Source organism: Salvelinus namaycush, chromosome 23, assembly GCF_016432855.1.
Source record: "Salvelinus namaycush isolate Seneca chromosome 23, SaNama_1.0, whole genome shotgun sequence".
In the NCBI taxonomy this organism is placed as follows: Eukaryota; Metazoa; Chordata; class Actinopteri; order Salmoniformes; family Salmonidae; genus Salvelinus; species Salvelinus namaycush.
Window position 1 is genome coordinate 29,178,255 of NC_052329.1, and position 119,857 is coordinate 29,298,111.

Here is a 119,857-nt window from a genome sequence, read left to right on the forward strand (position 1 = left end):
ATATCACTTGGTTCAATCACATAAAGAAGTATGTAACTTCTTGATTGTCCCCCACAATGAATTCGGGGAGGGGCCTGTGGCTCTGTCTCCGTCCGTTAGTACGTACATTGTTTGTCACACACGATATCTCAGACAGCACTGGCCTGATTTGGACTAAACTTGGGCGAATGATGTGTCTTGCCATAGAGAGCTGGCGTTTACAAAATTGTACTGATTGGCCAGATGGTGGCGCTATAACACGTGATAGAAAATGCGAAAGGTCATGCCCCTCCCTCCATTTGACCTAAAGTCATGAAATTCAGCACATAGATTTCTCTCCTCCCAAGGAAATCATTTGATTCAGGGACCCATAAGGTCCGCCATGATGGATTTTCCACCATTTTGATTTTGTGAAAAACACCAGATTGGCACCGAATGACCAATCTGCACAAAACTTGATATGTGGCATCTATGGACAAAGGTCTCTCAACGCAATACTTTCCAGACTAGTACCTAAAACAAAATGGCCGTTACTGACCAATATAAATTCACATGTGCGTGGTCTGGTACATAAATGCATATAAATCTGTCAAGGATATTCGTTGCCATAGAGATCTGTCATTTACAAAACTACACTGATTGGCCCAAGGGGGGTGCAACATCATGTGTGGGGGATGACATGTTTACTGTTGCTTTGTTGATTTGTATTCTTATAGGAATATCCCCGTATTGTGCATATTGCATGAATCTTTATATCATCTGATTTACGGTATCTGGTAAAGACTGCCTAAAAGATGCATGCTGGACCTCTTCCCACAGTTGTTTGCTATATTTCTGTGGCCTTGCTCTAAAAACAGAAGGTGCTATTTGGCTCCATCCACATCCAGTTGTGAATAGCCAAGGAACATTGCAGAGTAAAATTGTTGCCATAATCATATGTTCTTTGAAATGCCAAGTATTTATGTGCAGCCACTTGGTTTCCTATAGCAGGCTGTACATGGTGCCTACTACTAGAACTGCTGTCCTCCCCTCTCTAACCTGTTCCCTGACATGTTGGCGTTCCAGTGTCCATACTAACATACCACTTAGCTAGAATATGTGCCCAATACATTGCTTCATTCTAGAAGGTAAGCTAGTTTTGATATTGTAACAGAGCCATTTAGTGTCAATGTCCATGCCAGCAAGCCCAATACAGTGATCCCTCGCCACTTCGCGGTTCACTTATCGCGGATTCGCTATTTCGCGGATTTTCATAATGCATTTTTTTTTTTTTTTTGGTGCATTGTGCTCTGCATTCTGATTCGCTAAAAACTCACTCCCGCTTCTTGTATCAAAACATGCTACGAATTGTGCTATCATTTTGTCGTCTCGTGCAGTTATGTGTACGTACATAAAACAGCTTGGCAAATTTACATTAAGTTGGCCAAATTATCTTGTAATTTCGAACATCTCCTAAACCCATAATGTCGACGAAACGGCCTACACGTGAGTCACTGTATTTGTATACATGTAATAGTTGCTAATTGTAAAAAAAAAAAAAGTTTTCTATTTCGCGGATTTCACTTATCGCGGGTCATTTTCGGAACGTAACCCCCGCGATAAACGAGGGATTACTGTAATTGATTGCTTCGTTCTAGGTAGTATGCTAGTGTGAATATTAGAACAGATGATTTCCGAGATGTTTTCTCAGAGCGAAACATCTCCGGGTGAGAAACACATCAAGCCTCAGGGAGAGATTGCTTACATTTTATAGAGACAGTGAATATTTTATCTCTGAGGATAAAACAGTCATGTGAGCAGATATGGCATTTGAAACTGAAATTATGGATTGTTCAGCTTTATGTTTATTCACCAGTAAATGTAACATTACCTCATGAGTAACAGTCAAATGACCTCATTGGCTTATTTAATTTCCTCCCCTCTGCTATCAGGCTCTTCTCATGTCTCTCTTACAGTTAGAGTAACACCTGTGTGTGTGTGTGTGTGTGTGTGTGTGTGTGTGTGTGTGTGTGTGTGTGTGTGTGTGTGTGTGTGTGTGTGTGTGTTTGCGCGTGTGTGTGTGTTTGTGCGTGTGTGCGTACGTGGGGTGGGGAAAAGAAAAGGAGTGAGGGAGTTTATTTGGTGTCACCAGAGAGACGATTAGAACAAGGTGGTTCATCGCCAGATGGAGGAGGCAGGGCTCAGAGCTGGCAGAGGAAGATAAACCAGCCAATGAAAATACCATCCTCTCCCTCTCCCTCTCTCTCTCTCCCACCTCAGTTCTAATGCTAGTGTTGAGTAATCCTCTGGGTAGGAAGGAACAGGAAGCCAATCATTACCCTGGAACTACAGGACTCCATACGAGACTATTCATTTCTATTCTAATAGCTATTTATTTCAGATGCATCAGCATTTTGGAAGCGCACAAAGAATCTCTTCATTTGAAATTCATGCGCATGGGTAGAGAATCTGTGGAGAATGTTGTCCCACATGCATTCATATGCATGATAAAACCTGCAAATGCTGTGTTTGGATAGTAGGGAGAGGATATTCCAGAGCGTAGCTTGAGTGGACGCGTTACTAGATATCCAACTGTTAACTCTGTGGTTAAATGAAGGAATCATTTCATTTAGCTCTTTCTGACACCCACCCCTGACACAGGAATCTCCTCCTCCATGCAGTATAAAGGCCTAAAATAGATTTTTGACATGAGCTACCGTAGAATGTCTAGGGAGGTCATATCTTGTTGTTAAGTCGAGGACGTTCAGTTCTACACTACCACTGCTGTTTAGGAGTTTCCCTGTCTTGACTAGGGGACAAAAATAGGGAAGAAATTCCCAAATTCACCTAGACAGTCGTATGCCCCGCTATTGCCCGTACTCGCATGCCTTCAGCAAGCCACAAGCTCCCTCCTTCCCTTCAACATTTCTGCTCTCCAACTCATATCCCCATCAAGAAATATTCCTTCATGTGTGAGGGAAAGATCCATGCATGCTCATTTGAAAACAACGCCTGCCTTTATAGCAGTGACTCCAGGCTGCCATTCTTTGCGTTGTTGCTCCTTTAATCTGTGTGCGTGTAGTTAGCAGTGGGCTGGTTCTTTAGAGCGCATCGAGAGAGAAAAGGCTGTCAACAGTATTTGGACAGAGAGCGAGAGAGAGATGAGGCTTTGATGAATGTGATGGCATGTGGTGGGAACTGGCTGAGAATAGGGGCTGGAATCAGATCAAACCAGACTAGATCACAGAGATATATTGGATTAGACAGCGTTCGATGGCGGCCTATTGTATGTTCTATCCAGCTCTCCAGTTGACCTACATTGCCTACATGGAGTTATTCTCTCTGAGTGGTTGCATGTTTGTATTTCTCTAATAGTGTTAATATACACTGTTTCTGTTTTTGGTCAACTCACTCCTAAGGCTACTTCTACCCCTCACCTCTCTTCCTCTCTCACTTTTCCCTTCCCTATTTCTCTCTGTCCTTTATACATTCCTATCTCCATCTGTTATCAGGGCTTGTGGCTGCCAGGCAGGAATGTGGGCTCAGTTCAGTGTAGCAAGCACAGACAGGTTCGTGTTGTAAATGGGAGCAGGTAGCGAGTCAGGGGTGATTGTTGAGGTAGACGATACACCAGTAGGTAGAGCTGCTGGCAGGTAGCGAGTCAGGGGTGATTGTTGAGGTAGACGATACACCAGTAGGTAGAGCTGCTGGCAGGTAGCAGGTACTGTAGCAGCTTTGAAGGAAGCTCTAATTCGCTCACTCGGTAGTTGAGAGCTAGAATCATTTCGTAATGGAGGACGTGTATTTGCTGGACAACTGGCGAAAGGTAATTATTTGATCGCCCTACAACTACACTGTGAGATATTACAAGGGACGTGATGGCTATATCATAAGGTTACTGGGTCTCTCACATATAGTAGTTTCTTAGTATATAGAGTCATGTGAAATATAACTTTGATTGAAGTGTTTTGTTCTGATCATAATGTTTTTTTAATGTTTGACCCTGGGCGTCGAAGGCATGGATGTCGATTAAGGCAGCCCCCCGCACCTCTCTGATTCAGATGGGTTGGGTTAAATGCGGAAGACACATTTCAGTTGAATACATTCAGCTGGATAACTGACTAGGTATCCCCATTTTCCCTGTTGTCATTTCTATAGGTAATATCAGATATTTTAGCTAATTTCTTGGCTGAGTTCTATCATGACAACAGGATAAACTTAATGATAAAGAACATTTGAATCTATGTTGTAAAACGGGATGCATCAGAAACACATTTTCCAACCCTGCACAACATTTTAGGGATGCTAATTACTCTGAGAAGACTTCCATCCAAGACACTTAAATGTACAAAGATGACTATAAATATGGGTTGGGTAACATTGCTTGTGGTTTTCTCGACTAAATTTGCCCACAAGCCTCTAATTTCATAGATAATGGATGCATACGTGTTTTCTTAGTCTCACATACACTCACTCTCAAATCTTGTCAATTATAACACGTGTACAAATATAGGCATGAAAAAGTATGTATAGCAATCTGTTGTGGGACGACTCTGTGGAAAAGCCAAAAACCATTGAATAACAGAGAAAGAATTTGTGGGATAAGGGGAGTGGAGGAGAGGGGTGGATGTAGTAGAGACTGATGGGAAGGCAGACAGACAGACGCAAGGCGGCTGCCATGCATTCCTCTGGATGTGTCAGGTCTCAGGGGAGATCACCCTGTGTGTGTGTGTGTGTGTGTGTGTGTGTGTGTGTGTGTGTGTGTGTGTGTGTGTGTGTGTGTGTGTGTGTGTGTGTGTGTGTGTGTGTGTGTGTGTGTGTGTGTGTGTGTGTGTGTACGTGTGCCCACGTGTGTTTGTGTGTTCGTACGTACAGTACCAGTCATTCAAGGGTTTTTCTTTATTTTGACTATTTTCTACATTGTACAATAATAGTGATTAGATCAAAACTATGAAATAACACATATGGAATCATGTAGTAACCAAAAAAGTGTTTAAAAAATATCGAAGTATATTTTTGATTCTTCAAAGTTGCCACCCTTTGCACACTCTTGACATTCTCTCAACCAGCTTCACCTGGAATGCTTTTACAACTGTCTTGATGGAGTTCCCACATATGCTGAGCACTAGTTGGCTAACTTTCCTTCATACTGTGTTCCAACTCATCCCAAACCATCGCAATTGGGTTGAGGTTGGGTGATTGTGGAGACCAGGTCATCTGATGCAGTGCTCCATCACTCTCCTGCTTGGTCAAATAGCCCTTACACAGCCAGGAGGTATGTTGGGTCATTGTCCTGTTGAAAAGCAAATAATAGTCCCACTAAGTGCAAACCAGATGGGATGGCGTATCGCTGCAGAATGCTGTGGTAGCCATGCTGGTTAAATGTGCCTTGAATTCTAAATAAATCACAGATAGTGTCACCAGCAAAGCACCCCCAAACCATCACACCGCCATGTTTCACAGTGTGAACCACACATGCGGAGATCATCTGCTCACCTACTCTGTGTCTCACAAAGACACGGCGGTTGGAACCAATAATCTCAAATTTGGATTCAGACCAAGGGACAAATTTCCACCGTTCTTATGTCCATTGCTCATGTTTCTTGGCCCAGGCAAGTCTCTTCTTCTTATTGGTGACCTTTAGTAGTGGTTTCGTTGCAGAAATCTGACCATGAAGGCCTGATTCACGCAGTCTCCTCTGAACAGTTGATTTTGAGATGTGTCTGTTACTTGAACTCAGTGAAGCATTTATTTGGGCTGCAATCTGAGGTGCAGTTAACTCTTATGAACTTATCCTCTGCAGCAGAGGTAACTCTGGGTCTTGCGTTCCTGTGGCGGTCCTCATGAGAGCCGGTTTCATCATAACACTTGATGGTATTTGCGACTGCACTTGAAGAAACTTTAAAAGTTCTTGAAATTTTCCGGATTGACTGACCTTCATGTCTTATAGCAATGATGGACTGTCGTTTCTCTTTGCTTATTTCAGCTGTTCTTGCCATAATATGGACTTGGTATTTTACCAAATATGGCTATCTTCTGTGTGCTACCCCTACCCTTGTCACAAGACAACTGATTGGCTCAAACGCAGTAAGAAATTCCACAAAGGCACACCTGTTAATTGAAATGCACTCCAGGTGACTACCTCATGAAGCTGGTTGAGATAATGCCAAGAGCGTGCAAAGCTGTCATCAAAGCAAAGGGTGGCTACTTTGAAGAATCTCAAGCATAATTTGTTTAGAACTTTTTGGGTTACTTCGTGATTCCATATGTGTTATTTCATAGTTTTGATGTCTTCACTATTATTATACAATGTAGAAAATAGTAACAATAAAGAAACACCCTGGAATGAGTAGGTGTGTCCAAACTTTTGACTGGTACTGTATGTGTGTGTTGGCTGAGTTCTGTAAAAGGGGACATCAGCATTATTTGTACGTAAACGTTGCCTGTCTCCCTGTGTGTGGTGTGTGTTCTCATCTAATGAATCACATTACTGACTCATCCTGGCTGAGAGGGGCTGAAGGGGGAATCCCAATCAGCAGTGTCTGTCTTTCTCTAAGAGTACTCATTGATCACTTGTAAGGTCTGACTTTTCACAGTCCCATTGGTCATGCCTAGTTAAACACTCTGGACCATTGTCTTTCACTTGCAATGTATAGAACCTTGTGAATGACCGTGCATGTACAGTATAAACGCCACATGAGACGAGACTTGACTAAAGACAGAGACACAAAGAGTAGATTAAGTGTTCATGTTGCCTTTTGTAAACAGCAGGAGTCAGTAACGGCAGAAGCCATTTGAATCCTTCAGAATCCTTTCATCTCTGTTAGTCTCCTTTGTTAGATGATCCTCTCACAGGTGTGTCATGTTTTGTTCCATAGGATCTTCATGTGTCAGAGGGCATGATCGACAACGCAGTGGATATGGACAGTCTGAACAGGAACTTGCCTGAATGCGGATGGCAGACCCATAAGGTGTTACAGGTGAGGTGTGTGTGTGTGCTAGTGTGTGTGTGTGTGTATGGGTGTATATATACTGAGTATACAAAACATTAAGAACACCTGCCCTTTCCATGACATAGACTGACCAGGTGAAAGCTATGATACCTTATTGATGTCACTTGTTAAATCCACTTCAATCAGGGGAGGTGAGGAGACCGGTTAAGTAAGGATTAAGAGTTGAGACAATTGAGAAATGGATTGTGTATGTGTGCCATTCAGAGGGTGAATGGGAAAGACAAAATACTTAAGTGCCTTGTAACGGGGTATGGTAGTAGGTGCTAGGCATATCGGTTTGTGTCAAGAACTGCAACGATGCTGGGTTTTTCACACTCAACAGTTTCCTGTGTGTATCAAGAATGGTCCACCACCCAAAGAACATCCAGCCAACTTGACACAACTGCGGGAGGCATTGCAGTCAACATGTGCCAACATCCCTGTGGAACGCTTTTGACACCTTGTAGAGTCCATGCCCTGAGTAATTGACACTGTTCTGAGGGCAAAAGAGGGGGTGCAACTCAATATTAGGAAGGTGCTCCTATACTGTTTCGTATACTCAGTGTGTGTGTGTGTGTATGCTGCAGTCTCATCTCTCTAACCACAACCTGCCCTTCACTACCACTCTGTGAGGAGTGTTCTCTTAATGGGGAGGGGCACTTAGACTGTGAGGCCATTGTGTGAGCGATACTAAAAACTTGGCAAGTGACGTTGGAAACAAAACGAAATCCTGACTGTCATCGTACTATGTAATTTGGTTTTATTTTTCCAATGTCAAACCATACCTGCGGCATTTTCTCCTCTTCTCTCGATAACTGTGTCCACTGATGTGACATGTCAAGGCTCCCTGAAGACTAACTAGATAAGAGACAAATGGGTCTGTAACAACAAGCTGCCTCTGTACCCACCTGTGGTTAGTATGGCTCTGTGTTGCTGAGTCCTGGGTTCAAATACTATTTAAAATATCCATCTGGGACTCCAGGCAGTGCTTGACTTGGACTAAAATACAGTGCCAGTACTCATTGTGGGTGTCAGTACCATTTATATTTAGGTGCAGGAACGCCTAAATTATTTTGAGCTAATCTATAGGAGGTGTGAGAGAGAGAGAGAAGGAGCAGAGGGGCAGGGGGATAGGCTAAGAGCAGTAGACAGAGGTTCAGAGCTCTGGAGTGCCACAGGGGAGCAGTAGCACACAGGAAACTGCAGCTGGGTGACACTAACACAGTAGCCTATACTGACATGCAGGAGAGAGACAATGATTAAACCAGCATAAGATCAAAGTGAAAAATATCAAAGAGAGGCTGAAAGAAGAGACTGAACTTGTTACAGTAGGCCTTTGCCCTATCAAGCAGGAAGCACTTGGATGCTCTTCAGAGAGGTCTTAGTAAGGTTTAATGAGGATATATTGGGGTTGTGTTCAGTTAGGCACACTGTAGCAAAACAAATTGGCAACGGTAAATGAAAATCTTTATTTCTATTGGACAGGTTTAGGTAGCATCTCTGTTTCACTCCATTTCAAAACGTTTTGTCCCTACTGAACACCATCCTGATGACAGACAAAGAGACCCTGTAGCGTTTCAACATTTCATCACCACCACCTGCTACAAAATGGTGGCATGGTGATTAGGCCTATCACTAGTCCAAAATGTAATTGCACTACCCCTCAAAGCACTCATGGGCCCTCATATACTACATCTAGTCACTACTGCTAGATGGCCTTTGCCTTAAAGCTATTATCATCTATCTCCCCAATCCTCTTCGCCCGGGCCCAGCTTTAACAGATCGATCTAATTGAAAGTAGATCATCCTATTTGGACAGCCATGGGTTGCCACCCAAAGGAGAGGCTGACTTCATGATCTGTCATAACGCTGCTTGGTGTGCAGATGGGTTGATTGTAAAACAGGTGAACGAGAAAGATTATCATCAAGGATATACAACAGACTCAAAGTGGCATGCCATACATTGGGCTAATGATCATTGGGTTCAACCATTTTACTCCCTCTAGTCTTCTACAGTACAATGTTAGAGTAGCCTAGGCATCAAATTAATTAATTTTGACTACAAATGTAATGCAAACCCCACGTGTGCAATACATTCAGAGAGATGCTATGCTGATGATGACGAAGAGGTTCTTCACAGCTTAGCTCATAATGTATGTCTTCCAGGAGGTAATGTCTCTTAATTGCAGTGCTTCAGTGGTTTCCAGCGAGTGCTGTTACCATGACAACTTTTCCTTCTCCCAAAGCCCCATGCTGGTGTTTTTGCTCTGCGGGCATAACTAGGCTCCCTCACAGCTCACACTCTCTCTGTATAAAGCGATATGTAAACAGCACCAGCAGTCAGCTAGAGCAATGCCACCACACAGAGAAGACATTCATACAGGCTGGATGTCCCTGGGCTATGAAATGAACCGTAATGTAGGCCTGTGATCCAGTGTAGCTGCTAAAACAGAGCTAAAACATATTGTTCTCATGAATAGAGAAGGAATGAAAGGGATCATTCTGAATAGCCAACACAGTCATATAATATATATATTTTTTATTTCACCTTTATTTAACCAGGTAGGCTAGTTGAGAACAAGTTCTCATTTGCAACTGCGACCTGGCCAAGATAAAGCAAAGCAATTCAACACATACAACAACACAGAGTTACACATGGAATAAACAGAACATACAGTCAATAATACAGTAGAACAGAGAAAACAAAAAGTCTATATACAGTGAGTGCAAATGAGGTAAGATAAGGGAGTTAAGGCAATAAATAAGCCATGGTGGCGAAGTAACTACAATATAGCAATTAAACACTGGAATGGTAGATGTGCAGAAGATGAATGTGCAAGTAGAGATACTGGGATGCAAAGGCGCAAGATAAATAAATAAATACAGTATGGGGATGAGGTAGGTAGATAGATGGGCTGTTTACAGATGGGCTATGTACAGGTGCAGTGATCTGTGAGCTCCTCTGACAGATGGTGCTTAAAGCTAGTGAGGGAGATATGAGTCTCCAGCTTCAGAGATTTTTGCAGTTCGTTCCAGTCATTGGCAGCAGAGAACTGGAAGGAAAGACGACCAATTGAGGAATTGGCTTTGGGGGTGACCAGTGAGATATACCTGCTGGAGCACGTTCTACGAGTGGGTGCTGCTATGGTGACCAGTGAGCTGAGATAAGGTGGGGCTTTACCTAGCAGAGACTTGTAGATAACCTGTAGCCAGTGGGATTGGCGACGAGTATGAAGCGAGGGCCAATCAACGAGAGCGTACAGGTCGCAATGGTGGGTAGTGTATGGGGCTTTGGTGACAAAACGGATGGCACTGTGATAGACTGCATCCAGTTTGTTGAGTAGAGTGTTTCGAGGCTATTTTATAGATGACATCACCGACGTCGAGGATCGGTAGGATGGTCAGTTGTACGAGGGTATGTTTGGCAGCATGAGTGAAGGATGCTTTGTTGCGATATAGGAAGCCAATTCTAGATTTAATTTTGGATTGGAGATGCTTAATGTGAGTCTGGAAGGAGAGTTTACAATCTAACCAGACACCTAGGTACTTGTAGTTGTCCACATATTCTAAGTCAGAGCCGTCCAGAGTAGTGATGCTGGACGGGCGAGCAGGTGCGGGCAGTGATCGGTTGAATAGCATGCATTTAGTTTTACTTGCGTGTAAGAGCAGTTGGAGGCCAGGGAAGGAGAGTTGTATGGCATTGAAGCTCGTCTGGAGGTTAGTTAACACAGTGTCCAAAGAGGGGCCAGAAGTATACAGAATGGTGTCGTCTGCATAGAGGTGTATCAGAGAATCACCAACAGCAAGAGCAACATCATTGATGTATACAGAGAAGAGAGTCACCCCAAGGATTGAACCCTGTGGCACCCCTATAGAGACTGCCAGAGGTCCGGACAACAGGCCCTCCGATTTGACACACTGAACTCTATCAGAGAAGTAGTTGGTAAACCAGGCGAGGCAATCATTTGAGAAACCAAGGCTGTCGAGTCTGCCAATAAGAATGTGGTGATTGACAGAGTCGAAAGCCTTGGCCAGGTCGATGAATTTGGCTGCACAGTAATGTCTCTTATCGATGGCGGTTATGATGTCGTTTAGGACCTTGAGCGTGGCTGAGGTGCACCCATGACCAGCTCTGAAACCAGATTGCATAGCGGAGAAGATACGGTGAGATTCGAAATGGTCGGTAATCTGTTTGTTAATTTGGCTTTCGAAGACCTTAGAAAGACAAGGTAGGATAGATATAGGTCTGTAACAGTTTGGGTCTAGAGTGTCACCGAGGCAGCTTTCCAATCTTTGGGAATCTCAGACGATACGAAAGAGAGGTTGAACAGGCTAGTAATAGGGGTTGCAACAATTTCGTCAGATAATTTTAGAAAGAGAGGGTCCAGATTGTCTAGCCCGGCTGATTTGTATGGGTCCAGATTTTGCAGCTCTTTCAGAACATCAGCTATCTGGATTTGGGTGAAGGAGAAATGGTGGGGGCTTTGGCGGGTTGCTGTGGAGGGTGCCGGGCAGTTGACCGGGGTAGGGGTAGCCAGGTGGAAAGCATGGCCAGCCGTAGAGTGCTTATTAAAATTCTCAATTATAGTGGATTTATTGGTGGTGACAGTGTTTCCTAGTCTCAGAACAGTGGGAGGAGGTGCTCTTATTCTCCATGGACTTTACAGTATCCGAGAACTTTTTTGAGTTAGTACTACAGGATGCACATTTCTGTTTGAAAAAGCTAGCCTTAGCTTTCCTAACTGCCTGTGTATATTTGTTCCTAACTTCCCTGAAAAGTTGCATATCACGGGGGCTATTCGATGCTAATGCAGAACGCCACGGGATGTTTTTGTGCTGGTCAAGGGCAGACAGGTCTGGAGTGAACCAAGGACTATATCTATTCCTAGTTCTAAATTTTTTGAATGGAGCATGCTTATTTAAGATGGTGAGGAAGGCACTTTTAAAGAATAGCCAGGCATCATCTACTGACGGGATGAGGTCAATGTCATTCCAGGATACCCCGGCCAGGTCGATTAGAAAGGCCTGCTCGCAGAAGTGTTTTAGGGAGCGTTTGACAGTGATGACGGGTGGTCGTTTGGTCGCAGAACCATTACGGATGCAGGCAATGAGGCAGGGATAGCTGAGATCTTTATTGAAAACAGCAGAGGTGTATTTGGAGGGCGAGTTAGTTAGGATGACATCTATGAGGGTGCCCGTGTTTATGGATTTGGAGTTGTACCTGGTGGGTTCATTGCTAATTTGTGTGAGATTGAGGTCATCAAGCTTAGATTGTAGGATGGCCGGGGTGTTAAGCATGTCCCAGTTTAGGTCACCTAGTAGCACAAGCTCAGAAGATAGATGGGGGGCAATCAATTCACATATGGTATCGAGGGCACAGCTGGGGGCAGAGGGAGGTCTATAGCAAGCGGCAACAGTGAGAGACTTGTTTCTGGAAAGGTGAATTTTTAGAAGTAGAAGCTCGAATTGTTTGGGTACAGACTTGGATAGTAATACAGAACTCTGCAGGCTATCTCTGCAGTAGATTGCGACACCGCCCCCTTTGGCAGTTCTATCTTGGTGGAAAATGTTATAGTTAGCGATGGAGATTTCAGGGTTTTTGGTGGTTTTCCTAAGCCAGGAAGACATCCGGGTTGGCAGAGTGTGCTAAAGCAGTGAGTAAAACAAACTTAGGGAGTAGGCTTCTAATGTTAACATGCATGAAACCAAGGCTTTTACGGTTACAGAAGTCAACAAATGAGAGCACCTGGGGAGTGGGAGTGGAGCTAGTCACTGCAGGACCTGGATTAACCTCTACATCACCAGAGGAACAGAGGAGAAGTAGGATAAGGGTACGGTTAAATGCTATACGAACTGGCCGTCTAGCACGTTCGGAACAGAGAGTAAAAGGAGCAGGTTTATGGGCACGATAGCATAGATTCAAGGCATAGTGTACAGACAAAGGTAAGGTAGGATGTGAGTAAATTAGAGGTAAACCTAGGCATTGTGTAATGATGAGAGAGATATAGTCTCTAGAGACGTTTAATCCAGGTGATGTCATTGCATATGTAGGAGGTATGTAGGAGGTGGAACAACATGGTTGGTTAAGGCATATTGAGCACGGCTAGAGGCTCTGCAGTGAAATAAGACAGTAATCACTAACCAGGACAGTAATGGACGAGGCATATTGATATTAGAGAGAGGCATGCGTAGCCAAGTGAACATATGGGTCCAGTGAGTGGTTGGGCTGACTCGGGACACAGCGATTCAGACAGTTAGCAGGCCGATGCTAACAGTTAGTAGGCCGGGGCTAAACAAGCTAGCAGTTAGCAGACCGGGTTAGCAAGCAAGCAGTTAGCAGGGGCTAGCAGTAGCAGACCGGGGCAGGAAAGCGAGCAGTTAGCAGGGGCTAACAGTTAGCAGACCGGGGCAGGCAAGCTAGTAGTTAGCAGACCGGGGCAAGCAAGCCAGCAGTTAGCAGTTAGCAGATGGGAGTAAGTCTGTTTTTGCCTCTTCGTGCGGTGACGTCGATAGACCAGTCGTGGATTAGTAGGGTTCCAAGTAGCTCTAGGTAGCTAGCAAGCCTAGCAGGTTAGCAGAATGGACCTTCAGCGGGCGTCGCGCCTGAGGGGCCTGTTGGAATCCTCGGGCAGATTATGTCGGTATTCCAGTCGTAGAGGATCGGCGGGGTTCCGTGCCCCGTACCGGCAGTAGAAGGGGTCCGGATATTGTAGCCCAGGAGTAGGCTTCGGTGGTAGCACAGGAGCCCTGGCCGTGCTAGCTTCAGGCTAATTGGTGCTTGCTCCGGGATGGAAACGCTAGCCAGGAGTGGTCAACCGGGATTGCAGTTAGCTAGTTGCGAAGATCCAGATGAAAATGTTCAGAGTTTGCGGTAGGAATCCGGGTATATGGAGAGAAATAGGTCCGTTATGCTCTGGTTTGAGTCACGTTGTTCGAACTGGCGAGAGCTTCCGAGCTAAAGGTTAGCTGATGACCGCTAGCAATGGTTTGCTGACTGATAGCTGGTAGGTAGTTAGCTGGCTATAGAAATACTTTAGAAAAAAGCAGATCCACGCCACATTGGGTGAGGCGGGTTGCAGGAGAGTATTTAGAAGTTGAGGTTTAGGAAAATATTTTAAAAGATATGCAAAGAAAAAGATGTAAAAAGATATATACAAGGGACAGGCCAAAGACGTCTGACTGCTACGCCATCTTGGTTTCGAGGGGTTATGTACTGGCTGTTTGTCTGGATAGTGAACATGTATTGTGTGACTATCTTTTGCAGTGAAAGGGAGCATCCATCCATTTGGGGTGCATTAATGGTTAGTCAAAAGGCCAACTGTAGCTTGAGGGTAGTTGTCTAAAGGTCTATTCTCTACCCCTTTTAGCTTTTCCAAAACATTTGATGATATTAAGTCTGCTTCCAATCATTCACTTATACTGCCATATGAGGCCAAATGGAGCTAATACACTGATAATTGAGTATGTGACCTTTCTGTTCGTAGAGCACGCCACTGGATCTGTTTGAGAGCGGCAAGGCGCTGAAGGTCCAGGCAGAGCGCCCCCATCTGGTCAGTCTGGGCAGTGGCCGTCTCAGTACGGCCATCACACTGCTGCCCCTTCCCGAAGGTGAGCTAATATTTCTTCTATCCAAATGTCAATAGTGAAATGTAAAGGAATGTAGATAGGTGAGGTGTAAGAATTTGGTTGGTCCTTACACCGCTTTTGCTCTTTCATATGTGTGCTTTTGAACAGTGAGGATTTGCATGCACACACACACAATGGAGCACAGAATACAGGAACATGCACATGCTCACACATCAGCCCCAGGAGCATAAAACTGACAGTGGCATGTCCTTCACCCTGCAGTGTTCACTTCAATATCACTAGATATTATATTGGCTATACCCCAGCCAGAAACACACACACACACACACACACACACACACACACACACACACACACACACACACACACACACACACACACACACACACACACACACACACACACACACACACACACACACACACACACACACACACACACACCCAGCAGGATTGAATGTGCTGTGCTCTGACCCGGCTGTCATCTCTCTTTCGGAGTAAGACCATATGACAGCAGGAGTGAGGGCGCGGCACTCTGATAGCACTCACCATAATCATCAACCCATTGGTGAAATTGCCACAGGGCAAAACAGGTCGATTCGTCCACCCTAGAAGTCGGGGGAACCAGATATCATATGAACATGTCATGAGCAATGGCAAAATGTGTAGAATTGCAGGAAATTTGCAGTCAACTTTGGGAACGAAAAATGGTCTAATTCCTCCTCCTTATTAATTTTCAAACAGAAATGGGGTGTGCCTTTGGTGGTTCATCGATGTGTCATTCTAGTCATGCACACCGCACCGACGTAGCTAGGTATTTAGCTAAACTAGGCACTTGTAGCTAACCAGTAACTCCTCCAGTATGTGTTGAGGTCATTTCACAGGATTTGTTTTTGAACGGAAGAAGTAGAGATCGGTAAGAAATGGCACTTCTGTAGCCAAATATCTTATTCATCCATTTAAAAAAATGTTTTGCATTAAATGACCTGGTATGATGGTACATTGATCAGTTGTACAGTTTAAAGCTTTTATTTTTGCGTTTTTTCCCAGTCAACCCTTAAAGTAACTGTCCAGTGTTTCCAGAATTCTATGAAATAGGACCTATAATTATGTTTTCCTTCCAAAAATGTTTAATTAGTTATGTTAAAAAAATCAGCTTTTCTGCATTGGAATGGTGTGGGCATTCCCCAACAACCCAAAAAAATGTGAGTATCCCACTGATTAGCCAGATCATCCTCCTCAGGAGGATGACATCCTCTATGAGGAAATAGAAGGCATTTTTTAAATGTTCTGTTTGAGATACAAGTTTGACGTGGTGTTTTTGAAGTGTTTTTTTCTCCAATTTATGCCTTGGCCACAAATACGAGTATAGCATGAGTCAACAACATTATTTGGGTATGAGTTAACAGAATAGGAACTTTTAAAAGTAAGACTTTCACTGGCCAGTCGTGGCTGCCCAGTGAGCACGGGCTAACTAATATGCACAGGGGTCCATTGTTGCAAGGTTCCGTCGGCCCCATAGTGACGAATGACTACATGGCTACGTTTGCATCAACTATGGGTAGCTACCGCAAGAGTTTGGACTTCTGTTAACGTTAAAAAGAAGGAAGTACACAGTGTCCTTCGCCCCGATCCCGGAAGTAGCTAGTTATTTTCCGGATGTTGACAAACAGTTTTCTATAACAGCTTGCTTAGCTTTAAAGAAGTCATTCGTCACTATGGAACCCGTGCGAATTGGGTGGCATGATCACGGGCTACCCAATTCGCACGGGGTCCATTGTTAGCAAGGACATCATGTCGTAACGTTAACAGAAGTCCAAACTCTAGCGATAGCTACCCATGGTTGACGCTAACATAGCCACCTAGAGCAATGTAGCTATCAAAACAACGTCATTCGTCACTATGGGGCCGACGGGACCTTGCTAACAATGGACCCAGTGCATATTGGGTCGCCCGTGCTCATTGGGTAGCCACACAGTTACTTTAAAACTGCAACATTTTCTCTCAGCCTCATGGCAAAATGGGTTGAAATGCAGGTTAGCCGTTTTTCCTAAAACAAATTTGTTTACCCCAAAAATATCTTTTGGGGGAAGGCCTTCCAATTATCTTTCCACTTATACTGTGTACTTAAAATACCCCTCCATATACCCCTCAAAATACCAAAGAGAGGCATAATAAGTAATGTCAAACAGGAAATGTGTTTTAATCTTTATTTATTTAATTGACCCCATGGACCCTCTGTCTATTATTCGTACCCCCCAATTTCTACACCATAATTTGGCCCTGATCTCATCCCCCAACACCTCCCCTGCCTAACACCGCTTTACTATCCTCTCCCCATCTCCTGCACTGTCCACCACCCCCCTGCCTAACACCGCTTTACTATCCTCTCCCCATCTCCTGCACTGTCCACCACTCCCCTGCCTAACACTGCTTTACTATCCTCTCCCCACCTCCTGCACTGTCCACCACCCCCCCTGCCTAACACTGCTTTACTATCCTCTCCCCACCTCCTGCACTGTCCACCCCCCCCCCCCTGCCTAACACTGCTTTACTACCCTCTCCCTACCTCCTGCACTGTCCACCACCCCTGCCTAACACTGCTTTACTATCCTCTCCCCACCTCCTGCACTGTCCACCACCCCTCCCTAACACCGCTTTACTACCCTCTCCCCACCTCCTGCACTGTCCACCACCCCTCCCTAACACTGCTTTACTACCCTCTCCCTACCTCCTGCACTGTCCACCACCCCTGCCTAACACTGCTTTACTACCCTCTCCCTACCTCCTGCACTGTCCACCACCCCTCGCTAACACCGCTTTACTACCCTCTCCCTACCTCCTGCACTGTCCACCACCCCTGCCTAACACTGCTTTACTACCCTCTCCCTACCTCCTGCACTGTCCACCACCCCTCCCTAACACTGCTTTACTATCCTCTCCCCATCTCCTGCACTGTCCACCACCCCCCTGCCTAACACCGCTTTACTATCCTCTCCCCATCTCCTGCACTGTCCACCACTCCCCTGCCTAACACTGCTTTACTATCCTCTCCCCACCTCCTGCACTGTCCACCACCCCCCCTGCCTAACACTGCTTTACTATCCTCTCCCCACCTCCTGCACTGTCCACCACCCCCCCCCTGCCTAACACTGCTTTACTACCCTCTCCCTACCTCCTGCACTGTCCACCACCCCTGCCTAACACTGCTTTACTATCCTCTCCCCACCTCCTGCACTGTCCACCACCCCTCCCTAACACCGCTTTACTACCCTCTCCCCACCTCCTGCACTGTCCACCACCCCTCCCTAACACTGCTTTACTACCCTCTCCCTACCTCCTGCACTGTCCACCACCCCTGCCTAACACTGCTTTACTACCCTCTCCCTACCTCCTGCACTGTCCACCACCCCTCGCTAACACCGCTTTACTACCCTCTCCCTACCTCCTGCACTGTCCACCACCCCTGCCTAACACTGCTTTACTACCCTCTCCCTACCTCCTGCACTGTCCACCACCCCTCCCTAACACTGCTTTACTATCCTCTCCCCACCTCCTGCACTGTCCACCACCCCTCCCTAACACCGCTTTACTACCCTCTCCATACCTCCTGCACTGTCCACCACCCCTCCCTAACACAGCTTTACTATCCTCTCCCTACCTCCTGCACTGTCCACCACCACTCCCTAACACCGATTTACTACCCTCTCCCTACCTCCTGCACTGTCCACCACCCCTCCCTAACACCGCTTTACTATCCTCTCCCCACCTCCTGCACTGTCCACCACCCCTCCCTAACACCGCTTTACTACCCTCTCCCTACCTCCTGCACTGTCCACCACCCCTCCCTAACACCGCTTTACTACCCTCTCCCCACCTCCTGCACTGTCCACCACCCCTCCCTAACACCTCTTTACTACCCTCTCCCTACCTCCTGCACTGTCCACCACCCCTCCCTAACACCGCTTTACTACCCTCTCCCTACCTCCTGCACTGTTCACCACCCCTCCCTAACACCGCTTTACTACCCTCTCCCTACCTCCTGCACTGTCCACCACTGCTACCATTCATCCTGGGAATTCCTTTCTCCATGCCCCTCTCTGTCTGGAGTTCTGCAGGGAGTTGGGTATGGAATGCACTGAGAAGGCTCCATCCCAAATGACACCCTATGCCCTATATAATGGCAGCTTATTCCCTATGGGCCTTGGTCAAAAGTAGTGCACTATATAGGAAATAAGGTGCTATTTGGGAGGCAGCCTTGGTCCAGAGGGGAGAGGATGAGAATGCGTGTTGCACTGTGATGTGACATTCCACTGGGTTTTCTCCTTTTATCTGGAGCCCCAGTAGAGATGAGGCTGGACAGGGTCACTGTTGGGCAGAGGGAGGGGGTTGTGAAGGGAGGAATGGGATTTAGTTACAAAGCATTTCTGTTTTTTAGCGTGTCTGCCTAATTTAATGCATGACTGCTGGATATGACATTGACTCCCGCCATGAGTTACAGACTTGTTCAATGGACTATATCAGAATAAAACAAGATTACGTTATCATTCACTTATTTTGAAGGTTTCACTTCTCTTGTAAGTTATTCTGTCACTTAATAAATAGGTAACTTTGTCATTATACAGTAACAACATGGACGTTGTACACAGTAAGTAAAACACTGTAGATGAAAGTCAATTTACAGCCACTAACAGCCACAGTCAACATACTGTCACATTCTTCTCTTGGCAACATAGTTTGATAAGAGACTGCTTCTATGAACATTGAGGGATCATTCTAGCCTGGTAGTCAAATATTTTAGTGCTTCTTTAGCCGTCTTTTATTTTAACAGACAGATCAGGCTACCACCAGGCTAGAATCCCTCAGTTCCAGTCTTCATCTTTTGCACATACTCTTCTGGGTATTGCTCCTACAGGTAGGACCACGTTGGGACATGGGGCGATGGACATCAGCATCCAGGGCCCAGGAGTTGCCGCCCAGCACTGCTACATAGAGAACCGGGCAGGGATCATCACTCTCCACCCCTGTGGGAACCAGTGTGCCATAGACGGGCTTCCTGTCACCAAACCGGTCCGCCTGTCACAAGGTATGGCTCCTTACAAACAAACTGACTTGTGGAAATAAACCTCAATTGTAAGGAGTCTGTTTCTGCATACCTATAACTCTTATTGTGATCTATTATAGTATCACATTCAACATAGAATAATGACGTACAGCAACAGATGCACATACTGTTTCAAGATGATTTGACAAAAAACAAACATGCAATTAAACATTTGTATGTGATATTGCTTTGGTCATTGAGAGGAACTCAATTAGAATCCTGGACTAACCAATGCACATGTATACAATTAATGCCAAAGATCGATGCCTATTTGCTAACTGTGTAACCAGCACTTACAAACCCCAAATCGATTAAGATGGGAGTATTAGAGTCAAGAAATCCATTCAGTAAATGCAAATGTGTGCTTTTTCTAAACACATGGATTGAGAAATAACCACACGTTCCTGTGGGACTGTAGTGAATTATTTGTTACCACAGTAAACTTGACTGTGCTCTCAAGCACACTGCAATATTACAACATGGCTGGAAGGAAGCCTATTGATTTTCAATACATCACATTCTTTCACCAGGATGTCTGAATTTATGCTACGAGAGCAACAGGAAATAAAGCAACAGGCCCTCCCCCTGGGAGAGTATCTATGACATTAGTCATAGTACTTACAGTTTCTCAATGGCTTCTTGGCTCCATAGGATCACAGGAACTTGATAGTCATAAACTAAAAAACAGTAACGAGAGAGCTAACGGTTGGAGGCTAATGATGACACTGCCTGTCTCCTGGCATCCCCCATCCTGGATTTTCTTGTAAATCCGAGCAGGGACATTGCTATTTTTATTCCACCCCTCTTACACCAACAGATCCCCAGGGGTAAAAGGTCAAATAATGATTTTTGAGGGAATCATGAATATATGTATATTTTTTGGTACAAAAAATGAATTGTACTGGTGAAGAATAACTTCAAGACCAACGTGGTGTCATTGATTGTGCTGACTCAAGATCTGTGTAATAATATGTAGAGATGAGTTAGTTGATACCTTTGACACTGTGGCGGTCATATTATGTAACAAGCATCAGTGAAAAGTTGGAATTGCTACTGTCATTCAAGATGCAGAAGTTCCTTGGTTTTTCTGGGTGAGTGGTAAGCTTTTGAAAAGAATAGACTGAATCCAGACTTGAACATTGTGGTGATATTACATTTTCATCTCAGAAGGTACAGCATATACCTTGTTCTCTGATTTATAGCACAGAGCAGTGGTCCTGTGAAGAGAGTAAGAGACATATTGAGGGCTTTGTTTAAAGCTGAGTGTATGATGTTAACATGTGGACTATAAATCCATTGAACCCTTCCCATAATAACTTGTTAGTCAGTCAGTCAAACAGACTCAGAAGATACTAAACTAATACTGGAGGAAATGGGTGAGGTTGATTCAGATGACAGAGATTTGGGATTGCACATAGAAGCTCTGACCCAGGGTTAGTGCTCGTCTCACCCCGCCCCACCGAGCCCCCCTCCCACACACCACACCAAACCTTTTTTTCTTTCTCTCTGGGGTGGATATTAGTTTGAGCCTGTGTCGGAAACAGCTGTTCAACTTCGACCATCTCTCCTGCTGCAAGGAGCCCCGGCAAAACAAACGTGCGGGTGTAGTCCACTGCTATAGTGACTGACTGATAAATAGGACATTGCGCGAGGCTGCGTTGGAAGGAGCAATATACAACGAATTGTAACGCAGCATATTTCACTGAAATGGATTGTATGCCTACAGTACGCGTTGGATGAACCAACTGTTCTACTGGCTGCACTACAAGGCAGGTGGACAGCGTATTTTGTGAAAACATAACGTAGCCTATGTGAGTAGCCTGTGGAAGAATACTGACAAATATTACCATAACAAAGGAGTAGTCAGGACAAGCCCGCCTTGCCGCTCTCTTCTTCTTCAACAATCATTTTCCATTCAGGAAAAACACGTGGCTGTTTTTAAAGGAGCAGCTGCGATGTTAACAGCAGAGGGCAAGAGGACTTTCATCTGGATTTAAAGTAAGTGTTATAGTCAGAATTAAAGGTAATGTCTATGTTGTATAGTATTGCAGCTGTGTGAATTTATTGTATCTACCAACTTTTTGCAATTGGTTAATCATCAGTTGTGGCCCACAAACCGAAAGCGAGTCGCTAGATTCGTTTCAGTAGATGGGTGACGTACAGTAAGTATAACATTGTACGTTCAAATGATACATTGTAACGTTACCCTAATCTCGAAAGTAGACATTGTCTCCTTTATTGATATCGTAAAAAAAGAGAATACACCTGCACCAGTAAAATAACATTGACCCGTTGTATTAATATTGACAGCAAAACATATACAAGGATAAAATCTCTAGCCAAATCCTCCGCTATGACAGGGCAGTGATCTCTTTTCATTTTGGCATGGTCACCAGGTGCCTGTATACTGTTACATTTCTATTCCTGGTCCATGAGACCTAAGCATGCTGTTAACCCTGTCTAGAATCTAGACGCAATCTATTCTCATATTAGCAAGCCTACTCAAAACTCCCCCCTCCAAAATCGGTCATTTTTGACACATTGCATTGACCCCATTGCATTGACCCCATTGCATGCATAAAGAAACAGGAGGTGCACCACCTCTGCAAACAAGCATCAGGCTGCCCTAAAATTCACTCCTTGTTTACAGCTCGGTGAGCCACATATCCTGCTGCTCGTGCTTGGTTGAACCTGGACTCCTCTGTCTGTGAGGCCACATCCACAGAGCATTGATAGAGAAATAACCCATAGCCATCTGTTTCACTGACTTGACCAGCAGGAGTATTTATTGTCTTATGTTGTTCTGGCAAAAGGAGGTCAGGGATGGAGTGCGAACAGTGCACATCTGTTACTAGACCCCCTGACACCTCATTATGCCACTCACAGGAGATGGCAGATAGTTTCAGGATATTGTATCTGGGATAAATGTTATGGAATAGATTTCTCAATTATGAAAGTATATGAAGAGGGAACCTGAAATCAGTATCAATGGTGTCAAATGCCACATTATATACTGTAAGTGGTTGACTGTCTCAAATTAAGTGGATTGTATCTTACCAAAATACTTGACTGTCACCATCATTAATTTTATTCATCACAAGCTTAAAATGTCTCATCGGGTGTTGCTGTATAGGATACCTATACCCTCTTTAGAAAGTAGGCAGACATCATAGTTATGACATGTATTGATATACCAACTCAGTTATGTTGGATATGCCAACTTCGTTATGTTGGTGAAAATAGAATGGTCATATGAGAACTTCCACTGCTTTCCTGTGTATCTCCTCTCTATCTCTTGGTATGTGTGGCTGCACTTTATGGCCTCTGCATTGGCTAAAGCTTTGAGTGATTAACTGGTGAGCTTGAAAGTGTCTGGCCTTTCCTTAAGCAGTAAAACACAACAAAGCCATGGCAACTGTCTTGCTTACTTTTTGGCATCCCTTTGTCCAGTGTGTCCTCTGCTTTAGAGATGTCTGACACTCTAGGTTTAGTGTCTGGTCTTCTGTGTTTTATGATGACACAGTTAAATGTGAAATTGTCAAACACTGTGAGCTTAAATGATAGTTAACTAGTAGTAAAGGAATGGAAATACATTTGGTCTTACTACTAGAAGTTGATTTATTGATTGATTTTAAAGTCATGAAAAGTTTATCTGAACTAGAGATAATAGTTCAGGTTAGTCACAGATGGAGGGTAAGAGGGACTCTTTCTTTGTTGAAGCCAACTGGAACTCAGTTGATCTCTATTCTTCATACATGCCCTCACGTTATCACAATTCCAAGTATTTGCTCTCAACCCAGTTTCCTAGATCTTATTTCAGTGGTCCCAATGGCTTACTTTCCAAGGCTTAATAATGAAGATCTTTTTGGCTAACTATACTACATTTAAATGATGATATGAACATGCTTTCATATTGTTGCTTGGCAAGGGTTTAACTCCAGGGAATATGGTCTCAATTTATTTTACACTACAGTGATATATACCAATGTAGTACCCCTCAGGTATACCAACCCAAACTTCTCCTATGGTTTCTTTCATCTACCAGGTTTTCATGAAAGAATATCTCTTGAGGAGATTTGAATCCCTACCAGTGTCAAAGTGTTTTCAGGGAATAATGGTCTGTGCTCTCTGGTGTCACTTCTAGTTGTGTCAAAGTTACCTTGAAGTAAAGACATATCCACACCCATCTCAGACAACATCATCTGTGATTTTCTGTTTAGAGTATTGAAAATATAGTAATGTCAATGAACCCGTTGACTTCTCTCAATCAAGTCTTCTACTTGAGTAGGCTACATGGTAAACTTTTTGTTGTAATTGAATAACATGAATATGGTAACTTGCAGAGAAAACCCCATACGAGATATGAAAGATGTACGTTGGAGCCATTCCCAAAGTGCACTCACTGTGATGAGAACCCATGAGTTCTGCCAATATTGGAGTATTAAAGGAGAACTCTGCCTCGCAACGTTGAGAGAATCAATCTCGCTGATTAACTGTGAAGATCTTGGCTGCGCAGCCGGCACCCCCGTTCTCTTCCAACAGCCCCAATTAATTATATTCTGTGAAGATTTTTTCATTTACCATTGAAGCATGTCCTCTCCCAAATGACGTCATGAATTTTAATTAAAAAAATGGCAACGTGTCATATTTTACTGTCAGGTTGTTTTAGCAAACACTTGATTAAACGTTGCGCTCTCTCTCGTGGTGATGTACAGAGATCAGAGTTTTTTTTAAGCTCAGCCTTCTACTGAACAGAGTTATGAAATATTGTTCTTAATCCCAGCTCCATTATTTTCCCTGAGTACCCCACCACGCCCCATAATTTTCCTCGAGGCCCAGCCCATTTTTTGCCAGATAATGATAATTTTGCACAAAAAAACAATATTAGACAGGGCGACTGGTCTAAAAATTGACCAGCCCATCTGGCATTTGCCAGAAATACCAGATGGCCAGTCCAGCTCTGGAGTGGAGAACCCAAGGATCTATTCTACAACCCTGTCACTGGTTTAGTGCTGTCGCTGCCTATACTCTGTCCTCTCCTATGATTAACCAAAGGTGATTGACTAGGGAAGGTCCAATGGGAATGTGACCCCTACAAGTGCTCTAGTGGAGGTCTCCATGGACCACCTAGGTCCTAGGGAGTTGGGTTAGGTATCTCTGTAGTCTGATTTGGCATAATTGTGTTCTGGTTAAAAGACAGCGAACTGTCATTTGCCCAACGCTGTCTCAGTAGAGATAAGTTGAGGAGGAACCCCTAGACAGAGGCACGGTGGGACAGCATGACGAGGGCATGGAGGTGAAGGAAGGTGCTGCAGTGAGGAGCTCACACCCTGAGAGTTTTTTTACGTAAGGGAGAATTTTTAGTTCACCCAAAAATTTGAGGCCTCTCACACTTCAGTGTCGTGATGCCAAAGTATTAGCAACATCCACACAGTTGCTTATCATATCAACAATGTATACTCAGGTCTTAGTAGACTGCTTATAACTTAGTGCCCAGAGTTTTCCCTGGTCAGTTCACATGGTCTGGAAATACTCCGGGTCCTACTCTTAATACAGACAAATTGTGAATGAAGAGAGTAAGTATGGAAGCCTCCAGTCTCCAGACAAATGTTCACATCCAGGTAAGTCTGATGACAAGAGGCAAACATCAAACGTGGACGCTTCTTAGTATGTTGGTCTGTTGTACCGCCAAACCAACAACAAATGATTCATGATATTCATTCTCAATGTGTTACCACCATCAATCCATTTTTATTTCTGTAAGCAAAGTCTCCATTTATCTATTCCTCTGTACATTAGCTATAGCTGCAACAAACAACTGCTAGATGTATTGAATTCCAGCACAGTGATTGCCTGGGGACCTTGCTAATGGTATTGACTCGCTCAATTACTATTTGTTATTGTGAAAGATAGTTCAAAATTAAAACGAGGCACTATAATAGCAGATTGCTATTCTACGTGTCCCGTATTCTGATTAGACCTGCATGCTGGATCTAATTTATGATTCCATTCAAGGAATATCCCCGGGTGAAGGCAAGTGGGCCCAGGCCAACCCATTGGGGAGCCAGGACCACCCAATCAGATTGAGCAAAAAAAGTCAACACACCCATATTTTATCTTTAATACGCTTTAGAAATGCTACATTTGGCAAAATGTGTAGAATAGCACAAGAAGCTATAAAACTGCACATTTTCCTCTCTGTCCATGGCAAAATGTGTAGAATTGTAAGAAATTTGCTTTAAAGCAGCAACATTTTCTCTCAGCAAAATGTGTAGAATAGCATGAGATTAGCTATAAAACTGTACTTTTGAATCTTTGCCCCATAGCAAAATGTGTAAAATTGCAGGAAATTAGCTGCTTTCCAAAAATACATTTCTGGCTATGCCACTGTCACCAGGTACAGTTTACATGATGCACGGCTGAGCTATACTACCATTTCAGGACATAAATAAATGCCTCACATCTCAGCACTCTGTAAATCTATAGTCACATACTGTTGTTTAGTGTTTCCCTATGCCAAGTGATCCATCAATATAAGTAGGTCTCTAATGGCTGAATTGATGAGTCCTCATTGGCAATGATGTGGTTCACAGAGAATGACTCTGTCCTGTCACTATGAGTGGCTACTGACTAGCCATTTATGCAGCTGTCATCAATTTGTAATATTGTCCGTGCAGTAACTCACACAACTAATCATATGGTAATTTCACAATATTTTCCTTGCGTTGATATTGCTCAACCATCAGTCCAAGGCTGGATGTTTGGTTTTGCTCTCCTGCCTCTGCCCCTGAGGAAAGAAAAAATATAAAAAATGCATTAATCTTTGAGCCATACTTCAAGGTTCGTACTAGCTAAAGTTCATTGAGAGAGATTGAAAATTCTTAAACTTGTCATGTCATTGACTCAGACCCAGTTTGATGCCTGTGCTTGTCCAGTGTGTTGTCTCACTCTGTTGTCCACACACACACACACACACACACACACACACACACACACACACACACACACACACACACACACACACACACACACACACACACACACACACAGGGTGCTGTAGTTTGGAAATGGTGTGAGCGAGCAGCTTTTTGTGTGGTTTGCTGACTCAACCTGCCTGTCTGATCCTTGATGGTCTGTCGTGTCACCGCTCAGCTGTAGATGTAGCAGGCAGCAGGATGAGGCTCCGCTGCCCCTCTGCCCTGGGGCTGTGTGTGTGTGTGCACACTTGCCTGCATATCTGTGTATGTAATGTGTGTGTGTGTATCATTATTCATTGTGTATTTATTCCTTGTGTTATTCTTTTTTGATCATTTCTCTTTTTTTTTTTCTGCGTTGTTGGGAAGGGCCCGTAAATAAGCATTTCACCTGTTGTTTAGCAACACAATTTGATTTGATTTGAATGCATATCCGTGTGTGGGGGGTGTCTGGTGCACCAGGCACTTTTAGTTAACTCTCACTGGAAGCCCCAGACAGAGAGAGGCACACGGGGTCCTACGGCTGCCGAGATCTTTGGATCTTTGGATCAGACTCCCTGAGGGGAGTCTGCTAACATCAGCCCACCATGCATACTGCTTATTCGTCCACTGCCTGTGTTCCAATAGAGCTGAGTTGTTTACTGTACCCATTACAGCTGTACAAGGCCATGTTAACCTGACAGTATTTTACTGCTGTGGGTAACGCATACAGTTCTGCATTCACAGTTCATATCTGCATTCTGCACAGACTGCTTTTAAATACTTTATTTTTCCCTAGGTAACATTTGTGGTGTCAGATACAACCACAGACAAGTCATTACAATCACACATAACAGTGCATTTTTCATCCTCACTTTGCATTTTGACATGTTTTCCTGCTATTACATGACCATGATGGAAGGGTGTGCAACATAGTTTAATGCATGCTATTAATACGTTGGATCAGGCCTGTACAGTGCGTGTGTGCTCTCTGAATAGCCAATGAGTTGTGAGGTTGAGTTGGCTTACGGTGTGTGATGGCTGTAGCCCCGGGGCTATGTCATTTGAAGGGTCGGTCTGACACTGGGCATGATTGACTGCCAAAATGCACAATCTCTATCTGCTGAAGAAGAACAGAGACAGATATTCAGCTGATGTGGCGTTCTCCACTAAAATCTTAAATAATACTGTTATAAAATGTCATCCATCTCAGTACTACCATCATCTTGTTTTATGACACTTGTTTTTATGTTAGCTTCCCTTCTTGCCACCCCAGAGATGTATGTTTCATATACTTTATTATCAAATGTGGAAATCAACATTATATATAATTGAAATGGGTCTGTAACTTATCGAATTTCCCTTTAGTCGAACAATTAAAGCTAATGTTTTCACCAAGTCGTCTGTCGACACAATTTTAAAAAAAATCTTCTGCTCCGCTGCATTGACGTCATCTCGTCTCCCTACACTGATGTGATAGTTACCACGGTAATTCAGCTGTGCCTGTGTTTGTGTCCTAATCACTGGCTGTCCTGTCAGAGCCTGTGAAGTAATCAACTATTCTTCCCCACTTCCATGGAATAAAAAGGCATCTGGCTGCATTGTACACACTGCATGTGTCCCAAATGAAATCCTATTCCCTATATAGTGCACTACTTCTGAACAATGCCCTATGGGCCCTGGTCAAAAGTAGTGCACTGTAAAGGGAACAGGGTGAATCTGGATCGCACCCACTGTACAGTGATGGTGCTCTGATTGAAAAGTTTCCATGAAAGCCTTTTTACCCCCAGGTTCTCTGGTTGCTGATGACAGATATCAGTTAGCAGACCACCCACGCCCTATTTACCTCAATCTAAAATATATTTTCAGCTATTCACTGTATAATGGGACTATGTTTGGACAGTACAGTAGCAACCATTGCTTTCTCCTGATTGCTTTTAGTTAGTAGCATACAGGACTGAATAAGAACGTTTGACATGTTTTAGATTTTTCAAATAAGGCAGTAAGTCGATCAGAATAGGCACTACAAGCATAGGGAGTCTTTTCCATAGAGATAAAACTAAATCTATGGTGTGTTCACTCACAAGGCAATGATCACTGCTTACATAGAAGTGAGTTACAGGCTATGCCTGCCTTTTCATAACCCCTCACCACCTTATCAAGCTGCCAAACCCCAGTGACTTGTAATAACTGATGATGAAAAGAGAAAGTATTTTTCCATTAACACTGTCCAGACTTATTAGATGTGTTTCACTCATTTTACAGAGGCAGCATCAGTTGAAGCTAAAGCTGATGAACTGGCCTGGCCTTGGGGAGTTTAATGCAAGTGTTTAGGTCTTAGGCAAGGTTACTCATCACGCGAGCATGGTTCACTGAAACACCTCCCTTACAAATGCTGCTTTCTCAACCGCCCATGTTTTCTTTTACAGGTTGTATGCTGTGTTTTGGCCAGTCGGCTTTTTTCCGCTTCAACCACCCAGAGGAGGCGTTCAGGATGAAGAGCATGATGCCAGAGGGAAGCAGGGGCTCTGGTGGGAACTACAGAATTCACTCAGGTAATACAGTACTGTCACAGGTAATACAATACTGTCACAGGTAATACAATACTGTCACAGGTAATACAATACTGTCTCAGGTAATGCAGTACTGTCACAGGTAAGACAATACTGTCACAGGTAAGACAATACTGTCACAGGTAATACAATACTGTCATAGGTAATACAATACTGTCACAGGTAATACAATACTGTCACAGGTAATACAGTACTGTCACAGGTAATACAATACTGTATCAGGTAATGCAGTACTGTCACAGGTAAGACAATACTGTCACAGGTAATACAATACTGTCACAGGTAATACAATACTGTCACAGGTAATACAATACTGTCACAGGTAATACAGTACTGTCACAGGTAACACAGTACTGTCATAGGTAATACAATACTGTCACAGGTAATACAGTACTGTCACAGGTAACACAGTACTGTCACAGGTAATACAATACTGTCACAGGTAACACAGTACTGTCACAGGTAACACAGTACGGTCACAGGTAATACAATACAGTCACAGGTAATACAATACTGTCACAGGTAATACAGTACTGTCACAGGTAATACAGTACTGTCACAGGTAATACAGTACTGTCATGACACACTCAAGGTATAGGCCTACCGTTGTATGAACTAATCATACAGAAAAATGTGCAGAAAATCAAATGTAGATGTCCCTCTGGATGTTACAAGATACATTTTTTGTGAGCACTTCACTTGAACCCTCTCAAATACAACGCTAGCATAATATTCAGAATACATGGCCGATGTCCGTTTATGCCAACCTACGTTGGAGTACAATGACACACACTGAATATAAACTACTGGGGTATATCTAAAGGTAAGCAAAGGGTTAAAAGCAAAGGAATTATAAAGACATTTTGAATACCCCGTCAAATGAAAAGACACTGAATAAACAGGGCTACACTTCCTGCACCCAAGGTCCTTGTTTCTGTGTCGCCACAGATGAATGGCTCAGATTGTTAGTGGCAAAGGAAGCAGCTCCCTTACAGGTGCTGAGTTCCACACGCCACAGAAGGCCCCCTATTGCCTTTCCATTTCTGGCCTGGGTGGAGACAGGGTGCAACAGAACCCTGGTTGCCTAGCCTGCTGGCCCTGGTTTCACACCATGCATGTTTTATGAGCTTCTCATTCCTCTCTAGGCAGAGGTGTTCAGCTTCCTAGCCCTGCCCTGTCCTCTCCTCGCAGGCACAGTGGAGTGTGTTTCCCCTTCTTGGCCACCTTTGGGGGATCTGTCCCAGCATCTTGTTATTTCCTTATTTTGTTGCGTGTTGCCGACGTGCCACCGGTGATAAGTATAGCGCATATACATATTGGGTGTTGGGATCTTCCTGGTTTGTTAATGAATGCTTTTCACTGTTGTTTAAAGGGCTTAATTTCTCCTTAGATGTGTATTCCTTGGTGTGGTCGGTAGAGAGTCTCTGTTTTTACCCTTGAAGTACTTAAATTGTGGATTTATTGTGTCACATTAAGGTTGATAGATTTGATTTATGAATATGATCTCTAAGACATTTCTAGTGCTTGCTTGGTAACACAAGCCAGTCACCAACAGTACATTGCAGTAGGCCTATACAGTAGTTCAGCCACGCTCAGTGAGCAGCTCTGACACATTTCCTACCAGGCTCATTCGTATGCCAGCCAGGCAAGCTTTGTTGGCTAAGCACTGCTTATTTTAAGTTGAGGGGTATCTTTTACTGTTTCTATTTTTAAACCTCCACCCTATTCTTCCATCTTCCACTTCCTGTGTGTTTCCTCAACCTTTCCTGCACCGCACCCTTTTCCCTGTGTATTTTAGGTTAACAGAGGGGATTTAAATGCCCTCTTTATCTTAATGATCTCCTGGCTTCAATCTTAATATTCCACCATTTCAAATGGTTGGGCCCTGCCTAGAAAGTCTGATTTAGCTTACACATTCTACAACTGTTTTTTGATGTAGTCAAAATCCCTCTGTTCATTGTCTATTCAGTACAAATTACAATAGGCAAGGAAATATATCACATTGTAGATAACCTAGAAGACTCAATACTATATAGCCTAGGCATATTATTAAATGAAGTATGAATGACAGTATGATTTCACACTAGTTTCAATGTTAATGTCACATGCACAAGTACAGTGATATGCCTTTCTTGCTAGCTCTAATGCCAACCATGCAGTAATCAATAACATTGTAATACTAAAAATAACAAGGTAGAACAAAAACACACTAGATATAAAAATAAGAACAACACGATAAAGTAAGCATACTATATACAGCAGGGATCATCAACTAGATTCAGACGCGGGCCGATTTGTTCTTGAGCAGATGTTCGGGGGGCCGGAACACAATTACAAATAATTTGTAGACTGCAAATTGACCGCAAGAAGCCCAAACCAATGCAGTATAATGTTTGACTAAAACATCATCATTTAAAGCTTGCTTACATTTGCATACGATCATATCTCTCTATTATGTATGGGAATACCTGGGAACATATTTCTTAAATTAAAATCTCTTGGAGCTGATTTCCTGGTGTTTTTACAGTCTTTTATGTCCTGCAATGGAAAAAAAGATATACATTATCAGTCAAAAGTTTGGACACACTTACTTTTTGAAGGGTTTTTCTTTATTTTTACTATTTTCTACATTGTAGAATAATGGTGAAGACATCACATCTATGAAATAACACATACGGAATTGTGTAGTAACCCAAAAAGTGTTAAACAAATCAAAATATATTTGAGATTTTTCAAAGTAGCCACCCTTTGCCTTGATGACAGCTTTACACACTCTTGGCATTCTCTTAACCAGCTTCACCTGGAATGTTTTTCCAACATTCTTTAAGGAGTTCCCACATATGCTAAGCACTTGTTGGCTGCTTTTCCTTCACTCTGAGGTCCATCTTTTCATACAACTTAGCCAAATACATTTAAACTCAGTTTTTCACAATTCCTGACATTTAATCAGAATAAAAATCCCTGTCTTAGGTGGGTTAGGATCACCACTTTATTTTAAGAATGTGAAATGTCAGAATAATAGTAGAGAGAATTATTTATTTCAGCTTTTATTTATTTCATCACATTCCCAGTGGGTCAGAAGTTTACATACACTCAAATAGTATTTAGTAGCATTGCTTTTAAATTGTTTAACGTGGGTCTAACATTTCGGGTCGCCTTCCACAAGCTTCCCACAATGAGTTGGGTGAATTTTGGCCCATTCCTCCTGAAAGAGCTGGTGTAACTGTCAGGTTTGTAGGCTTCCTTGCTCACACACGCTTTTTCAGTTCTGCCACAAATCTTCTATGGGATTGAGGTCAGGGCTTTGTGATGGCACTCCGATACCTTGACTTGGTTGTCTTTAAGCCATTTTGCCACAACTTTGGAAGTATGTCATTGTCCATTTGGAAGACCCATTTGCGACCAAGCTTTAACTTCCTGACTGATGCCTTGAGATGTTGCTTCAATATATCCACATAATTTTCCGTTTCTCATGATGCCATCTATTTTGTGAAGTGCACCAGTCCCTCCTGCAGCAAAGCACCCCCACAACATGATGCTGCCACCCCCGTGCTTCAGGGTTGGGATGGTGTTCTTCGGCTTGCAAGCCTCCCCCTTATTCCTCCAAACCTAACGATGGTCATTATGGCCAAACAGTTCTATTTTTGTTTCATCAGACCAGAGGACATTTCTACAGAAAGTACGATATTTGTCCCCATATGCAGTTGCAAACCATAGTCTGGCTTTTTTATGGTGGTTTTGGAGCAGTGGCTTCTTCCTTGCTGAGAGGCCTTTTAGATTATGTCGATATAGGACTTGTTTTACTGTGGATATAGATACTTTTATACCTGTTTCCTCCAGCATCTTCACACTATCCTTTGCTGTTCTTCTGGTATTGATTTGCACTTTTCGCACCAAAGTACGTTAATCTCTAGGAGACAGAACGCATCTCCTTCCTGAGCGGTATGATCGCTGCGTGTTCCCATGGTGTTTATACTTGCGTACTATTGTTTGTACAGATGAGCGTGGTGCCTTCAGGCGTTTGGAAATTGCTCCCAAGGATGAACCAGACTTGTGGAGGTCTACAATTTTTCTTCTGCGGTCTTGGCTGATTTCTTTTGATTTTCCCATCATGTCGAGCAAAGAGGCACTGAGTTTGAAGGTAGGCCTTGAAATACATCCACCGGTACACCTCCAATTGACTCAAATTATGTCAATTAGCCTATCAGAAGCTTCTAAAGCCATGACATTGTTTTCTGGAATTTTCAAAGTTTTTTAAAGGCACAGTTAACTTAGTGTATGTAAACTTCTGACCCACTGGATTTGTGAAACAGTGAATTATAAGTGAAATAATCTGTCTGTAAACAATTTTTGGAAAAATGTCTTGTGTCATGCATGAAGTAGATGTCCTAACCGACTTGCCAAAACTATAGTTTGTTAAAACTTCTTATGGCTGCAATCCTGTTAACGGGATGATATGACAACAGCCAGTGAAATTGCAGGGCGCCAAATTCAAACAACAGAAATCTCATAATTACAATTCCTCAAACATACATGTATCTTATACCATTTTAAAGGTAATCTTGTTGTTAATCCCACCAAAGTGTCCGATTTCAAATAGGCTTTACAGCGAAAGCACCACAAATGATTATGTTAGGTCACCGCAAAATCACAGAAAAACACTGTAATTTTTCCAGCCAAAGACAGGAGTCACAAAAATCAGAAATAGAGATAAAATTAATCACTAACCTTTGATGATCTTCATCAGATGACACTCATGGGACTTCATGTTACACAGTACAAATATGTTTTGTTCGATAAAGCTCATATTTATATCCAAAAACCTCAGTTTACATTGGCGCCATGTTCAGAAATGCCTCCAAAATATCCGGAGAAATTGCAGAGAGCCATGTCAAATAACATAAATACTCATCATAAACTTTGAAAGATACATGTTTTACATATAATTAAAGATACACTTGTTCTTAATGCAACCGCTGTGTCAGATTTCCAAAAGCTTTACGGCAAAAGCACAATATTCAATAATCTGAGAACAGCGTTCAGCCACAAAAGGAAGCCATACAGTTACCCGCCAAACTGTGCAGTCAACAAAACTCATAAAAAGCATTATAAATCTTCACCAAAGTTACCTTTGCTTTCTTCGTAGGAATGCACTCCCAGGACTCCCACTTCCACAAGACATTTTCGTTTTGTTCGGTAATGTCCATCATTTATGTCCAAATAGCTATTTTTGTTAGTGTGTTTGGTAAACAAATCCAAAGTCAGGAAGCGCGTTCACTAAAAGCAGACGAAATGTCAAAAAGTTCCGTAACTGTCAGTAGAAACATGTCAAACGATGTATTGAATCAATCTTTAGAATGTTTTTAACATAATTCTTCAGTAACGTTCCAACCGGAGAATTACATTGACTTCAGATATGCAATGGAACAGAGCTCCCTCTCATGTGAACGCGCATGGTCAGAGCATGGCCAGGTCATGGTAGACCTGACTATTTCCTGTCTCCTTCGGCCCCACTTCACAGTAGAGGCATCAGACAAGGTTCTACAGACTGTTGACATCTAGTGGAAGCCGTAGGAAGTGCAAACTCATCCATATCCCACTGTTTGTTCAATAGGGGCTGTGTTGAAAATATACCAACCTCAGAATTCCCACTTCCTGTTTGGATTTTTTCTCAGGTTTTTGCCTGCCATATGAGTTCTGTTATACTCACAGACATCATTCAAACAGTTTTAGAAACGTCAGAGTGTTTTCTATCCAATACTAATAATAATATGCATATATTAGCAACTGGGACTGAGGAGCAGGCAGTTTACTATGGGCACCTCTGTGCACCTTTCATCCAAGCTACTCAATATTGCCCCTGCAGCCATCAGAAGTTAACAAGAAATTTGTGGAGTAGTTGAAAAAAGTTTTAATGACTCCAACCTAAGTGTATGTAAACTTCCGACTTCAGCTGTATTACTGTGAAAGAATACCATTCTATTGTTTGAGGAGAGTGCACAGTTTTGAACATGAAAAGTTATTAATAATTCAATTAGCAATTACAGCTGCAAGTCTCTCGGGGTATGATTCTATAAGCTTGGCACTTCTAGCCACTGGGATTTTTGCCCATTCTTCAAGGCAAAACGGCTCCAGCTCCTTCAAGTTAGATGGGTTCCGCTGGTGTACAGCAATCTTTAAGCCATACCACAGATTCTCAATTAGATTGAGGTCTGGGCTTTGACTAGGCCATTCCAAGACATTTAAATGTTTTCCCCTAAACCACTCGAGTGTTGCTTTAGCAGTATGCTTAGGGTCATTGTCCTGCTGGAAGGTGAACCTCCGTCTCAATCTCAAATCTCTGGAAGACTGAAACAGGTTTCCTTCAAGAATTTCCCTGTATTTAGCGCCAACCATCATTCCTTCAATTCTGACCAGTTTCCCCAGTCCCTGCCAATGAAAAACAGCCCCATAGCATGATGCTTCCACCACCATGCCACCACACAGTATCCCAGAGGGAAAAATCATCTAATGTAATTGGATTGAAAAGAGTTGTGTGAGAAAATGGTGCTATGATTTGAGAAATAAAATACTGGTGGTTGTTGTTACTGCATATCCTTGGATATTCTGCAATAATTGGCTGTTGAGACTGTTCTGTATTTTTTTTGTTCATGGCAATTCACTACAAAACTGTATTCTACATTTTATGCTGCTTACTTTTTTCTTTAAGCAATGGCTTTTTTCTGGCCACTCTTCCGTAAAGCCCAGCTCTGTGGCGTGTACTGCTTAAAGTGGTCCTATGGACAGATACTCCAATCTCCGCTGTGGAGCTTGCAGCTCCTTCAGGGTTATCTTTGGTATCTTTGTTGGTTCTCTGATTAATGCCCTCCTTGCCTAGTCCGTGAGTTTTGGTGGGTTGGCCCTCTGTTGTGGTTCCCTATTCTTTCCATTTTTTAATAATGGATTTAATGGTGCTCCGTGGGATGTTCAAAGTTTCGGATATTTTTTTATAACCCAACCCCGATCTGTCCTTCTCCACAACTTTGTCCCTGACCTGTTTGGAGAGCTCCTTGGTCTTCATGGTACCGCTTGCTTGGCGTTTCCCCTTGCTTAGTGGTGTTGCAGACTCTGGGGCCTTTCAGGACAGGTGTATATATACTGAGATCATGTGACAGATCATGTGACACTTAGATTGCACACAGGTGGACTTTATTTAACTAATTATGTGACTTCTAAAGGTAATTGGTTGCACCAGATTTTATTTAGGGGCTTCATAGCAAAGGGTAGTGAATAGATATGCACGCACCACATTTACGTTTTTCTTTTGTTGAATTTTTTTAAACATGTTACTTGGACTGTTTGGACTATTTTGTGTATGTCCATTACATGAAATCCAAATAAAATCAATTTAAATTACAGGTTGTAATGCAACAAAATAGGAAAAACGCCAAGGGGGTGAATACTTTTGCAAGGCACTGTATATGATAAACAGAGTAGCAGCAGCATATATGGTGTGTGTGTGTGTGGGGGGGGGGGGGGGGGGGGGTGGGTGTGGGTGTGTGTGTGTGTGTGTGTGTTAGAGCAAATGATGGAGTGAATGTTTGTATGTGTGTCGGAGTATCAGTGAGCGTAGTGTGTAGGGCTCTGTGAATATGCATAGAGACAGTGCAAAAGTAAGAATCAAATACAAAAGGTCAACTCATATAGTCTGTGTAGCCATTTTGTTAGCTATTTAGTTTGCTATTTAGCAGTCTTATGACATGTGGAATTGAAGCTGTTCAGGAGCCTGTTGGTGTCAGACTTGGTACAGCTTGCTGTGTGGAAGCAGAGTGAACAGTCTATGGCTTGGGTGGCTGGAGTCCTCCTTTCACACTTGATATAGAGGTCCTGGATGACAGGGATCTTGGCCCCTGTGATGTACTGGGCTGTCCGCACCACCCCCTGTAGCACCATGTGATCGAGGGCGGTGCTATTGCCATACCAAGCAGTGATGCAGCCAGTGAAGATGCTCTCAATGTAGAACTTTATGAGGGCCCATTCCAACCCTTTTCAACCTCCTGAGGGGTAAGAGGCGCTGTCGCGCCTTCTTGACAACTGTGCACGTTTGATTTGGACCTCCTCCAGTGCAGCCCCGTCGATGTGGATGGGGACATACTCCCTTCTCCGTTTGCTGTCATCCGTGATCAGCTCCTTGGTCTTACTGACATTGAGGGAGAGGTTGTTGTTGGGGCCCCACACTGCCAGGTCACTGACCTCCTACCTGTAGGCTGTCTCATCGTTGCTGGTGATCAGGCCTACCACTGCCGCGTCGTCAGCAGACTTGATGATGGTGTTGGAGTCGTGCGATGATATGGTGTGTGGGCCTCCCATTACAACTCGGGAAGCAATGCAGTTTATTAGGCTACAGATTAAATAAGTTACGAGGCACTTCACAGGGTTTTGTGAAAGTACACGGTGATGAGCTTGATGCTTCTTTCCAATGAATATCGAGGGTGACTGCCATTTGACAAATACAAATATTCTCCTTCTTATCCAAAATAATCTCATCATGTAGTCTAGCCTACTGTACCCGCACAGCCTACCTGCACTGTATTTGCGAGCTGTCGGCTAGAGCGCAGGTGCCCAGACCCAGGTAGGCACATTTGCTATTTAACGTAACAGTTTTTGTGACAAAACTATAGGTAGGGTTGAAATGGAAACACATTATTTTTATTTGGTACATGAAAACTTAAGCAAAACAATGAACGTTGTGTACACTAGGGCATCACACACTGATTTTTATCCGCAACAAGTCTGGTGGAAACAGCACTGGTGTGAAAATGTGAATTTTTTAAAATGCAGATTCTAGGATATTTGCATGAAAATCTGTCGCTAATTGGATGGAAACCTAGCTACTGTGATTGTCTTTAATTAAAATAGCAAAAATACATTTCTCAAGCACAAATTCAACCAGTCTGGGAGTGGTTTGAGTCAGGGACCTAATTGGAGGAGTCTAATGGGAGGGATATGTAACATAGAAACTAGCTGTTATTGGAAGAGGTTTGAAATTCTCTTTATTATTGGTCTATTTACTTTTACCTCCTGGTGATTCCGCCAGGCAGGCCAAAACTCCAACTAAGCTAAACACATTCCAGGCAGTCTTTTCAAACGAATCTTACTCTCAAAATGTATTATCATAATTTACACTATTTCACAGTAATATTCCAACCTCATAGTGTGGAAATATATTATATATAAAGCACAGTAAAATCACGTTTTTGACTGCACTGCCCCTTTAAGAAGAAAAACAGACGACATAGGTGCCGCCCCCGTAAATCTAGCAGGCGGTCACATCAGCACCGTGGACAGGGAAGGGAGGGGCAGCGAGCAAGCAGGATAGCGGCGCCTGGCACACGAAACCCGGCTGGAATATCACTTCGGCAGAGGCTCTCTCAACCTTCCCGGGTGCGGAGACCCGGGTAGGCTACAACAGGCTTCAGTAAAGGCAGCTTTATTGAGGTAGGAATGCCGGGCTCCAGCGTTTGGATTTTAGCTGTGCTATAAGTCATTATTAACGACTTAGTCGCAAGCTTACCCATTAATGTCAGTACTGATAATTATTATTATTGGCGCTTTGGTGTTGTACATTATAGGGTCCGTCCAGGGACAGAGAATAATGTATTTTCACGGTCATTATCTACGTTTTAGACATTGTGGGTCTATTCATATTCTGAGACGTTTGACAAACGAAATGCTGGCGACGTCCTACGACCATGTGGCCTGCTGAGAAAATAACGGGGAAAATGAATAACCAAATAACCGAAAATATCCATATAATTGTAATATACACCAACATGTATTGGGGCCATATGGTGGTCGTGCTGTCACTCAAACGTCATGATGCTTGGATAGTTTTCTGCTTAGCAGATGAAGAACTCTGGTTGAGTCATTGTAGAAAGACCAGGCTGATAGGCTACTCCCAGCTCTTTGCTGAACAAATAGTGGTTATGCATTATTTGTAAAGCCACTTCATCATCCAGGGCGATGAGATCATCTTTATGAATAGAACGCAAAATCACATGGGCTATTTAATTAAGATGGTTATTTAATGCAGTGATACACAGTAGCTTGTTTATCCTGGACTGAAAGTAGCCTATTTGAAGGGGATTAAAACAGAGCTGGATTTAGAATGGCTTTCACTTTTGGCATGTGCATGATATAGACATGTCACATAAATGTGTTCACATACATATTCACATGCACACAGTACATATTTCCAAATACAATAGTTGCCAAAGATGCATGATCTCACTAATTTGTAATGTACTGTACAGTGACATTGTAGCACTATGACATCTTACGGCAAGGTATTTTTGATTGTGATGTCTTTTCTTTACAATATTTCTATTTTTAGACAATAGAAAATAGCCCTAGACAAAAGTCAATAGACAACTGAACAGTCTGCAGACATGGATCCACTAAACTAGACATGACATTGTCTGTGACTTAATGGCCAACCTTCAACATGAGGACAATAGACAACTGAACAGTCTGCAGACATGGATCCACTAAACTAGACATGACATTGTCTGTGACTTAATGGTCAACCTTCAACATGAGGACAATAGACAACTGAACAGTCTGCAGACATGGATCCATTAAACTAGACATGACATTGTCTGTGACTTAATGGTCAACCTTCAACATGAGGACAAAAACACAAACTCTGTGCTACTTAAATTCCAACAAACATGAATGACATCATACTCGCTCACATGTTCCCACCATATCCATGTCATGTCTGAATGTAAACCCAACTGGATGAATTGATAAATATATATATATCTATATTTACATACACATACATACTGAGTATACCAAACATTTAAAAACACCTTCTTAATATTGAGCTGCACCCTCCCATCCTTTTGCCCTCTGAACAGCCTCAATTTGTCAGGAAATGGACTCTACAAGGTGTTGAAAGCGTTCCACAGGGATGCTAGCCCATGTTGACTCCAATTTGTATTTTTTTATTTAACCTTTATTTAACCAGGTAGGCCAGTTGAGAACAAGTTCTCGTTTACAACTGCGACCTGGTCAAGATAAAGCAAAGCAGTGCGACACAAACAACACAAAGTTACACATGGGATAAACAAACGTACAGTCAATAACACAATATAAAAATCTATATACATTGTGTGCAAATGTAGTAAGATTAGGGAGGTAAGGCAAGGCCAATGCTTCCCACAGTTGTGTCAAGTTGGCTGGATGTCGAACCATTCTTGATATAAACCAGCAGCGTTATTTTCACGTACATCAGATAGGTGCAGTGGAATGTGTTGTTTTCCAAGGTCAGACACAGTAGTACAACGCCCCTGGAGAAAATTAAGGTTAAGTGTCTTGGGGATTTGAACCAGCAACCTTTCGGTTACTGGCCCAACACTCTAACCGCTAGGCTGCCTGCCATCATACCAATGATGACATTGCTTATTCCTATTAGAGCCTATTAGCATATCATATTAATACCATAGGTTACACCTGGATGTCCCCTTGTTCTCCCTAATCTACCACATTGACATTATGGGGAGGCAGCGAGTTGCCTGAGATTTCGATTGAATTATCACTGTGCCCTGGCCTGCGCTGCTCTCCAGCCACACACTAAGTGGGTTATACTGGCACATTTTCTCCTCAATCTTTATCTATCCAAAGCCTGTCTTTTGCAGGTGTCTCTGTCTGTCTCTGTCTGTCTGTCTCTCTGTCTGTCTGTCTCTCTGTCTCTCTCTCTCTGTCTCTCTCTCTCTGTCTCTCTCTCTGTCTCTCTCTGTCTCTCTCTCTCTGTCTCTCTCTGTCTCTCTCTGTCTCTCTCTCTCTGTCTATCTCTCTCTGTCTGTCTTTTTGTCTGTCTGTCTGTCTGTCTGTCTCTCTCTCTCTCTCTCTGTCTCTCTCTCTCTGTCTCTCTCTCTCTGTCTGTCTCTCTTTCTCTGCCTCTGTCTGTCTGTCTGTCTGTCTGTCTGTCTGTCTGTCTGTCTGTCTGTCTGTCTGTCTGTCTGTCTGTCTGTCTGTCTGTCTGTCTGTCTGTCTGTCTGTCTGTCTGTCTGTCTGTCTGTCTGTCTGTCTGTCTGTCTCTCTCTCTCTGTCTACCTCTCTCTGTCTGTCTCTCTGTTAATCTTTCTCTCTGTGTTTCTCTCACTCTTTCTCTGCCTCTTTTATCCCTCCTTTTTCTCAGTAGCATTTCTTCATGCAAATTGTGGATTGGGTAAATCAAGTTGGGCAGCAGGTGGGTTTAAATTTAGAAGCGCTCTAAGATAATTGATGGATTGAAGTGTAGCCAACCTATAAAACATAAGTGCCAATTGTAGGTACTTGTGCTAAGGGCTCTGGTTAAATCATAAAAGTAACAAGACACTTTATATTAATGAGAGGTGATGCAACCGTAAGATACAGTCCATTTATGAACTTTATGGTCCATTCATTTCTCTCAACATCATCTCATTATCTATTCAGCTCTTAGAGCCTATGTCTGTTTCTATCTGGTATCTATACTGTATAATATATATATATATATACCGTATATATTGCAGTGATCATAGTCTTTACTCATAGTATAGCTTAGTGAGTGATCATAATATTTACTCTGACCACCCTTTACATGTATGTGTACTGTATACCTGAGACTGATATTAGTTATGTATTCCCTACAGATACAGTGAGCCTGGTCAATGGGAACCATCAGTCAGGAGCGTCCCAGTCGCGCCACCCAGCCCCCGGGGAGAGAGACTCCCGCTCCGAGCATAGTGCCATCGTCAGCTCCATCGAAAAGGACCTCCAGGACATCATGGACTCCCTAGTCATGGATGATCCCCAGCCTTCCTCTTCAGACCACCCCATCCCCCACTCCCCGCTGTCCCCCATGGTCAACGGAGGAGGCCGATACCTCCTCTCCCCTCCCACCAGCCCAGGAGCCATGTCGGTGGGCTCCAGCTATGAGAACACCTCCCCACCCTTCTCCCCCCTGTCCTCTCCCTCGGCGGCCAGCAGCGCAGGCAGCTACACCAGCCCTTCTCCCAGCGGCTGCCTGGACCCCCAGGACCCATCCCTGCCCCCCGTGCCGGTCCGCTCATCCAGCTACAACTACACAACTACACCACCCATCCCCCAGCCAAGGACCATACTGACCAACTACAGCCCTGGCGGTGGGGGGCAGAGGGTTTCTGAGAGCCCTAGGCACCAGAGGAAAGGTATCCTGGAAGCCCCCCAGAGCCCCAAGCCAGCCCGCAGAGGCCAGAGCCTGGACAGCCCAGGGGGGGTGGGTTCAGAGAGCCCTAGACTGACCCACCTATCTGTTGCCTCAGCCGATGCCGGGTACATGGGCATGGGCAGGAACGCAGTGCCAAGTAGCCCCAGACTCACGGCCAAGTTCCCCTACACCTCCACGTCCTCCTCCTCATCCAGTCCCAGGACGAAAGCGGGCACCATCCTCCAGGAGCGCCCGGCCAGCCCCTTCAGAGAGCAAGCGGACCACTCCCTCACTTCCAGCCCCTCCAGACAGCTGCTATCCCAGCCCAGCAGGGCCTTTCAGCCTCCCCTGGACCCCATCGTCCACATCATCCAGGGGGGCTCTCCACTCCAGCAGCACCACCCCTTCCCCCACCCCCGCACGCTGCAGCCCCCAGAGAGCCCTCGACTGTCTCGCAGGAACCTTGAGCTCAGCAGCGGTGGCAGCAGCATGAAGGAGCTCCCACCTCTCAGCCCCTCCACGGCTCGCAGAGGGGTGCCTGTTCTCCCGGGGGCTCTCCCTGGGAGTATCCCCACGTTGAGAACGCCTGAGAGCCCATCATCATCATCATTGGGGAAGTTGGGAGTCCCGGAGAGCCCCAGGCTCCTACGCAAGGCCGGGTCCCCCGCGGAGGACCAGTTTGGCAGCAGTGTGGTCCGAGCCCGCAGCCCCTCCCCCACATCAGGGTTGATGATGATGGAGAGTGGGGGAGGGGGGAGGAAGGCCAGCTTTGGGAACGCCCTCTCCCCTGCTTACAGCCTGGGCTCTCTGCCTGGCTCCTCGCCTCTCGCCAGCCCCAGGGGCCATAGGAAGATGTCTGGGGGCCCCCGGGATCAGAGGGGCCCCCACCCGGGCATGCGGGAGCGCAAAAACAGCATCTCTGAGATCAGCGACAACGAGGACGAGCTGTTGGAGTACCACCGGCGCCAGAGAGAGGAGAGGCTCAGGGAGCAGGAGATGGAGAGACTGGTAAGTAGAGCGGCCTGCTCTTAGCTGGATCAACTGTTAGCTGTGAGCTAGGCTAGTTGTTCACACCAATCATCATTGACCTACGTGATGCAGGTTAATAGCAACCTAGAAGTTATTGGATTAGTTGAACAATATTTATCCAAGTAATACTATCAATTAAATGACCATTCATTTTTCTACTGGTCATCAAGATGGTCTAGGGCGGTGGTCACCAAAAATAGGAACGCAAGGCTTTATCGTTGTTTTTTTTCACAGAAATGTTTGGCGATCGACTAGGCATGCCTTGGAGATCGGCCAGTCGATCGCCAAACATTTCTGTGAAAAAACAAAAACTATAAAGCTTTGCGTTCCTATTTACATTTTATTATTCCTATTTTTTAGCTACCCTTCGTGCCGGGTAGGCAAAGTGTTCCCATTTTTAACCATTTCATGTGTCTGAAGGTACAAACTCTGCCTTCCCTGCGGGCCCGGAGAGCAAATCAAGTGCACTATAGGCCTACCGCTGGCCAATCGGATGGCTCAGATTGCCTGCAGTAACGTAGCACACGTTAAGTTAAAGAAAGTTACAGCAAAGTTGATACTGTGAGATTTGAAAACTTCTAAAACCATGACTAGAGAGAGACTGTCAACGAATAGAGCAAAGAGCGGCTGTTTTTATTAGTGAGTTCTAGTGTAAGTTCTTACTCAGCACTGTCAACACTCTATTCAACACTTTTATAAGCCATAAAATGCACGTTCTTCCTACTTCCACTTGTGCTACAACCAGCACTGCAGCTGTAGTGAATGAGTAGGTAAGTGTCTCGTTATTATTGGGGTCTTGTGTCTTTTTTAATATTGAGGAATATTTCACTCTCTCTGTTCATAGGAGTTACAACATGAATTTGTGCATGAAATAATGCGGTGCGACTCAAGTTTCGCCCTCAGCTGAAAGGCAGTGTATCTTTTTGGTCAGTGTCAGCGGAGGAAAGGGAGAGCGGAGGGACGTTGAGGCGAGCCCTCAGTCGGCTGCTCTGCCGCTCCGCTGTGTCTCATTGCTACAGTACTGTTTTTAATAGGTTCATGTTGTATAGGCTTACGTTTTTGGAACAGACATCAGCAAAATCTGAGCGGTGGATCTTGGCTTGCATTTTGACTCAGAAAAGGTTGGTGACCAGTGGCCTAGGGGATAACTCAGCCGCCTGGGAATATTCCCAAATCCATCCAGCTCCTGACACTATGCTGACAGAAAAATCTCTCTCCCTGCTTGTCTCTCTCTCTCCACTATTTATCCAATAAAAACAACAATGAAATCAAAACGTTCTTAGATGGGCCCCCTCATGGTTTTTACATAAGAATTAAATCAGAATTATACCGTCATACACAACATGTTTATGATGAAGCTACTGGATGTGCTGAGCTGTAGTTTGGCTTATAGCCTTTTTTTAACCACCATGTTTAGTCTGCCTCCACTCAAGTGTTCCTCCACATGACCAGTTAACCATTTGTTTAACCTAAGAGGATGGGAGTGGAGAGCACAGTGAAGTCCATATTTGTGAGGAGTAGGGATTGTAAAAAACTCTGAATCCCGACTGAAACCTTCTAATCTGCCAACGTGCGGTGACTAAACGTCCAGGTTTTTCCATGGCAACCCCATTGTTTGTTGTCCTTTTTTGCACTGAAGAGGGGAGGGAGCGGTAGACATCTTGGATCCGTCTGTGTCCCTGATGAAGCGCCTGAGACAATTTCCTTTTATATCTGTGTGATGAATACTCGTCTGCCTCCTTGTAGGTACACCATAGCAATAGAATGACTAGAATGGGAAACCCCCCTCAGACATTGGCAATATGAAGTTAGTCATGGGTACATTCTATTTCTATGAGTAGGGTGCTGCTGCCAAAATGAGGGCAGTTCTTTTGGGCAGAGGAGGAATGACTTGCAACTCTGTGTACACTGGGCTACGCTCTGGTTACCAACAGGAGCATTACTTCCATTACACAGCAGTAAAACCATGTCTGGCAATCCCAGAATGGACACAATCTGTCTTTGTCTCCTCCGTCACCCCCATGTGTTGGAGTAGGCTGCTGCCCTAAATGTAAGAGAAATGTCTGTTCCAATTCAACGAGAAAAGCAATTGCCAGGATTGTTAAGGACAAAAAGGTCCCCCAACCTTATCAGTTAAATTGTATTTGTGATTCTCTCTGTATGGATGGGGTTGAAATTGAAAGGATGGTTATTACAGCGAACCATAACGACCTTTGCCGTTAGACTGGGAAATATTGACATAGGACAGAATGTAAATAGCAGAAGGAATCTCGGGGAATGTACATAAGCCACGCGGATAAGGCATGTGGTTTATGGAGAAAGGTGCTAAGGGGGACAGATTGTAGGGATTTACGTTTTCTTTGTCAACTGCCGTTCTGACTTTCAAAATGTAAGATGGGTGGTTTGGCAAATTACGTAATGCCTGCGTTATTAGTAACCTTGTCTGAAGCCAGAAGGCTTATATTAGCTCCCTGAGCAAATGCCTAGGCTTTAGCTTAGTGAGCTAGCTATCCCATGTATAACCAGATTAAGCCCCTGGCATATGAGCTTTGCCACTGGTATGATAGTATTTTCTTTGTTAGGAGGGATCGAGAGGGGTGTTATATGTGTTCACTGTGAACCCAGGTGTGCTCAGCTCATGCAGCACTGAATGAAGGATTTGGATCCCGTAACCATTATTACCATGAGCTATTTCTGTATCCATTTTAATCGACCCAAAGATTCTGTTCTGTCCGGGTCTTTAAGATCCAGCAACTAGACACAGAAAGAACTGTGCAGAGCTAAGCATGACATATGGTCCTTGTAAGTGGAAAGCCATAGACTCCTGCAAGATGGGGAGAGGCAGCGCAGCGAGCCAAGCGTGACACAGGTCCTCAGTGTCTCTCACTGGAGCTGCCAGGGGAAGTGGGAGGGATATGGGGTGGGGGGAGGTGTACAGTCCAATCATTGAGGCTATATTTACCCCAAAAGAGCCACACTTTCTCTACCCAAGGACCCTGTCTGTCTGTCTGTCTGTGTCTGTCTGTCTGTCTGTCTGTCTGTCTGAAAGAAGTCTGTCAGTCTCCCAGCAACATGCTGCAGGCCAAGCCAGGCCAGGGGTAACTAACTACACTTTGTCGCCAAGTTATTTTCGGATGCAGTCAGTCAGACCCTGGGGATCAGTGTCATGCCCGAAGCAAGGAGGTATGCTGGGTACAGCTATCTATCCCTACAGAGGGAGGCAGCACAGGCTCTCTCTGGCATCCTGAAACTATCAGCACGGTTTATACATAAGACTTGTTTACTGTACCAAGCATACTCAATTATTTGAGTGTTCTGGAAAGACATTTGTGTGATCTGTGGACCGAGAAAACGTAAGTGTTCACCAGGGACGACATCATTCGTACCGTCTGTTTACAATGTTTACACAGCGCCTTCATTCTCTTTCATCCAAGTATAATGTGCCACATAAACCAGTGAAACGGTATCTAAGATGTTATTTTTGCCAGCCAATCAGAGGTGAGCTCTATATCATATAGGAGTCCAGACAGTTAAGGATATTATTTCTCACGTCTGAGCTGCCTTTGACACATGGTTGCTTAGTGAAACACTGCCTTTGCAAAGACAATTGGCATATGGCGTTAGTCACTGGCTGGCTGCTCTGACTGTCAGACAGTGTTGTGAAAACGCCAGTCTACTGAAGATGATCTCATTGTTGTAATGAGAGGTCCAAGGATGATGAAATCACATATTCCATTACCTTTATAATGCTGACAAGTTTTGTCATGCTCACAGAAACATTTTTAAACTTAGCTAAACAAAAATACCCATATTTGTCAGCTGAGCGTCTCAGAATTAGCATGGATACAATTTAGGTTATTATTGTTCTCTCTAGCTCGAGGGACATGCAGTGCATTTGAAAAGTATTCAGAACCCTTGACTTTTCCACATTTTGTTACGTTACAGCCTTATTCAATAAAAAAACTAACATTTTTAAATGTCTTCATCAATCTGTCTTCATCAATCTTCATCAAATTGAAATATCACATTTACATATGTATTCAGACCCTTTACTCAGTACTTTGTTGAATCATCTTTGGCAGCGATTACAGCCTTGAGTCTTCTTGGGTATGATGCTACAAGCTTGGTACACCTGTATTTGGGGAGTTTCTCCCATTCTTCTCTGCAGATCCTCTTAAGCTCAGTCAGGTTGGATGGGGAGCATCGCTGCACAGCTATTTTCATGTCTCCAGAGATGTTCAATTGGGTTCAAGTCCGGGCTCTGGCTGGGCCACTCAAAGACATTCAGAGACTTGTCCCGAAGCCACTCCTGCATTGTCTTGGCTGTGTGCTTTGGGTCGTTGTCCTGTTGGAAGGTGAACCTTCGCCCCAGTCTGAGGTCCTGAGTACTCTGTAGCAGGTTTTCATCAAGGATCTCTCTGTACTTTGCTCTGTTCATCTTTCCCTCGATCCTGACTAGTCTCCCAGTCACTGCCGCTGAAAAACATCACCACAGCATGGTGCCACCACCATCATGCTTCACCGTAGGGATGGTGCCTGGTTTCCTCCAGATGTGACGCTTGGCATTCAGGCCAAAGAGTTCAATCTTCGTTTCATCAGACCTGAGGATCTTGTTTCTCATGGTCTGAGAGTCTTTAGGTGCCTTTTGGCAAATTCCAAGTGGGCTGTCATGTGCCTTTTTAATTTAGGAGTGGCTTCCGTCTGGCCACTCTACCATAAAGGCCTGATTGGTGGAGTGCTGCAGAGATGGTTCTCCTTCTGGAAGGTTGTCCCATCTCCACAATGGAACTCTGGAGCTCTGTCAGAGTGACCATCGGGTTCTTGGTCACCTCCCTGACCAAGGCCCTTCTCCCCTGATTGCTCAGTTTGGCCAGGTGGTCAGCTCTAGGAAGGGTCTTAGTGGTTCCAAACTTCTTCCATTTTAAGAATGATGGGGGTCACTGCGTTCTTGGGGACCTTCAATGCTATAGACATTTTTTGGTACCCTTCCCCAGATCTGTACCTTGACACAATCCTGTCTCAGAGCTCTATGGACAATTCCTTTGACCTCATGGCTTGGTTTTTGCTCTGATATGCACTGTTAACTGTGGAACCTTTTACATAGACATGGTGTGCCTTTCCAAATCATGTCCAATCAATTGCATTTACTGCAGGTGGGCTCCAATCAAGTTCTAGATCAGTGGAAACAGGATGCACATGAGCTAAATTTCGAGTCTCATTGCAACAGGTCTGAATACCTATGTAAAAAGGTATCTGTTTTTTATTTTCTCTCTACCCCTCTCTTTCGCCCCCTCTCTTTCTCTTTCCCTGTCTCTTTCACCACTTCTCTTTCCCTGTCTCTTTGTGCATGCAATTTTGTCTGTGAAGAATTTCTAGCAAAGAGAGATTGACTTTTCAGAGTCGGTGAGAATGTCAGAGAAAAAGCTTGGCTCTTCACAAGAGAGCGAAAGGTCTTCTCTGCATGACTGGCATCTTTGTCAGTGTTCACATGGATTAGCACACCAAATATACCCAGCACACTAAATATAACCAGCACACCAAATATATTCTTGGCTGTACTGTCCTGTCATCGGACAACGTGGCTTAGGTTTAGACCTAGAACAATGCCCGGTCAGTCACTGGTCAAAATCTGTGGTCAATCATAGGGCTGTTGCGGTGACCGTATTACCGCCACACCGGAGGTCACGAGTCATGAAGGCAGTCAAATTCCACGTGACCATTTATTCACGGTAATTAGGCTTCTCCAAGCTCTGATGCTGCTGATGGTCATTAGTAGCCTACCAAACTTGCTAACTGCCTGGAACTCAGCACTCTATTGTCCCTATAAACACCATGACATCAATGCAAATGTAAATGAAAATCTTCTCAAGCACTTCATGAGAGCCCATGAGCTCATGTTGCGCAACATTTCTATAGGCTATGAAATGTGCGCGTGAAAACAGAGTGATGGCCTCTATTAAAAAGATGAGTATCCCATCATCTTTCTATAGGCTAGGTCTACTATATTTATTTCTCAACTTTCCTAATATTAAGTACATTGCTTATCTTTACAACAGCAGTATAGCCTACCTGGCTGGCATGAAAATGAACCACAGGAAAAACATCCTCCGTTCTCCATTTAAGTGCAGAGATGACATGTATTTTTTCCCCCTGCACCTGTTTCGAGACAGGTGCATGATAATGGTCCATTCTAAATCAAAACGAATTTCACACGTATATATTCATTTTACACATACATACATTTTTGGTAGCATTGCCTTTAAATTGTTTAACTTAGGTCAACGGTTTCGGGTAGCCTTCCACAAGCTTCCCACAATAAGTTGGGTGAATTTTGTCCTATTCCTCCTGACAGAGCTGGTGTAACTGTATCAGGTTTGTAGGCCTCCTTGCTCGCACACGCTTTTTCAGTTCTGCCCACACATTTTCTATAGGATTGAGGTCAGGGCTTTGTGATGGCAACTCCAATACCTTGACTTTGTTGTCCTAAAGCCATTTTGCCACAACTTTGGAAGTATGCTTGGGCTCATTGTCCATTTGGAAGACCCATTTGCGACCAAGCTTTAACTTCCTGACTGATGTCTTGAGATGTTGCTTCAATATATCTACATAATTTTGCTTCCTCATGATGCCATCTATTTTGTGAAGTGCACAAGTCCCTCCTGCAGCAAAGTACCCCCACAACATGATGCTGCCACCCCCGTGCTTCACGGTTGGCATGGTGTTCTTCAGCTTGCAAGCCTCCCCCTTTTTCCTCCAAACATAACGATGGTCATTATGGCCAAACAGTTCTATTTTTGTTTCACCAGACCAGAGGACATTTCTCCAGAAAGTACGGTCTTTGTCCCCATGTGCAGTTGCAAACTGTAGTCTGGCTTTTTTATGGAGGTTTTTGAGCAGTGGCTTCTTCCTTGTTGAGCTGCCTTTCAGGTTATGTTGATATAGGACTCGTTTTATTGCGGATATAGATACTTTTGTACCTGTTTTCTCCAGCATCTTCACAAGGTCCTTTGCTGTTGTTCTGGGATTGATTTGCACTTTCGCATCCAAAGTACGTTAATCTCTAGGAGACAGAATGAGTCTCCTTCCTGAGCTGTATCACTTTTGAATGATAAAGGTAAGAAATAATGCCTTTTTAAAGAAAATCATATTCGCGCACGTCATGTAACCTAGCCCATAGGCCTATATGATTTGATAAGGTTTATCACAACTGAAGTGGCCAAATAACTTCTTAAAATTGAGCACATTAATCCGCGTTACAAAGGGTGTAGAGCCTATCTGGCATACATAAGCAGCGCGTGAGTTTCAAGTTTGGGGAAGATAATTTTCACCCTAAAAATGCACCTTTATAATAAAAGCATTAAATGCTAAATCATATTTGTGGTCACTTTTGAGAATTATGTTTTTGCACTAATGGAACATTCGCGCTTATAGCCTACTGCCGTGTGCGCATTGCTGCTCTTATAATGTGAAGAAATAGCCTAATAGTTTATCAACATTTTATGTTAAATGTTCTGATCTGTTGTGTCAGCCTTATTGCGTTAAATAATGTTTTTTGATGCTAGTGGTTGTATTAATTTGGGATCTATTGCATCCCACAACTGTCCCAGACTGTTTGGAATATTTATTTCTCACACAGAATATAATAGGACAACTTTTGTACTATGAGGATAGTAGATTGACGTAGGCTAGTGCTTTTGCTGTTCGTTAAACCTACTCATCTTGTTGGCTGACAGAGTAAATGTGGACAGGTCTTCCAATATCTTCAATATGTTGCGTCCCATATCTGTCTGTCTTCACTTGTAGCCTGTGAGAAAGACCAGATCACGTGATGGAGAGTGGTCTGAGTGCGAAGTGCTTCAGAGCAGCCAGCACTCAGGGAGAAGGGCTGCAAAAGGCATGGATTTTTTTAGGGTGCATTATGGCCACACAAAGGGGATGCCGCCGGGAAATTCGAAGCATTATCAAGTGTTTCTCAAATTGTGAATGAGAGCCTGACGAAGTGTGTACAGCCTGCGCAAAAACAAAGCAGAGCTCATGCCTTTGAAAGCAGCTTTTAAAAAAAAAATCATCATTAGAGTTGCATTATGCAGCCTTACAATGTATTAAACTCAAAATGAAGCATATAGGAGTACCTATTTTTTTGTTAAAACAGAATAGCTGCATGTGCGCACTTCCTCAAATCGTTTGGAGAAAATATCCTTTCTACTTTATTCAGCTTTGTTCAATTGTATTCTTCATACTATAAAATAATTCCACAGACTTCTAAGCAAATTTTGTTTGCTAAATTAACTAGCCCACAGCCATATGGCATAGCCAGATCAGGACAACTCAGAGTATGCTATTTTGTTCTTCTGAAATAGACTCCATTTTCTTCATATCATGTTTCTTTAGACCTGACTAAAATAAATAATGGATTTATTGTGAAGGTGTATATTACATGGATTTATTAGACTTTTTAAAATGTAGATGTTCCAAAGGTCTGCATCAGTGGCTTGTAGGCTGTGTGTGGAAGCCATGAAATGATAAATGTGTTTGTTAACTAACGGTCAATTACCGTGAGCCCGACCAGTTATTTGCTTGACAATCACCGGCTGACGAAATTTGGTGACCGTCACAGCCCTAGTCAGGTAGCTGTGGTTGATTTTAAACACTTGTATATTTTGTAGTTCTTACAGCAGTATACAACTTTATTATTCTAACTACATTCCATCATTAGGTATAGAGTTAGAAGCATCCATGGAGGCCTGTGTGTGTGGTTTTAAAGCACAGTGAGTATCGAGTTTACTAGCCAGGGAAGATTATAGTGATCCCCACAGCTTGATTGAGAAAAGAGAGACCCAGATTATCTGTGGGTAGACAGTAAGTAGCAAATCTCTCATTCATACTCCATTTGAAGGGAAGCTATTGTAGTCTAGTCTGTGTGAATAACAATAAATATGCTCTGTGTCTATTTTAGGTTCTCTGTGTCAGTTCTACCGCCCCATTGTCACGATTTGCCAAATACGGCACGCTACCATGCTGTTTCAAAGCAATCATTGGTTGGGTGCTTAAGATGGCATGTGAGGTGAACAAAAATATGTTAGGCTATCTGCATTCAGAGAACATTCAGTGAGATAGAGGTCACAGGGCTGTCACAATTATCATATAATCGTGTAGCCGACTATTATGGACAATAACCATGATCTGAAATGTGTTTTCGTCATTACCATCTTAATGCATTCATTTTAGATGAAGGGGGATTCAACTTTATATTCAAGTAGATAAAGTTTACCCAATAGCAGTTTTTCATTTTTACATGAATTAGGTAAATCATTTTACGAGCAAATTGTAACGACCGGGAGGAGAAGATTCATTTCCAGAAGTTGCAAGCGGTCAAAAACCCTCTGTCTGAAAAGAGGACAAGGGATAGTTCAGAAATGTTTTCTTGACAAAAAATGTTTTTCTAAAAAAGTATTTCCACAAGAGGGACTATTCTTACCTTATTGTATTTTAGTAGAGCTCCTACTTTATGGTCTACCAAGGGTGTGCAGAAACAAGTCTCAAGACTAGAGTATTGTAAACAAATAGGCCCCCAATAGCCTACTTCATTAAAAACCACAACTTGTTTTTCTGATCTGTTGATTTGGCTGTAGGATTCTTAATATTTTATCAATTCTATTAGGATATAAATATTAATCAGTAACATAGGCGTGTTTATGTAAGCCACATCCCGTTTGAGGAAGTCAGACCCATGTAGTGAGCTCTGACCCCTCCTCCCAGTGTCTAAGCCTCTCCCCCTGGGCCTGAGGAGAGAGGAATGATCTCCATCCGAGCTCTGTTGAAACGTGAGGAGGTGAATCACAACTGAACAAGCCAGCACTGGGAACAGAACCTAGCAATAGAGCCACAGTGCAGCCACAGCTTACTGTACATACTACACTGATCTAGGACCAGTAATGGAGCGACGTAAAGTCCTCAATGGAAGCGGATCGTAAGCACACAGAGCGGGACAGAGCAGGGACCAAGCCATGCTGTACTTACTCTCTCTGGCTCAGGAAGACCCAGCTTTCCTCTCCAATGTGACTGCACTCATGAAGGTAACAGGGGACAACTCTAATATTAGCAATTGTGGAACAGTTGCTGCTGTCTCTGTCTATATTTAAATGTGATTTGGTATGTGTCAGTGTGTTTGGATGGTGTTAAAGGCTTGTGTCGGGTATTCATTGTTTCGTTGGTTATAACTGCATTAGCAAGAGAGAGCTACACAGACAAGTTTTTAAACTGTTAACGCAATTATTGTTTGTTGTTTCAGATTAGATGTGGAATTGGTAGGAAACAATGGGTTGTGTGTGTACGTGCGTGTCTGCCTGTATCTGCTTGAGTTGGTGTGTATGTGTGCATGGGACTGTGCGTTCCTGCATGTGCTGAAGTTGGTGTGTTTTGTTGAGTTCATAGGCTGTTCATTTGCAGAGCAATTCACAATGGCGGCTTTCAGATTAACAGTGTATTTTTACGGTTTCAACCTGTTTTTAGACTTTGGAGATTTGGCTGGTTAGAGCATGTGAAATATGCTTAATGTGCTTGATATCCAATTGGTAGTTACAGTCTTGTCCTATCGCTGCAACTTCCGTGCGGACTCGGGAAAGGCGAAGGTCGAGAGCCATGCATCCTCCGAAGCACAACCCTGCCAAGCCGAACTGCTTCTTGACACACTGCTGGCTTAACCAGGAAGCCAGCCGCACCAATGTGTCAGAGGAAACACCGTACAGCTGGTGACCTGAAGTCAGCGTGCATGCACACGGCCGCCACAAGGAGTCGCTAGAGCGTGATGGGACAAAGACATCCCAGCCGGCCAAACCCTCCCCTAACCTGGACAAAGCTGGGCCAATTGTGCGCTGCCTCATGGGTCTCCAGGTCGCGGCCGGCAGATCCGGGATCAAACCCGGATCTGTAGTGATGCCTCTAGCACTGTGCTGCAGTGCCTTAGACCTCTGCGCCACTCGCGAGGCCAGAATAAAAGTTTTATATTAGGCCTGTTCTCCAAGTCTGTACTGTTGAATTAACAATGTTATGCTAAGGTGACCTTGAATTGAATGATTAAATTCTCACAGAGAAACATACCATGAAACTGTTACGCTTCCTTTCATAGTGCATCCTATCCACACAACGTCAAACACACTCAGCTTCAAGACCTCTGCGTCTGTCGCTAAGAGATTGCCTTGACTCTAGAGTCGTGTTAGTTAGGAACCAAATGGACTGAAACAGGGAGGGATAACCTAGACTTGTCCAATAAGACGGGCTCATTTTAAATTTCCATTGTAAGGAAACCAGTATGTACTTTTGTTATTTGAGTGAACTATCCTTTTTAATGAGCACAACCCAGGCCACAGTGAAAACTCCAACCTGAGGGTGTAAATTCTTGGAGGTCAGGGGTCATTCATCTTCTACTGTGTGGCTGTGAAGTCTGAGTTAAGCCAAGTCAACATCCTGCTGTGCCAGTGTGTTCTGTCTTCTCAGACAGGGGCCCAGCCAAGGGGAGGAGACTGAGAGAGGGAGAGAAAGTGGGGAGACAGAGAGTGAGAGACCGTATGTTCATTTAACCTCACCTGGACAAACCTGGTCTTATGGCTATCATAGAAAACATGCTGCAGTATCATAAAAGCTACTAGTTGTATGGTGGTGTAGACTTGGTGCTTCCATGTTCTCCTGTAGTGCATTGTTTTGTATTTAGATATTGTGGGATGGATGATGGGCACAACACAATGTATAGGTTTGGAAATCTTTGTCATCTAGTCAGCTTCTAAAACGGGATCATACTTCACTTGCATCTTTCCTCGAAACTTGTCTCTGTTTTTTATTTGACATGTGGCTGTAAGACCAGCCTTACTGCCACTCAGAGAGACATCCAGGGGAAGGGGGCTGTTGTCTCATTAATAGAGGCATCATTAGTTTTGAATACAAACCAGTTCGACCAGGGACAACAAGTTTCCTCTCAAACATAGTCAGTGATACAGGCTGCATCCCAAATGATATCCTATTTTACCCTATGGGACCTGGTCAAAAGTAGTGTACTGTATAGGGAATAGGGTATCATTTGAGACATGGACACCAGCACAGGATGCTGCTGGAGGGCTAGACTTCCATGTGGCTGTTTGAAGCTGCCGTTTTAATTAGCGCGAGCTAGTGACTAGCGCCACAGAAACCGCCGTGATTTTTCATCTGCCTCCCCGGAACTGTACATGATAAAAAAGCAAGAGGAAGAGAGAGATAGAGAAAAGAAGAAGAGGTCAATCTTCAATGTGGTTGTTTTCCCAGTGTTCGCTGCACTAATGAGAGTGTGATGTTCTTTTATCCCCTGGGTTATGAGTTGTGAAGAATGCCTTTGTATCAGTGAGACTCTGAATTTGTTCTTGGTAACTCGGCGGCTGTCCTTGTTGCATGTCTACAGTGCAACATTTTAAGCAATACCAAAACATGTTCCAATCCAACGCCTGACAAGATGCCTACAATATGGGCATTTCCCACAGGGGTGTTGGTTGTTTTCTGGTCAGTGTATATACACTGAGTGTACAAAACATTAAGAACACTTGCTCTTTCCAGGACATAGACTGACCAGGTGAAAGCTATGATCCCTTATTGATGTCACTAAGTCCACTTCAATCAGTGAAGATGAAAGGGAGGAGACAGGTTAAAGAATCATTTTTAAACCTTGAGACATGGATTGTGTATGTGTGCCATTCAGAGGGTGAATGGGCAAGACAAAATATTTAAGTGCCTTTGAACGGGGTATGGTTGTAGGTGGTAGGCACACCGGTTTGTGTCAAGAACTGCAACGGTGCTGTTTTTTTCACGCTCAACAGTTTTCCTTGTGTATCAAGAATGGTTCACCACCCAAAGAACATCCAGCCAACTTGACACAACTGCGGGAGGCATTGCAATCAACATGGGCCAACATCTCTGTGGAACGCTTTTGACACCTTGTAGAGTCCATGCCCTGAGTAATTGACGCTGTTCTGAGGGCAAAATGGGGAGTGCAACTCGATATTAGGAAGGTGTTCTTAATGTTTTGTATACTCAGTGTAATTTGACCATGCCATCAGAAAATATGTCATTGTAACCAGCTTTTCTCACTTGGAAAAGGATGCAGAAGTGCAAAACAAGGACAGGAGAGAGAGGAACAGAAAAAAGGAGGAAGAAGGGCGAGAGACTGGTACAACCACAGATTCACATTGGAAAGAAGGCAAGAATGAGGAAGAGATGCTTTGATTCAAAGAATAGGCCTTGTCGTTAAATGTTAGGGAGAGTGGCACTGTGGGAAAGCTACTGACTTACTCAAAGAAAGAGGATGTTGATAGAGTGAGGGATAGTCCCGGTGTTCGGGGAATGCCTTAAAATCGCTGGCTAGAAATTAGTGTGCCTAAATGTACCAACGAGGAGCATCAATCACTTTCTGTAAGATGCCATTTATCCTCACTCCAGACTCTTTATCAAATCGGTCTCATGTCAAGCAATTACCCTAACATTTTACTAGGATGTAATCTCCTTTGACTTTCTTAACTGTACACTTCATTTACTCATTTGATCACTGCCACTCAGTTAGCTAAACAGGCTAAGTACATTCTGCTAATATGATAAGGAAAGCTAATGATGCTTAGAGAGCTCGCTGCGAGTGTGTGTTGTGCTGTCACATTTTGTCTGTCGATGAATTTAAATGGCGGTGGGAGGAAGAATGACTCAGTAAACAGTGCAGAACAACATGAAATAACCAGGAATGAGTCATGGCTAAATGGAACGTGGGTGGATTAGTTGGTGGAAGTACTGCCATCTTTGAATTGTAACCAGTTTGACTATTGAGTAGTACTGTCAACCCAGACCTTGGCTTTTCTGGGTCTGTGGGTTCAAATCCCAGGTTGGCCATAGCAGGGATGGACCTTGTTGTACAGTATTTTACTTCTCATTAAGTATTTTCCTGTGGAGCAGACAGACTGTAGTGTAACTGCAAGGCTGGTTGTGGTTTAGACTTGTGACTGAGCTGATCCCTTGAGTCACGCTTTAGCAGATAAGGAAAGAGGCCCATTTGGAATAAGTCTTTAGCTTGGCTAGGAAATCCAGTCAGTGTTCCTCCTGTCAGCAAGCTGGATCTGCTACTACTTCAACGCTACTTCAACGCTGGAGCAACATCAAATTCAACTATTCCATCTGAATAGGTCAGACATGAGAACATGCAGTATGTACAGTCATGGCCAAAAGTTTTGAGAATGACACAAATATACATTTTCACAAAGTCTGCTGCTTCAGTGTCTTTAGATATTTTTGTCAGATGTTACTATGGAATACTGAAGTATAATTACAAGCATTTCATTAGTGTCAAAGGCTTTTATTGACAATTACATGAAGTTGATGCAAAGAGTCAATAGTTGCAGTGTTGACCCTTATTTTTCAAGACCTCTGCAATTCGCCCTGGCATTCTGTCAATTAACTTCTGGGCCACATCCTGACTGATGGCAGCCCATTCTTGCATAATCAATGCTTGGAGTTTGTCAGAATTTGTGGGTTTTTGTTTGTCCACCCGCCTCTTGAGGATTGACCACAAGTTCTCAATGGGATTAAGGTCTGGGGAGTTTCCTGGCCATGGACCCAAAATATCAATGTTTTGTTCCCCGAGCCACTTAGTTATCACTTTTGCCTTATGGCAAGGTGCTCCATCATGCTGGAAAAGGCATTGTTCGTCACCAAACTGTTCCTGGATGGTTGGGAGAAGTTGCTCTCAGAGGATGTGTTGGTACCATTCTTTATTCATAGCTGTGTTCATAGGCAAAATTGTGAGTGAGCCCACTCCCTTGGCTGAGAAGCAACCCCACACATGAATGGTCTCAGGATGCTTTACTGTTGGCATGACACAGGACTAATGCTAGCGCTCACCTTGTCTTCTCCGGACAAGCTTTATTCCGGATGCCCCAAACAATTGGAAAGAGGATTCATCAGAGAAAATGACTTTACCCCAGTCCTCAGCATTCCAATCCCTGTACCTTTTTGCAGAATGTCAGTCTGTCCCTGATGTTTTTCCTGGAGAGAAGTGGCTTCTTTTCTGCCCTTGACACCAGGGCATCCTCCAAAAGTCTTTGCCTCACTGTGCGTGCAGATGCACTCACACCTGACTGCTGCCATTCCTGAGCAAGCTTTGTACTGGTGGTGCCCTGATCCCGCAGCTGAATCAACTTTAGGAGACGGTCCTGGCACTTGCTGGACTTTCTTGGGCGCCCTGAAGCCTTCTTCACAACAATTGAACCGCTCTCCTTGAAGTTCTTGATTATCCGATAAATGTTGATTTAGGTGCAATCTTACTAGCAGCAATATCCTTGCCTGTGAAGCCCTTTTTGTGCAAAGCAATGATGACGGCACATGTTTCCTTGTAGGTAACCATGGTTGACAGAGGAAGAACAATGATTCCAAGCACCACCCTCCTTTTGAAGCTTCCAGTCTGTTATTCGAACTCAAATAAGCATGACAGAGTGATCTCCAGCCCTGTCCTCGTCAACACTCACACCTGTGTTAACGAGAGAATCACTGACATGACGTCAGCTGGTCCTTTTGTGGCAGGGCTGAAATGCAGTGGAAATGTTTTTTTGGGATTCAGTTCATTTGCATGGCAAAGAAGGACTTTGCAATTATTTGCAATTCATCTGATCACTCTTCATAACATTCTGGAGAATATGCAAATTGCCATCATACAAACTGAGGCAGCAGACTTTGTGAAAATTAATATTTGTGTCATTCTCAAAACTTTTGGCCACGACTGTACACTAGGTAGGAATGTGAGTCAGAAGCGTGTTGTTTATTGAGGCCACTAAATATCTTTCATTGTCAGCCCTACACCTCCGTGTTTACACAGGTCTGGAGACACTGGAGGGGTTTGGGGGTGGGACTCTGTAGAAGGGATGGGTTTGTTTATCTGTCTCAGGGAGGGAGACTTGGATTTGTTTGAATGGGACTCCAATGAGCTTCACTGTCCTCCTAGAGCTATGCCTTTTCACACCTCCACAATGAGAGTAAGTAGCCCGCTGATTTGCTGACTTTTATTTGCTGTACTGTAGATGATCAAATTGAATTTTCATTGGTTGATTGATTTAATAATTGATAGTTGTTGTTTTTTACTCTTGAACATGGTGAACTTTAAACAACAAAATAAACAAAAATATAAATGCAACATGCAACAATTTCAAAGATTTAGCTGAGTTACAGTTCATATAAGAAAACCAGGGGTCAGAATGAGTTTTTCCCCACAAAAGGGCTTTATTACTGACAGAAATACTCCCCCCCCCCCCCCCCCCCCCCTTCTCCCATCTGACAATCCCGCAGGAGAAGAAGCCGGATGTGGAGGTCCAAAGCAGGCGTGCTTGTATGTGGTCTTCGGTTGTGAGGCCGGTTGGACACACTGCCAAATTCTCAAAAACAATGTTGGAGGCGGCTTATGGTAGAGAAATTAACATTAAATTCACTGACAACAGCTCTGGTGGACATTCCTGCTGTCAGCATGCCAAATGCCTGCTCCCTTGAGACATCTGTGGCATCGTGTTTTGTGACAAAACTGCACATTTTAGAGTGGCCTTTTATTGTCCCCAGCACAAGTCGCACCTGTGTAATGATCATACTGTTTAATCTGCTTCTTGATATGCCACACCTGTCAGGTACATGGATTATCTTGACAAAGGATAAAAATGTTCACTAACAGAGATGTAAACGAATTTGTGTACAAAATCTGAGTGGAATAAGCTTTTTGTGCGTATGGAACATTTCTGGGATTTTTATTTTAGCTCATGAAACATGGAACCAGCACTTTACATTTTTGGTTTACATTTTTGTTCAGTGTAGTATTAGGCTTACATAGTGTTGTGTGGATGCTGCCATGCTGGTTGTGGAACTCGAGGAAACTCTTGGAATTCTCTGTGTTATATAAATCGGTATCAAAGCACGAGACTAGCGGGTGCTAGACCATTAACTGCCATGTGTTTAATAGGTAGTGGATGTGAAGTAATATGCTATGTTGTGATTGGAACCAGTCAGTAACTTAGATCTACACGGAGCGGAAGCTGCAGAATCAGAGAGACGTGTGGGCCAACTTGGAGATCCAATGAGTTGCCCTCTTTTCCCCTCCTTTCGCCTCCTCGGGTTCTGACTGTGCCACCAGGTTTTGATATTGTGTGCTTTAAAGGTGCTTGGAAAACTCTAGTCCCACCTTGCCTCTGCCGTGCCTTTACCCTGGGGGAGCCAGCTAATGACATCTACAGAGACTGTTTAAGGCTCATAAACTGAGGGATTTGACCTTTTTAAAATCGCTCCGCCATTTCCTGGTTGTTAAAACTATAATAGTTTGCCTAATTTCAGTTTATATGACATAATAAGATAGTATAATGTAGAGAATCATTGTACCATCTTACCCGCTGTGAAATATATTTTCCATAACCAAAAATGTTGTTTCAGCTGTTTGAAGCAGGTGTACAAAACCGAAAGTAAAAGAAGCATAATTTAACATTTATTTATCTAGGCAAGTTAGTTAAGAACAAATTCTTATTTACAATGACAGCCTACCCCGGCCAAACCCGGACGACGCTGGGCAAATTGTGCGCCGCCCTTATGGGACTCCCAATCACGGTCAGTTGTGATACAGCCTGGAATCGAACCAGGGTATGTAGTGACGCCTCTAGCACTGAGATGCAGTGCATTAGACCGCTGCGCCACTCGGGAGCCCCCCAAAAAATGTACGAACGGGAAGCATAGAAATAGCGCACATTGAACAGATCTACTGCTTCTTAGACTTGCTTTCAATTAGAAGAATAGATCTATAACTCACATTTCTATGTGGATTTGGTCAGGTCATCCAAAAAGTTACATATTGACACTTAAGTCTGTGGTGGCCTGGGACTTGAACATAAAAACACTTTAGGCACTGGGAGCTCTGGCTTGCTAAACAAAAGAGGGTACTTTGTGCTCAAACAAGAGGAGTAGAGGTCCTCAAACGGTGCGTCAGAAGACGAGGTGCTCAAACGGTGCGTCAGAAGGCGAGGTGCTCAAACGGTGCGTCAGAAGGCGAGGTGCTCAAACGGTGCGTCAGAAGGCGAGGTGCTCAAACGGTGCGTCAGAAGGCGAGGTACTCAAACGGTGCGTCAGAAGGCGAGGTGCTCAAACGGTGCGTCAGATGGCGAGGTGCTCAAACGGTGCGTCAGATGGCGAGGTGCTCAAACGGTGCGTCAGATGGCGAGGTGCTCAAACGGTGCGTCAGATGGCGAGGTGCTCAAACGGTGCGTCAGAAGGCGAGGTGCTCAAACGGTGCGTCAGAAGGCGAGGTGCTCCACTCTTGAAGGTCTTTAGACACTAGCTCTGCTTGCAAAAAGAGCGAGGGAAAAAACGTACTAGCAATTTGCTGGAGTTAGCAAAGTCCTGGCAACCAGTCACATAAGATCAGAAAATCACATAATGCGAAGGTTGTGTCTGCGCTAATTTGACGCTGTCATGCTGATTCATGTACAGAGAAACACATGGGCATTACAGCAACAGAAATCAGTCTAGGCTCTTTGAACCTAGACAGACAGTAGGCCTACTATGTTCAGACAGTCTGTTTGGACACAGCGATTATGTTGACTCTCGGTTAACTTTCTAATAGCATCAAAAAGTAAACATGCGCACAGAGAGGTGGTGGGAATAGAGAGAACGTATAGTATGTTATCCAGATATTCTTTGCAGACCTCTGTTCAAATAGTATTTTCTTCCAAATATTTAAGCAGCTCGGTCTGGCACAATGGAACCAATGGAATGGTACCAAAAGTGCAAACCTGCCCGTATGGCACTCAGGCCGGGTCGATCAAATGCTCAAAGTATTTGATTTTTTTTTTAATAAATTGAACTCAAGTCTGATTCTCTATAGCCCAGGGCCATGCACTGCCAGCCAGGTCCTGTTACATGGTATGAGAGAAAATCTGCTGGATTTATGCCATACAAACTTTAAAGCCCCAAGAATGCCTGCTGTCGGTATGCTCTGTTTCTTAGTAGACTACATTCTTAGCAAACAAAAATGCAGGGAACAAGAGAACATGTTCTGTTTTTCTCAGCTGTTGGTGTAGTCAGGCCTGCATTTTCTAGACCTAATTCACTAATCAGTGAATCCAGAAAGGGAAGGCATGGTGCCATTTCCAGATGAAAGCCAGTAAGATGTGGGTGTTGTGCATTGCAAATGGAGGCTCCAGTGTTGTTATGCTTTCCCCTCATATCTCTAGTGAACATATTGTAGCCCAGGGCTTGTTCTTCTAACCCTCTGTTAAGTGGCTAGCTCAGATTACAGGTTAAGGTAATGTAGGGTTTGGTGAGGACCCCACTTACCTAAATCACAGGGAATCACTGTCTGAGTGTGCATCAAAAAGAGCCTACCACCTGAAAACTTTAGTCATATGCTACATGTTTCCTTCATTTAGCTAGGCAAGTCAGTTAAGAACACATTCTTATTTACAATGACAGCCTAGGAACAGTGGGTTAACTGCCTTGTTCAGGGGCAGAACAACAGATTTTTATCTTGTCAGTTCGGGGATTTGATCTAGCAACCTTTTGGTTACTGGCCCAACACTCTAACCACTAGGCTACCTGCCACCCCAAGTATTTCTAGTTAGGTGTTACCTAGCTGGTTTTAGACATTGGTATCAAATCTGACTGAGTAATGTGGTGTTGGTGCTATGAATGTGATCAAAACATCTCCTTTGTCTGAAAATACAAAACATAACTCATCTAGAAAAAATCATTGTCTGTGTTTATCTGTCTGAGCACTGTATTCTACTGACTGCCTAATAACCTTTTCACAATACTTAGTCGAGCCGAGCTGTACTGCGCTGGCCCGGTTACCGGAACCTTGCTGGAAAGTGTGTGAAAAGAAAAGCCAAGTCCAAGTCCAAGTCGGCACAGTACAGTTGGTTCGACATAATAGAGTGAAACGGTACTCGTGTCTCTGTAAGACCAGAGTCGCTGCGTCTGCAGCAAAGGGTTTACAGCAGGGGCCAGTTGAATTTTAGACGTTAAAGGTCACCCCAGAGGTCCCCTGGTGATGAGCAGCAATGGACTGCTGCAGAGGTGGGCCAGCACACCTCTTAGAATGACACCTGTTTCTACAATCACTGTGTTTGTGAGACCCCTGAGTAGAACCTCTAGACACTGGCAATGCACTGCCAGCTGTGATACATCTTGTTGTTTCAGGGGTGCACAGGCAGTCTATATGTCTGCTCATTGGGATCAAGACACGGTCGTCAGTATAGTACCTATAGTTAACCTACTAACTTCCTGTGACCCAGTTAAAGGACACAATAACTATGAACACACCAACATCCACAAACATGTCGGTTAATGGAGTTTTTTTTGTTTTGTTTGATAGGAGTGTGATCTGTACTGCGTATAAGACAGGCTTGGTCTGGCCTAGCCATTGCTGGAGCTAGATCTGTCCCTGATAAGACCTGGTTCCTCCACAGAGGAAATATGCCATCACTGGGGGGAGGTGGGTTCTGGAGAGGGTCCTGTTTATCTCCACCCACCTCCAAATTGCTCATTTCCAGATTGGCATCAGTGGCAGCCACACACAGGAAATGAGATTTGGGGCGAGGGCGAGGAGGAGGACATATTTGCAGCTGAGGCTGGATGTAATCAGTTCTTTTCTGTTTCTGTCTGTCCACAGGAGAGGCAGAGGCTGGAGACCATCCTGAACCTGTGTGCCGAGTACAACAAGGGCGACGGGCCCTTGGGGGGTGAGGCAGAGGGGAGGATGGGCTTCCCTGGGGGCCTGGGACCGGGGGAGGGGGAGGCCAGGAGACCCTCTATGGACAACTTGGCAGGGTCCAGCTCGCTGCGTCGTAGCATGGCCCAGAGACAGCAGAGGGAGAGCGACGAGGAGAACCTCAAGGAGGAGTGCAGCAGTACAGAGAGCACCCATCAGGAGGTGAGGATGCCACTTCCTCCCCAGGCCCTCCACAATGGAGACCGATACCAGGTCAGACGTAGGGCCGTCTATTATCACTTTCATCATTTCTACTACTTACGATGAGAACTACAGGCATGCCGTTGAAATGACAACAGCATGCAAGCGCTTACTGCATGCATTTAATGTGGAAAATTGCTAGACATAGCCCGACCTTGAATTTTGACATGATTGATGGTTAAAAGGATGAAGATCACAACATTTGTTTGCCAAGCGACAGTGTTTAACAAGGAGGCATGTGATGTAAATAGTCCCTCCCTCCCTAACCTAATGTGTGTGTCTGTGTGTGCGTGCAACCGACTGAAACAGTTAACTACTGCAAATGGGCAATGCTCTTCACACTTATATGTGACAATGTGCCTGCCTCTTCTGTCTCTCCCCCCCTTCAGCATGAAGAGCAGTCTGTTTCTGGCGGCCCGGGGCGGACAGAGCTGGGTTACCTGGAGGACGAGAGGGTCAGAGTGCTGGCCCGAGTCGACGAGCTCAAATCACGAATTACAGACCTGGAGCAACAGCTACAGGAGTCCAAGCAGGAGGTAAGAAAGTCCATCAGTTCAATTTCCAGATAGTAAGCTACTTCTAATACTAGAAATATATGTGGGGAAGCTGAAGGAAACTATATACTGTGTGTGTGTTTGTTTGTGTGTCTGTGAGTGTGTGTGCATTCACATACATTTAGTAACACAAACAAGCAGAAAGTGATTGAATGAGCACTGGGTGGTGTCAAGTCACATGCACCGTTAGGTCTGCTGTCTGTCAGGGAGCTCTGTGATTGGAGCAGGGGGCCAGGGGGAGCTCTTGTGTGACGGGTGTGTCCCGTTCCCAGGCGGAGATGGAGCGGGCCCTGCTGCAGGGGGAGAGGCAGGCGGAACTGGACCAGATAGAGGCAGAGACAGAGATCATCGGACAGCTGCAACACAAGCGCAACGAGCTGGAGAACGCCATCCAGAGGGAGAAAGACAAGGTCGGACCCTGGGGGAAAACACACACACACAGTATAATCTCCTGTACACAGTAAGCAGTCTTACCACCTGCACATTAGTTTTAGCTCCATTTTATAAACCTGTCATTCCAACGTTACTGTGTTGTATTTTAATGGAGAATCCAACAGAAAAAGTACTTTTGTTAGTGAACTGTTTGTGTTGTCCTAGCACTCTGAGAGAGTCCGGTGGGTATGCAGACAGGGAGGTGAGATTTGTGAGATCTCAACATCATGTTGTTTAAACACCACAGACACAACCCAGCCCTCCTTTCCCTCCACTGGACTGTCTGTTATAGTTCCTGTTCAGGTGGATGGAACGTTACAGAACGTTCACGTAGAAATGTATCCTGTAGAACATATATACCATTTTCTGACGGATAGAAAAAGGATTCATGGCAGTTCTATTGGTGATGTTTCTGCAACATTTCGAACATTTCACATCACTGAATATACATCTTGTAAGCCTCAAAGGGACTGAACAGCCTTTTCTGGTCTCTTGACATTCCTTAAAGGCATTGCCAAATCCTGGATGGCTTCCCAAGACCGTATCTAGTTGGTTTTGCCATCCCAAGGTAAATTCACCCAGCCATAGCAGTCGCTCTTCAACCCCCCCCAGCGAGGAATGCTCCATCCTTCCATCTGTTATATGCATTGATGTTTTACCTTAGAAGAGCTTTGGACGATGACTCTTAGACTTAAGTATGGGTGTTTTTTCTTTATTTTGGTTCTTCGTTTTCCTTGGTGGTTTCTCTGTCTCTCTCCTCAGGGCTTTTTCTTCTGCTGCAGCTCGGCTCCACTAACCATCCTCCATTAACCTCTAATCCTCTCACTGCTTCACTCAGCAATTTCCTCTCCTCCTTTCCTCCACTGTCAGCCTGAAATCCATGTATGTTATTAGCACTTGTCTTATACGTGTCCCAAATGGCTCTATTCCCTATACAGTGAACTACTTTTGACCAGGGCTCATAGGGCTATGAAGGGAATATGGTGCCATTTGGGACGTAGGTGTGAATCGATCCTTTAGGTTTCTACTTCGCTGAAGCTTTCGGGACAGGATGCTAGTGGGTATGAGTGGCTGGCTACTAAAAGTATATCTGTGGGAGTCCTTTTAGGACTATTGTGTAGGCTACATTGCCCACCACATACAGTAGTTCATAACATTACAGAGGGCCTCTATCTGAAGGCTTTACACAACTGTATGTTGTTTTCACCTAGTCATGTCACTCCACGGATGTAGGCTTTATGTAGACACACTTAAACTGAGAATCTGAAAGGGGCCATTTTCTTGTCTTTCCTTAAGGCTTTAAAAAAAAATTTTTTATCTTGTTATTTGTAGATTACTGACAATTTCGGAGAGTCTCTCTCTCTCCCTCTCACTTCCTGTGTTCAAGTTAGAACCTTGAGACCCTATCGGTCTGTCTCAGCTAAAACTACAAATCAAAACAAAAGCTTCAACTAGAAAAACGACCTGTATTGTATTGTCCCCTTCTCTACTTTTATTGCCATTGGTCACAGACAGAGGTGGAGCCAGAGCAGGGTGACAGTTAGGCAGATTGGAGAAAAGGAGTGCCACTCAAACCCCAAAGCACTGCCCACACCCCTCTCCCACCATGTGACTTTAGATAATGCAGTAATGCTAAAAAGGTTCTTGGTCTGCAGAAGGTTTCCCTCTCTCTCATGCATGGTCTACTCTACTGGTTGTACAGTGGTGACCCTCTATAGAGGTAGTTTACCAGGCGCTTTCACTACAATCACACCCAGGCTCTAACTCTCCTTATTCCACACATCCTCTCCTCTTCTTCAAAACATATTGGAGGAAAAGATCCAAGGTTTTTCCCCTTTGACCTTCCATTGCGTTTCGAAGGAGACGAGGAGAGCAGACGCGGGGAATTGAGGAGAGCAGACGCGGGGAATTGAGGAGAGCAGACGCGGGGAATTGAGGAGAGCAGACGCGGGGAATTGAGGAGAGCAGACGCGGGGAATTGAGGAGAGCAGACGCGGGGAATTGAGGAGAGCAGACGCGGGGAATTGAGGAGAGCAGACGCGGGGAATTGAGGAGAGCAGACGCGGGGAATTGAGGAGAGCAGACGCGGGGAATTGAGGAGAGCAGACGCGGGGAATTGAGGAGAGCAGACGCGGGGAATCGAGGAGAGCAGACGCGGGGAATTGAGGAGAGCCTATTGCGAAAGAGCTCCATACTGTACCAGTGAAAGCTTTTATTCCCTCCAGGGGTTTTGATATCACAGCCTGGGTGCCAGTAGGGCAGTAGCGCAGAGCACTAGTTACCCATGCTTACACCGCCTGTACTCACATGCTGCAATAACAACAAAGATCTGTTGTTATTGATCGTTCCGTAAGCTTTTAACCAGATGCCCAGAGGGTACCCAACCCTGCTACCCTTCAGTTAACAGACGTTGACCTTCTGTAATTCATGCTTTAGCAGTGGGCCTTTCTATGATCAACTGTTTTGTCTAATTTGGTATGAGCGAAACCCACAAAGTGCCTGGAAAATAACGGATTGGTATTTTCTGCTGTTTTATAATACAACAGTTTAAAAACATTTTAAACACAATGGTAGCCAACCATGATAACTAAAGCAGCACACTAATTAGTAACGATATGCTTCTCATGGTTGAGAAGAATGAATGTGACTTCTGATCATTCTAGCATGCCTACACATCCTGTTTAAAACTAACTGGACTGACCTAAAGTATTAATACCAAAGTCACATGAAAATCTGGATAGGCCAATAATAATTATTATTATTTAAAAAATTAAGTCACATGAAAATCTGGATAGGCCAATTATTATTATTATTATTATTATTTTTTTAATTCAAGCCACATGAAAAAGAGAGGCACCACCCAAAGTGTTTTTTCACTGTGACGTGAAAAAACAACCACAGCTGAGCCAAAACAGAAACTATTTCATGTTTGATCAAATAGCAAAATCTCCTGTTCCATCGCAGACCAGTGTTATCATGAGCATCGAATCCTGCAGCTTGGAAATGTCTGGGAACAAGAAGTCTGTTCAGACCTGTTTGAGGCCTGGGTCGTGTTCTTTAGGCACCGAAAGGGGGGGAAAAAACTGACTTAAACAAGGAGAATGTACCTGGACTTGTCCAAAAAGAAACGCACATTTTTGCTTTCCATTGCAATTTTTTTTTTTTCATTTTCAGTGTTGTGCCCTGTAGTCCAGCACTTTTAAAGTTAGTCACTGGGGATTGAATTCACAGTATTATAAACTCCACAGATGCCCCATGTCCCTCGTCCTCTGGCTTATCCACTGTTGTGACCTCTAACATCGGAAGCTTTTTGCATGGCGTGGATTTGAGCAAGTGTTTTTTTTTTTGCTTTCTCTCTCTGTTGTCCCCCCCTTTCTCTCCTCCCTCCCACCCGGATGGTGTGTTCTCTTTCTAGGAGAGGGCAAATGTTGACGCAGAGCGCCGAGCCCTGGCGAGCCTCCAGGAGGGCTACAGTGAGCTGAAGAACCAGCTTCATAACTGCCCCGAGTCACTGAGGGAGCAGTTACACGAACAGCTCAAAAGGGTCAGTCGTCAATCCACCACCAAGACCACCACCCACAACGACCCCTGAGACCCAGAGACAGGCAGGGTCCCCCCAGCCCTTGTACCCCTCCACACACCCACCCATTTCCTCCACCCTCATCTCTGAGCTACGCCAATCCAACATTTTGAAGGGAAATTCCAGCAGAGCCACATCACAATTAGCGTATACTTACCTCCAGATTATTGAAGTACCCAGTAAGAGAATGACATTTTCAGGAAAAGCTGAAGTGGTGTACTGACGGATTTACAAGTGTAATGTCTACTGATCTCCTGGATAAAGTGCATAGAAGGCTGCACTTGACGGCCAAAGGAACGGAATTGGAAATCAAATTCTATGATGAACACTGAAAAATGTTCGTAACATCCAAGAAGATGGCATACAGATTATGGGTAGGTTTCCTGGACACAGATTAATCCTAGACCTGGACTAGAAGTATGCTCAATGGAGATTCTACATGGACTAGACTAGGCTTAATCTGTGTCCGGGAAACCTGCCTTTAATGTTTATGCCAGATGCCAGTCGGTGATTGCTGCATAGTAGGCAAAACACTATCTTGGTATCATAAGACCTGGTGCATACCTCTTCAGATACTGTTACTGGGACCTTTACCCCTTTAGCCGGGACCTGTTGCACTCTGCACGTATGAAAATCCTGTCTTGTGCCCCTCGCCTACGTGCTAATGCCACAAGCTGCTGGAATTTCCCCTCTCCTCTCTCCGCCACAACGATGCGCTATGCCTCTGAGCAAACAGAATGAGTGTCAAAATGGCTCCTAATGACTTTGGGGCGAGGTGCTGCATTGTGGTGATTTCTGGGTCGTATGTGCATTGCACGCGTTTCACACAGGAGTGTGTGTGCTGTCTGTCTGGTTGGTACAGTCTCTGCATCTGGAAGCATCCCTCTCTTCTTGATTTGTGATGGCTTATAACCCCTTAATAACTGCTTACTAATCTATTAATGTAGACACTTTCCACTCCCTGTCCTACTCTCTTTTCATATCTTTCCTCTGAATGGAAATGGGTTTGTTTTGTGTCTGAATAATGTTTTATATCGTCAGCTCTCTGAAAAGTCAGTCCATAGAAAATGTATCTTAAATAGTTAAAATGTATCAGCCAATTACATTTTGCACGTTAGCTCTATTCACTTTGCTGTCCTATCCACGTAGAGTAGCATGACATATTGGCTGACTGACTTGACATGAGAACAATTGCTATACAATTTCCCTTCGTTACAGGACAGAAAGCAGATATAATACATTTTGTATACTTCTACATTTGCAAATGCCGCCTTGTACGTCTCATTGGGTCATGTTCATTAGGCAGCGAATGGAGGAAAATGGACTGAAACGGGGGGGTCCACCTGGACAAAAATAAACAAAACATTTTCCGTTGCGTACACTGATGAACACGACCCTGATTTGCTGTAGACATTCTTCAGAAGTGCGACAGAGGCCCTTGAGTGGCCTGCTCTCCAAACACAGAGGGCCTGAAGATGTCAGTGTTGACATGAGCCTTCACTCGTCAACGTCAGTAACGCTCCGATTAACTGACAGCAAGGGCAGGCCCTCGTCTTTCCCCCTGCAAAGCATACGTCCTCACATCTCTGTGTGGGTTTTTTCGGCTTATGGTAAAGAATCAAAGGCATTCAGTTGGGTTCTCGCATGCAAATCAGCTATAAAATCCAGTATAGAAGATAGTACTGTATAAGTACTTTAGTATTACTACAGTAAAAGCACAGTATTACCTTTTGTAACATATAGATAGATAGTGCAGCAGAGAAGACTGCTTGTCACCATTCAATCAACCTACTGGGCTATAAAATCTTCCAACCAATTATATTCGCATGAGGCAGTTTCCTCAAGATATGCATGTAATATTGATTGCTGTGTTGTTGCTGCTGTATACCACAACATTTTCATAATGTTATGGTGCTTCTCCATTGGTGGCATAGTTAAGAACCTAGGATACAATGAAGAGAGAGTCTAATGGCAAAGTTAACCCAAATAAGATAATATTCAAATCTATCAACGCATGATCAACGTAGTCATAGTGATAAACAGAACTCCACCAATCGTTAGATAGAACCTCCATGCAGTTTACTCTGCATCTAAAAGGACTCAGCACAAGGACTTGAAGCACATTCATTCCGTGGCCTACCGCCCCTGGTTGTGCTGGCTTGGCTTGGGCCTTGACCGCCGTGGCTGAGGAGCATGGTCATTGGAGAGAGTCAAGGGGGAGGAGGGGGCTGGCCTGACCCTGTGGTGACCTTGTGGGGTGTGGTGGGGCTGTCTGTCTCTTGGGGTTGGTAGTTGTTGGTACTTTAGAACCCTTTTCACACTATCGTGCCAACCCATACCAGACTGCTGGCTCGGGTATTTTCTAAACACATTGTGCTTTCTATGATGAATGCGTGAACAGGCAGGCCAAATACAGCTCGGCTCGGCTTGGCTTGGCTCAGCAGTGTGAAAACTGTATATTATAGGAGGCTGAGGCCTGGTGTGGTTCTGACCCATTGTGATGGGCTCTGTGTGGGGTTCGACAGGAGGGCGAGACCCTGGAGTCAGAGACAAAGCAGTTTGAGGACCTGGAGTTCCAGCAGCTGGAGAGGGAAAGCAGCCTGGAGGAGGAGAGGGAGACCATCAGTCAGCAGCTGCTGCAGGAGAGGGCCGAGTACCACACCAGCGTGGCCAAGAGGAAGGTAATGGACTGGACCACAATGGCTACTCCTATCTATTCTGGCAACCCTTCATCATATCTGGAGCTGTGAAAATGAATGTCTGTCAGAGAAACTAGCTCATTTCTGATGATGGCCAAATGCCTTTACAGGTTGAGTGTAAATAGTATGATCATTCACATCAAGAATGGTGTTGGTGGGGATACCTGACAAAGACATGATACATGATCACTGCTTTGTTTTGAGTGTAGTGTACACTACCATTTGGGGTCACTTAGAAATATCCTTGTTTTCCATGAAAACATACATGAAATGAGTTGCAAAATGAATAGGAAATATAGTCAAGACGTTGACAAGGTTATAAATAATGACTTTTAATTGAAAAAATAATTGTGTTCTTCAAACTTTGCTTTCGTCAAAGAATCCTCCATTTGCAGCAATTACAGCCTTGCAGATCTTTGGCATTCTAGTTGTCAATTTGTTGAGGTAATCTGAAGAGATTTCCCCCCATGCTTCCTGAAGCACCTCCCACAAGTTGGATTGGCTTGATGGGCACTTCTTGCGTACCATACGGTCAAGCTGCTCCCACAACAGCTCAATAAGGTTGAGATCTGGTGACTGTGCTGGTCACTACATTATAGACAGAATACCAGCTGACTGCTTCTTCCCTAAATAGTTATTGCATAGTTTGGAGCTGTGCTTTGGGTCATTGTCCTGTTGTAGGAGGAAATTGGCTCCAATTAAGCTTCGTCCACAGGGTATGGCATGGCGTTGCAAAATGGAGTGACAGCCTTCCTTCTTCAAAATCCCTTTTACCCTGTACAAATCTCCCACTTTATTACCACCAAAGCATCCCCAGACCATCACATTGCCTCCACCATGCTTGACAGATGGCGTCAAGCACTCCTCCAGCATCTTTTCATTTTTTTCTGCGTCTCACGAATGTTCTTCTTTGTGATCCGAACACCTCAAACTTAGATTTGTCTGTCCATAACACTTTTTTGCAATCTTCCTCTGTCCAGTGTCTGCATTCTTTTGCCCATCTTAATCTTTTTTTTATTGGCCAGTCTGAGATATGGCTTTTTCTTTGCAACTCTGCCTAGAAGGCCAGCATCCCGGAGTCACCTCTTCACTGTTGATGTTGAAACTGATGTTTTGCGGGTACTATTTAATGAAGCTGCCAGTTGAGGACTTGTGAGGCATCTGTTTCTCAAACTAGACAATCTAATGTACTTGTCCTCTTGCTCAGTTGTGCACCGGGGCCTCCCACTCCTTTTTCTATTCTGGTTAGAGACAGTTTGAGCTGTTCTGTGAAGGGAGTAGGACACAGCATTGTACGAGATCTTTAGTTTCTTGGCAATTTCTCGCATTGAATAGCCTTCATTTCTCAGAACAAGAATAGACTGATGAGTTTCAGAAGAAAGTTCTTTGTTTCTGGACATTTTGAGACTGTAATCGAACCCACAAATGCTGATGCTCCAGATACTCAACTAGTCTAAAGAAGGCCAGTTGTATTGCTTCTTTAATCAACACAACAGTTTTCAGCTGTGCTACCATAATTGCAAAAGGGTTTTCTAATGATCTATTGGCTTTTTAAAATGATAAACATGGATTAGCTAACACAACGTGTCATTGGAACACAGGAGTGATGGTTGCTGATAATGGGCCTCTGTACGCCTATGTAGATATTCCATAAAGAATTTGCAGTTTCCAGCTACAATAGTCATTTACAACATTAACAATGTCTACACTGTATTTCTGATCAATTTGATGTTATTTTAATGGACAAAAAAATGCTTTTCTTTCAAAAACAAGGACATTTCTAAGTGACCCCAAACTTTTGAATGGTAGTGTATATTTTCTCAATTTAAAGTCATCTTGTTGAGTACCCCTTTAATTCATCAATAACTCTTTAAACATGTTGTCTTCCAGGACAAGGTGGCAGCTCTGGAAGGCCAGGCCAGTCAGCTGGGACAGCAGGCGTCTCAGGAGTGTGACAGGCTGGCTAAGGACAGGAACCTTACCCTGCAGATGCTCCATAAGGTAACATTACAATACAGTCTATATCTGGCCCAGCAGCCACTACAATCTACACATTGTTGGTTATTACTCAGTTTTTTTGTAATTGGACAGGTGATTCCCATGGAACACCTTTGAAAATGACTATAATTACAATCTAATCATTATCACTCTCTGGTCTTGCTTGACAATGTGAGAATCGCACACAAAGTCATTACCAAATGAAGGGCAATGTGCCATGCCAGCCGCCTCAGATTAAGTCTATTAATTAAGAGCTTGTTGGCGTTTTTCCCATTTGTCAACATTTCACTTTCAATCTCGACGTATGTGCTGTGCTGCCTTGTCCCCTGCTTTTCTGCAAGTGGCACATTATCTAATTTGGTAAAGAAACTATGGCAATCCGTAATCAGGACAGAGTCCGATACTTATGTGTTCTGGTGTCTCTGTGTTCTAGGAGAAAGAGAGACTATCGGCCCTGGAGAAGAGGTACCTCAGCCTTACTGGAGGAAGGTCTTTCCCTAAGAGTTCCAGCACCATGAAAGAGGTGAGGGGGGTTTATCTTACGCTCTTTCAGGGGTCACACCGACAAGGTTATCTACCATGACGCAGATATATGAACGGACCTCCACTCTGATCACTTGTCTAAAGCCACACTCCTTAATTTGTGTATAGTGGCAAAGACTAACAAAGACCACCACTGAAGATGTTAACAATGGAGAAAATGACTTCCATTACATTTTCATATGCAAATAGTAGGCTTAGGATACTAGATTTCTATGATACATCTGTTGTTCTCAATTCACTATTTCAAGTTACACAATTACAGACTGTGGCTTTAAGGGGAATTGTATGGTTTTCATAGTTGAGATGGTAGAATGTTTAACTGGTGAATAGGACTTCAGGTTGATATCTCTCTCTCTGTTTTTACATGCGGTGTAGGTCTAGTGTGTGCTTGCTCTACCACTGGTGTGCCAGAGTAACCATTTATTTCCTGTGATTAACACAATGTGGTGTCCGCTTGTGAAGTATGGCCTTATTTACATTGCGTTCGGATAGTTAGATGCAGCTGATCACATCAGTAAGACTGGTTTGATCTGATAATTCAGATCCGACTGACATTTTTGGGATTGGAAACATCTGCAATTTGATGATGGATTGTACATATCTCAACTCAGGCCATCGAGATACTGAATCCGTGGGCTGTGTCGTTTAGTCTGAAAACATGAACCGATTAGTCTGGTGCTAAACTCTAGTCCAATTCTAACATATCCTATCAACCTCCATTCTTATGCATTTAGCCCACGCTCATTACATGAGATGCCTATCACTTTCATTGTTGAATTGGATATAATGGACTTAGACCACTGTAAACTAGGCCTATTAAACTAAATATAACTCATACAAGGGCACTCAATGTGCAGTAACACCTATGTTTGACCCTTTTGTGATTGACAGTTATTATCCCAATACTGTATTGACACTTGTGTAGTTCAGAGGGACATAAACAGTAACTGTACACTACAGCAACTGGAGCTGAAACCAGTGTCCCTGACTTCCTGTTGAAACAGGAAGTGCTCCATATCAGCGAGAGTGACCTTTTAGAGGACTCCCACTCCCAGCATCCTCTCTGCCGACCCGCTGCTTTCTATTTAAGCTCCTCCTCTCAGTTATACCCAGGGGGCAGCCTGACAGAGGTAACCAGACTAACTGTCAGTGCAACTGTTTCTGCATGACACCTGAGCTCACTCACTGTAACCCCCCTATGCACAGTATGTCTTTGTCCAACACTTAAAGGCCCACTCTGTGATATTTACAGCTTTATAGGAAACCAAGGTGCGAGGTTGCCATTTTGTTGTTTTTTAATTAAGGAGTGGGCCTTTAAGAGGTCTGCGTGAGTTATGTCTTGTTACCCCCAATGACTCCCAGCAAATTGCACCCATATGTAGCTTAAAAACACATTTGTTCATCCTGTGAGGCCCTTGGAGTACAGTACTGATTTGAATGTCGTCATTGTTTGTCTTTATGAAATACTTGGTCTGTTGGATTAACTGTTGCCATTTTAATTGATGTGTCTCTTCAACGTTTAGAATGGGGAAAAGCATAAACAACTCATGCTACAACGGGTGTGAAGATGCTGTTTGTGTGACGGTTTAGCCAGAGGCTCACATGCATGGTGCTTTGTCTCTCATTGAAATGTACTATTCTGTTTGGTTTGTGTAGTACACTTCTCTCAATTAGCGTTTTGCTATCCTTTGAAGATGGCGAGAGATTGTTGACGTCACTGTTATTGTATTCTTTCGCAGCGTGTTTTCAGTTCTCCAGCCCGATGTGAGGCTTGGGGAATTGTGGGAAATTACAGGGTCGAGAGATGCTGTGCTCATTATTTATTCCATTCATATAGTTGTTCATGTTTTTCACACAAACGTATGTGTTTTATGTTTTAAAAACACAAGATAAAGCAGCAGCTTGTCTTAGGTGGTTGTAAAGTGTACATATATTATATGCCTGTGTGTGCACATGCACCTTTTTGAAATGGGTGCACATCCGTGTGTGTATGAGTATGCATATTATGAAAAGGACGTGTCATGGAGTGAGCTCATGGCCTCTTGTCCTGTTTGGTTTGCGTTGCGTTGGCTCTCAGGAGTACATGAAGCTCTCGGATGTCTATAGGATGTATGAGAGAGATTGCCATGACACCCAACTCACCACCTCTGCTCAGCACGGCCTCTCGCTCATCCTAGACGCAGCTGTCCCCTGCGAGGTACCATTGCTCTCTCTTTCTATCACTCTCTCCATCACTTTCTATCTCTCTCTCTGTCTCTGTCTCACTCTATTCTCTCCTTATCACTCCATCTTTTCATTCTTTACCTGTTGCTCTTCCCTCTAGTTGTCATCTTGTAGGTAGCTTACTGTACTTACATACTGGTGTATTGGCTTTCTGCTAGATGGCCCTGTCCTTGTTATAATCAGCTCAACTAACCTCTGCATTACTGATTTGAGAATGAGAATTTTGAGGATAATGGTACCAGACCTGGATGAAATGCTGTACATATGTCATATACATTCAAATACTTGCCAGTATTTTTTAGGTGAGCTTGATTTAGCTTGGAGCTTGCACTTTTGGAACTATTTCATTGGTTCCATTGTACCAGGCAAACTGAATCAAACACAGCTCAAGTATTTGACATACTGTATATATTTGACCCAGGTCTGGATGGTACAATGGGTTGATATTATTGAAAGACTATCCATATGAGGGTCAGGTTTACTGACATGTATTTCACATGCTGTACTTGTAGCTTCTGTTTTCCTCCCTGTTGACGTGTGTCCTTCTCTGCCTGTGTTTCTCTATCCTTCCCTATTTGCCCTTTGACATCCTGTCTGCCTGTTTATATGTGGCTCCCTGAATGAAAGGAGTATTTGACTGTGGGCCAGTTAACTCAGATCTTTGGGATGCCGAAGGTCGAGTCCTCCCCTACCTCTCCTCTCCGGCCCCTCCAGTCAGGAGCGGGAGACCCTGCCTTCTCCTGCCTCTCCGTTCCTCACGGTTCCTCCCTCTCTCTCTCTGTTGAGGTGTGTGTCTGGTCTCTCTCTATTCCTTCTCACCCATCTCTCCTCCACCTCTCGTTTCTGTGAAGATGCCCGAATGACCCCTCTACCCCAGTGGACAAAGCTAGTTGAAATGACATCAAACCACCAGTTTACAACCATGTTTGTAATTGTTTGTAAACTGGTTGTATTGATGTCATTCATTTCAACAGGTTTTTTCCATTGAGAGACCTATATGTCAGCATTTGCTGATGTTTCAAGAAGATGAACATTAACACACACAAAACATAACATTTAGAAAACTACCAGATCCTCTTATTTGCTCATTAATGATTTGTTTTCTTATTTCTCTTCCTCCTCCACTCCATTGCTCTGTCCATCCTGTCCTTTGCCTCTCTGCTGCCTCTTACTGTGGACTCTTAACTGCGGCCCTCCAGTACCAGCCTGAGCGCAGTAGGCCTCAAATCCCCACTCTTGATTTAGAGCAGTGGTACCAGGAGGTGATGGCTGCTGGGGAGAGCAGCCATCTCTGCCCCCCTCTCCCAGCTAAATCGTTCTTCCCTCGCAGGCCTATGCAGGTAATTCTCAGAGGTGCTGCCTTCTCCTCCTCTTTTCTATTCCTCCCCATGTTTTACTCTTCCATTGTTTCTGTACTGTCTTCATGTTCTCACTTTTGATGAAAATGCCTTTTCAAGTGCAGTGTGCTTTGTTGATTGAGCTAATTGTTCATCGATGGTCTGCCTGGACTTGCTGCCACTCATGCATTTAGTTTTCCCTTTTTCTTTAGTTAGATTTTTTTAAGCATCTTCTACATGCTTTATGGTAATATTCACTTACTTTTTGAAAATCTTCCTCTGATTTGTCATCCAAAGGGTCCCAGCTATAACATGTAGTGTCGTTTTGTTAGATAAAATCCTTCTTTATATCCCAAAAGGTCTGTTTAGTTGGCGCCATCGATTTTGAGTAATCCACTCATTCAACATGCAGAGAAAGGAATCCGAAAATCTACCCCTAAACCTTGTTTCAAACAAGTCAAAATATGTTTCTATTTACTCCTCAGATACCCTAAAATGTAATCAAACTATAATATTTCTTACAGAAAGAAGTATGTTCAATAGGAAACCAATTTTAGCAGGTGTGTAATGTCTACATGCGCGCACAAACACGAATTTCCAAGACTGTGTCCTTCTGCTAAAACGGATATTTCTTATTTGTTTTTGAAGTTACAAGCCTGAAACATTGAACATAGACTGCTGGCACCCTGTGGAAGCCATATGAATTGCATCCAGGGAGCTAATTCTCAATATGACCTTTCTCTTGCAGATCTAAGAGGATAGTCTCTCAAAAAAATAAATTTCCTGTTGGTTTTTCTTTGGATTTTCTCCTACCATATCTATTGTGTTAACATTTCTACAAACTTCAGTGTTTTCTTTCCAATGGTACCAATTATATGCATTTCCTGGCTTCAGGGCCTGAACTACAGACAGTTTACTTTGGGAACGTCATTCTGACAGGAAGTGGAGAAAAAAGGGGCCTAGCCCTAAAGATGTCATTACATTTGCACCTGAATATGAAATCTTCAAAAATTATTATTTATAATGTGCATTGTATTCTATTTACTGCTAGGTTATACTACAGTACATACAAGCATAGCCATAGGGTTGGGGTCAATTCCAAGTACTTGAAATATTAATTGACCCCAACCTGGGTATAGCTTAGACTGCAATACATTTCTGAAGATTTAAAGGCACAATGAAAAGCCATAAGACCTCATGCTGTGTGGCCAAGTGAGGCCGTGGGACAAACCACCTGACGGTTGTGGTTACAACAGGGTGTGTGTCTTCACACTGGCATCTGCAAGTAAAGCACTTTGACACTGATTCTGTCATTACACCTGTGGGAGGAATCAAAGGATCACCAATACAAGGGATGTTGTGTCAAGGCTGTGGGTAACTGGTGAAAGGAGTCAGGCGCAGGAGAGCTGAGATGCGTGGACAAGGTATTTAATACAAGACAACACCAGTATAAACACAATACTATGGTGCGGGAACAATACCGCTACCACGAAATAAACGGGCGTAATAACAAAACCCGGCAACAAAATACCAGCTGTCAGTAACAGCCTGAACAATAGAACAAACACACACACAAACATGGGGGAAACCAGAGGGTTAAATAATGAACATGTAATGGGGGAATTGAAACCAGGGGTGTAGAAAACAAAGACAAAACAAATGGAAAGTGGAAAGTGGATCGGCGATGGCTAGAAGGCCAGTGACGTCGACCGCCGCACACCGCCCGAACAAGGAGAGGGACCGAAGTCGTGACATGTTGTTGGTGCTGCCATAATAATCACTGTCTCTGTCTGTCTGATATCTCAGTAGTAGCTGTAGTGATTTAAAGTACACTCACCAAAAGTAGGCTGCTTTAACATTTCAAAGATATCAATCAATGTCAATATGTTGGTTGAATTGAAATGCCTTTGAAACGCTAAAAAAGCCAAAATTTTTTGTATTTGTACCCTACTCTACTTCTCATAGCATCTCCCACCAGACTAGTTTTGAGTAAGCATCACAGTTTATATTCCTCATTTCATTTAATGTAATACATGTTTTACTATGTGCGGGGTAACCTCGAACAATTAGTTTACTGTGTTTGATAGCTGATCCTGGTCCGTCTTCACTCCTCCCAGGTGTTCCGCTCCAAGCTGGACAGTGATGCTGGACAGACGGTACATCAACCCAAAGCAGGCTCCGGATCCCACCTGCAGTGCGGAGCTGCCACACTGGGACGCAACACAACCTCCAAGGTAAACCTCATCACCTCCGCTCCATCTCTATTGGTTGGCTAGTAGGCTCCTCAGCGGATCATGTAGTAATCAACTATTATTATCATTTGAGGTTTATGTAAGGTTCATTTGAATAGCACACATTTGCAGCTAAAAGCCGAATTGCAGCCTACACAAGCCTACAACCAAATTAAAATACTACATAGAATGTACTGGTTAAAATACTAAATAGAATGTACTGGTGTAGGAGGGAGGTCACGTTTGTGGCTGGATTTTGTAGCTCGTGTAGATCTCTTCTGAGGCAGCCATTTGCTGTAATCTTGCAATCTAGCTAGCTTCATCATAAAAGTTTGTGGTAAGTTTCTATGAGGAAGACTAAAGTACATAATGCCCTTTATACACAATCAATCTGAATGTAGTGTATGTATCCTGCTCAGGTCACATGGTGATTGATTTGACCTAGCATATGGTTACATACTGGTAAACAACAGCAGGTTATGTGTTGTGTGTTACATGATAGTATCAGATGACATTTGATAGTATTAGATGACATTGCTCACAAGCCCGAGAGTTTAAATGCATAGCATATGATGGTTTATATACTGTCCCATTCACTGGTTATCTTATTGGCTCTTGGCCTTGCCTGCCAGTCAATGACGACCACATTGGAAATAAATATTTTTGTGTAAACCTTGATGCCTTGTCATTTGTGTACTTCCATTGCATTGATATGTTGCTGTATATGTTTTTCATTGTTAATTGAATTTAATTAATCAATCAATCAATCACTCTCCTCCTTTTGTGTCCTTCTAGAGGCCGCTGATGGTTCCCAACAGTACCGGCAGTTTGCCACGGAACTTGGCTGCCACCATGCAGGACATAGAGACCAAGAGAGCGCTAGCCTTACAGCAGAAAGGTAACCGTCTTTTGGGGGTTTACACCAGGCTACTCTGTCCCATGTTCTGGTCTGAGGCGAGAGTTTCAGCAGTAAACATCAACATGGAATATGTATAGTTATAATGTGTTTAAGATGGTCCTCTCCAAGATTTGTCTGTCATTTTCAAGATTTCCTGTCATGCTTCAGAGAAACCACACCCCGTCCCTGTCTCCATCACCCTACTTCCCCCTCACCCAGTCTCTGCTTCCACGGTTACGACCCCTCCCTCGCTTACCTCCTCTAGCTCGGATTTAACCACCATGTTGTCCTCCTGTCTGTCACTCTGTCCTTCTGTCCCTCCATCCAACCATCCCTCTCTCCATTACTGTCCTCCACTCTCCATGTCACAGAGTCCTCCTTGCCTTCCATGTCTGAGTCTCCCTGCTCCACCATGGACAATCCCACAGACCGACAGATAGACAGACAGACCTCTGAGCCTGGGAGTGGGTTTGGTCTCATGTTAATTTCCTAAAAGTCTGACGTTCGTCTCATATAAACTCTCCATCCTTCTTTTTCTCCATGTTCTTGTCTGTCTCCATCCTCCTGCTGAGAATCAACAATGCATGCGTTTGGTAGAAGCAGTGCTTTTCATCTGTCGGGCCACCTTTGTTCCTCTTCAACTTTGCGCCTGTTTTTAAAAGGAGGTATCTGTCAGTTATATGATGGATAGCGAGCATGGGTTTGAACTTGAAGGTGACTTCCTTGGGTTACTGGATCATTTTGTATTAGTATTTCTGCTGCTAATGTACTTAGGAGGCTTTGGTGATGAGGAAACGTGTTGCCGGTTGAATTGTGCTTGGGCTTTTGATAATACCGAGCACATACTATACATGTTGTATGTTTGACGTATGTGTGGGGCCTGGTTTCATCTGTCGCTGACCTGTGGTGTCTACATTACATGGACTCACAGGCAATCTTTAGGTATTCTCTTTTCATAGCTGGGTGACGCTGATCATCAGGACCTTTTTCTTGGCAAGTGGATGTGAGTGTGTTTGAGTTGGTTAGTGGGTGAGTCTGCATGCTGAGGGCGTTGCCATGCACCCTGGAACTGTCATCACGGGACATAATGGGGTATCCCTGGACGTGATGAAACCACCCCCCAGATCAGCTGTGACTTCCTCCCTCTCCCTCCACCCCCAGGCCACCAGGTGATCGAGGAGCAGCGTCGTCGATTGGCTGAGCTGAAGCAGCGGGCTGCAGTGGAGGCCCAGTGCCAGTGGGATGCGCTCCACGGCTCTCAGACCCACCTCAGCACCCAGTATGCCCCTTCCCATGCCCACGGACCTCCCATGGTGCACCACTCCATCCTGCACCACCAGCCGCCGCCGGCGGGCGAGCAGCCGTACGACACACTGAGTCTGGAGAGCTCTGACAGCATGGACACCAGCGTCTCCACCGGCAACAACTCGGCCTGCTCCCCCGACAACATGTCCAGGTCAGAGAAACGTACACACACACACACACACCCACACGCATATCCTCGAACACACACACACTTCACCGACAACATGTCCAGGTCAGAGCGAGGAACACTCAGCTTTACCTGACACAAAGTACACACAAATACTGACTAATTTATGCCAAGGAATCTCCAATAAGTAACCACAGGGGTCAAGCTGTGTCTTGTATCCGCACATTATTCATTATTGTCTGTCTAATAGTGACAAAAGAAGCCTATGTGTCTGCTCAGCTGTTGTCAGTATTCTGGTGGATATTTAATGTATGCTACTGAGCCGAACCAAACCAGGTTGTCTGTCCTGAACTGGTCTGCTGGAACCAAACCAGGTTGTCTGTCCTAAGATGGTCTGCTGGAACCAAACCAGGTTGTCTGTCCTGAACTGGTCTGCTGGAACCAAACCAGGTTGTCTGTCCTGAACTGGTCTGCTGGAACCAAACCAGGTTGTCTGTCCTGAACGGGTCTGCTGGAACCAAACCAGGTTGTCTGTCCTGAACTGGTCTGCTGGAACCAAACCAGGTTGTCTGTCCTAAGATGGTCTGCTGGAACCATGCTGAAAAGGACGATGTGTAAAGTATCCAAGCCAGCACAGTTTGGTTTCAGTCAGCACGATAGTGTGAAAAATCTATATTTCTCTAAATCCAGTTCAAACATTCTACAACTTAGAATTCAATTGTGAACAGGTCGTCTTTGTGACAGAGAAAGGCACTCCCAGTCCGTACAGAACTAGTCAAGTTTGTTGTCGTGCATGAATTATCACCGGCCATAATGAGGCCTACAAAAATGTCAACAGGGAAACACTCTTCCATTAACACATGAGTGACTTCTGAAATATAGTCAAATGACTAGTTAAATATAGTCTTAAGACTAGTGAAAGACACTCTGCACAGATAAAGAGGGGTTTCCCTGAGCCAGTTGATATGAAAGGTAGGGTGTGTGTGTTAGGTCACACAGATTAGGCAGATGTGACCATCCCCTTTTGGATCTGGTGAAAGCACAGCTGTTTCTCCACTTTAAACAGGTAATCAAATATTGCATGTAATTATCAGGCCCAAGCACTCATTAGGGTTGTGTTCAGTAGGCAGGAAATTGAGAGAAAAAAAACTGTCCGAAGAGGGGCGGTTACTATCTGGACATGTCCAATGAGAAACAGTCATTTGTCTTCTGTTGCAAAACGTGTTAGAATGTTGACCTTCACATGCCTTAATGAACACAACCTTGCACTCACTGTCCACTAGGCACCACCTGGCCGTACGGGACATTTCCAGTGTATACGAGCATTGGACCTCTAAACAGTTATAGACATGTCATGACCCATTTTATAACTGTCTGTGATAGTTCATAACTGTTTGTGGTAGTTAGTGTCCACATGGTAATTTACTGTTTTTATGACCAGTGATGACAGGTGTTTTTAGGACTTACTTACTTAATCCTCTTCGTTCCTATGTAAGAAGCTTGCCGATCTTTATACATTTTGGGCGTGGTTTTCCATGACGGGCCACAGTTTTAGGACTTAAAAGTATTCATACTCTGTTACCCATAAATATATTGAATGATGGATGTCATTGGTAGTTGAGATGTAACTCTGACTGTCTGGTTTGCAGTGCCAGTGGGATGGACGCGCTGAAGATCGAGGAGATGGAGAAGATGCTGAAAGAAGCCCACCTAGAGAAGGCCAGGCTCATAGAATCCAGAGTAAGACACCACCTCACACACCATGTCTAGCTTCCTATCAGATCCCATACTAACGTCTTACTTCAGTGTTTACAGCCAGAAGAGGACTGGCCATCCCTCCGAGCCTGGTTTCTCTCTAGGTTTCTTCCCAGGTCCCTGCCTTCTAGGGAGTTTTTCCTAGCCACTCTTCTTCTACCTCTGCATTGCTTTCTCTTTGGGGTTTTAGGCTGGGTATCTGTGAAGCACTTTGTGACAACTGCTTATGTAAAAAGGGCTTTATGTTCATGATCTTCTCTCCAGGAGCGTGAGAGCCATGCCCGTAGGCAGATGCTGGAGGAGGAGAGGAGGCGGCGCGAGGAGGCAGAGAAGAGGCTTCAGGAGGAGACGGTGCACAGGCAGCAGCTGGTGGACAAGGAGGTGAAGATGAGAAGCAAGAACTTCTCCCAGGTGAGCCTCAGGCCCGACAACAACCTACAAAATCCAATCAAAAATAATATGCAGTTTGAGATCTGTCTCTCCGATCCTCTGTTAGTCGTACAGGCTTTCGAAAGACTGGTTACACGTCTGTTTCCTCCTTTCCTCAGGCCCGTCCTATGACTCGTTACCTGCCCATCCGCAAGGAGGAGTTTGACCTGCGCTCCCACATCGAGTCATCCGGCCACAACGTGGAGACCTCTCACCACGTGATCCTCACAGACAAGATGTGCAAGGGTTACCTGGTCAAGATGGGAGGCAAGATCAAGTCGTGGAAGAAACGCTGGTTTGTCTTCGACCGCCTCAAAAGGACCTTCTCCTATTACGTTGGTAAGGAAAATGCTGCCATTTATATACAAACATATTTGTGTACTCTTATTGCTCTGATCGAGCCAATGGGAGATACAGTACATGGCATATTCATACCCCTTGACCTCAATGTAGACCGTATTTATGAAAGGTGGTGTAAATGAGATCGGTGGAGATTAACATTAGGATACACAAGGGTAATGCACATGTGTGGTTAGCGGTTTGGTAGCAGGCATAAAGCATAAAGTTACCCCCGGTTCCTCTTGTGTTTTTGCAGTGGTTGATGAAATAAGCTGCAATATTGTACCGTAAGAATGTAGAAATCAGGGACTCTGTTCAATCTGTAATGCTTCAGCGTTACAGATCCCGCAATATAGATTAAAAGTAATTTCCGATTGAGTCGACATGCAGCGTTTACTATGAATGCAGTCTCCACTAAAGGGGGGGAATATTGCCTTTAAATTCCAATCACGCTGTAAAGCTGAATTTCTGCAAGGAGGATTGAATAGAGCCCCAAGTCTAAAATACAATAGTCAGACACTGCAACCTATTTAAAACTAAAAGGAAGCTGTGTTCTCTACAAAGAAATTACTTGAAATATACATATATTTTTTGGCTGCAATATTATTCAAATGGACATGATGATACAGTATGTTCCTTTTATGACACTGGCTTAGGAAATACTGTTGGAGCTCAATAATAGAATTGTGATAAACAATGAAAAGGATTGTCCTTATCTACAAAAATTCCATGACTCTCTCTCCCTCTGTCATCAAAGAAACTGTACTGTAGGAATCGAAAATAATAATGTGATGTTTATCTCCTCTACAGACAAGCACGAGACCAAACTGAAAGGAGTCATCTACTTCCAGGCCATTGAAGAGGTCTACTACGATCACTTGCGTATCGCCACGAAGGTACTTTCCGTGTTATCTACCCAACAATCGGAAAACAATCTTTATGCAGAACACAATGAAATCCTCTTTTAATCACTTTTTCTTTTTACGCTTTCACTGTACTGATTAAATATTTATCTTGAAGCTCTTTTGTTTTATACACATTTTGCTTCTTCTACGCTTTCATTTCTCTTCTCACTCTTTTTCTTTGACTGGCTGGTTTCACAGAAAGGATTTTTCAACCTCAATTTGGCCAATGTATGTATCACTTTTTGTCTGTGAGCTCACAGACCCACCCATTGCTTGTTCTCTGCCCTCCTTACCCCAGTGTGTGTGTTTGGTTGTTTGTTTACACAGTGTTCAGATAGAAATATGTCATGTAGAATAGATAGGATTGTCTGTCATGTAGAATAAGGATGTGTCAGCTCTACATATTCCATTGCTTTCTGCAACTTTCAGTTGAATACCCACCAGGGGCGTAATCATGCATGATTAATACAAAAAAAGACAGCCATTACAGAACAGTGCATCTCTGGATCCTCACATTTCCCCCCCTTAGTTTCATATTTGTCTGAAGTGCCTGCATTGGAGTTGTTTGCCAAAGCAAGCCTTTTTAGTGATAATTCACTTGTCTGTTCCTCTGTGGAATTGGTTGTGTTTGAATCTGTCCCTTCAATTGAAACAGACTAAATAAGGGTCCAGGTGTGTGTTTGCGTGTGTGCATATCAGTGTTGTATTTCACATACTGTATATAGCTTATGAACTCCTAAGAAATGCATGTGTGCAACTGTAAAATATGTGCGTTGGGCACATGCGTTTTATGGTTTGTGTGTAGAATAATGTCATGTTTTGTGTGTGTGTGTGTGTGTGTGTGTGTGTGTGTGTGTGTGTGTGTGTGTGTGTGTGTGTGTGTGTGTGTGTGTGTGTGTGTGTGTGTGTGTGTGTGTGTGTGTGTGTGTGTGTGTGTGTGTGTACTGTCCTGCTGTATTTCTTGTATCCTGTTTTGACTCTGTCTCCTTCAGCACTTTTCTGAGCTCCTGCCTCCTCAGTTTCGAAGAGAGGTGTGTGTGCCTGCCACGCCCTGATTAACTGTGTGTTGTGGGTAAATACGTGGTAGCGCAGCGTAGTGCTCACTTTTCTTTTCACATGTTCAAAAGACAGAAGTGTGACTCGGCCTAGGAGAAGCCCCACTGTCCGGCAACAAGACAATCAGTTGAAAAAAATCTATATGGGCAAATGTGTAGCAACTAACTCTTGCCTGTGGTTTTTGGGTTGTCGTTTATGATATTTGATTATTGTAGCGCACCCATTATACTAACCATCATGACCAAATAATTTAGGAAAAATATGTAGGGACAGAGCATGATATTGGTTATTTTAGTTGAATCAGAGACAATATCCGAGGGTAGCACGTAGAAAAAACTCTCCGCCCACATTCTGCATTCGATCTAGCCTCCAATGATCCCCAAAAAGGATATGGGTAGCTTCTGCACTTTCACACCCCTTAACATCGAGTGCTAAATCAGAGTCATTAAATGATACGTCAGCTCCATATTACTGACCTTTGACCTTTCTCTCCTCCAATCCCAGAGCCCCAATCCCTCGTTGACCTTCTGTGTGAAGACTCATGACAGACTCTACTACATGGTGGCCCCTGCCCCGGAGGCCATGAGGATATGGATGGATGTTATAGTAACCGGAGCCGAGGGCTACACGCAGTTCATGAACTAATAGGGGAGACTTGCGTACGTTGACATAAGGAGACTGTTTCGGCAGGAACACTTCAATAGATTCAGGCCTTTCCTTCTAGCGCCTCTCCCAATGTTGGGAAATTGCCTTTTTATTTTGTTACGTTCATTATATCTATTTTTAAATCTCACATCTCTCACTTTACAATAGACATTTTTTCTCCACTGGTTTTTCTACTTGCTTCTGCCCACTGATTAAAAAAGGGAGCCCTGGACGAGAGACACACACACACTGTATATAACCAAAAGCCTTTCTATATTGCCAAATGGAGATCTTGTTTTAGTTACAGGCTCTTGTGTGAGAGCTATTTTGTGTATCAGTAAATGTCTTTGATAGTTTTTTTTTCACACACTATATGGAATATTGCCAAATGACATAACAATAGTTTCAAACAGATGGTCGTTTTTATGGAATGTTTCAAATAGAACACGAAGGCATTTGCCCAAATCTACTTAAGTTTATCAGTGAGCGAAAGATGTAATCATTTAAGAAATGCTTAAAAGAAATTCTATTGAAAATGTTGGAGAATAAACCGAATTTAAAATCAGTAAGACCATGACACAACACACCAACTCAGGAGTCCATACTTAATTTGAGTTCCCGTCACAGATGAAACTAGATCTTGATCCATCTCTGTGATCTTACTCTACTGCTGAACTAGATTCTACTGTGTCCGTCTTGTCCTTTGCAACTCCTAAAGACACACACACACAGTCTGTTTGCCAAGTCCTGATAACTTGATCTTATGATAACTCGACCCCTTACGTAAACAGCCATTCCATCACTGCCAGCCTACAACACCAGGAGCTCTAGGGACTACATAAATGAGACAACAGTACATGTCATTATAATAATGATAATGATGCTGTGCCTTGATGTGTCATAATACTCCTAGTCTGTAACTGTTGATCGTGCTGTTCTACAATCTTTGTTAACAGTATCAGAATTCAACAGACTTGCATGGGGAAGGGAGAGGGGAGTCTGACTGCTGTTTTGATGCAGCAATACACAAGTACATGTGAAGAGTAACCTCCCCTGAATTCCAAATCAAGTTCAAGCCCCCACTACATCCTATGTTCTTGTGTAGATCTGAGAGGATTGGATTGGTAAACAGGTGGTTGCTCCATACTGCTCTCTGATACGCCAGGTGGAATTGTCGCAATATAATATTGCTTACACTTATCCAATTCTTTCAGATCTCCACAAATGCACAGGAATTTTGGATTCAGGGTGCGTTTCAGCTTTAATAGAACGTCATGATCTGGTAGCTTGACCTAATCATTGTAAAGGACTCAGACAGGCTACACGATCACAACAACATTTATTAATCACCATCTGAATATCTTTTTAAAGAAGACTATGCTGTGATTTTGAACATGTAAACCTGAGTGTAAACCTGAGAGTTCAGGTTTATTGAGAAGCATTGTGAAATGTAGTTATTTTTTTCTATTTATGGCTAACCTGCCTGAGATACAGTGGTACTGTAAACCATGTCACTGTCAAGTAGAGGAAAAGAGACTAGTGAGAAAAGACCTTAATATATTTTCCCGTTTATATTTTTCCCAGGTGCAACCAAATATTCAGCATTGGTCAGAGGTATATCAAAGTGTTATAAAAAAAAAAAAAAACTTTTATACTGTAAAAAGATGCCTGTATGAAAATGTAATTTACTCATCATTCAACCTGTATTGTATAAAAAGCAATTTACTTGTTTTTGTCATTTCAAAAGAATGGTCAGAATACACTTCAGTTTTATGGGTTCTGTATTCATTGATACAGTATACCATACTTAAAAAAACATTCATGGGGTCATACAACTGTCTACACTCCCTCAACACTGTGTAGAACATCTCACACACTCGCACCATCTTCAGACTATATTATGTTGACGGAACACTGTTTCATACGGCACTTTCATGTATGGATTATGTGATTATTGTCAGATCTATTAAAACAGAAATGTTACTGTGAGTCTGGTTTGAATTCATAGCAACATGGCCATGGTTTTATTAAAACATGCATTTCATTTTCAGTAGATGCAGTCATGTGCATTCTCATCATCGCAGTAGAAACACTGAAATGCTACTTTTGAAATAACGATCTCACATAATCACTTTAGTAATAGCAGTTTTAGGGTTACAACAGCAGGTTGTGACATGTTAGCACAAATCAAAGTAACAAAACAAAATAAACACAGTTAAAAGGTAAAATCCTACAGCCCATCTCTGCCCACCTATTCAAATTGACATAAGAAAAAATGTGTTCACTTACAATATTAAAAACGGTTGATGAGTTTGTCAATGTGGTCAATGTGTTACCATGAACTATAAGCATCAAATTAAATAAATTGAGAAAATTCATGAGCTCTGCCTAAAAAAACATTCCTACGTATGAAAGCACTTGGTTGAGCCCGGGTCCAGTCAGCTTGTGATTGGCTCTCTGTCTGTCACACTTCATTGATTTCATCACCTGTGAAAATGTCAAACATCAATAGAACATTCCCTGCTTGTCCTAGGATCTTACTCTATAAAACAGTGAACATATACACATCTTCACAGGGCCGGCTCCAGGCATAAGCGGTTGCTTAGGGCCCCCTTGACCAAATAAGGGTTCTCCTATGGCGACAGTCAAAGAACCCTTTCAGAAGGGGGCCCACCCAAAGAACATCCAGCCAACTTGACAACTGTGGAAAGCTTTGGAATCAACATGGGCCAGCATCCTTGTGGAATGCTTTCAACACCTTGTAGAGTCCATTTCCTGACGAATTGAGGCTGTTCTGAGGGCAAAGGGGGGTTCCTAATTTTTGGAATACATCGTTTTAGAGGGGTGGGGGGGGCACTCAGTCGGGATCTCAACTTTCCGTTACGTTTTAGAATTGTAGAATACACAAGGTGCAATTTCAAAATGTGGTTGTGCAGACACTGACAGTCACCCAAATCAGCCATGTTAGCTAACGATTTTTAGATTGACCTCTCTGACCTCCAGAGAGCCCCTCATTGATTTTTTAAGTGACTCTCATATCATTAAGATGGCATAAGTCTTGGCAAAATGTTTAGAATTACAGGAATTTAGCTGTAAAACTACAAAAAAAAATTCTCTCTGTCACAAGGCAAAATGAGTAGCATTGCATGTAATTTGTTATAAAATTGCTAAACTTCTCCCTGCCTCTTGGCAAAATGTGTAGAATTGTAGAAAGCTTACTTTAAAACTGCAACCTTTTCTTTACTCCCCATGACAAATGTGTAGAATTGCAGGAAATTAGCTTTACAACTAAAATACTTCTCTGTCGTCAAGAGGGGGGGCCACTAAAATGTTTTGCCTGCAAGGTGCGAATCTGTATGAGACATGTAGGTTTGGTTGTAGAAAGGTTGTTATGTACTTACTCTCTGCACATGGGGAGCTGTATTCACTCACAGCTTCATCACCTGAGAACAGAACAGATAATGCAGAGGTCAGTTTCTTCTGCTAACTTTACCTCCCTTTCAGTCAGTCAACATCATTAAACTCCCACTTCAGTGGTGAACCACTGGGCCCACTGGTGATGTCTTGTTTCCTTCTTTAGGGAACAAGAGTTATGTATGTAACCCAGACAGGTTTGCCAGTGCCACCAAATATAAAATATTTCAGAGAGAAATGGGTGGTATGGAAACTGATTAATAGAAACGTGTAGTTTCCATTAATAGACAAAAAGCAACATCCAAACAACTACTGTATATGTTGTTATTTTCAATGCATGGTGCTCTTTTTCAAAGCACTAATATATCTGGGACTAATGTAGACTATGGGGAACAATGTTTTGGGTGCATGAGAAGACGTTTTTACTGTCGCTGTTAGATGGAATTCTTACTTGTCTGGTAGTAGTCATACACTTTCACCACAGCTGGTTTCAGATTCCTCACAGGCACATCCTCCTCTATGGCCAGGCTGTACGTCTTAGTTTCCTTCTGCTTCAGCTGGAAGAAAAGGAAATACATTTGACACTGTAGTTCAATGTTATTGATTCATACAGTGTTCCTGTATAAAACATCCACTACGGTCTTACTTTGATGTTACTGTTCAAGTTAAATCCAGTGTGTGGATGCAAATGAGACCACATCCAACTAGGTTTTCTGTAACCGATAAAGACAGCAACCTGTTTAGACGCAACATTCATTATTCATGTTCCTACCCCATCTAGGTAGATTATGACATGTCCTTCCTCCAGGTCAACTCGCTTGACAGTGGGGTCATTTTTCAACTGGAAGAACAGAACACAGGTTAACATTGTCATAGACAGTAGAACTGATATGTCCAAACGACAACCACTGGCATTGACAATACTTACAGTTAGAACAGACGCCATTATCATTATTATATATCAACTAATCCTGGAGGGGATTATACTTAGGGCCAGGAGTGTTCCCCAACCTGGTAAAACTCCTGGCCCTGAATAAACTGTATATGCGTTCCCCTCAACTAATGCTCTCTTATTGACTCACAGGCCTGAGGGAGGACTTGTCCAGGACGAAGCCGGAGAGAAGCTTGACATTGATGATCACCATGTTGGTCTCCTCTCGCCGTCCGTTGTACCTGTCAGTCAAACCGGGTCAGATGAAGGTAAGATACTGTATTACCCTAAAAGGTTGCAAATATGTATAAATCGCTCCATTTCCTGGTTGCTACAGTTCTACTAGTTTGCCTAATTTATGTTTATGTGACAAAACAAGGAGTAGCACAGTATGAGTCATAATACCCATAAAACCTAGAGGTCAAACAGGGAAATGACGTTTTGATAACCGTGTAAATATCTCTAGGACAGGTGACTTTTATCAATATGTATTCACCTGTATTTTTCCCCCAAAAATGAAACACTTTTTAGCTGCTAATATTGCTATCATAAAGAACTACAAATACCATGATGATCTGTACGAGACTACCGAATCAAGGCAAAGGTAAGAATATCTGGGTTAACGATCTAATGTTAAATGTAGTGATGAATAAATAGGCTACATTTCTTTCAATGGACAATTCTGTGAACTGTCTTGTACACATTTTTAATTGACACAATACCAGTTAGAAAAGTAGCAGATAGAGATGACGTGCAGGAGCTTGCAGGGATTTGTAGTTTTGCATGATGTCTACATTGATGCTAATTAGCGTTTTCGCATCTGAGATTAATTGAGCTGAAAATATTGATAAGTCACTTTGTCCGAGAGAGATTTACAAGGCTATCAAAACGTCACGCCAGGTAAGCCTACACAACACACAGCCCTTATTTTAAGTGTTTCTAAAATGAACAGTCAAAAAAACGACCTGAACCATTTCCCTGCTAGGTTTTCTGGGTATTATGACACCTCCACTGTGGGGCTCTTTGGTGTAGAGAATCATTGTACCATCTCAACCTCTTTGAAATATATTTTCAATAACAACAAATATTGTATTTTCTGCTGTGTGAAGCTGGTGTACAAAACTGAAAGTAAAAGATGCAAAAACTAAATGTAAGAATGGGAAGCATAAAAATAGTGCACATAAAAACAGATCTACTGCTTCTTAGACTTGCTGTCAGTGAGAATGACAGATCTATAACTCACATTTCTATGTGAATTTGGTTGGGTTGCCCAAAAAGTTACATATTGCAGCTTTAAAGATATTGACATCTACACACTGGTGGTTCAGTCACTTTTTTCACTTGTCCTACCAGTATCAGTCAGATGCTATTTCAAGGTTAAAAGGAATACCACTGTACCTTACATCCACAGACACAATCAGAGATTTCTTGGTGCCGTCGCATTTCCCCAGTGTCTCTGTTGAGATGTTAAAAGTAGAGAAATCAGGAGGAGGGGGAATATTGTAGTGCATGGCGATCTGAAAAGAAAACAGACAATACCATTGAGATGCATGAAATCAACATCCACATTTCAATGTACAGTACACAGGCATTTCCATTAATGCTGCCACTCTAGGGTTGAAACGTTAGTTTTTGTGCAACAGTGTGCCCTACTGAACACAAACCAGACACTCAGTACTGCATGTAGAGAGGCAGCAAAGGGCAAATGACTGGAGCCTGACCTGCACAAACACGCAGCTCTTGCCCTGTGCCTTGATGTTGTAGTCCCCAGGGACCTCCTTCAGCTGCTCCTCCTGATAGAGCAGCCTGTTGTTCTGATTCACAGTGAACTCCATATTCAGGCCTCCGGCTGAGCTCACACTGACTGCACTGGTGCCCTCTGGACTGAAGGTGGCAGCACCGTACTTGGCCAGGGCCTGCAGTGCTACCACTGTGTCCTGGTGACAGGGGAAGAAGAGGGAGATAATGTTGCAAATACAAATCTGGATGACTACAGGGTATGGATGGAGAGAATCAATATAACAAAGCAATACAATAAGAATGTAAAATTAAATCACAACAATTCAAGGAAATCCATACAATGTGTTATGAAGTAAGGCTTTAATAAAATGTCCAATATGCTACATTTCATATAAAAATAAGTATTTGGTGTGATCAATGTTGAACCATGTACTAACAGTAGGATTGACAGGCAGATGAGGTGCTAGAGTGAATGAATGTCTACCAGACCAATAAAGTACCTGTGTGGAAGCAAAACCTCCGTAGGGGTTCTGCTGCTGGGCCAGCCAGCGGACGATGGCGGTGGAGTAGTCCAGCCCAAAGCCTGGCATGGAGGGGCCTGAGAGCAGCGCCAGCAGCACGTAGGATGTCATTTCCACCTCCAGAGAGTCCGTCTTCCGCCCAGAAGCCTCTGCTCTCTGCCAGTGACGATTGCCACCTGTGGTAATTTTCGTTGTCAGTAGAAACAGTGACTGTTTCACGGCAGTCAGACAGACAGGTAAAGACAAAGACATTTTCACAAAGAGACAAGACACATACCTGAGGTATCAGCAATCTTGTCCAGTTGGGTGATGAGCTTGGCCCTCATGTCCTGGTTTTGTGCCAGGGTGAATGTGTAGGACAGCAGGGCTGTGGTGTAGGTGTTCTCCAGCTTGTCAGACACTGCTGCCTTCAGACACACCAGACTCTTCTCCACCATGGGGTCCTGACACACCCACATATAAATACAACAGTGTTGTGTTCATTAGGCACCAGACAGAGGAACACTGGTTGAAACTGTGAGGGAATACCTGGACCAATAAGAAATGCTAATTTTCAGTTGCAAAATGTCTATGGGTTTTCCACTGCGTTCCCTATTGAATACAACAAAGACCGTTTATCTGGTCTTTAATATGGGTATGAGTACTGAATAATGTTAGCAATACAAATAAATTAACAGGTGTATGCATGCACAGTACCAGTCAAATTTTTGACAAATACAAATAATACTACTAATACTACTAATACTTTCCTTTACTTTGACTATTTTCTTCATATATTTTATATTTGAGATTCTTTAAAGTAGCCACCCTTCGTCTTGAAGACAGCTTTGCACAATATTAGCATTTTCTCAACCAGCTTCACTTGGAATGCTTTTCCAACAGTCTTGAAGGAGTTCCTACATATGCTGAGCACTTGTTGGCTGCTTTTCCTTCACTTTGCGGTCCAACTCATCCCAAACCATCTCAATTGGGTTGAGGTCAGGTGATTCTGGAGGCCAGGTCATCTGATGCAGCACTCCATCCCTCTCCTTCTTGGTCAAATAGCCCTTACACAGCCTGGAGGTGCGTTGGGTCATTGTCCTGTTGAAAAATAAATGATCGTCCCACTAAGCACAAACCAGATGGGATGGCGTATCACTGCAGAATGCTGTGGTAGCCATGCTGGTTAAGTGTGCCTTGAATTCTAAATAAATCACTGACAGTGTCACCAGCAAAGGACACCCACACCGCCTCCTCCATGCTTCACGGTGGGAACTACACATGCGGAGATCATCTGTTCACCTACTCTGCATCTCACAGACACGGCGGTTGGAACCAAGAATCTCAAATTTGGACTCATCAGACCAAAGGACAGATTTCCACCAGTCTAATGTCCATTACTCGTGTTTCTTGGCCCAATCAAGTCTCTTCTTCTTAATGCTGTCTTTCCTGTGGCGGTCCTCATGAGAGCCAGTTTCATCATAGCGCTTGATGGTTTTTGTGACTGCACTTGAAGAAACTTACAAAGTTCTTGAATTTTGGTTGAGAGAATGCCAAGAGTGTGCAAAGCTGTCAAGGTGAAGGGTAGCTACTTTGAAGAACCTGAAATATACTACATCAAACAAATTATTTGTCACGCGTGCCGAATACAACAGGTGTCACCTTACAGTGCTTACTAACCAACAGTGCAATTTCTAAGTAAAAAAATAAAGAAAGAAAGGTATTAGGTGAACAATAGGTAAGTTGTAACGGGTTTCGTCCTCTTCGTCTGACGAGGAGTAGTAGGAAGGATCGGAGGACCAATGCGCAGCGTGGTAAGTGTCCATAATGATATATTTAATAAATCAAACAGAACACTGAACGAAATTACAAAAGTACAAAAAAAACAAAACAGTCCCGTATGGTGAAAACACTAACACAGGATACAACCACCCACAAAACCCAAAGGAAAACAGGCTACCTAAATATGGCTCCCAATCAGAGACAACGACTGACACCTGCCTCTGATTGGGAACCATACTAGGCCAAACACAGAAATAGACAACCTAGACATACAACATAGAATGCCCACCCACATCACACCCTGACCAAACAAAACATAGAAACATACAAAGCAATCTATGGTCAGGGCGTGACATAAGTAAAGAAATAAAAAAGTAAGACAGTGAAAAATAACAGTAGCGAGGCTATATACAGTAGCGAGGCTATTTACAGTAGCGAGGCTATATTCAGGCACCGGTTAGTCGGGCTAATTGAGGTATTATGTACATGAATGTATATTCAAAGTGACTATGGATATATGATAAACAGAGAGTAGCAGCAGTGTAAAAGAGGGGTTGGGGGGGGGGGGGGCACACAATGCAAATAGTCCAGGTAGCCATTAGATTACCTGTTCAGGAGTCTTCTGGCTTGGGGGTAAAAGCTGTTGAGAAGCCATTTTGTCCTGGACTTGGCGCTCCAGTACCGCTTGCCATGCGGTAGTAGAAGAACAGCCAACACTAGGGTGGCTGGGGTCTTTGACAATTTTTATGGGCTTCCTCTGACACCGCCTGGTGTAGAGGTCCTGGATGGCAGGCAGCTTAGCCCCAGTGATGTACTGGGTCGTACGCACTACCCTCTGTAATGCCTTGCGGTCGGAGGCCGAGCAGTTGCCGTACCAGGCAGTGATGCAACCAGTCAGGATGCTCTCGATGTTGCAGCTGTAGAACCTTGTGAGGATCTGAGGACCCATGCCAAATCTTTTCAGTTTCCTGATGGGCAATAGGCTTTGTCGTGCCCTCTACACGACTGTCTTGGTGTGTTTGGACCATTCTAGTTTGTTGGTGATGTGGAAACCAAGGAAATTGAAGCTCTCAACCTGCTCCACTACAGTCCGGTCAATGAGAATGGGGGCGTGCTCGGTCCTCCTTTTCCTGTAGTCCACAATAATCTCTTTAGTCTTGGTTACGTTGAGGGATAGGTTATTATTCCGGCACCACCAGGCCAGGTCTCTGACCTCCTCCCTATAGGCTGTGTCGTCGTTGTCGGTGATCAGGCCTACCACTGTTGTGTCGTCTGCAAACTTAATGATGGTGTTGGAGTCGTGCCTGGCTACGCAGTCGTGGGTGAACGGGGAGTACAGGAAGAGACTGAGCCTGAGGGGCTCCTGTGTTGAGGATTAGCGTGGCAGATGTGTTGCTACCTACCCTCACCACCTGGGGGCGGCCCGTCAGGAAGTCCAGGATCCAGTTGCAGAGGGAGGTGTTTAGTCCCAGGATCCTTAACTTAGTGATGAGCTTTGAGGGTACTATGGTGTTGAACGCTGAGCTGTAGTCAATGAATAGCATTCTCACATAGGTGTTCCTTTTGTCCAGGTGTGAAAGGGCAGTGTGGGGTGCAATAGAGATTGCATCATCTGTGGATCTGTTTGGGCGGTATGCAAATTGGAGTGGGTCTAGGGTTTTTGGGATAATGGTGTTGATGTGAGCCAATACCAGCCTTTCAAAGCACTTCATGTCTACAGACGTGAATGCTACAGGTCTGTAGTCATTTAGGCAGGTTGCCTTCGTGTACTTGGTCACAGGGACTATGGTGGTCTGCTTGAAACATGTTGGTATTACAGACTCATGATTCCATATGTGTTATTTCATAGTTTTGATGTCTTCACTATTATTCCACAATAGTAAAAATAAAGAAAAAACATGGAATGAGTAGGTGTGTCCAAACTTTTGACTGGTAATGTATGTTAATAAACTCAATATTGTATAGCTAACCTTGTGGGGACACACAATTCAGTCACATTCAAAATCCTATTTTCCCTAACCTCACCCTTAACCCAAAAACCTAACCCTAGCTCCTAACTTTAGCACCTAACCCTAAAAATAGCATTTGACCTTGTGGGGACCAACAATATGTCCCCAGTTGTCCCCACAAGAAGAGTTAAACATGTCCACACACCACACACACACCCTCACACAGTGCCTGGTTCTCTCCAGACGTGACGCTTGGTATTCAAGCCAAAGAGTTCAATCTTGGTTTCATCAGACCAGAGAATCTTGTTACTCATGGTCTGAGTCTATTAGGTGTCTTTTGGCAAACTCCAAGCGGGCTGTTATGTGCCTTTACTGAAGAGTGGCTTCTGTCTGGCCACTCTACCATAATGGCCTGATTGGTGGAGTGCTGCAGAGATGGTTGTCCTTCTGGAAGGTTCTCTAATCTCCACAGAGGAAATCTTGAGCTCTGTCAGAGTGACCATCAGGTTCTTTGTCCTCCTTGACCAAGGCCCTTCTCCCCTGATTGCTTGAGTTTTGGGCGGTCAGCTCTAGGAAGAGTCTTGGTAGTTCTAAACTTCTTCCATGTAACAATGATGGAGGCCACTGTGTTCTTGGGGACCTTCAATGCAGCAGAAATGTTTTGGTACTCTTCCCCAGATTCATGCCTCGACACAATCCTGTCTCGGAGCTCTACGGACAATTCCTTCGACCTCATGGCTTGTTTTTTTCTCTGACATGCACTGTCAACTGTTGGACCTTACAGGTGTGTGCCTTTCCAAATCATGTCCAATCAATTGAAATTACCATAGGTGGACTCCAATCAAGTTGTAGAAACATCTCAAGGATGATCAATGGAAACAGGATGACCTGAACTCAATTTCGAGTCTCATAGCAAAGGGTCTGAATACTTATGTAAATACGTTATTTCTGTTTCTATTTTTAATAAATTAGCAAACATTTCTAGAAACCAGCTTCAGCTTTGTCATTTTGGGGTATTGTGTGTAGATTGATGACAAAAACATTTAATTTAATCCATTTAAGAATAAGGCTGTAACGCAGGGCTGTCCAACCCTCTTCCTGGAGTTCTACTGTCCTGTAGGTTCAGTCCAACCCTAATTTAGCATATCTGATTCAGCTAGTTAAGGTCTTGTTGAGCAGCTAATTAGTAGAATCAGGTGTGTTAAATTAGGGTTGGACTGAAAACCCACAGGACAGTAGATCTCCAAGAAGAGTGTTGGGCAGCCCTCCTGTAACCTAACAAAATATGGATAAAGTCAAGGGGTCTAATACTTTCCGAATGCACTGATGGATATATAGAGATGTATTTCGATCTATGAAATAGTGGGACGGCTAATGTCACGTTCCTGACCTATTGTTCCTTTTTCTTTTATTTATTTAGTTGGTCAGGGCGTGAGTTGGGGTGGGTTGTCTTTGTGTGTTTTGTCTAGTTTAGGGTGTGTGTATTGTTTAAGGGGTTTTTAGTATGTATGGGGATGTGTTCAGTGTAGGTGTTTAGGAAAGTCTATGGTTGCCTGATTTGGTTCTCAATCAGAGACAGCTGTTTATTGTTGTCTCTGATTGGGAGCCATATTTAAGGCAGCCATGGGCTTTAGGTGGTTGTGGGTAATTGTCTATGTCTATGTCGCATGTGTGCACTTAGTTCAGGTTTAGCTTCACGATCGTTTGTTTTGCTCATTTTGTAAGTGTTTGTTTTTTCCTTCATTAAAAGAAGATGTATTTTTCACGCGCTGCGCCTTGGTCCTCTCTTTCTCAAGAAGACGATCGTGACAGCTAAGCAGAAACATCCCCTAGGTCTGTACATTTTGTGATAAAAGCACCAAATGTGGCCTTCTTGTTTATCAATATGATGTAAAAAGATATGGATAAGGAAAAAGAGAAAGGTCAAACGGTGATAACTCACAGTAGTGTTGCCATCCAGCTCCAGCAGTGCAGCGGTAATGTAGGCAGTGAGCGACACTTGATCCCCGACCCCTCCCTATAACACCAAAGGATGACAGTAAACTTCATCCAACATCATACAGTACTCTCAGGTGCTACAGAGTTTCAAAGTCACTCTGATATCGGCCGATATCAGGCAAAAATCATTGCAGTGTTTAAAACAACATTTGCATGGTATGGTGCACCAAGATAAAGAACAGGCTGGGAAAACCTGTTCAGCCCTTTAGATTCAAGTGTACTGTTGTGTAGATACACAAAAGATGTCAGGACTAGTCAGACTCCGGTAAGTTTGGGGAGGTGGTGTGTTTTCAGGACAGGCTAAAACATGCTTGGGATTCTTGTTTTGCTCAGCACGTGCTTTTTTGGGGCACACGTGGGGTCCTAGGTCCTCCTGAACAGTACATTATCCCAGGTGTCAGTGCAGGATGAATTATATAAAGTACACATATTTGATGTTACAACTATGTATTGTTATCAAGTTACATTGCACTAAATAGAATGGGACACTTTTGCACCAGAACCTCCTGCTGAATCTCTGCCCTTAACGTTCACTTTTCACATTAGGCGGCAGCAGTAAGATACTCTTCCTCCTCTTATTTCCAGCTAAGCTCTGATTCGCCTTTACCTTCATGCCGTTATGGAAGAGTTTCCCCACTGATGTGATGCAGCCATCCTTCTGCTGGTGACTGGCCAACCAGGCCTTGGCCTGGGCAATGTGGGCGGGGTCCACAAAGATGTAGGGCTTGGCCCCGCCAAAGGACTTCAGCACAAAGGAGGTGAGCCTGAGAGGACACAGGGAAGATGTTACTGGAGTTACTAAGACTAAACTCAGCAAAAAAAGAAACGTCCTTTTTTCAGGATCCTGTCTTTCAAAGATAATTCATAAAAATCCAAATAACTTCACAGATCTTCATTGTAAAGGGTTTAAACACCGTTTCCCATGCTTGTTCAATTACCATAAACAATTAATAAACATGCACCTGTGGAACGGTCGTTAAGACTAACAGCTTACAGACGGTATGCAATTAAGGCCACAGTTATGAAAACTTAGGACACTAAAGAGGCCTTTCTAATGACTCTGAAAAACACCAAAGAAAGATGCCCAGGCTCCCTGCTCATCTGCGTGAACATGCCTTAGGCATGCTGCAAGGAGGACTGCAGATTTGGCCAAGGCAATAAATTGCAATGTCAGTACTGTGAGACACCCAAGACAGCGCTACAGGGAGACAGGACGGACAGCTGATCGTCCTCGCAGTGGCAGACCACGTGTAACACCCACACAGGATCGGTGCATCCAATCATCACACCTGCGGGACAGGTACAGGATGGCAAAAATAACTGCCCGAATTACACCAGGAACGCACAATCCCTCCATCAGTGCTCAGACTGTCCGCAATAGGCTGAGAAAGGCTGGACTAAGGGCTTGTAGGCATATTGCAAGGCAGGTCCTTCCTGCAGGCTCATCCTGACATGACCCTCCAACATGACATTGCCTCCAGCCATACTGCTCGTTCTGCACGTGATTTCCTGCAAGACAGGAATGTCAGTGTTCTGCCATGGCCAGCGAAGAGCCCGGATCTCAATCCCATTAAGCACATCTGGGACCTGTTGGATCGGAGGGTGAGGGCTAGGGCCATTCCCCCCCAGAAATGTCCGGGAACTTGCAGGTGCCTTGGTGGAAGAGTGGGGTAACATCTCACAGCAAGAACTGGCAAATCAGGTGCAGTCCATGAGGAGGAGATGCACTGCAGTACTTATCGCAGCTGGTGGCCACATCAGATACTGACTTAATTTTGACCCCCCCCCCCCTTTGTTCAGGGACACATTATTCCATTTCTGTAAGTCACATGTCTGTGGAACTTGCTCAGTTTAGGTCTCAGATGTTGAATCTTGTTATGTTCATACAAATATTTACAATGTTAAGTTTGCTGAAAATAAACACAGTTGACAGTGAGAGGATGTTTCTTTTTTTGCTGAATTTAGATGTGGTGAGCCTTACCTAAACTATGGATCATAGAATCTAGATAAGAGTGGCTAGTAGCCATACTGTATGTGCTGAAAGCCAACCCTAACTTTGCCACGATAACAAATCGGCTTCAGCACATCCTAATATGGATTTGAGACGATCACATTCTACCTTTATTACATACTGTTAACACCCTTAAATCAAATGTCATTTTCTAGAGTGACTTAAAAAAAAACATCTAAATTGTGGAATAATCTAAGAGACGGTATTATGACTGTGTGGACTTCCAATAAACTGACCAGGTGTTTCCAGACTCATCACTCTGCCCAAAGGCACTGTAGGAGCCATCATCATGCTTGTAGTTGAGCTCTCTCTGGTAGCCTGCAACACAAATGGACAAATGAACAAACAGACTCCTTCTAGCGACAGGTACTGTACGTGGAAGGTGCAGTTAACTGGTTTTGTGCCAAATATAGGCAACATGTTGTTGCTAGTCAGAGGGGAGATGCACAAAGAAATGATCAGACCACAAATTGTCAGAGATCGTGATCATCGTTGCAGAGTCCTGTTCAATCACAGCTCATTATTTAAAAAGCACAAGGCTTATTGCAAATTATCTTGTCATATCCCATTCTATGTATTAAATTAAGCATTTGCCTTCAGAATAGATAGCAGCCTATTTACCAGGGTTGTGTCCAGTAGGGAGATTTTTTTTTTAAATGCTATTGAGTAAAATAGGGAGTGTAGGCTGTAACTGAACATGTCTGATAATAAATGCTTGTTTTTCGTTGCAACATATTTTCAACCAGTTTTGTTATGTTGTGCCTTACTGAACCAGACCCAGCTTCCTCACCACTCTCTAAGAAGCCTGTGGCCCTGGTCTGGATCTCCTTGGTGAGCTGCCTGGTGCTCTGCAGGTAGTTGAGGATGTAGATGTTGGGAGCAAACAGCACCATGTTCTGCTCTCCACAGCCATAGGGCATCTTCAACAGGCTGTCCAGGTTCTTCATGGCCCGGCCCATCAGGTCGCCTGGTGAAAGAGACCAACCATTGAGGCAAGCAATCAAACATTGGTCTCTAGTTAATGGCAGTTATTTGACCTGCAGATCCCTGTTCCTTACCCTAACGTTAATCAATGCTTATCCCTATCCTCACCCATGACCTTAAGGCAATCATAGATCTGCAGGTTTAATAGTTGAATATCCACTTCCCCCGTCATGAATAGAGGGATGACAAATCCTTGCCTACACTTCATCTGCACCAAAAGGAAAACATATCCTGAACATTTTATAAAACTTAGCATTAGGTGTGAAAACTCAGACAGAGTATTCTCACCTAGTACTGAGAGGGAGGCCTTGGCAGAGCCCTCCACAAACACCTCAGGCAGCTTCAGAGAGATGTCCTTCTCCACTGGGCCTTCTGGTGACGCGAGACAGATAAATGAGACAGACTGAGTGACTTGAAAACCGGTATAACCAATTCAAAAGTATTTAATCTAAACCAAAACGTCAACTTAATCATCAGGGTAATTATGAGAAAGTAAAATGACTGATAGAGGTCAGGAGATCACCTGCAGGGCAGAGCAGGGCGTTGTGGCTAACCGTCTCCTGGGTTCCCTCGGCCTAATAGAGGGAAACTGACTTTTTTCAGGAAAAACAGCACCAAAAGAAAAGTCTAATGATGACAACTCTAGTTCATTCGATCCTAGAATTTATATGGTAATCACTTAAAGGTTATTTAAATGTTTTTGACCTGAAAAGTAGACTGTTCAGATAAGTCTACGTCCCAGGCCGTCTGTTGTGTCAGTCCAGCTATACGACTCAATCCAAAATATATGCATTAAGTAATTGACAGATTACATTTTTCTTCAAACTTGTAAAAATATTTCCTATTTATTTATTATGCATCGGCCGGTGTATAACTGTATTTGACCTTAAAACACCAAACCATGCAGGGGATATAAAGTCTAATGTATTTACCCTCACCCTAGTGCTACTGAAAACATGTTATCAATGTGGGAGAAAGAACAGTGGACTTGCTATACAGGACAAACACTCACCTCTACCAGCAGTGTTTGCACAATGGTGTCAATGCGTCCTTTCTCTGGCACCGTGGCCACTTCGTTTCCGCAGAGCTCCTCAGTCTTCAATGCCTCGGCGCTCACTTTCACACTCACCTCCCCTATAGTTCAGGCCAGGGAGACATTAACATGCAAGTCTAGACCAGTCACCCATCAGCGTGCTCCGTTTCACCCTCTCATCCTAAAGTTAAATCTAGACTTGGTTTCTTCTATCGTAAATCGCTCCTCTTTCATCCCAGCTGCCAAACTAACCTTAATTCAGATGACCATCCTACCCATGCTAGATTATCAAGACGTAATTTATAGATCGGCAGGTAAGGGTGCTCTCGAGCGGCTAGATGTTCTTTACCATTCGGCCATCAGACTTGACACCAATGCTCCTTATAGGACACATCACTGCACTCTATACTCTTCTGTAAACTGGTCATCTCTGTATACCCGTCGCAAGACCACTGGTTGTTGCTTATTTATAAAACCCTCTTAGGCTTCACTCCCCCCTATCTGAGATATCTTCTGCAGCCCTCATCCAACACCCATTCTGCCAGTCACAATCTGTTAAAGGTCCCCAAAGCACACACATCCCTGGGTCACTCGTCTTTTCAGTTTTCTGCAGCTAGCGACTTGAACGAGCTGCAACAAACACTCAAACTGGACAGTTTTATTTCAATCTCAATCATGGACACTCTTACTGACCGTTGTGGCTGCTTTGCGTGATGCATTGTTGTCTCTACCTTCTTGCCCTTTGTGCTGTTGCCTGTGCCCAACAATGTTTGTACCCTATTTTGTGCTGCTACCATGTTGTGCTCCTGCCATGTGTTGCTGCCATGCTGTGTTGGTCTCTCTTTATGTAGTGTTGTGTTGTCTCTTGTCATGATGTGTGTGGTGTCCTATATTTTTTACATAATTTATTTTTAATCCCAGCCCCCAGCCCCGCAGGAGGCCTTTTGATAAATAAGAATTTGTTCTTAACTGACTTGCCTAGTTAAATAAAGGTTAAATAAAAACATTATTTAAAAAAATAATCCTCTAGCCTCTCCTCAGTCACTCATGTACCCTGGCTCAACTGTTCCCTCCCTCGTTCCTTCCTTCCCACCCACCCACCCTCGTTCCTTCCTTCCCACCCACCCTCATTCCTTCCTTCCCACCCACCCTCATTCCTTACTTCCCACCCACCCTCATTCCTTACTTCCCACCCACCCTCATTCCTTCCTACCCACCCACCCACCCTCGTTCCTTCCTTCCCACCCACCCTCATTCCTTCCTTCCCACCCACCCTCATTCCTTACTTCCCACCCACCCTCATTCCTTCCTTCCCTTCCTCCATTTATTCGATACCCCTGAGGGAGATCTTTCTGAGCACATCAGATATCCCTCTTGACGTTAGTACAAGCGATTGTCAACATTTCTTTACAGGGCTAGGATATATACAAGGAATGTATTTGAGCCATGTCTAATAGATACATAACTGAATATTCTTACATTTCAGTCTGACGAGAGCTATGCGAAGTGAATAACGCTGTCCTTAGGCACTACAGTGGTACCACAGACGGCAAAATTCCCATCCTACCCCCTCTTTGGCCCTAACCCGTCAACATTTGCATTAATTAAGGGTCTGGATAGGTATACGCAGTTTAGTGGAGTTACCACCATATTTATTACTTGTGATAGATTGACAGAGAGTAATGTATGGCTCACCCAGAGCAGTTGGGGTGAGGATCCACTTGAAGGTCCTGCTCTCTTCAGCACACAGACACAGGGTGTACTGGCAGCCTTCACATGGCCTGGCTGTGAACTGGTCCGACTCAGCTAGAATCACCTTCACCTAGGAGAAACACATGGGGTCAATCTCAAGTCTTTCCTAGATTCCATGTGTCCTCTTCTCTCGTCCTTAATGTCAGAGTGTCAGGTTGTCTACAGGGACTATCCAAATGAAGTGGGACTGGAGAGGTAAAAGAAATAGACAATACTGGGAGGGTTTACCATGATACACTTGGAGAGGTAGTTGAACACTGTGGCCTTGAGTGTGAACACCTCCCCCCGGATGACAGAGTAGGGCAGCGTCAGGCTCACAAAGAAGGGTTGGAAGGCAGTGAGGCCAGTGTTGGGAGCCAGGCCAAAACCCACTGAGGAAGTACAGAACGCCCCTGCAGCCCACTTAGTGATGGTGTCAGGGACAGTCTTCTCAACATTCACCTTTCCTGTATCTCTGGTGGTAAAAAGGGTGCAATAAAACAAAATGTATATTACCATTTGAACACATGGTTTATGGTCAATTCAAAAAAGGTTAAATAACCCCCCCCCCCCCCCCCTTAAAAACAACCCCTTGGACAAAAACATACCTGTATTGCCCTATTACAAGGCATTGTCAGCTCAGCACCCCATCAAAAGGGATGTGCGTTAAACTAAATAGAAATTGGACTACAAATATGGTGTCTGTTACAGTGCTTACCCCACAGGCACCAGGTCCCAGATCCAGGTCTCAGGGAAGTATGTGCGGACGGTCTCCTTAGGCCCGTCAGAGGCTCCAGCTCCTGAGCCCTCTTCCATCATGTAGGCAACTAACAATGGAGCATCAATTTCATCTACGTATTTAAATATGATAGATGTAAATAGAAACCAATCCTTTATTAGGCTAAGACTAAGACTAGAAAGGTTCACACATTAGCGTATCATACCATCTTCCATATCGTACTCCATAGAAAACCTTAGGTTACAGTCAAAAGGTTTTTTCACGTCGGAGTTGGTCAGGATCTTGATTCCAACTTCCTAAAATTAAAAAGTACAGAAAATTCTAAAAACAGTGTCCAGAAATAAAGGCCATATCATACCTGTATTTCAGTTTAGCTAAATTATGTGGGTGATAGTTTTAAAACCCAAACATTTTTGTAGATACTGTGTACATGTCTTTCTACTTATTTCTGAAACATCACTTCACAGATTGCATTCCATTTTAATTTATTCAGTGTCTACTTCAAAAAGATTGCATTTTAGCTTGAACCTCTTACTTAAAATGAGACTCTTACTTTAAAGATGTTGTAAACATCGTTTTTGTCATTGTTGGGGCCAAACCAGAATGAGCGTTTTTTCCTATCAGGTACGGGTGTTGCTTCCAAATCCTCAGCCAGTTTAGGTACAGGTGGAGGGGGCACCTCCATCTCCTCTTCAATGATTGGAGGAAATGGTAGGCATGGGTAGGGGTCAAAGTCTTCTACTCTGTGTGAATATCCAGACAACTTCTGAACAGGCAGCTGACTGAAGACCTGCAGAGAGAGAATATACCTCTTGTAATACTGACTAGATCATCCACAGCATCTTGACATGGTCAGAGCGTGGTCAGAAAGTGATCAGAGGTTACAGGGTGAGTACGAGGTCAGTGCATAGGATAACACCTGGGTTAAATACATATAGCAAATACTTGATTTAGCTTGAGTGGTACAAGAGAACCAATGGAATAGTCCCAAAAGTTTAAACGTTAAGTATCAGACAGTTGTTAAAACATGGTTAGAAGAAGCTGAAAGTAAGCCGGATCCTATCTTGAAATACATGGGTGCACAAAATCAATGCCAAAGGAGGATTTGTGTGATCGTGGTTAAGCTTCAGCTTAGTGTGGTGAGTCAATGGTTAGTAAGTGGATGGGCTGTGTACTGTCCCAAATTGCACCCTACTCCTTATATAGTGCACTACTTTAGACCAAACACCTTTGAGGCCCAAAAGTAGTTCACTACATAGGGAATAGGGTGCCATTTGGGACGCACCCATGGAGAACGTACAGAGTCTAAACTGAGCTCCTGTTCAGGCTGCAGCAGCAGCACACTCTGGTCGATGGCCCTGAGAGAACAAAGAGACCCCGGGTGGGCCTGGAGGCTCAGAAAGGTCTTCTCCCCTGGCAACTCCTGGAGGGACGAGAACTTCAGGGACACCTGGAGAGGAGAAAAGGAGAACACATCCCAGCAAATGTTTAAATATATCTTCTGTGCCTTTAGAAAGTATTCATACCCCTTGACTTACACCACATTTTGTTCTGATCCAGCCTGAATTCAAAAATTGTTTTAATATGTTTTTTCCCCTCACCCATCTACACACACACAACAATAACAAAGTGAAAACATGTTTTAGAAATGTTCGTAAATATATTTATAATGAAATACAGAAATATCTAATTTACACAAGTATTCATCCCGAGTCAATACTTTGTATTAGCGCCTTTGGTGGCGATTACAGCTGTGAGTCTTTGGGGGGTTAAGTCTCAGAGCTTTGCACACCTGGCTTGTACAAAATTTTCCCATTATTCTTTAAAAAAATATTTATCAATGATCAACAATCAACTTGACAGAGCTCAGACAGCCATTTTTAAGTCTTGCCATAGATATTGAAGTCGATTTAAGTCAAAACTGTAACTCAAGAACATTCAATGTCGTCTTGGTAAGCAACTCCAGCATAGAATTGACCTCGCTGATGACAAGCATACCCATAACACAATGCAGCCACCACCATGCTTGAAAATGCAGTATGACGAGTGGTACTAAGAGATGTGTTTTGTTGGATTTGCCCCAAACAAAACACTTTGATATTCAGGACATAAAATTAATTTCTTTGTCATAATTTTTGCAGTATTACTTAAGTGCCTTGTTGCAAACAGGATGAGGACCACACAAAATGTGAAAAAACACAAAATGTGAAAAAAGTAAAGGGGTTTGAATACTTTCTGAAGGTACTGTATACTAACATATATGTCCAACACATTGGTTCATTTCAAATACAGTAGCAAAGTGATGTGCATATTGGAACAGAGCCCACATATAGTAATAGTGCTAGAGTACTGTGTAGAGGAACAGAAACAGACCCAAAGATTTTGTGATGATCCAAGAGGTGCAGTTGAAGCATTTCATATCATAGTCTGATGCAAAGTCATTTTGGAAATCGATTGTAGTGCACGTTGCCCCGATATATCCATATGGCTCAGGCTCTCTGATGTGACATTTTGACATCTCATGTAGCTGGTGAAAGGTGCCTAGTGCCTACCTTGTTTTTCAGGCAGAGGTGAATGGGGAAGTCTCGACTGTCTGCTACTGCCTCCCCATCAGGCAGCATGGTATACACCACTACCTGGGCTAAAGGGGTCAGCTCAGGCATTCGCTGCAGCGAGAGCGTCAGCTCCCCTTGGTTTACTGAAATGAGACGGACAATGTGATTGAAATTAAGTCACCGTAAACCACCAGTCATCCAATACGGACATTGTGATCTGTGATTAGTCTATGAAATGTAAATATACTTTGCACTGTGCAGTAAGAACTTGTATTGAAGATGTAATCTGGCTGATTGAATCCTGTTGAGACAGATTTTCATCCCATGACAGTTTAATGCCATTAGGCCTTTCAACAAGGTATATTCTCTAATCAAGTGAGGTTCTGTGAAGTCCTAAAGAAAAAATGTCAGGAAGCATTCGGGAGAATCCAAGACCAATTCATTTACCTTTTCCTTCAATAACGGCCACAGGAAGACGGCCATGCTGCTGAATGCTGCCTCTAGATATAACCTGGGACATAAGATAACTTTTCAGCTGCATGTAAAGTATTGCACGGTTTGCCTGATCCATTCTTAAAATCTTTCCAGACATGACAATCAAATACCAAAGTAAGTAATATATATATTCCGAAAACCACAGACAAAGTAAGTGGAAAAACAGGTTGTATTTTGAGTGAAACATCCCTTTAACCTTACCAGATAGAAAAAATCCAGGGTCTTCTGTCCCTTTATCAGCTCCTCCCCCTGGATGATGTAGCGAGCAAGAACAATACCGTCCTTTTTACAGGAGAACTTCCCTTCGCCCTGCATTATCTTCACAAAGCTCTTGCTCTTGGAATAAAACTTCCTTGCGAAATGGTAAGCGGATGTATATTCTGGTCTACGCACACTGCGCATGTACGGATAATCCTTCTTAACCTTTTGATAACGAGCCTGGTTGAAGAAATACAGAAAATATATGAAAAATAAACAATTGTAGTAAGCTTAAAGAATACACCATGAGAAATGAATGATCTCTTTCTGAACAAACATTTTCATATTTAAATAATATATCATTAAATATTTAACAGAGGAAGACATGAGTGAGTGACAACTGACCGACAGAGACACAGACTCAGAACTCCACAGAGAAGTGTCTAGAGAGAAAGAAGCAATGCCCTTGCTGTCTGTGGTGAGAGTCCAGTTCTCAGATGTGCCACTGTTTTGTAGGAAGAGATACACAGGCTCATTGGGAATGGGAGTAGAGTCTGGACCGTTCACTTTGATCTGAAAAAACAGGACAGGATGACTGCAGACGTCCAATATACTACATGTAAACTCCCATTGCACACAACACATCAAAATCATGGTTTAGATGCTACAAATGATACGTTAACATTTATCACAACTTCTTTCACAAAGATTTTCCTGAGCAATCCGTTTCCCTGCAGTGTTATTAAAAAGGCATTTGTTAATATATTTTGTCCTCACCTTCCCCTCGTATGCAATCCCTGGTTTATATGCTTGGGGCACGTCCTCAAAACTGACAGTTATGATGACATTGGTGAAGCTTGCCTTACCACTACCTTTAAGGATGACCCCTGGAGAGAACACAGGCAAGGGTCAGAGGTTAACAGTTGAGCATGTAAACACCTCTACGTTAAAGATGAAGTTCTCTCCTACCCGTTCCATATTCCTCCATCTCAGTCTCCACTTCAAAGTCATCAAACTTTGATTCATTTAGACCGAACCGGGTCACGTCAATAATTTGGGTTGCGCAACCAGTTTTGTCGGTCTAGGGAGAATGAGTACAGTTATTGTAGGTCAGCTTAGCTCCTCTACGAAGCATGCTTCCATAAACCTCACAAATTTCACCACAGTGAGTTCTATTTGTCATCAAAGGATTTAGCGTAACAAGAATAAAAAATACTTACTTTCATAAGATACAAGTCGCAGATATTACTAGAATCATATAACCAGTGATGTCGAATGGCATTTCTGCAAACTTTCGTCGTGACAGACCCCATCACTGGTTTTCCATAAGTGTATCTAGAAACAAAGTCACCAGAAGAATGACAATTCAATAATGGTAAACACATGTGTTGTAAAAATAGAAACAGCTATGAACATGAGCAAGTATCAAACATGGGACAGTATCTATAAAGTATAGTCTATGCAACACACACATTAAGTCCTAATATTCTGCCCATAAAATGTCCTTGTTTAAAAGCTTGTTTGTCATTATCATTATCTTGCTGGTCATTATCATCTTATTGTCTGTCATGCTCGATCGATCATCTTAGTCACTTACTTTCCACAAACTCTCAGTGTTGCTTGTTTGTCCAGAATAGTTATTGTTTGGGGAAGATGGACTTTCACCTCATATTTGGGCAACACTGTAAAAAAGACATGTTGATATTACTTCTTCATTGTCTGTTGAACTACACCAAAAACAAATCACAGACCACAATTTAAATCACCATGTAATCACAATGTAAAAACAATAGAATCAGACACAAGACATCACCATATTCTTTGATGTCAAAGTTTTGGGAGGTTTGTTCTCCCTTCTCATTCCATGCAGTGATGACGTAACTTCCTTGCGTTGCCTCTGCAGACATGGGGTGGGACAGGTCCAGAATTCCACTCACTGTTGACTGGTTCAACCACTGAGCAATGCGGTTGGAGTTGGGGTCCTGTATACAGATTCATAATAGGTTGAAGGAAGATATTTTTGTTACAGAGGCAGGCATTGTATCAATTCATGCCTCAGTACATATTGGCAGGTAATATTTTTGAAGGGAGATCCTGACATTATTATTGCTTATGTTATATATGCAGATTTGGTTTTTAGGTGCAATAGATATGAATGAGTCTCACCTGAAGTTCCACTGTTTCATACTAGAAAAGAGAAACAAACATTCAGCATTTACATTGGGCCCCCAAAAAAACATTTTTAAACTATATTTGCATTAATTCCCAGAATAGTTTGGAGTCAGAAATGGGTTTAAAACATTAAATACATAACTTTCCAAAACAGCTTCCACAGTACAGGCATCTACAGAGCTACAGTACAGAGCAGGCCTTGAGCTCCTGTTGATTCAGGTGCTCTGGTCAAACAGCTGAGCTAAATGAACTCTGACCACATGTTTGCTGATCCACCCACATACACTCACCCACACTGCCCCATAAAAAAAATGGGACTGCAAGAGAATGAAATCATTGCTCCATCACGTCCCTTCCTTACTCAACTACAGTAAACCTCTCCCAAACGACACAGCACCTCCCTAGAATGTTCCAATGCTGACTAACACCGGGCTGTCCTGTACAACCCAACTTAAAAATGCTTTGAAAGACTAACTTTATTTTTATTGAATAACACTGAGAGTAACTTACCATCTGATTGAATGACAAGAAACTAGCCTCCAGCGAGACGATTCGGAACTTGACTGGAAAAGTGGTGGGAACATTTATCTATATAGCATCTGTCTATATACAGTATATTCATCATCCATTTCAGTAATGACCTTTCCTCAATATAAGTATGTATAATTATCATTCAACATTATTAACAGACGAAAAGGGTCAGTTTAGTACATTATTTGATCAGTAATGAAATGTATCTAACTACCTGTCTGTCCAGGTTTGTAGACTGGTTTGTCTGTCTGGAAAATGGTGAGGAATCTTCTGGGCTTGATAAAGATCTTGGTCTTTTTACTCATCTCATCCTTCCTCCCCTTGATGCTGACATGGACAGTGGCCACACTGTCAGCCTTCACTGTGGGTACCTGTACAGCACGAAGAACAGGACAATGGATGTTTTTAGAAATTCTAAAATTCTCTAGCTCCTAACCTTAGCTTGGCTCTCCTAATAGTAGTTTGAGAAGAGGGCTTTTTGTTCAAATGGTGGATAGTCATACTTCGCTATGCTGAGGTTAAAATAACAGCTATTACATTTCATAGGTTGGATCATTTTGCATACAGCCTGGAAACCAAGTTGAGTTCCACACAACATGACTGAGTTACAACCAAACTATTCAGAATAAAAGACTGAAATTAATGTATGTTGTTGAATGAATGCGCATAGCTAGCTTGAGTCTAAGAATAGTGTTTTGTTTAGATAAAGAATGACCAGTACAGAAGAAGAGTCAGGAGTTTCTATCAACTGTTATCTGATATACACAGAGTATACAAAACATTAAGGACACCTTCTCTTTCTATGACAGACTGACCAGGTGAATCCAGGTGAAAGCTATGATCCCTTATTGATGTCACTTGTTAAATCCACTTCAATTAGTGTAGATGAAGGGGAGGAGACAGGTTAAATAATCATGGATTGTGTATGTGCGCCATTCAGAGGGAGAATTGGCAAGACAAATTTTTTAAGTGCCTTTGAACTGGGTATGGTAGGTGCCAGGTGCACCAGTTTGTGTAAAGAACTGCAACACTGCTGGGTTTTTCACACTCAACAGTTTCCCGTGTGTATCAAGAATGGTCCACCAACCAAAGGACGTCAAGCCAACTTGGGCCAGCATCTATGTAGAACGCTTTCGACAACAAGTAGAGTCCATGGCCCAACAAATTGAGGCTGTTCTAAGGGCAAAACTCAATATTAGGAAGGTCTTCTTAATGTTTGGTATACTCACTGTATGTACAACTAGTGGGGGTTACTGTTCAACTAAAATCAATATGAAGCGAGGCACAGGTTGTGTAACACCCAACACTGACGGGAAGAGACCCAAATCAAAGTGTCAGCTACTATTAAAGCTGATGGCTCCGGTCAGTGTTAGTTAAGTAAACAAATGACGTCAACATTTAACAAATTGGCTTGTTGACTGTAGTCGGGATGCTTTTGCATGTGAGAAGATAGAATAGGGCCACATTCAGTAGATCACATTGTTGTGGAACTTTGCAGTTAGAAATGTCATAGATAGAGCTGGCATGATTCCTTAATCTACATGTCAGAGGCATGTTGGCTCTACATAATATATTTCTATCAAAGCCTTCCACAATGTTGTAGCCTGCTGAACACAGCACAGTTGCAGCTGACCTGGAAGGAGGTGCAGCGATAGAAATCCTGTATTACGGCTTCCTCCAGTAGAATGGTGCTGCTGCCACCCTCCATCTCCATCGTCACCTTCAATGACAGAGGCTCTGTGGCTTGGTGGACCTGAGCACAAAGTTTCTCTGTGGTCCCTCCTACCACTTCCGAGCTGACCGTCACCAGGTAAATCCTTAAAGGGGAAAGAGTCAGCATGAATGCAGCTGTGGTAATAATACTTAAGTGGCAGTGTACTCAAACTGCTCCTTCGTTCCTCTTTTTGTTCCTACTGATGTTTTAAAGTTGGGGACAAAGTTATCTTAATCGTCTCTGGCTATGTGCCCCACTCAGAGAGGCCAACCAATGAGAAATGGAGGACACAATTGATTTTGTTTTGGAGAGTGTTAGAGGGAATACCAATGAGTTGTCTTAATGGTCTGTCAACCATGTCTTGGGGATGATTAAACAGAGAGACATTGGAGGAAAGCACACCAATAGGGGGGCAGTGTCTGTCAACATCTCTCAGGTGCACATTTAAGGGCTAACTCTATTTGAATTTTCAACCCAAAAATCTATAGTTCTAATTGCCAGCATGTCTCACAACATGTGAAAAGCCTCAGAACATGTGAAAAGCCTCACATGCTCAGAGAGAAAGAGAGAGGTCCTGTGGCCTTACCACTATATTTTTTGTATTATTATTCACACATGGAGACAATTGCAAGCAGACATTCAGTTATATCAGTACATATAAACGATTACATTATGTAATATTAGGTTTATAACTAAAATAATTATATTGCTTAGGTGGACTATTCTACACCTGCAAGTGCAAAGTGTGCAGAATAAGGAGTAGAATTAATTATGTTGCATGCAGAAAGGCATGTAAATACAAATTGCTGATTGTGTGTTTAATCTACTACCAGCTACATCAAATGTTTTGTAGCGTACTTACGTTTTGAAGGTGCTCGATGTCAAAGTTTGTACAATCACTGAGGTGATCAATACAAGGGAAAGTAAGTGGAGAGCCATGGCAATAGCTTCGGTACACAGCCGGTCTTCCTCCGCACTTCGAAATGCTCCCTTCCCTCGTCCAGATGAGATGGTCAGAAAAGTTGCACAAACAGTGCTATTTATACCCAAATGCACCCTCGTGTCACTCCCTTCCAAATTATTTGGAACACTGCAGCCACCTCCCGTTTCCTCCTAATTCCACATAAGTTCTCAAATAGTCACAGCCCCCGACTAATGGGATGGTCAGAATGACGACCAAAACACCTCAAGCTATTTTTCCAGACACATTTAGGCGGGAACACCTGATAGAAGAAATGCCTGTGTAGCCTGGCTGACCTATCGATTTAGCCCACCTGTTAATTTAGCCATTAGCCATGTAAAAAGCCACCACAGGCTACAGCTTTCTGCTTTGACTGATAAAATGCAACATATTAGCTCACCAATAGCATATTTATGTCCCATTGTGTCAGCAATATGTCAATATCAACAGCGAAATATTGTCATCCAATCTAACAGTAAACATAGTGGATCAATATACTGTACCAGTCAAAAGTTTGGACACACCTACTAATTCCAGGGGTTTTTCTTTATTTTTACTATTTTCTACATTGTGGAATACTAGTGAAGACATCAACACTATGAAATACTACATCATTCCATATGTGTTAACCAAAAAAAGTGTTCAAACAAATCAACATATATTTTATATTTGGGATTCTTCAAAGTAGCCACCCTTTGCCTGGATGACAGCTTTGCACAGTCCTGGCATTCTCTCAGCCAGCTTCATGACGTAGTCGCCTGGAATACATTTCAATTAACAGCTGTGTCTTGTTAAAAGTTAATTTGTGCAATTTCTTTCCTTGTTAATGCAATTGAGCCAATTAGTTGTGTTGTGACAAGGTAGGGGTGGTATACAGAAGATAGCTCTATTTGGTAAAAGACCAAGTCCATATTATGGCAAGAACAGATCAAATAAGCAACGAGAAAGACATGAAGGTCAGTCAATCTGGAAAATTTCAAGAACTTTGAAAGTTTCTTCAAGTGCAGTTGCAAAATCCATCAAGCGCTATGATGAAACTGGCTCTCATGAGGACTGCCACAGGAAAGGAAGACCCAGAGTTACCTCTGGTGCAGAGGATAAGTTCATTAGAGTTAACTGCACCTCAGATTGCAGCCTAAATAAATGGTTCACAGAGTTCATTCAACAGACACCTCAACATCAACTGTTCAGAGGAGCCTGTGTGAATCAGGCCTTCAGGCCTACTACAGGAGAGCAATAATAAGACCGGACATTAGACCCGTGGAAATCTGTCCTTTGGTCTGATGAGTCCAAATTTGAGATTTTTGGTTCCAACTGCCGTGTCTTTGGGAGACGCAGAGTAGGTGAACGGATGATCTCTGCATGTGTGGTTCCCACCGTGAAGCATGGAGGAGGAGGTGTGATGGTGCATTGCTAGTGATACTGTCAATTACTTATTTAGAATTCAAGGCACTGTCACGTTCCTGACCTGTTTTCTCTTGTTTTTGTATGTGTTTAGTTGGTCAGGGCGTGAGTTGGGGTGGGCATTCTATGTTATGTGTTTCTATGTTGGGTTAAATGTGTTGCCTGATATGGTTCTCATTTAGAGGCAGGTGTTTGACGTTTCCTCTGATTGAGAACCATATTAAGGTAGGATGTTCTCACTGTTTGTTTGGGGGTGATTGTCTTCCGTGTCTGTATGTCTGTTCGTACCACACGGGACTGTAGCGTTTGTTTGTAGTCTGTACCTGTTCGTGCGTTCTTCGTGTATATTGTAGTTCTCATGTTCAGGTCTGTTTAGTTCGTTTTGTTATTTTGTCATTTCTAAAGTGTGCTTCGTCATCGTTATTCTTTTCTCTATTAAATTTCATTATGTATTCATCACCCGCTGCGCCTTGGTCCGCTCATTCACCACAAGACGATCATTACAGGCACACTTAACCAGCATGGCTACCACAGCATTCTGCAGCGATATGCCATCCCATCTGGTTTGCTCTTAGTGGGACTATCATTTGTTTTTCCCGCAGGCTGTATAAGGGCTATTTGACCAAGAAAGAGAGTTATGGAGTGCTGCATCAGATGACCTGGCCTCCACAATCACCCGACCTCAACCCAATTGAGATGGTTTGGGATGAGTTGGACGGCGGAGTGAAGGAAAAGCAGCCAACAAGTGTTAAGGCTATGTGGGAACTCCTTCAAGACTTTTGGAAAAGCATTCCAGGTATAGATGGTTGAGATAATGCCAAGAGTGTGCAAAGCTGTCATCAAGGCAAAGGGAGTCTACTTTGAATAATCCCAAATATGTTTTGATTTGAATAACACTTTTTTGGTTACTACATGATTTCATATGTGTTATTTCATAGTTTATGTCTTCACTATTATTCCACAATGTAGAAAATAGTAAAAATAAAGAAAAACCCTGGAATGAGTAGGTGTGTCCCAACTTTTGACTGGTACAGTATATTGATCCACTATGTTTACTGTTAGATTGGATGACAAAATCATGCTGAAGTGGCAAATTCAATATCCACGTCTACAGTTAGTCATTTTTGGTCGTAAACATTATTTTGAGTTACTTCTATGAGTGGGGAGGGTGAAACTAGTAATGTACATGGCAACATTTGTTTTTGTCCATACTGTACAATCTACCTGAGATGCTCAACCAGTCTTTACCTAGCATCGTAGCATTAGATTTTTCATCCTCCAACAGCTTCAAAACAAACCAACAAAGCTTTGTATTCCAGCCAACAGCCCCCAAACCACCACCACAAATGCCCATACACCCACTCAACCTTCCATGTTGGATCCAACACGGCTCTTGAACCATTTATGCTACAAACACCAAACCAAATGAGCAGTCTGACTACATTTTTAAAAACATTTTTATTTACCCAGGCAAGTCAGTTAAGAACAAATTCTTATTTACAATGATGGCCTACCCCACCTGGCCAAACCCTCCCCTAACCCGTACAACGCTGGGCCAACTGTGCGCTGCCCTATGGGATTCCAATCACATCCAGATATGACACAGCCCGGGAACAAACCAGGGTCTGTAGTGATGCCTCTAGCACTGCAATGCAGTGACTTAGACCGCTGCGCCACTCATGAGGCCTATTAGATTGCTTCAACACAGCTTGATGCTACCATTCATACATTATAAAGCTTTGTGTATCCACAATCCTTTCAATGGCGCATAACTTTCAGAATGTTCAAACTAAAACATTTTGAGAGCTTAAAACTTCTTGTCAATATGGGGGCGCCATTTCGACTTTGTAAAAATTCGTTCCCAAATTAAACTGCCTCGTACTCAATTCTTGCTCGTACAATATGCATATTATTATTACTATTGGATAGAAAACACTCTCTAGTTTCTAAAACCGTTTGAATTATATCTGTGAGTAAAACAGAACTCGAGTTGGAGCAATCTTCCTGTCAGGAGTTGAGAAATCTGAAATTGGGAACTCTGTTCCTGGATCAGTTAAATAATTTGCAATTATTCTATTGGTCGACAAGCACTGCATGCGATTTCCCCTGGATGTCAGCAAGCGTTGAGAGTTGGAATGGTGTTGCTAGGCAGATCTGAGGCAGTATAAATAGGCTTGACACGAGGGGTGCACCCTTTTCATCGCTCGCCATGACGCAAGACAGACCTCAGGATGGCATTCTGAGAAGCTCACGTTATCGGCGTTAGATATATCCGTCTCTGATTTTATTCGATATAGGTGTTAGAAACATCATAACGTAGTTATTTTAAACCGAGTTATATCAGTTTATATGAGTATATTACGATTTTCGGAATTTCCTTTGTTCTGCGTTATGAACAGTTGGACACCTCTGCGCCACATAGCTAATGTTTGTTGCTAGTTCCAAAGTTGAAGAGGACATTCTACAGCCGAGCAACGATTATTATGGACAAAGGACACCTTGCCCAAGATTCTGATGGAAGCTCAACAAATAGTAAGAAGTCTTTATGCTGTTAATTCGTATTTATGTTGAAAAATGTTAAACAATAATTCCGCCATTAATTTCGGTGCGGTCTCGCTGTAACGCACGCTGTATGTCGTAGTAATGTTAATTTTAAAAATCTAACACAGCGGTTGCATTAAGAACTAATGTATCTTTCATTTGCTGTCCAACCTGTATTTTTTAGTCAAGTTTACGATTAGTTATTGATTAGATTAGGTGCCTCTCCAAGATGGCGCCGGACAGATTGCTTGAAGTTTGGCTACTGTTGACATTGTATAACCATGATTTGTGCCGCTACATATGCACATTTTCGAACAAACCCTATATGCATTGTGTAATATGATGTTACAGGACTGTCATCTGATGAAGTTTATGAAGGTTAGTCAAAAATTATATATCTTTTGCTGGTTTGTTACGATCACTAACCTTTGCTGCTGGTAAATGGCTTGTGTTTCTGGCTATTGTGGTAAGCTAATATAATGCTATATTGTGTTTTCGCTGTAAAACACTTAAAAAATCTGAAATATTGGCTGGATTTACAAGATGTTGGTCTTTCATTTGCTGTACGCTGTGTATTTTTCAGAAATGTTTTATGATGAGTATTTAGGTATTTGACGTTGGTCTCTGTAATTATTCTGGCTGCTTCGGCGCTATTTCAGATTGCAGCTGCAATGTGAACTGTGATTTATACCTGAAATATGCACATTTTTCTAACAAAACATATGCTATACAATAAATATGTTATCAGACTGTCATCTGATGAAGTTGTTTCTTGGTTAGTGACTATTTATATCTTTATTTGGTCGAATTTGTGATAGCTACCTATGCAGGAAAAAAATGGTGGAAAAAAAAGTTGTGTCTTTTGCTATGGTGGTTAGCTAATAGAAATACATATTGTGTCTTCCCTGTAAAACATTTTAAAAATCAGAAATGATGGCTGGATTCACAAGATGTGTATCTTTCATTTGGTGTCTTGGACTTGTGATTTCATTTTATTATATGATATCCCTGTGGCTTTAGGCTAGGCTATGCTAGTCAGCTT

General features: G+C 43.3%; 2 protein-coding genes across 3 annotated transcripts; one reads left to right on the plus strand and one right to left on the minus strand.

Annotated features, from left to right (window-relative positions):
* The first annotated feature begins 19,168 nt into the window (after window positions 1–19,168).
* Window positions 19,169–89,105, plus strand: LOC120018622 (pleckstrin homology-like domain family B member 1). The gene is made up of 19 exons (XM_038961827.1): window positions 19,169–19,184; window positions 19,452–19,622; window positions 29,023–29,124; window positions 29,765–29,774; window positions 41,809–43,369; window positions 64,077–64,388; window positions 64,766–64,912; window positions 65,203–65,340; window positions 71,468–71,623; window positions 73,532–73,642; window positions 74,073–74,162; window positions 79,860–79,976; window positions 80,769–80,871; window positions 82,033–82,327; window positions 83,953–84,043; window positions 84,323–84,469; window positions 84,607–84,826; window positions 85,637–85,722; window positions 87,292–89,105. The coding sequence occupies exons 1-19, from the start codon at window positions 19,169–19,171 to the stop codon at window positions 87,430–87,432; spliced, it is 4,014 nt and encodes a 1,337-aa protein (XP_038817755.1). The 3' UTR covers window positions 87,433–89,105.
* A 317-nt stretch (window positions 89,106–89,422) lies between these two features.
* LOC120018265 (alpha-2-macroglobulin-like) lies at window positions 89,423–114,933 on the minus strand. 2 transcript variants are annotated; one of them, XM_038961371.1, is made up of 36 exons: window positions 114,772–114,933; window positions 113,829–114,012; window positions 112,410–112,566; window positions 112,175–112,227; window positions 111,659–111,679; window positions 111,306–111,474; window positions 111,090–111,174; window positions 110,713–110,827; window positions 110,462–110,573; window positions 110,270–110,379; window positions 109,898–110,065; window positions 109,496–109,732; window positions 109,247–109,310; window positions 108,797–108,942; window positions 107,545–107,694; window positions 106,798–107,034; window positions 106,450–106,540; window positions 106,224–106,332; window positions 105,755–105,980; window positions 105,470–105,596; window positions 103,754–103,875; window positions 103,265–103,316; window positions 103,030–103,113; window positions 102,548–102,724; window positions 101,994–102,075; window positions 100,354–100,510; window positions 99,691–99,765; window positions 94,316–94,481; window positions 94,018–94,214; window positions 93,499–93,714; window positions 93,176–93,294; window positions 91,929–92,019; window positions 91,619–91,687; window positions 91,298–91,403; window positions 90,834–90,875; window positions 89,423–89,919 (listed from the first exon to the last, which is right to left on the minus strand). In XM_038961371.1, exons 1-36 carry the CDS (start codon window positions 114,846–114,848, stop codon window positions 89,897–89,899), a joined length of 4,416 nt encoding a protein of 1,471 aa, XP_038817299.1. In that variant the 5' UTR covers window positions 114,849–114,933; the 3' UTR covers window positions 89,423–89,896. The 2 variants fall into 2 exon arrangements, with proteins under 2 accessions (XP_038817299.1, XP_038817297.1); XM_038961369.1 differs by having other exon boundaries at window positions 106,224–106,356.
* Window positions 114,934–119,857: the final 4,924 nt, after the last annotated feature.

What these genes read in the sequence shown, in the direction of transcription:
- LOC120018622 (XM_038961827.1), top strand. An exon ending in AGCAGGAGATGGAGAGACTG is followed by an intron (nt 43,370 to 64,076) that starts GTAAGTAGAGCG and finishes GTCTGTCCACAG; the next exon opens with GAGAGGCAGAGGCTGGAGAC. An exon ending in GACCTTCTCCTATTACGTTG is followed by an intron (nt 84,827 to 85,636) that starts GTAAGGAAAATG and finishes TCTCCTCTACAG; the next exon opens with ACAAGCACGAGACCAAACTG.
- LOC120018265 (XM_038961369.1), bottom strand. Translation starts at nt 114,848, where the DNA reads ATGGCTCTCCACTTACTTTCCCTTGTATTGATCACCTCAGTGATTGTA. An exon ending in ATCGCTGCACCTCCTTCCAG is followed by an intron (nt 112,567 to 113,828) that starts GTCAGCTGCAAC and finishes CGTGCTGTACAG; the next exon opens with GTACCCACAGTGAAGGCTGA. An exon ending in CTGAGTCTGTGTCTCTGTCG is followed by an intron (nt 109,733 to 109,897) that starts GTCAGTTGTCAC and finishes TTCTTCAACCAG; the next exon opens with GCTCGTTATCAAAAGGTTAA.